Source organism: Callospermophilus lateralis, chromosome 14 (genome assembly GCF_048772815.1).
Source record: "Callospermophilus lateralis isolate mCalLat2 chromosome 14, mCalLat2.hap1, whole genome shotgun sequence".
Classification (NCBI taxonomy): domain Eukaryota; kingdom Metazoa; phylum Chordata; class Mammalia; order Rodentia; family Sciuridae; genus Callospermophilus; species Callospermophilus lateralis.
In genome coordinates, this window is record NC_135318.1 from 25,527,657 (window position 1) to 25,671,835 (window position 144,179).

Here is a 144,179-nt window from a genome sequence, read left to right on the forward strand (position 1 = left end):
ACTCCCCACCCTCTCTGCTACTGCCAAGATAGAATGACATTTTTGTCATTTCCCACTTAAGCTCTCAAAGTCACTGCTCTTGCCCTGCCAATCGGGGACAAATTGTTATCGCTGCTGTTCTGATCCATGTTACGGCATGAGTAAATGATAGTGGTCTCGAGGCAGGAGTTCACTTTGCTAATTTCACCCTGGTGAAGACAGACGGGCTGCCTGACAAGCAGAGATGCCACTAGCTTCAGCAGCCTCGGGATCTTTCACCCACCTCTACTCCCTTCTTCAGAGAGGTAGTTCCAAGAATCTCTTGGGCTCTCTTAAGCAGCTTGTTATTCTTGGGGTCTGGTCTGCTGGTGGAATGCTGCTTAACAAATCACCCAAAGCAGAGGCATAAAATCACAAGTGTGTATCTGTTGTCTCTCATGGTTTTCAGGGGTTTGGGAATAAAGAAGCAGCTTAGCTGAGCTCAACTAGGGGTCTCTCAGGAGGTTTCAAGATTGAGCTCATCTTGAAAACTTTTGGTGCTTGAATTCTGGGGAGAGGAACACCTTGGACTCCTTAGGACTCCATCTATATATTCTCCCCATGTGATCCTTCTTAGCATAGCTAGATTGTTACATGGGAGCTGACTTCCCCGCCCCCCCCCCCCCCCCCCGAATAATCATCCTTGAAGAAGTCAGTAGCAGCCATATGCTTTCTCTGATTTCACTTGGAAATCTCATACCATCACTCTACCACATTCTGTCCTTCAAGGCAACACAAAAGCCCAACCAAGTTCAAAAGCCAGAGACATAACTCCATCATTTGATGGGAAGAGTGCCAAAGAATTTTGCAAACATTTCAAAAATCACAACAGACCCCTATGGTTTGGGGCTTGCAGAATACTCTGAACTGTTGTTTTTCTCATCTCTAGAATGATACCATGTGGCATGCTATATCACCTGTACACGGACATGCCAAAGAACAGAAGAAAGGGGCATTTAGTCACGACACTTGAGACCCAATGCTGGTGCAGGATCAGAAATGGAATCATCAGAGGGACTGATTTTGTTCCAGGAAGGCCTCTGAGTGTTGCTGCCTAAAGAGTTCATTCCCATGTGGAGCCTACAAAGCATCTGGGGGCAGGCTGCAAGCTACTGTCACTAATTACAGTCACCAGTCTATCCTAGCACCTCTGGGTAGACACACAGCTGTCCACATATTGTGCTGGGGCATGTGACCTCATATATGGGACCTGGCCTGAGAAGCACATACCCACTTCTGGAAAACTGAGGCTGCTCAGGCTCTACCAATGGAAGGAAATCAGAGAAATTTCCAGGTTTGAAACCATGATGGAAGTAGAGGTGTGATTAGAATTAGAGGCACCAGTAACAGCACCAAAGCTTCTGTATGTGGCTTGGGTGTGACAGTTCCGTTGGGAAGGGGAACCTGGGAGTTTGTCTTGAACTTACCTTTTGCATAACCAGAATCTGATTTTCACTTAGATTGTTCTGGGATGACTTTGATGGTGAAGGTTAGAGAATAGCATGAGAGCTTAAGACCCACATGAATTATCTCTTGGTGCTGTGACTTGAGCTATTACATTGTTTTGAAAGCCAGGGAAGGGTTCAGGGAATGGTTCAGGAAGCCCAGCTACCTGGGCCAAAGTTTCAGACTGAGACCTCCAGATATCTCCATGCTTTCCCTGCTTCTTCTCAGCCTCAGAGTCCTTACCCCATCTAATTCTTACTAGGATGCTTTCATCATCGAGAGGAGAGATGGTGCCTCTGTGCCCAGAGAGCATTTTCACAAAGTTAAGCATCCCGTAGGACACATGTTCCTGCCAAGAGGAAGTGCTTGGATTCTGAGCTCAAGACTTCCATAGCTCCACTGACACAGCTGGTGTTGAGAGTTCATGGGACCCTCTTCCTCCCTAGTGGCTGAACCAATGCTCTTTATAAAGAGGAAGGTTTCCAACTCTTCCCAGCTGACTGTGGCCTCTAGGGATCTCCTCTCCATGTCTGTATCCATTGTCTTATCCTTGACACCCAAACCTACTGTTTAGCACCTGGATCTCCATGAAATTGTACCTTTAGAAGAGAGGGAACATTGTGAGGATCTTGAGATGCACTATGGACTGAATATGTCCCTCCCAGATTCATATATTGAAACCTAATCACCAAAGTGAGGGTATTAGAAGGTAGAGACTTCAAGAGGTGATTAGGTCATGAGAGTGAAGTCCTCATCAACGGAATTAGTGTCCTTGTAAAAGAAGCTCCAGAGAGATGTCTTTCCCCTTCCCTTCTGTCAGATTAGGACTAAGTGAAAAGGCAACTTCTATGAGAAAGCAGGCTCTCAGCAGACACTGAATCAGCAGGTGCCCTGTTCTTGTAAGAAATAAATTTCTGTTGTTCATAGGCTAGTTAGTTTATGGTAATTTATTATAGCAGCTTGATTAGACTAAGACAGAAGGCAACACGTGTAAAGCCCCACCTCAGTTGTGCCCTGTGTCTGATAATTGATGCATCCTTTGCATTGATTTGGCCACTTTCTGAATGCCAAAAGGGGAACCCTGTAAGAACCCATAGATCTACGTGACACTATTCTTGCAAACAAGTAATCCCTGGAGATTCCAAACACTTTTCACATGCTTGTATACTTAAATATAAGACATGTCTGATCCACTGGGGTAAACAGAAGACTTTTCTCTTCTGGAAGAGTATTGACCTCAAACCCTGCTCTGCTTTTGTAGTAACCTATAAGACTTTGGTGCCCTTCTTAGAAAATGTGGCAAGGCCAGAGGTCTGGTAACAAATGACCACAAACTGGGTGACTTAAAACAACAGGAATTTATTCTTACCATTTTTGAGGCTAGAAGTCTAAAAGCAAGGCGTGGGAGGGAACATGCTCCCTCCAGAGGTTTAGGGGGATTTCCCTGTTTGACTTTCCCTAGCTTCTGATGGTTCTAGGAATTCCTTGGTGTTCCTTGAATTGTGGCTACATCACTCCAATCTCTGCCTGGTCTTCACGTGGCTGCCTTCTCCTATGGTCTGTATGTCCTCTCTCCTTACAAGAACATGGGTCCACCCTTAAATCCAGGATGATTTCACCTTGAGATCCTCAACTAATTACATCTGTAAGGATCTCTGTTTTCAAATGAGACCACATTCTGAGTTTCATGAATGAACATGAATTTTGGGGGCATACTAGTCACTCCTCTACAAATGTACAACTTAAAAATCCTCCTCTGTGGCTTCTCGGTGTTGAGCAATTCCTTTTTATTATGTCACTTTAATATTCAAACATTTTGGGACTCTGTACTTATAACTACTTTCAAGTACAAGTCAAAACAAAATTTTTATTTATATGCAAACAATACAGTGAAATGAATATGCTTAAACTTAATACTATTAATTTAATGTGATGGATGACATTTTCTAAGATTAAATTGTTCTTCACACATGTGACTTGTACTGACTGTTCTTGCTTGCTAATATTACCATTATTTCTTCCATCGCTTTTATCTCTTCTAACTTTAATGAATTTGGGCTGATACTTCTTCATTCTCTGGGTACAAATGTGTCCTCTTCTTATTTTCTTATACGAATTCATTCTTTTAAATCATGTGGCAAAATTTAGTTAAAGGTTGATGATCAGTATTTTATGTTAATTCTTTAAAGATTACATCACTTAAATGACATCCAAAATCAATTTTTTCCTCCTAGAGAATTTAGACATCTACATGTGAACCCCATTTTGAGAAAACTGATGTCTGGCCCTAAATCATCAGAGTTCCTGTTTGAGTGCTCTCCATACAAATTGCAATCGCATCTTCTCTGGATGAGGATTAACAAAAACCACTAGGGAACCAGAAATGGAGGCCCTGAGCTAATTTATGTTTAGCTCTACAGCTTGAGATTCCAGTCTTGGTAGCAACAGGCCTGGAGTAGAAATTCCCTAATATGTTATCAGCTAATTCCTGGGGATTTTTAGACTCAGCCTTAGATTTTCTGTTCTTTATGAGCCCTTTTTCTCTTGGTTGCTGTGAGAATTGAAGATGTTTGTCCGGAAGAGAGGCATTGCTAATCTCATGGAGAATACAATCTGAGAGTTGGAAATCATGATGAAAACCAAAGAAAGACTTAAGAGAGTGTTCCAGTATGGGCTCCAGATATTTTAGTGCCCCTCCATCTTGGCTTTTCCAAAGTTCACTTAAATTCATAAAATCCCCCCTTTTAATGTGAACTAGTTAATTTTGGATCTTCTCCCTTGTAACAATCGACTGTGAGTGATTCATTGATTTTTAAAAAAGATACCTCACAGCTGATATTTTACCCTCTACTTGTAAAATAAGCTGGTCTCTGCTCATGTTAGCTATCTTGAATTGCTTTAGAATCTCTGTTAGAATCTACCAGGAGTGGGACATGGTTCTGAAGGCTTGGGTTCCTGGGAATAAAGATCTCACTCACTTCTACACTAATTCCTTTTGTTCTGAAAAACTATGATGGGCTTGTTGGGTACATAAAACATAAGGCAAAATCCCCTATTGTATTTTAAGCTAAACTGTTCAGCACCTTAAATCTGCAAAAGTTACAGTAGCAGAAGTATCGAGGAATTGGGTGGTTGCTGATTTGAGCTATGTAAGGAATTCACTCTTCTCTCATGGTCCATACTTCTGCCCTGGACACCTGACATCTTCTCTATTCTTCACTCCAGCTTGTGAAGTACCTAGTCCAGCCTCAGTCAAACAGAAATATTTTTCCTATCATTAGGATTGGTTCAGTGATATGCATTCGATTCAGTCAAAACCAGTGAGTCTTTGGATGACACTTCTGGGAAAGCAGTGTTCTCTTTTCAACACTAGGTTTAAATGTGAGAGGATGAAAGACTGGTGGGTGCTGTTGTAACCATCTCTTGACTGTAAACGGAATCTGCCCAAGAGTGGAGCCAACTCAGAGGAAGTGGGCACAAACAACGATGAGAAAGAAGCAGCCAGATCTTACTAACAATTTTGGACCCACTGACTCAAGTCACACCTGAGGTTTGGTTGGTTTTGTTGCTGTTTACTTGTTTTTTTTGTTTTAGTTGTACATGGACACAATACCTTTATTTAATTTATTTATTTATTTATTAGCTGTAGTAGTTCGCAACACCTTTATTTCACTTGTTTATTTTTGTATGTAGTGCTGAGGATCGAACCCAGGGTTTCGCACATGCGAGGCGAGCACTCTACCGCTGAGCCACAACCCCAGCCCTTATTTATTCATTTTTATGTGGTGCTGAGGATCGAACCCAGGGCCTCGCATGTGCTGGGTGAGCGCTCTACTGCTGAGCTACAACCCCAGACCCTGTTGTTGTTTACTTGTAAGGGAACATATAATAATGATAAAATAGATTTTAACAATACTTAAACACACATTCACAGTATGGATAAGTCATCTCAAAATACCAGACTCTGTGTGACAAAAAATCTAATGACTTGGATCTGTGCCATTAAAACAAAACAAAGATGAACCTATTGGCCTGCTGGACTGCCTAGCTGACTGGCTGCCTTCTCCCTCGGCCCCAACCCCCACCTCCATCTTTGAGTTCATCACATGCATTATGAACTAAATATCACAAATATCTGGAAAAAACAGCAACAACAAAAAACCTCCTATCCTGCAGTTTGGAATAACAGAGGGGACCACAGACGACTTTGCAGGCTGCTCTGAGCTAGGAGACAAATTGTTATGATCACTGCAATCACTTATTGACTGCATGTAGGCCAGGAATTGTGCTAGTATATTGCATAATTTACCCTTAATTCCAGAGCAGATATTGCTCTAATTTGGAGTATACATGAGACAATTGATATTTACATGGTTTAAGGTCACCCATATGTAAAAGGCAACACATTTTGAAGTTAGGTTTGTCTGACTCCAAAAATCTATGCTCTTTCTACTTTTTTCATACTTCCTTCCACCCCAGCATACACAGTAGAAGTGGTGTCTGGTCCTTCACATTGGTCAGTTTGCTGCTTTGGGGACACCATCATCTAAGTTCTTGACCTCTCTCAGTCTACTTTCCCAATGCTATTAGGTCATCATTGGCATGGTGCCCTTTGGTACATAATGCTTATGGTTTCTGTGCCCAGATTGCAATACCCCAAGGACTTACTCAACCACTCCAAGCCTGGTGAACTATCACAGGGGGTTTTATCACAGATCTGCCCACTTCTCAAGTCAGCAACAAATCCTGATAGTGGCAAATGCTCTTTGTAATCCCCAGTCTTCACCCTCTGACCTGCTTTCCATCTACTTAGTCACAGTCATTTGCTCACCAATTATAGATGGAAGTCTTATCTGATATCTGATAGTGACCTACAGTTCATATTCTGCTTTAGTGAGCACACCCACATTCCAGGCACTCACTACCCAAGGCCAGACCATCAAACTCATCTATTCAATTCTGAAAACTGCCTCTGCTTCTACATCCATTGCTTTACTCCTTCTTACTGCTTGATGATTGAATTCCTTCCATTGAACCTCTGATTTTGATGTTTGGGCTGAGCTCTTCTTGTTCTTCTTTCTCAGACATGACTGTCATGGGCTCTTCATCATAGAAACAGAAAGTAGAATGGTGGTTTTGGGGGGGCTGGAGGGAGAGGGAAAAGAGGGGCTGTTGTTTAAAGAATATAGAGTTTCAGTTTTTACAAGATAAAAATATTCTGGAGAGCTATCTGCATCATTATAGTGTGAATATATGTAACAATATAAAACTGTACACCAAAAAAATGGTTTAGGTCAAATCCTATGTTAGATGTTTTTTGCTACAACTTTCTTTAAAAATTAATTTTTAATTTTTTACCCAACTGGAACACAACTTTTCATTTCTCGGGTTGTACATGAAATAGAGTTACACTGTTCGTGCATTCATACCCATACATGGTGGTACTAATGTCCGTATCATTCCACCATCCTCCCTACTCCCCCTCCCCTCCTCTCTTTCATCTCCCTCCCCTCTGCTCAATCCAAAGTTCCTCTCTTCTTCCCTTGCCCCCTGCCCATTATGGACCAGCATCCACTTGTCAGAGAAAACATTTGGCCTTTGGTTTTTGGGGATTGGCTTACATTGCTTAGCATGCCATAATTTCATTCTTCTTTAAGGCTGAGTAGCATTCCATTGTGCCTATATGCCAGTTTCCTTATCCATTCATCTACTGAAGAAAATCTAGGCTGTTTCCACAGTTTAGTTATTGTGAATTGAGCTGCTATAAACATTGAGGTGGCTGCATCATTGTAGCGTGCTGATTTTAAGTCCTTTGGGTATGGACCAAGGAGTGGGATAGCTGGGTCAAATGGTGATTCCATTCCAAGTTTTCTAAGGTATCTCCATACTGCTTTCCAAAGTGATTGTTCCATTTTGCAATCCCAGCAATGAATCAGTATACCTTTTTCTCCACATCCTCGCCAGTACTTATTATTGCTTGATTTTTTGATAATGTCCATTCTGTCTGGAGTGAGATGAAATCTTAGAGTAGTTTTGATTTGCATTTCTCTAGAATGCTAGAGATGTTGACCATCTTTTCATAAATTTGTTGATCAATTGTATATCTTCTTCTGTGAAGTATCTTTCGTTAGCCCATTTATTGATTGGGTTATTTGTTTTTTTGGTGTTAAGTTTTTTGAGTTCTTTATATATGCTGGAGATTAGTGCTCTATCTGATGTGAGTGTGGTAAAAATTTGCTCCCATTCTGTAGGCTTTCTCTTCACTTTATTAATTCTTTTGCTTTTTAATTTTCTTTTTAGAAGCTTTTTAGTTTGCCATCCCATTTATTGATTCTTTATTTTACATCTTATGCTTTAGGAGTCTTGTTAAGGATGTCAGGTTTTAAGCCGACATGATATAGATTTGGGCCTGCTTTTTTTTCCTATTAGGTGCAGTCTCTGTCCTAATTCCTAGGTCCTTGATCCACTTTGAGCTGAGTTTTGTGCAGGGTGAGGGAGAGAGGTTTAATTTCATTTTGCTGCATATGGATTTCCAGTTTTCTCAGCACCAATTGTTAAAGAAGCTATCTTTTCTCCAATGTATGTTTTGAGCACATTTGTCTAGTATGAGATAATTGTATTTATTTGGGTTTGTCTCCATGTCCTCTATTCTGTACCATTCCTTGGTCTACATGTCTGTTTTGGTGCCAGTACCATGATGTTTTTGTTACTATAGTCCTGTAGTATAGTTTAAGGTCTGATATTGTGATGCCTCCTGCTCACTCTTGCTCAGAATTGCTTCGGCTATTCTGGGTCCCTTGTTTTTCCAAATGAATTTCATGATTGCTTTCCAAGTTTCCATGAGGAATGTCATTGGGGTTTTGATTGGAATTGCATTAAATAACACTTTTTGTAGTATGGTCATTTTGACAAAATTAATTCTGTCTATCTAAGAGCATGGAAGATCTTTCCATCTTCTAATGTCCTCTTTAACTTCTTTTTTTAGACTTCTGTAGTTTTTATTATAGAGGTTTTTCACCTCTTTTATTAGGTTGACTCACAAGTATTTTATTTATTTAGGCTATTGCAAATGGGGTAGCACCCAGAAAAAAATGATCCCTTCATCCAAATCTTTTCTAAGACACTCAAGCTCAATTTGCTACCAATGGGCACAAATTAAAACTAATTTTAAAGAAAGTTTACATCATAACATGCTCCAGTGTAAAACTTGATGTTGGCTATAGCTATAATCTAAATTCACAGCATAGCCTGTTCCCTCTCTTATATTAGCTTAAAATGTATGTTTTGACCTCTGGATCACCCCAGTGTCACCAGATTGTTGGTTCTCAAACTTCAGTGTGCAATAGCAATCACAGGCTAATTATAAATGCATATTCCAAAATTTACCCTAGACATACTAAAATAGAAATCCTCCAGAGCCTAATCTCAGATATTTGCGTGTTCAATATACTGTCCATATTATTCTGATGTAGGCTGTCATTGGACCATGATTTGAGAAATTTGGCTTTAGAAGGTACTCTTCTCTTAAGGAAAGAACCAAATGTCTAATATTATTTTTTTCACTTATGGCTCAAGCTCAAAGTTTCATACTTAGAAAGGACTTACAAGTAGTAAAAAACAAATAAAAACAGGAAGAGAAGTATTTTGCTGGAATTATCATCCAAATAAAACATGATTTATAGCTGTGGTTTCTTTTATAATTAGTTGTACATCATCATTCAATATTTGAATAAGCTATATAATAAGGAGCTATGACATGATGCTCGCTCCAAAAATGTGGCTTTAGTGTTTAGTGTTTTGAAAACCAGACTCTTAGATGGTCTGATCTCATACAGCCCTGCAAGTCATTTTGTTCTTGAATTTCTTATCTCTCTTTGGCCTCTATATGGGATGAAGAATTTCTAGTTTCAGTTTCAACCTGATTTACAACTTTTAATCCTTATTCTTAAAGTGGTGTTAAAGAACATTTATAGTGTATTCCACAGGGTAGTCTGTCCACGCAAAAATAACTGTGAACAAAAAGTTCAAAATTTCTTATATTTTACAATTTAATTTTTGCCTGAGGAAAAAGAAAAAAAAATTCCTAGTAAGCAAGCAATTTGGAATTGCCTCATTTGGATTAAATTCATAATTTTATTTTTAAAGAGTCACATTTATGATATCACAAGGATGAACAATAGATAGCCTATGAAATTTTTACTTAGAAATTAATGAGATAAATTTGTTCATGTTCTGGACGATATTTGCCCATCAGATGGGTGATTAAATAGATGACTGAGAAAGTCGTCGCTAATCTTGAGTGAGAGTTTACAGTGCCTAAGTAATTTTCTGGAGGCACTCAGTATTACTTGGAGGTACTGTGAAATGTAATTTGTTTCTCACAAAGAACACAGTTTTTAGCCAAAATTTGCCTGTATGAAGTGAGGTTCACAATGTTATATCTCTGTGTATTTTTAAAATGACATCATGCTTTAGAAATATAAACATTCAAATGGAAAATGAAAAATTGGATCAGTTAGTAATACTCCAATAGATTTGGCTCTTAACTTTTTAAAGGGACTTATCTAGCATGTATTTTCTTTTTCTCCTATATTGTTGTATTAAGATGTCAATAGTAACACAGTGGTTGGCAGAATGCCTTCTTTGGATGCAGCCAGGATCTTAGCATTCCAAAACGTCTTGAGAGGCTTGGGAATGCAGGTTGAAGGTCACAGGGTTAGAACTGAAATGACTTCAGAGATGGAACATGAGGACATCTAGGTCTCTGAGTTGCTCAAGTGTGCATAAGGCAGAGAGAGCTACTTGATTCTCTCTTAAGACAGTGCATTATCTACCTGTTTGAAGGAGAAGAGATTAAGTCATTTTGATTACTCTGCCTTTGGATAATACTCTCCTCAACTCTCTTTCACAATCTACTTGGTATTACGTGTACTTATTTCTTCTTTCCCAGTTGGTTACCCACTGTGACAGACAGATGACGGGGTGGTCCCCGTGACTTCGCTCTTGGTATTCATACCATTTAATCTCTCTCCTTGAGTATGGGAAGGACTATGACTTGCATGCCAGTCAAGGTGACAACTTGATGCCACAAAGGTGATTGGGCATACACGATCACATATACATGACTGCCTTACACAGGATAGGATGCCATCTTAACAGGAGGTCCTCTCCCACAGCCTGCTTGGCTAGGTATGGACGAGGTGGAACCACCTCTTCATAGTCTTAAAAGGCTACAATCAAAGTATTGACTGGACTTTAGTCTCATCTAAGGCTCAACTGGGGTTGGATTTGCTTCCAAGCATGAGGTTGTTGGCAGCACCCAGTTCCTTGCAGGCTGTCAGATTAAGGGCTTTAGTTTCTTGCTGGCTGATTAGAGAGGCTAGCTACACGGCCCTACACAACTCATTATATGGCAGCTGCTTCTTCAAAGCCAACAAGGAAAAGGGAGAGTCTCTTGGCCATACTGAGCAAAATAAGAAGACTCCTCTATTTTAACTTGCTGCATCTAGTAAGGGTAAATTTTTACTCACAACTTATGATAGAATTCTAAAGCTTATGATTGTGTTTATCTTGTCACTATCAAAATAAACTCAGTTTAAGTTTTTTTCATTAATTGCATAATTATACAGTCCAGGGAATCATGCGGTATATTGACCCTATTGTGCATTCAAACACAACCCTTTGCTTAAGTAAGGAACCTGTATAAACTATTAAATCAGTAACCACCCTACCATATGGCTTTTTGTTGGACTAGGGAGACTGCCAAAACAATAAATTCTAATTATCAAGGGGTAAATCAATTTCACCGGCACATTCTCTCTTACTTCCTTTACTCCTTTCTTCCAAATATTGCACAAGATAAGGCAATATGGAGGCACTGGTGGTCTTGAAGCCCATAGCAATCTCCCTTTGCCTTCAGATGTGTGCCATGCATGGTCCCTACAGGGGTCTGTCTTCTTGACTGCACATTTTATTCCCAAGGATGGTTTTGCTTCTTCCTGCTGCCAACAGTGATTAGCTTCACAAACAACCTTGTGGTTGAGTCCAAAGGTTTTTCCCAAAGGAGCATACAACTGGCAGAAACAGCAAAAGAAGTGTCCATGTTTCAGAATTAATAGAAACATGTTTACCCCAACACCAATTAGAATTTCCTTTAGTTATTATGACATCAGATTTTTAGCTTTGACAAAACTGAACAAACTCTACACATTTATCGTGAAAGAATCTCAAGATCTTTTTGTTACATGGAAACTAGTGCTGTTTTATTTTAGGTGCATGGCAAAGTGACAGAATAGCAAGAGAGGCCCAAGCCAAGTGCGGCAAAGGCAGTCTGGTTTAGATTTTCCCACTGAATGTTACCAAGGCTGGGCCTCTCCTGGGAGATGTCATGAAGGCTTGCATTTGTGCCGGGGTTTTCATAATCCTGCAAGGTAACCTCAACATGTTTACTGGGAATTAAGCTAAGGAAAAATAAACTACTGATGAACTACAAATTGATTTTAATTAAGTTAACGGGAAAGTTTCATTTCTATTCCATGAAGTCTTTTTGTGTCCCTTCAAACAGTTACTTTTATGTTTTACTTTAGAATGTAGAATCCTTCCTTACTTTCAACCATCTTTTCAACATTCCTGCTAAAATATAAAGGCCCATCTTTCACCCGTGTCCTGTTGAGTAGTTATTCCAACATTTCCTGTATATTGTTATTATTATGCTACACCAAACAAATCAAAGCAACATAGTTCAGATCCCACAATTTAGTACAGTTTCTGACCCCCCCCCGCCTTTTTTTTTAGTTGTAGATGGACAAATACCTTTATTTTGTTCACTTATATGTGGTGCTGAGGATCGGGCCCAGTGCCTTACATGTGAGGCAAGTGCTCTACCACTGAGAGCAGCCCCAGAGCTTCTGACCTTTGTGAACAAAGATAGGCTACTTGTTAAAATATCTACAGGCTCAACTACATACAGTGCATTCAACTCATTGGAACAATAATAGCAGACTTTTTCTTTGCGGATGTTAGCTTAGGTTTCCTCTATATTGCATATGTTGAAATTCTTTTTAGATGACTACAGTAAAAAAATGCATTTCCTTCCACTACCTGCACCCAAATCACCGAAGAAGAACATCACACATTCCTTTTCCTGACAAGGACTTTGGCTTTTCCCCTATGCCTTTTGAGAGTCTGCCATTACTTTTAGATTAAGAACACAGAGCCTTTCTGTGCCCATAAATGTTTTGACGCTTCATTTCTAGAGATGGGCTATGTGGGGAGATCCAGGAGGTTGTTCTTTTCTGAGAAGTAAAATATTTCCCCATGAGAAGGAACATTTCCAAAGGACAAGGAAAGCCTGGTAAATGTATTTGATTTTCTCAAAAGCATTCATTCTTTTCACACGGAGGCACGGTTTGCTTCCCCAAACCTATTACCCCATTGCCGGCCATTTTCATGCCAATGTCAACTCATGGACCTTTCAGTCTCTGCCACTCCACTGCAGCTGTTCTGTCTCGACCACCACCATGCCCTCTCTTCTTCTTTTTAACTATTACAAGGAAGTCATTCCCCTCTTTCTCTCCTTCTCCATCTCTCTTTCTTTCCCTCCCTCCCAGTCTGTAGCTGAGATATGGATGCTCTAACTTTCCCCTTAGCAACCTGGTTGATCCCAGAGTTCAACCTATTGCTTTTACCATAAGGACCTTGCATTAAGGCCTAGGATGGATGAGGAATGGCTGGGTTAGGAAGCAATAATCAAATCACTGAGCACAGAGAGGGGATGAAACATTTTGTTTCCAGGAGGTACTTTTAGTTTCTTTATCGTTTACTTTTTGGTTTTGTCTCATTTCAGGTAACTCATAATTTTCAAATGTACATATTCGCAAAGTTTGCTCTGAATTATCATGATAGCCCAAAACATGTGAGCTCTTTTGTCTCTTAAATACCTTCAACTCTTCTTTCCACAGCTTTTGCCTTGCTTCAGACAGCTTTTCCAAAGTAACTGGGAAATGAGTGTGTTTTTTTAAACATTCTACATAAAAGCTCTTCTTGTCTTCTAAATAGTAGTTACTAGTATAAGGAGCACTAAAAGGAGTTACCAGTACAAAGAGCATGAAAGAAGTTGATTCTTACATTTAAAAAAAATCTTGTATCTCAAATCCTTTTTAAGAAGGTGAGACACTGAAACAAGAACACAAAACAATTCTATAGGCCCGTATTTCCCATACTTTAGTGAGCATCTGAATCACCTTAGTGCCCTGGGCCCCACCTGCAGAGATTCTGATCCAGGTGCTGCTGATGCTACTAGTCCTTGGACCACCCTGAGTATCTTCTCCAAAGGACATATTCTCTAGCTATCCCTGCACTGCTTCTCCATGTGTTACCCCAATATGAAGAGCAGCTTGCTATCAGGCAATAGTATAGAGTGATACATAGACAGAGGAACAGGTGGGTAGAGGGAAAGAGAATTAGAGAGAGTGATAGAGAGATAATAGATAATAAATAGATATTAAATATGAAGGAGCTTAAATAATGCAGTTTAAGAATTCTGTCTTTAAAATTAATAAAAGTTTAAATCATAGCATATGCATTTTAATAACTAAGAGTACAAAATACATGTTATAACTAAACTACCCTCCCAGACTATACCTACACTCCCACTTTGCAGAAACAGCCACACTTAAGTATCTTGTGTACTAAACATTTTGAAAGAAGTTGAGATTTTTCCCTCCAAATACCATAGGCCAGTCTACACTCCCATTTACTATTATACAAATGATTTTTTCTCCATATTTTGACAGTATCAAAATTTCCAACTTTTTGTCTGTCAATCTGATATGTGAAAAACAACTTCTAATTTTTATTTTAGCTTACATTGTCTATAATTATGAGAGTTGAACAACTTTGAGTAGTAAGACTATGGACAAGCTATTAACTTAGGGCAGATAAATGGCAGATGATAGCTGCCTGTTCTTGAACCTGGCTTCAAAAAGTGCTTCACTTCTTTTTGAATGAAAAGAAATGCCTAGAGTCTTCCCATTGTTCACCCCCAACCATTTCCCCTGGGACATTCATTTTCTATGGCACTTCTATGGGAAACAAAGGGTGCAATGTAGGTTTGTTTGTGGTATTTTGTACAGAAAATGATACAGCTCCAAACCCAAGCTTTGCCTATGGGAAATGACAATTTCTAGTCAAACAGAGACTATAGGAGCTTAAAGAAAATTTCAACTGTGGTGCATATATCAAAGCTGAATTATTTAAGGCCAAATTTTCTGTAGCTTGTTTACTGGTATTCACTTGAAAGAAACACACACACACACACACACACACACACACCCCTAAGACTGCTTTTTGAAATCAAATACATTTCCTGCCTTCTTCATTCCTCAGTACTCTTACGACCAGTCTATTTATAGCCCAGGAAAGGAAAAAGCTCCACTGGAGGCAGGAAAACTAAGTTCGGAAAGAATAGGAGGAAGTGTGCCTGCCATTTAGCTAAACAACCTTTTATTCATTGAGCTCAAAGCTTAGCAGCTTCACTGTGGTTGTTAGGCGTAAACAGCTTGCAAATTTCCATTTTTTTTCCTCTTCACTTTTGAACTGGATTTGGGCAATGGAGGTGATGACAACATTTTAGAAAAGAGAATAGGAATCTCTAGGTGTTTGGGCACATTGAAGAGAAACTTGCAAGAAGATGGGGAATAGGAAAAAGATGATCCGACAGTGGGGTGAACTTTAAATGAGTGCACGTCTGCAAATTAAGGTAAGTGTCATTTTTAAGTCTGGTTAATTTGTGTGTCTTAATGCATTTTGAGAACCACATATTTTAACCACAGACGGTATTTATACTTTGAGGGCAAATCCTCATGTAACTTTTCAATGAGTTTTGCTTATAGCTCTGAAGAAATGTAGCAATCAGCCTCAGTTACAACATCTTCAGTTTCTAACAACAAATGTTTCAAAATAGTTGCTTAAGGTACCTTTATTGCCACTAACTTTCTTCAATTTCAACATTATTAGGGGATTACATAGCATAATTTTACTGATGACCAATTTTTTTTTTTTTTTTTTTTTGGTGTTGAGGATTGAATCCAGGGTCTTATGCATGCAAGGGAAGCCCTCTACCAACTGAGCTATATCCCCAGCCCCTGATGATCACTTTTGAAAAAATATTTTCTTGATATTTGTGCTTTCTAAAGTGCTGATCAGTAATCCATCTGCCATTCTTTTTATCAATATTGGTTAAGAATGCATTTAATAAATGGCTTTTGTGCAAAAAAAAAAAAACAATGATAGAAAAGTTAGTTAACTAAAATTTAAATTTTGTATAAAATGTAGTGAAGATAAAGCCCCTCCCCCCTCCCCCCCCCAAGTACAAAGATTCTTCTCCTGGTCACTCATTTTCAGACAAAAGAGAAACTTCTAGAAGCATAAAACCCAGCACTGAACAGTTTCCAGTCACGGAAACAGTTCACAGTAATTATTGTCATCTAAATGACTATTTCAAAACATTCCCTCAGCATATATGTTCTGAGTGCCTTGAAAAATGTCACTGGGTTTGGAAGTGGAAAGGTTAAAAGGAAATGGATTAAATCCAAGAGTAGTTGATGCTGCCCACAGAAACTTGGAAAGCTCCTAGGGACATTCCAAATTCTTTTAAGGTTCCTGGCCATCAAAGGAGCTGGAGTACCTTTGTTTAAATGATGCACCACGTACGCCATCCACTGCCCATAAAGTCTGCATTTGTGTCTGAATGGCTTGATTAATGTTTCCACCAGACTAGTAAAGGATTAAGGTCCTGGTGGCTTATTGGAAGAGAAATGTGCTGCTATTCTTTTGGCTCCTCCCTGATTGAGACTGCTATGTTTGGAATCTGTGGAAGAAGGTAGGAAAATTGGAAAGCAGAAGCACTGAGCCAGCCAGAACCTGCCAAGGGCTCTGGTGGATTTCATTGGCTACTTTCTTTCCCGGGAGAATTTAAGTTTTTTTTTTTTTTTTTTTTTTCCTTTTCTGATTAGAAATTTATAATTTATCCCATGGAAACTGTAAGAAGGTTTAATATTTTTGAGTAGAAAGAGCATGATTTCTTAGTTGCTCATATGTTCTAAGAAAATAGGAGAAAACAAAATTAATCTGGATAAATATATTAACACTGAAAATATTTTTAGGACACTAGTGCTGCAAAGTCACATCTGAGCCCTTTGTTACTTCTACAGTAGGGTGAGAGCAAAGGGAACCTCATTAATGGCTCCTCCTACCCTGTATTGCAAGTCCCTAAGCAGTGCCACACCACAAAAGCATACAGACTGCACTCCCTACTAGTAATACAATCTCTACCCTTGATAAACTCTACATTTGGTTGGAGGAAAGGAATTATGTAGGACAAAAGACATTCTATATATGGAACCAAATTAATGACATAGTTCATGGCTACCAACCAGATAAGGAAGAGTTGATCCAGGTAGGCTTTGTGGAGGTCTGAGGCTCAGCTGTGGTGGGCAGGAGATCTGAAATACAGATAGAGGTAAGAGCATCTGAGATAGGACTGGAACTGAACTGTGAGCATGGACAGAGATTGGAATGTACATTGTGCACCCAAGGAATCAGGGTGCCAAGTGAAATACAGGATGCCTAGTGAAATGTGAATTTCAGGTAAACAGCAATTACATTTTAGTATAAGCGTGTCCTATTGCCTGGAGGTATGAGGCCTATTGCCTGGGACATACTTGTCCAAAAACATTATTTGTTATTTATTTGAAATTCACTTTGCACTGGGTGTTCTGCACCTTTATTTTCTATAACTGGCAGCCCCATCGGAGAACCAAGTCAATCAGCTTGACTGAAGAACAAGCATGCAGAGCCAGTGAGAAGTTTCTGGAGGAGGTGGGGGTCAGACTATGTATGGTGTGGCTATAATGCCACACTAAGGAGCTTAGAATCTAATTTAAAGATGCCACGGAATCACTAAGAGTTTTGAAAAGGGAAATGGCATGATAAGATCTGCCCACTGAGGCAGAATTGCTGGGATAAGGAAAACAGGTCACCGAGGCCCTGTGCTGATGAAAACAGAGAGGAAGAAACCAGCCAGAGACATATTAGGGAACAAATTGACCTGCTTTGAAAACCAACTGGAAGCTGGGCACAGTGACATACTGCCTGTGATCCCAGCCACTTGAGGGGCTGACGCAGGAATCACAAGTTCAAGTTCAAGGTCAGCCTCAGCAATTTAGCATGATCCTGTCTCAAAAGAGAGAGTGGGGAGGGGAGGGAGAGAGAGATGGAGATGAAAACTAGTTGTTTATGGCTATTAGAAGGAGAGGGCATGCTAAAGAGGGCTGCATATTTTATGGCCCATCCAAAGCAACAGCTAATCAAAGAGCCAGATGCCAGTCAGGGAGTTAGTAAAGGAGATGGGGAATTTGGTCACAGACATATTAAATTTAAGGTGATGAAGAAATAGTTGAGTAGAAATCGTAGACTGACAGCTGGAAATGGGAAATGGCTTAGGAGGGAGGTAAGGAAATAATAAAAGCTAAACTATGTCAAGGTTTTTGTCGTCACTATCTTATTTAATGCTTGCAACCACCTATGAGCTTGCTTGCCACAGTTTTATAGGTGAAAACTATGAAGTTCATAGAGTATAAGTAACTTGCCTATGATTTGGGATTGCATAGCTAGTGAGAAATAAAAGAAGATGGAAATTGGGTGCATACGCAGCAGAAACTCATGCATCTGCTAATTCCCATACAGATGTTCAGTATCTTATTCTGGACTAACTTTCCCCACCAGAAAAATTCTAAGGGCACCAACTTTTCATTCTATAATCCAATTTTTTGGGGGGTGGTGCTGGGGATTGAACCCAGGGCCTTGTGCATGTAGCTACAAAGTGAGCTACATCTCCAGCCTCTATAACCCAATTTTTAACTAAGTTCTTGTCTATTATTGTTCCTATCTTTGGTAACCCTCATAAAACTACTTTTTGGTTAAGCTCTCTGAAGAAATGGGAATAGTTTGTACACAGAGGTTTTATTTCTTTATTATTTCCCTATTCATTTATTACTTAAATTCTTTTCCCTTCACTGTGTCATTTTCCATTTTCCCTTGGTTGTCTGGGAAAATAAATACAGAAGAGACCAAGGTTGTTAATTGCCTCTCCCTGTCGGTGGCTGCCCCCTAGTGACAGCACTAGCTAACATAGTTCAGCTGGAGCGGGAGATAACACAGCGAGGTACCAAAAAACAGGCTCCTTGGGACTCTCTAAATAGAACAAGAGTTCACAGAATCTCATCAGAATCAGCTTTGGACTCTCAGATGATCTGGAGACGACTTATGCTAGGAGATTCTGGTAAAAGACTTTGTGGAATTACATATACCCTTGCAGCTGCCTAGCCTGAGGGCCTTTTGAATAGGCCAGTTTTAGGTTTATCTTAAACTTTCTAATTATTAAAAGTGTTTCACTTGTTTACCCTTTTAAAAAGGCATGTGGGGGACATAGCTCAGTGGTAGAGCATTTGACTAGCATATGTAAGCCTTGAGTTCCATCCCCGGCATGCCCAAAACACAAACAGAAAACCAGTATATATATATTATCCTTGGTCATTAAACTTTTAAAGCAAATATGGCACTTGCCTACTACCATGGACAAAGTCCTGGGTTCAGCCTCCAGAACCATACACACAGAAAATTCCAGGATCTTTTATTCTATATATTGATTTCAAAATTTGCAATATATTTCTAAAGTAAAAAGTAAATGCTCTATCTTTTAGCAATCTATCCGAAGGAAAGAATCATAGATTCTGGGAAAAAGAATCTTTATCTATTTGTAACAGATTTTGTAAATAACCTGAATATATATAAATAAGGGAACTGTTAAACAATATTCCAATATATGGAATTTCATACAGCCATTAAATTATATTAAGGCATTAAATGGTGCTGAGAAGAGTTCACAGGTAATGTTAAGTGAAAAGGGAAAGGCTACAAAGTTATATCCAAAGTGTGCTCTCATTTGCTTACATAAGAGCTAAAATTCATTTGACAAAAGGTTAACAATAGCACTTTATGGCTAGTGGGCTCATAATAACTTTTATTTTCCACTTTGTCTCTAGGATAAACAAATATCTACCACTTTCTAATCAGGAACAAAAAGCAGTATGTTTTTAAAAAGTGGAGATAGAAGTCTCTGTTCTAGTTTCTTGCTGTCGTGGCTATAATATGTTTGTGCTAATTCAGCGTCATTTATGGCCTCCTTGCCCAGTAAAGAGCTATATCCTGTTTGTGACAGCATAATTTATTGTCATGGAAAAGATCATGATGCACTGGCCTCATCTGTGACTTCATTGCATTCATTGGCAACAGGAAACAAAGACACACACACTTTTTTTTTCATAATTGTTTTAGTAATAATTGACAATTGGAGGAAATGAATGGCAGAAAACAATTATGGGCAGACAAGATGGTCAGCAAATCAGACTGGGAAATGCAATGGAGCCAGACTCAGCTTTATTCATGCAATGATTTTAGAACATTACAAAGATATTATTGTTTTGTTCTCAATCTACTCCTGAAATCACTATTGTTTTTTTACCAGCAGTTACACAATTTTTTTGCTGGCAGCCATAACCCCCAATATGTTTTTAATTCAGTAATCCAGTAATCCCACATCAGGGATTTGGTGCTGAATTTTTCATGTTTATTACTATCTAGGGTCAGTGTGAACTCCTCCCTGTGCACATGTCCAGCAATGATATTCAGGGATTTTGCTGTAATTTTCCTGCCTCGGACTAGCTGCCCTGGTGCTGGGACCTCAATTCTTAAAAGTTTTATTTTTCATTAAACATTAAACAATCAAATTCATGTTTCTATTCTTGTGAATTGATCCCTAGTCTCCATTTTGGCAGCAGTAAACAGGGGGAGAAAAAACAATAAACACTCCAAACAAATAAATTTATGATTTGCTGTCTATTTTTCTCATGCCATGAAATGGGCATAAAATTAATAACTTCTTAGATGAAAATAAGGAATATGTAATCAAACAGGAAAGAGTGAAGTAAAATAGCTATTAGACTGTATCCTAATCTTGTGTCTATTTATTCTGTTGTAATACCATTTCTCTCTTCTATGGCTTATGTCCATAGTTATGGCTGGACACTATGAAAATTCTATGGATAGGGGAACTAAACATGCACAACTGTTTTAATCTTCTCCAAGTCATATTCACCTCTGATTGATCTGATTTGGAGTAAAATTCTGCAGCGGTTCTGACTTCAAATCTTTAAAAACTAGTTGCTGATTATGCTATTATTGTGGAGGCCTTAGGCCAGTACTGTCCAAAAGAAATAGAAGGGGAGTCACAAATGTGAGCTACATGATTATTCTTACATTTATTTGTTAGTGACCATGCTAAAAAAAAAAAAAACCCAGGTAAAATGAATTTTTAAAAATGTAGTGATAATATAGTTTACTTAAGCAAATATATTCTTTTTTTATATTAACTTAAATTTTTTTTTCTTAGTTAGTTATATATGACAGCAAAATGCATTTTGTTCCCCAAATATATTCTTAGCATTACCATTTTAATGTGTAATCAATATAAAAATTAGTGAGGATATTTACATTCCCTTTTTGATACCAAATATTTGAAATCCCGTAATTCGTGTTACACATCTCAATTCAGAATAGCCTCATTTCAAATGCTTAGTGGCTTCAAGTGGCTTATGGCCACAGAAGAGCTACGGTGCTATCCACAGATGCTTGCATACATAACAGCTGAAATTGGGGCTGTGAGGTCTGCCATGCAAGAGTCACAGACTCCTCCATTCTGCTGTGTTGAGCTGACATCTGGCAGTTTTTGAAGCTTAGTTTATTAGGATAATCTGATTGTTCATTTAGGGCAGGTAACTACAGATTCCTCAATTGAAAAGAAGAGCCAGAGACTTTTAAAAAAAAATCCCCAAATTTTGAAATGTGAGTTACATGTTTGTAAGAGACTTTAGTTTATTATCATATTTCTAAGTGCAAATTCACTTATAGCAATAGTTTCCATTACACAGTGTAAAATGAACTTCTAGAAAGCCTAATAGAGGTCATGCTCTTAATACTGCATAAAACTTAGTGCAAAGAAAGCTCTTTAGCAATTGAAGCACTCTGTCTTGTTGTGGCCACTTGCTGCTGTCCCTTCTGCATTTTGCATGGTTTTATTTGAAGGGTAGGAAGCATGCTTCAATAATCTTGTGTAACTACTGTGCCCTGGGGACTCTCATGCCAGTCAGCTGGGGTGATGAAGAAAGCACTGTGTGCTAAATGTGGAGACACAAAAATAGAACTGGTGGAAGTGGATAAAACCAGAAGATGCTATAGGTTCTTGTGGCTCCACCAGTGGCGGGGACCTGGAAATGCAGGCCTCTGAAGTCCTGGCAAGGAGTTGCAGCCAACTGGAACAATCCTGTTTTGGGTTCATTTCTTACTCCACGAGGGTTTGATTATGAAGCTAGATTTAAAGCAGTCAGAAAAGGTTTCAAATCAAAATAAAAACTTAAAGACTTTTAAAATATAAATAATGACCATTCATTGCATGATTTACAAATTGGTAAGGCTCCAAAACCTTGAGAATTTTCTTGGCACTCTGAATTCACTTTCCATTTTTTTCCCCGCAGGAATGAAGTTATAAATAGTGACTGGGTATGTGCACCTAAAATGCCATATGTCTACAGTAAAATTATAATGTATTTATAATGTATTAAGTTCTTGCTTAATTATTGTAAATATGAGCTAATTATTGAATCGTTATAATACATTTAAAATGAAATAGCACGGATGAAGGTACCATTTCTACAGTAAACCATGAATTAATAATGTTAATAGTGTGTTAAGAATACATTAACAATTAATACAGAAGAATAAAGTGTATTAACTCACAATCACCTTGTATCAAAAGCAATACATACTAGTAGAGAATCCAGGAATTCCCAAGTACTGTGCTATATTGGGGACCATATCAAGAGATAAATCTTATTTATTTTGTCTCTTCACATTGGTAAAAAAGCAAATTCACTAAAGAAGAATGAGAAAATATGAAATTCTTTTCAAAAAAGAGGCCTCCTTTTTTTTTTTTTTTAAAGACTTTTATGTCTAATGTTACTTTAAACTTTAGGTTTGCTTTTTCTTTAAGGAACTACCTCTAGCACCTCTTAATGTATAGCCACACTTAGGACCTTTTCAATTTTCAAGTAGGGCCAGATTTTCCTGAAGTAACACTTAGCTGAGGGGTAGAAGAGAACAAGATGGAAAGAAAGGCTGTATATTATCCCAGCATATAATCCCAGCAGCTTGGGACGCCATGGCAGGAGGATTGGAAGTTTAAGGCCAGCTTCAACAATTTAAGTAACTTAGCAAGTTCCTTTCCCCAAAAATAAAAAGGGTTGGGGATGTGGCTCAGTGGTAAAGAACCCCTGGGTTTAATCCTCAGTAACTCCCCCAAAATGTACAAATATGGAAAGTTTAGAATTAAATATGTAGGCATGTAGGAAAGAGAATTGTGTGAAATTGCTCAGAATCCTGGGGGAGAGGGCAGGGAAGACTTGGGAACTGACTTTAAGAAGTGATCCTCTTCAGCCTCTGGGGTCGGGAAAAAGGAGGGGAGGGAGGCACATGCAACTAGCTTTCACGCGTGGAATATGTTTCCCAGTTTTTAAATGTCTTAGTGTGTTTCTTTTTCATTGCTGTGACAAAATACCTGAGATAAACAACCTAAAGGAGGAATGGTTTATTCTGGCTCATACTTTTAGTCTATGGTCACCTGGTTCCATTGCTTCTGGTCCTGTGGTGAGGCAAGACATCAAAGCAGGGAGTGTGTGGTAGAGCAAAGTGGCTCATCTCATGGCACAAAGGAGTGAGGGTAGGAGCCCAATATTTTCAAGGACATGTCCCCAGTGACCTACTTCCTCCAAATAGGCCTCACCTCCTAAGGTTTCCACCACCTCCCACAGCGTCAATGGCTGGGTTGCAAGCCTTCAGGGGACATTCCAGATCCAAACTACAACAGTAAGTGACATTAATTGCTGGATCCTGCAGATACTGCCAATGTTTTTTTTCTAATCACTAGTGAATGAGGAAGCTGTGACCAAGTCACACATTAACTGACCTTCAGTTATATTTGGCTCAAATGGTGCCACTGGTTGGTTTCACAAAATAACGTGAGAATCCAGGGACCCAGGATTGAGTTGGATTATGTATGTAGCCCCAGAAACAGGAGTTTGGGCCAGGGGAACAATAACACCTTTCTGTAATGACTTCTGCCTGAGTCCTGGGGCTGCTTCTGTGGTGCTGGGAGGCCCACTGGCAAAGACAGAGAGTGGTGTGAGCATGTCTGTGTTTCACATCTGCAGCCATCTCCATCCCTCCTGAGCCGTTACCTTGTTCTTCTTTAGTATCTTCTCTCTCAATATCTTTGGTTTTTATTTAGGACGTTTCCTTTAAAACATCCACATTTCTTCCTGGCCGTGAAAACTACCACCCAACCTGCTGCCTCTTCCATTAACCACGTGGATTCTCTGATTCCAGGCCTGAATCCAGGTGGTATGTATCCCATTACATACCACCTACATTTTCTCTTTTTTTTCTTTCCGATTTTAAGTACATAAAATCTGTTGTCTTTCCTCAACTCCCCGGAAACTATAATGTCAGACCCTTTCTAAATGATAAAGTGAGCAACTTAGCCTTGACTCCTCTTCATCCCTGAGCCATTTAGGATCCTAAAATTCTCCTCCATTGACTTCTGAGACTCTGCATGGCCATTGTGTTCTTTCGATTTTCACAAAAATCTTCCCCGCCCCCCTCTGTTCACAGAAGTAGTCATTTATCAAGGGTCATTTTTCTCCATTTCTCTCTAAATACATTCTTCCTAAGAGAACTTATTCATGGTGTCACTGTAACCAGCCCTGAACTTGTTATACATCTCCAAGAGAACTGCAGTCTACACAACAGCACGAGTCGTCTCTCTGCAACATGTTTCTCCTTGGTGTCCCTCCGTCCTCTCTAGCCTCTCATATCCAATACTAGAATCCTGTCCCCTTCCCGTATTGCCCTGCCCAATGTTGTTTCCTGTGATGGCAACAGGACCCACGCAGTCGAAGGTGTCTCTCCTCCTGGGCGTCCTTCACCTCCCACTAACCTGGTGGATCACTCTTCCTGGTAAGTGCCTCATATCCACTCCTCCTTTCCCATCATTGCTGCTTCCGTTCTGGTTCCTGCTTACCTTATTCATGGCTGCTCTCAGCTGATTTCCTTCCCTCAGGGACTCTTTTTCCACACATTCCACTTTCTGAACTCCTGAGAGAACACAGTCTTACTGAGAAGGGCTGCAGACTGGCTGGAGTCTTTGCTAAGTTGCAAGGGACAGAAATGTCATCGAAGTGACTGGACTTGTTAAAAGGAAAGGTTTTCCTCTTGGGAGTGGGAGAAGTGAGGAGCTGACAAGGGACCTCAGGATGTGCCTGCTGGAACCTGGGGGACTCTCCCTCCACTCCCCAGAAGGGTCTGCTTGCTCTTTCCAGCTTTCTTTATCTTTTTCAGGCTTCCACGCCCAAGAAGTAGGAGGATGTCTGTCAGCTCCCCATCCAAGTGTCTCTCATAGACGTGGATAAAGCTCTTAATCCCAATTTCAAACTTGCTTGGGAAAAAAACCAGTTATCCAAAAGGCCCAACCTTGCCTCAGGTGTCAGTTCCATGTCCAGTCGGTTAGGCCTTTGAGGGTGCAGTGACTGTACTAATCAGTGACTGTACTGAGGATGGGGCAGACTTTAGCAGGGTGAGGACTGAGTTGGGAACTTGAAAGCTATTACACTTGGGACTTTGGTGTAATAGAGCTACTCTCTCCCTTCCTCTCTCTCCAGTTGTTTTAGTCAGGATTTTCACTGCTGTGACCCAAAGACCTGACGAGAACAATTTTAGAGGAGGAAAAATCTTATTTGGCTTACAGTTTCAGAGGTCTCAGGCACATTATGCAAAGGAAAACTGCTCAGGACATGGCACAAGGAGGGGGAGAGAGAGAGAGAGGGAGAGAGAGAGAGAGAGAAACTCATGCAAGAGAGCTTTTCTCACCAGGGACAAAATATAAACCAGGGACAAAATATAAACCAAAGGCATGCTTTGTGACTCACTTCCTCTAGCCACACCCTACCTGCCTATAGTGACCCCCAAGTTAATCCCTGCTCAGGTCAAGGCCCTCATAACCCAATAATTTCACCTCTGAACTTTCTTGCATTGTCTTACAAATGAGCTTTGGGGGACACCCCATGTCTAAAGCTTAACACTGGTCCTAGCCAGCGTGTCTCCTAACTTTCCCTGAACACATCTTATAACTTCTCTCTCGGTGGATTCCCTGTGCTGCCCCTGTGCTGATCTGGCCAGGAGGAATTTGCCTCTTCTCCTCCTCCACCTCAATCCCAATTCAACTGTCTCCTCCAGGCTGAGCTCACAAGGGTCCTCTATGATGAAACCATTAGCCTTCAATGAGATTATGCGCTTCACAAATGCCATCACATTTCCATGTTAGAATACTATGTAAACACTATCTAGTACATTTAATCATGTTTGGTGGTGTTTCTTTAACGTATTCCACTATTATTTACCTCCATAGTTAGTTTTCTGTAAGTTTCTCCTCTCATCAATATAATTACAAATTCTATAAAGTATAGGCCATATTTTGAGCTTTAAAAAAATCTTCTCTGAAGTATACCAATATTCATAGTAGCATTATCCACAATAGTCAAAGACAACCCCAATTGTCCATTCACAGATAACTGGATGAACAAAATGTAGCATATGCATACACTGGAATTATTCAGCCACAAAAAGAAATGACATTCTGATATATGCTATAATATGAATATACTTTGAAAATAGGCTAAGTGAAATAAATTCAGGTATAAAAGAACAAGTATTATATGATTTCACTTATGTATCCTATCTATAATAGGCATCTTTATACACATGAAAGTAGATTAGAGTTACTGTGGGCTAGGGGAGGGGAGAAAGAAGGTTATTCCTTAATGATTATTCAGTTTATATTTGGGGTGATGAAAGAATTTTCCAAACAGTGATGATGATTGTACAACATTGTAAATGTAATTATTCCATTGAATTGTACCCTTAAAAATGGCTAAAATAGCAAATTTCATGTTACATGTATTTTGCCATGATTTTTTAAAAAAACTATACAGTGTACCAAAAAACAATGAATTGCTTGATGAATTATATGTCAATAAGCTCTTTTTTTAAAAAAAAAAATCTCTCTGGAACCAGATATAGCTTATGTATAAGTGCTTAAGTAAATTTGTTGTGTCATTTTTCTTCATTAGGACACAAATTTCTAGGTAGCAGAGATCCGATATATTTTTCAAGTTATATATACCAGAAATAAAACAATCACTCTCTATTTGGGGCTTAGGTAGGTACTCAGACTCAAGTTAAGTGCTCTCCAGGTGTGATAAGAGAGCTTAAACCATTTTAGTCTATTTAGTCTCTCCTGGAGTACCTTATACATAGCCATTTCCAAATCCTACATTTAGTGAATGAATGAATGAATGCAGGACCAACAAGGTATGCTGGATGTCCACTTAGACATATGCATAGATATTTGATCCCAGCCAACTTTTCACCGTTGTTTTTTTTCTTTAGGATTGAGATTATTATTTTTTTTCAAATATCTGCCTCTAAGGCATAGTGCATTATGTTATATAGATAGGATGGAATTTTGTTCAGCTAGCTAGGAAAAAAATCATATTTGGGGAAGACTATTTGATAATAGTGGGAGAAATAAGAATATGTGATGACATTGGAAATGTATATAATATATGATAAATACAAAAGGAAGGCTAAAACTCTGTGTGCCCATTATGCATTTTAGAAAAGACAGAAAAGGTATTTTATTAGTTCCTTGTTTCTGTGTCACAATGAATTATCCCAAAATGAAGTGGCTTTGAAAACAGTAGCCATTTATTACCTCTTGTACTTTCTGTGGGTTAGAAATTCAGAAGTTCAGACTCGAGCATTTCATGTGAGGCTGCATCAGACATCACCTGGGGCCTGTCATCTGAAGACCAGAAAATCTGTTTTTATCCCCCTCCCTTGATATATTATTTTATTATTATGATTATTATTATTTTGGTATCAGGGATTGAACTCGGGGATACTCTACCACTGAGCCAATCCCCAGCTCTATTTTGTATTTTATTTAGAGACAGAGTCTCTCTGTGTTGCTTAGCACCTCACTTTTGCTGAGTCTGGCTTTGAACATGTGATCCTCCTGCCTCAGCCTCCAGAGCTGCTGGGATTACAGGCATATGCCATTGCGCTCAGCTCTTCTTTGACATATTAAGGTATAACTAACAAACAAAAATCTCACTTATTTACAGTATAAAATGAGATGTTTTAATGTACATTTACAGAATGGAATGATTAAATCAGACTATTTAACATATTCATTGCAAACTTATTCTTTAAATAGTGAAGTCATTTAAGTACTGCTCTCTTAGCCACATTTGAGTATACTGTACATTATTATTAACTATAGTCATTGTGCTGTACATATAGAAATTATACATCTATATAACTGAAACTTTGTACCCCTTGACAAAGAGTGCCATGCGCCCACCTGCTTTCAGCCTCTGCAAACCTCGATTTTATTCTCTGATTCTGAGTTAGCTAACTTGAGACTTTGTTAGGCCAGGTACAGTTGGATCTTTATTTTTATTCATTTAGCTACTCTGTGTGTTTTGACTGCATCCATGGGACCTAGACTAAAACTGTAGTGCATAGGGGCAAGCTTGTCCAGGATGAGCCTTGAGCCTGAGTCCTTGGTGTCCCACCTGGCACTGGGATGGATGGGCAACTGCATCTACAGGAAAAAAAAACTGAAGTCTGAGTCTGCAGGGGCTGGCTAGATTAAGAATCTTATAAAGAATGATGAGTCCTTCACATCAACTAAAGATAGATTAACACATGCATTTACCTATTTTGAGTTTCCAGCTAAAGAAATGTTTAACACATATATTTGCCTACTTTTGCTTCCTTCCAAAATTCCATTAAAATTATATTAAAGGGTTTCTGCACAAAAGGAAGACCACCCCTCTCCCACTATAGCAGAAGACTAAAAGTTTATTCTTTCAAGAAAGTAAAATATGGGGTGTTTAGACTGGAAGACAGTCGCTGAAGGCCAAGGCAGACATATTTAAAATATGGAAAGTAAATGTAATTTGAGACCCAACCCTCTTTCTTGTCTTTCAGAATGCTGTGGGCAAGGCAAAAAACGTATCTGCTAATTGGTTCTAGTTTTTTTTTTTTTTTTTTTTTTTTTTAAATCTTACAACTTGGTCACAGAAGAAAGGATGACCTGGTTCTATGTCTGAAAAATATGGGGAAAGGATTCAAGTTAGGGAATCATCTGCTTGAACCTGCTTTGGAACACTCAAATGTGACCAATGCAAGACAGGGATCCTGATTGGCTCAGTTTGGGTTACATGCTTATCTCTAGGTCAAAGAAGGAGGGTCAGATGGGGTTGTGATTGAAGGTGATGGTAGAGGAAATTGGGAATGTCAGGTTGACAGTGTCATAGATTTCAACTGTAACTTTGCAGTTTCTTTTGCAGGAGATGATATCATATAGGAAAAGGCACCATGAAGGCTTAAAGTTATCTTAAAAAAATTCATATACTTCACAATTCTGCAACACAGTATAGTTTTTCAAAATATTTTTTCTATATTATTTTCTCTCTTTTTTAAAAAAAAAAAAATCCATGAGACAAATATTGCCGTTCTTGTTGAAAATTGATCATGAAGGTGGAGTCATACAGGTAATTTAGTAGACTCGCACCATGGACTAAGTGGATTAAGAATGGGATGGGGTGAGGAAATGTCTTTTGATTCTTAGTCCTGTGCAGTTTTCTATTTTAGCATTCCACCATCATGACAGGATCACAAATTCTTAGATAACTGGGAGGAGTGATGTAGGACATTTGGAGAGAGGTGACATTCAGGCAAGTGCACTAATGCTCATGATTTCCTAGTGTCTCGCCTGTAGTCCCTTTGCACATCAGCCCCAACACATGTAAAACCAATAGGCTGGAGAAAGTGCTGCCAAACCTAGACAGCCCGGAGGAGCCACATACCCTCCTTTTGGAATAAGACTAAAGAATTAACTTCTGTAAAGAATTTTCCATCTGTTTTCCTGATAAGACTGATTAGAACCATTCTACCCAGTTTTGCAGATTCTATGAAAGAAGAGATGAACTGCACCATCTGGCCTGGTTAAGTTTAGCTCAGATTTCCTAGAGGATTTCTAGTTCTATTATGCAGGGAAGGACTTCACCTTCAGGTGTCCTAAGGAGAAGAGGAGTTTCGAGGTGCTAGATGTCACCCTACACTGCCCTGAGTGCCTCATTTTAAGTAAGAAATGCGACATCATTTTCAGTGCACACTAGCTGGGCATGTATCAGACATCTCCACATGCACTTCATTTACATTTTGCTGAGATTATACCATGGAAACATTTTTCTTACTGCCAATTCTCCATCTCCCGGCCTCTTCTCCTACCCTCTCCTCTCCCCATCAACTCAGTTTCCTTTGTTATTTTTGGTACAAACAACTTTCCTTCAATTAGTTTCAAGGCTTTAGAAAAGCAGTTAAAAGGACCAGACTGGGGAGGATCATCTAGTCTTGTTACCTACACGTACACAGCCCTATACCTGCAGAGCTAACTGGCTGTGGATTCATCTTTTTATTCATTTAATGATAGGGTTTACATTTCAATGGTGAATTTAGAAAGTCTATGCTGTGGTAATGGAGGTATTAATGTTATTTTTGCCTTTGACTATCATTCTTTTTCTTCATTTTATCTCCTTTTCTGCCTTTATTTTTAGAATAATTTTTCAAGTTTTCTTTTTTTCAATTTTCCCCTCTTTCATGGTCTGAAAGTCACATAATCTAAATTTCTTTTGTTTTAGTGGTTATGCTTAAAAAACATACTTGGTAAGTCTAATATTAACTTCCTCAGTCTTCTTCCAAATAAAGACCTTAGAAACCTTGAATTCTGGTCTCATTCTCCTACCTTTAATATTTCTACTGTTTAACATGTAGTTCCATTTGTTTAAAAAGCACCTTATCAAAGTTATAATTGACATATAAGTTGTACATTTTTAAAGTATACAATTTGATGTCTTAACATATGTATACACCCATGAATCTAGTACCACAATAAAAAATTTAGAAACATTTATTTTTCTTAAAAAATTGATCTAGTTCACTAACAAACATAATTGGTTGCATGTTACAGGGTCTGTTGTTTTCTCCAAACTTGTTTTCCTTAGAATTCTGTAGCTTCTGCACAGAGATAACTATGATAATTATCATTCATGAAAATCCACTAGGCATTGTGCTAAATGTTTGTGTTTGCTAGTTTTCCTTTGCTATGACAAATTCTTGAGATAATCAACTTGTAAAGAGAAAAGGTTTATTTAGACTGACAGTTTTAGAGAAGGTCAGCCCATGATCATATGGCCCCACTGCTTTGACACATCATGTTGGCAATGCATGGTGGAACAAAACTGCTTAACTCATGGTGAGGGGGAAAAAAAGAGAGAGGAAGCCAGGCGGTGGTAGTGCATGTTTGTAATCTCAGGGAATTGAGAGGCTGGTGCAGGAGAATTGCAAGTTTGAGGCCAGCCTCAGCAAATTAGCAAGGCCCTAAGCAACTTAGGGAGAACTTCTTTTAATAAAAATAAAATAAAAAGTAAAAAGGGCTGGGGATGTGGCTTAGTAGTAAAGCACCCCTGGGTTCAATTTTCAGTACCCAAAACCAAAGAGAACGGGGCTGACATCTTGAGATCTTGCAATCCACTTGAAAGACACACCCACAAAGACCTAGGCCACCACCTCTTAAAGAAAAGGAAAGTAGGCCACTAGGCCCCACCTCTTAAAGATTCTATCATCTCCCATTAATGCCATGGGCTGGAGCTGAGCACTGAGCCTTTAACATGTGGACCTTCGAGGGACATTCATCTAAACCATAGCAGTGCTTTTACTTTATTATCCTTAATTTTTAATCATAGAAGCAATACAGGTTTGTTATAAAAGAATGTATTCAAATGCTAAAATGAATCATACAGAAAAGGAAAGACCTGGAATACTCTTTTGTTTCTTAAAAGTGGATATATGTTTATTGCTTGATGTTTCTACAGATATTTTCTATGCATTTGAAAGCATGTGTTATTGAACGGGACTAAAGGCAAGGGGCTTTTTCAACCCGTTTTTTTGCACTTTGTGCATCCAGACCACCTTTTCATTTCATCCTTTTCCTGCCTGTCTGGTGTATACAGCATGGAATGCCAGCATTGTGATTGTTTTGCTCCATCTCATCTTTAGGTAGTTTGTTTCTCCTTTTGGTGTGACACATGTCATATTTAATGTGCCTTACATCTATCTTTGTGCACATACTGAATATTTTATAGGATAAAATCCTGAGGTAGAGTGCACAATTTCCTGAATAAGACCTTTGCAGGAAACCTACATAGCTGCACTTTGAGTTGGGTATTATCATTTCCTTTTTACAAATGGGGAATTTTATCCTTAAAGGCTTAAGTCTATGACTTGGAAGTGACGGAGCAGGGAATGAGAATCCTGGTTTCCTGTTCTGTGGTAGTTAGCATTCTCACCACTCACCACGCTGCCTCTCCTACTAGTTTAGAAAGTGATTAAAAAAAGAAAAAGTTTATTTATGGTAGAATTGTAATGAGGATTTACTGCGAATTTTCAGCTTATAGTACCCTATGGAATTAGAATTCAGGGGACAGATTTCAAGCAATTTATACTTTCACCTGGCCTTTTGACTGAGAGCACTAATGTGAATACTGAGGGTCTATTTATAGCAGATTTCTTTTGAGCACTGGGAGATGTTGTGAAATAGCTGTCGATCACAGGCAGCTAGGGCTTACTTGCCCACTTTTTGTTCTGAAGGAAAGGACACAGACCATCTGGGCCAGTAAGTTGAGTCCAAAATCGGACTTATGTTTATTTTACTTAATAAATGTGCTCTTGAATAGTATGAGTTGAATTTTGGTTGGTTGAGTGCCATTTTTAATGCACCAGGGGTGCACACATTTCTTCTAATCCTTTAATGAGTGAAACTTTATAAAACAGAGAATGCTTTGGTAATGTGAACAAATTTCCCTTAATTTATGTTGAATATAACATAATTTTTCTTGAAGCTGGGAACCCTGCACTCAGTTATTTGTGTCTTATAGTGTGTTGGCTGGTGCAACCCTATCAGTTAACAGGAATGTGGAATATATTATTAAAAATACAGGCAACTATGTTCCAATGTCTTCCTCCAACCTCCCAAACCAAACCATATGGTGAAACTTTACCATTCAGAAGAGGAGGCTTTAGATAAAATTCTGTGCCTGGAAGAGTAGAACTGGACAATGGGTGCTTCTCATCCCTGTGTTTATATTGCGGGCCTGTTCCTGCCTCCGATGGCATGTGAGGAGCTGGCTCCTCAGTTATAAGGCCACAGTCAGCAAATAGGACAGAAACTGGTGAGGGAATCACTGCCCCTTTCCCTCAGCGGCACCGCTGCCCGCTACGAAAGGGCGGTCATATGTTTTCAGTATGATCTTAATATATATTTTTTTAAATTATTTTTTTAGTTGTATTTGGACACAATATCTTTATTTTATTTATTTTTATGTGGTGCTGAAGATGGAACCCAGAGCCTCGCATGTGCTAGGCAAGCGCTCTACCACTGAGCCACAACTCTAGCCCCCCAATCTTAATATTTTTGTTTTTAGTAGCATATCAGTTCACATTTGCTCATGAAAACACTTTTTTAAACCAATCGGCAATTGATTCCATGATTTGGAATGATATTTTAGAATTCATAGACATTTTGGTGTTCAGAGATAATAGGGGAACAATAGCAGAAGGTAAATAGACTCCAACTTTTAACTTTGTCCATTGAGTTTTAGATGCTTTGAAAAAATATCATTACTCTTCACAAAGAATAAGCCAACATCTTCAACTTTCAAGGATTCAATAATCGTACGTGGTGAGACATAATTCTGAAATGAAGCTTTAGTGATTCTTATATTAATCTTGATCCTCAAAATGAATATTTCTCAGATATTTTTTAAGGCTGTGACCTTTGCATTGCTCAGTTTTGGGGAAAGTCACTGAGAATGGCTAGTGTCCAGCCAGACACTAGTTAAAGTGGTAATGACAGATTTTAATCAGTAATAACTATTGCAAAGGTGAAAAAGGGCAGCATGAACTGAACTCAAATCTGATTTGTACAAAAGTAACCAGGCATTTTAAAGGGAGAAGAGGCAGTAGGGAGAGGGCAAGTTGGAGCTCAGCAAAGTCAGGAAAGTGAAAATTTACCAAGGATTGGTCAGCATTAACGAGATTAGGCCAGCTGTGTCTGTGTGCTGGCCTTTATCATTTATCAAAGTTAGCATTCTTTCTCCCACAGAGACTAGAAGACAGAGGCCCTATCCTCAGGTTAGGTATTGGCTGAGGATAAATTATTTTGGCAATCTTGAGTTTTCTCAGGCAGGCCCTTGAAGGAGGATTAGAGTCATCTTATGGATGTGGCCTTGAACTGCCAGAAACTATCTTAGGATTTTTTTTAAGACTTCATAACCCAAGAAGAGAAGAGAGCTCAGAGGAACATGGCTAGCTAGCATTTGGTCAAAAAGAGAATCTTGGTCAAGAGCAAATGAATAATTTTTGTGACTTCAATAATCCCAGTTTGGGAAATGTATGCTATGGAAATAAAAGCACCAGGAACTGAAAATATATGTGCTAAGATGTTTAGCATGACACTGTTTATAGAGGCAAAGCCTGGGGACATTTAAATATTCATTGACAGAGTGAATAAACTATAATATAGCTATACTGTAAGTTAGAATACAACTATTAAAAATAATTAATTAAATCGATATTGCTGATTTTGGAGCCAATATACAGAACCATTATTAAAGAAAAAAAATCAATTTAAGAGTAATGGGGGGGGCAAGTAATGGGGCTTTAGAAAATGGAAAAGTAGAAAAAAAATTTGCATAATACATTTTTCTAATCCATGTGCATTTTGATATAGATAAAAATGTGTTTTATCTCAGTAAGATAGAATAGATGGGGAAAATGAGTTATCAAGTTATTAAATTTTTCTTTATGCATATCTCTGTATTGTTCAACTTGCTACAATTGGCATGTATTGCTTTTAAAATTTAAGCATCTTATAAAATAAGATACACACACACACACACACACACACACACACACACACACACAGGACTCCTGTTTTTCTTGTGAAACAAGGCTGTTGTTCAGTGCAATAATGTGTCTGCATTCTGGCCACTGGAAGATATATCTAAATTGAATTTATATGCATTCACATTCCTCTCAAAGCTTCAGGGCTTAGGTTGGTATTTTAGCCCATGTTCCTCTGTATTTTCTTACTAGAATGTGTTTCCACTAGCTGAGACACTTTACCGAGTTTTTTTTTTTTTTTTTTTTTTTTACTTCCTATGGTCTATATTAAGGAAAGAACTCCACTCCTTAGTTCTGCTCCCTCATTTTGAGAAGTTTTACCCCAGCATAAATAAATCTACTACTTTTCACTAAGAAGAGTGGCAATCACAAAGACGAGCCCAATAACACTCCATTTTTAATTAAAACATTAGGCAAAACTGAACATTTCCAGTTTTCTTTGTTTTTAATGTGCTGTTAGATGTGTTTGCTTTCTTGGCTTCCCCCCTAGAATCTACAAATAAGAAAATCCTGGTTGCAATAATACCAGATCCTCATTCCTTAGCAGGTTTCTACCCCACTTATGGTTGACTCTGTGTTCTCTCAGGAAGTCCAAAGAAAAGTGTCTTGTCCAAAGATTTTTCTATGCACAAAGGTATAAGGAATACTGAGATTGTTGCCAAAAGTTCGAGCTTATGCAGTGTAAGTAAGTTGGGACACTGTTAAAGGAAACGTGAGATCAAGGGAGGGATGTTTTAGAAAACAGTATGGAAAGGAGGTCAAAAGCCCAGGCTGCACAGATTTATAACCTGGAGGCTGTGATGGTTGGATTAAAACTTCAGCAAGTGGTTTGGCACTAAGGCTGGAAAATGGGACTTGTAGTTCGCTAGCTGGGTTTGGATAATCTGGTAATTAAAGTGAAGAGCAAAAGCGATTAACTGGAACATTAACATTGCTAAGAATTACGCACAAGTTTGAGCCGAGGGATTTGTTATCAAATTACTATGGCTATTTTGTAATTATGGTTACAGTGTGTAAAACTCCATTCGTTCATTAAGTGGACGCTGAGCATTATCCTCCAGCCAAGGTCAGGGGGCCCTGATGTGAAGCCACAGCAGCTCAGTGGATTCAGAAGGAGGTGTCAGTTGAGAGTGAGGCTGGTGAGGGAAGCAGTGCGGTGGAGGAAGCCTAGAGTTCACCTCTGATAACAAAGGAATTTCTAATTTCTAGAAAGTTCCCTTGAGTGGGCTTGTTTGTTTGTTTTTGCAGTGCTGGGGATTGAACCCAGGGTCTTGTGCATGCTAGGCAAGAGCTCTATCACTGAGCCACACCCTCATTCCTTCCTATGGTTCTTAGGAAGCTGGACCTGCACCCCCATTTCATGCCTTTAGCTACCACACAATTAGAGAAAAATATTTAAATACTTACTTGCCCTCATTTATCCCTGAATAGGTTTCGCCTTTTCTGCTTTGAGGGAGCAACTGTGCTGATGCTTGATCAGAAAGGAGATCATCAATCTGAAAACAGCCTTTATATTATTCTCTGCATACTAAATGATTCTCAGAAAACTGTAGTCAGCCACTGGATTTTTGCTTGTTTGTTTACTATGAGCAATTCTTTTCAAGAACCAAAAGAATCCCAGAAATAGCAATGATATTTTAAAATATATAGATTTGGATTAATTTTACCACTAATCTGTGGTTCATGGGGGTAGGATCCTCAAAGATTAATAAGAGTTGCTGTCAAATCTGGGTCTTGAAATAATACTCTTAGGGGAGAAAGTTATTGTGTAAGTAATCACGCCAGGCAAGTTGCTTTGTGGCATGAGTGCTAAATTTTCCTTCTTACATTTTATTGAGTCCACTTTCAACCCAGCCTCATTTAAGAAGCTGGTTAGTTGAAGGAGGATTTTTAAGAGGAAAAAAAAAAAACTACCATAAAGTTAAATTTAAATGAATTAAATAAGAGTAATCATGCCAGGGGTAATGTTTTTAAAAAAGTGAATGTAAGGTACCAAAATGAAGAGAATTAACAGGAAAAAAGAAAGAGAACTGAAAGGGAAAGTCCACAAATTTGGGAGTTTCTCCAGGAATGCTGAAGAAAAGGAGGTACAGAGGCCAGGGTGCAAAGTTGCCTTCTGCAGAGTCCTCCTCTGGTGCACACTCCGTTGTTCTTCTTGTTATTTTTATACACCTTATTTCCAATTCATGTATGGATTGTGTTCCAAAGTTTCACATGTAAATTATTGTTTGAAACTCAAAACACATAGAATGCCTTTATCCATAGAAAGAATGCTGCAAATGGCCTTCAAAACATGGGCCACTTCATAACTGCTTATCTGGTCTCACATTTGCAATGGATAATATTAGCAAGCTACTGTTAAAATGCCAATAATGAGACCCCAAAATGCAATCCAGTTGATTTTGGCTGTTGTACTTGTGGGTAAGCAGGATTAGAAGAGAATGAGTATGTCCATGGAAAGTTTTATAGCTACTAAATCACTTGGGGGGATGGTCAACGCTCAGGGTTTGGAAACAGAGAGACATGGGTTAGCAACTTTCTGTGTGTGCTGCTTATTAGTTGTGGGCAGGCTGGTTAACCTCACTAAAAGTCACCTGAGGGTAATAATAGCATCTCCCTAGAGCTTTGCTATGAGAATTAAAGTGCATTTTGCACACATGTTACTTATTAAACATTATTAATAATATATGAACAATATATTATATATAAGGCCCCATTGCTATTATATGTAATAATCATTAGTACTTATATATGTCTTTCTACATGTTCCTTATTTCTCCCCAAGATATTATTAACTTTGAGAACAGTGGTCTTCCACTTTGGTGAATCTTTAAATGCAATGTATACAGAGCACAGGCTCTATATTTCTTCATTTATTGACATTGATTTGCTGTGTTCAAAAGCATTATCAATTAAAAACTGTACTCTGATTCTTTTAAAGTTTCTTTTTTATTTGTTACAGGCATGTTGCTAGCACAACTCTTATTAACTGAGTGTGACTGGGTATTTTATTTCGACACCACAGAGTTCAAAGAGAAGTAAGAGGGAAGAACAGGAGTGACAGGAAAAATACTGTGATATTTAGACAAATACCGGAACTAAAAAAAGAGAAACAGAGAAGGTATCAAATTGCTAAGCCATGTCTCTCTGTTTCCAAATGTATGTGTCTGAGAGACAGAGATTGCACAGGGTAGAATTTACTGAGTTGGAGGAGGAAGGGAGTAATGTTGTCTACCAAGCTGCCAGCAAGGGAAAACTTGGAGGTGCATAAGATGTGTTCGTTAGGTGACCAGCAGGTGGTGTGTCACCAACTTGGAGTCTGGAATTTGGTACCAGGCAGATGGATCTGAAGCTTCAGGAGGCTGCTGCTATTATTGTGTGGGATGGGTACCATTTGGGAATTTTTTCCTAAGGAACAAAAGCCCAAGAGGATGTCTCTGAGAAACTAAATCCAAGGTACTTAGGCTAGATCACCCTTTCCTCCTCTTCCTGCATCCTTTGAACCTTGTAGTTTGGCCATTTCTAGTAATTTGCTGTCAAACATTGGGCTGGGCCCAGGACTAACATGTTAGAGAAGCAGACTTGGGAGAAAGGGTCCCACTTTGTTAATGAAGAGGCTTTTTTTTTCTCTTGGGATCCTAGTTCTTTTTTCTTGATCCCTTTTCTTGTCAATGACTTTTCTTCTTTGTGTAGGTGATTAAAATACTTTATTGTCAGTGTAGGTCTAGTTTTCCTTTTCTTATTTTAAAAAAGATCATTTTAAAATAAACAACGAATATATATATATTTACCATAGAAACAGTAGAAAATGTTGATAGACATAAAGAAGGAGAAAATATATGAACCCCAATACTCCTAAATAACCATTATTTTTAAGATTTGATATATAATGTTTTAGACTTTGTCATATGTTCACATATATTTTCTTAGGAAAAAGGGATTACTCTGAATAAAGTTCTGTAACTTTTCAAAATCTTAATCTAGGTTGAGTATTTTTCTATGCTAATAATATACATCAACAACATTATTTTGCAATGATTGCAAAGTGTTACAGCTTACAAATGTTTTGAAATTTGTTCAACTACTTGTGGCATATAGATTGGTTATAATTTTATACTAGTATAAATAATGCTTTAAGAAGCATCTGTATACTTACCCAATCCATATTTTTCCTTGGAATATAGTTCTAGAACAGGAACTAATGAATTAAAGGGAATACACATTTTAAAACATTTTTCCATATATTACAAAATTATCTTCACATATTGTACTAATTTATATTTTTGCCACCAAAGTAGGAGGGTGCTGTTTTCTAAACCTCCCACCAACATTGAAAATCATAATTTTTTCATCTCTGTCAAGTATATAGATAATAAGTGATACCTTATTATTATTTAATTTCTACTCTTTTTTTTAGGGAATCTGATTTTTTTCATGAGTATGTTTGTTATTTATATTTCTTTCCTTATAAACTATTAATTGATAACCTTTTCCCAGTTGTTACTTGTGCATGCTATTAACATATTAAGGCCATTTATCCTTTGTCATATATGTTTTACTTTTAAATTTTATTTTGTCAATTTTGATTTAATTTTGGTTATGATGGGTTTATATTTTATGTTTACAAATTTTATTTTTATCACTTCAATATTTTAATTTCTTCATGGTTTTTTGCTTTTATGATTGTTATTAAAATATTTTTGATAAAAGGATTTAATCATAACTAAAATAATTTTAAGATTGTGAAAACAATCACATGAGTTTCTACAAGTTTCCATGTGGTTTTATTTTTACATTTAACTCTTTAGTCTACCAGACATTTACTATGTCTGGCATGAAGTAAAGATTGCATCTTTCTTTTTCCTATTAGCTGAATATTCAACCTCTATCAAATAATCCATTTCCTTCTCACTGAGCTTAACTAGCATATTTTTTCAAATAAATATTTTAACATAGTATCTTTATGTGTATTTCTAGGCTTTCCAGGGTCCATCCTATTGACACCAATACCAAACTTTGAATTTTTAATATTTTGACGCTTTTAATACCTCAAATCTTCTTCATTCTTTTTTCACAATTTTTTCTTCATAATTTTCAGTTTTTTTATTCTTTTAAATAAAATTCAGAATTTCTTTTTTGAACTATTTGAAAAAATCTTTTTGAGATTTTTAACCAAAATTCAATCATTCATACATATGTATGTATATATTATACATACATATGTATGAATGATCATAAACGTTATAAATATATGTTATTTATAACCTAATTATAATTATGAAAATTTGGGGAGACTTGACATCTTTTTTTAAAATATTTTTTTAGATGTTAATGAACCTTTATTATTCATTTATATGTGGTGCTGAGAATTGAACCCAGTGCAACACATCTGCTAGGCTCTACCACTGAGCCACAACCCCAGCCCGAGAATTGACATCTTTATAATATTGCATCTTCTAGTCCAGAAAAGTATATTCTTATTTTCTCAGTAAAGTTTTAAAGTTCTGTAAACTTTTTGTTTAGGTTAACCACTTTGTCATTTGTAGAAGTTTTGTTTAACTGTTGCTATTTTATTTCTAATAGTTCTTGGATATTATATGAAAAATTTTATGAAATTTGTGTTTTTTAATTTCACAACTGTTCACTCCTCTATTTAAAACTTCTTAAAAGTTGATTCTATTGAGTAAATTATGATAACACCTTCAAGTTAAGTAATTTTGTCTCCTGCACTCACATACTTATTCTTTAATTCCATTTTCTTGCCTGGTTGCCTTGGTTCATTATGCAGAGCCTGCCAAGCATCCTTCCCTTTTGTCTGATTTGAATGCTAATACCCCTCGAATTTCACTATCAACCTAATGCTTATGTTTATTTGTTTTGAGAGAGAGAGCATCTTTATTGTATTAATAATTCTTCCAACTCCATTTTATTAATTAAAAAAATTGATATTAAATTCTATCAAATGATTTTCAAGATCATCTCTTGTGGTAATCCAAAAGTTTTATGACTTATTTATACTAATGGATACTGTCATACTGACATATTTTTACATCTCTAGTATTGACATATTTCTACATTTTGTTCATGCGTGAGGTTAGTTGGTGATTTCTTGTATTATGCTTTATCATTTTTTTTTTTTTTTTTAGGTCAGGGGTATTATGTAGCTTCTTGTTACTTTTATTTATCTGAACATTTTACATTGCCCAAGAGTTATCTGTGGCTTGAAGCTCAGGGAGAACTTAATTGTGTAAGGAACCCTGACTAAAGCTGTTTCTTGGAAACAATTTCTTAACAACTCGTACATTTTTCTGTGATTGTTGATCTGTTTTTTGAACATCTGAGCTTAGTTTGCCTCTAATTATTACTTTGGCTATGGCTTATAAATTTCATTATTGAAAACTTACAAGCATACTGTAGTTGTCTTTTTGATTTCTTCTCCAATTAGCTTTTTTTTTTTTTTTTTTAAAGCTATTATGTTTTTTGGTAAGTGTTTGGCTCTGGTTTGACTTACAATTTGTAATTAATTTATAGGTTTTTTTTTTTTTTTGTGGCCATAATTCCTTTTGCAGGGGGAAAATACTCAAGATTTTTTTTGGTGGCCTAATATAAACATGAGTTTCGCAAACTTTCCTTACATCTTTTCTTATAAAATAAGTGGACAGTCCTTCTCTTAAATCATAGTTATACATTGAGCCTTGTTTCATCAAAACAAACCTTTGCAAAGGTTAGATGGAACTAACCTAATTATAACAGTAAGAAATGCAACGAAGGCAGAATACCTGAAAGAGCGGGCAGCAGAACTTGAGTTCTGCTTGATTCTGAGAACACAAAGCTTCCTAAGAAAGGCCAAGGCCCTTAGAGAGAGGTGTGTTCCATCCTAAAATGTAAGAGATGAGTGGAGGGTAAGATTCAGGGTTTTTTGAGTGATGACAAGTAATTAAGAAACCAGTATTGTCATCCAGTCATCAATGAGAACACATGAGAGATGTTAGAGAACAGAAAGAGAAGAGGGGACTTTTACATTTAAGGGCCAGATGGAATAAGAGAGGTTCCCATCAGAGGAAGTAGAACTAAAATTTGACAGAAGTCACTGGAGAGCACGTCAAGCAGCCCTTGATCATTTGGGGTCAAATGTGGCCAAAAGGTCAAGTAGAATAAAAGAGTGTCCATTGCTCTTGGTCTTTGGTAACTTGGGGAGAGCCTTAAGTGGAATGTGGGATGGGGAGACAAGTATTTCTCCGAAGACTTAGCTGTGAAATGAATGAGCTACGGTGGTAACGGAGCAAGGGATCAAAAAGAGGGTTGCTAGGATATTGAACAATGTCTGGATGATGACCCGGGTGAGCTGAGAGGGAGAGAAGGCTTGACTGATGTAAAGAGGGTCCAGACAGGTGGGAGATAGGGTGAGATCCAAATCCCAGGTGGGAGGAGGCACGGCTTCTTGAGTGAAGGGAAATGACAGGTACATGTGAGTGGCTTCACAAGAAAGGTGGGCTGTCCCTTCTTTGCAAGGCTGGAAGGATGTCACTGCAGAACCTCAGTCACATTCTTGGGCCCTACTAGAAGAGCCCAAGTTCTGGTCTCTTTGTCAATAGTTTGCTTCATAAGTGCCTTCTGGATCCATCCTCCCTTGCCGATAGAATTTTCAATCGATTTAATCTGTATACCGTTTTCTCTGTTGGTCGTGAAGAAATTTTCAAAAGACTCTCTTTCTTTAACTATGTGAGATGCAACGGGTCAACAGAAAAATTAACCCAGTTAGTTGCAAATAAAAAGATTGATAGATATCATCAGGTAACCATTCTATAAATACAAAACATAAATAAATCAAAATAATATTTCAAATGATCAATAGTCTTCCTTTTCTGTTTCTGATTGATGATTGTCACATCAACACATGAGCAAAAATGTCTATGAACTTGACTTGTACTTTAGGGCATCATGTTTTGATATCAAAAGTTTATTCCTGTTACTAACTTTAAACTCTTAGAAAGCAATTTGTTTCAACATTTCCAAAATTTTTCCCTTTACACTTAATACTCTCACAAGTTGGTAACAAATTTGTTATGGCAAGACTGAGTTTTTTTTTTTTTTCCAATTATTCTAGAAAATACCATTCTCTGTATAAAGGGAAACTTCTAGTTGAATTATAACTGTAAATAATTATGAGATAAAGCCCACTATGAACTATTGCCCCCACGTGCTCCTATATTGAGTAAGATTTCACTTTTTAAAAATCAAAGTTGACAGTTGAACAGGCTAATTATGGTTCAGAAATCCCCTGGGGGGGGGGGGGGACGACTTGAACCATCTTTTCTGGATGTTCACTTTGCCAAATAAGTTAACTGTAAGATTCCTACCCTGGAGGGTGAGATCAGATACAGATTTTGGGAAGTGTCCCTTTTATTATACCAAGAAATCAGAAATTGAAATGGGGACACCATCCACAGTCGGATACTCCAAGAGCTTTTCTTAGAGAGGAGAATGGAGAGGGTAGGGTGGGAAAATCAGCTTGGGCAAGAAGTATGGATCCAATAAGACACCCAAGACAGGTGAGCACCTGTGAGCAGTACAGAAAACTGCAGGTTGGTCAGCCTCCCAGCCAGCCACAGCGGCAGCAGCACCTCTGTGGAGGGCTTTGTAAGCCCGGTGATTCTTTGTTTCCACTCCACCAGGAGGTGGTTCAAACTGCTTGCTGTGCCTGAAAATGTTGGCACAATGCAGCAGATACCTACGTGGAAGCGTGGTCTCCAGCTACCTGAAACCCTGTTCCCCAGCTCTGTAGATAAAGCTGCCTTTGATCTTCTTCCTTTGACCTTCATATTTTTACCCCTCCGTGCCTCTGAACACAGCAGCCCTGGCCTCTGAGATCAAACCTAAGCCTTCTGAGATGATGAGTTAGGATTGGCCTCCCTCAGGACCAGTCTTCTTAGGACTGTGGCTCTTCCAACAAACTGGAGCCTGGAATCCTGAGAAAATGAAACCCAGCACACTCACGTGTTTCAGGGCCACCTGACACAGAGGACAGCTTCCACCTGCGGCTGTTCCCTGTCCTTGCTGCGTGGTGGGGCCCCAGTGAAAACCTGACTGAGATGGGACTGTCAGGCTCCCCTCCCCCTACCACAAACACGATTAACTTTCCACTTGCAGTGACCTGCCCTCCGGTGTGACTTATCAGCTGTTGGGTGTTTGTCACTAAAAGAAAACAAATTGTGAAATGTACAGCTCTGCTCTGCTCTGCATGCTAATGAAAGGGCCGAGCCAACCCAGGGGGTTCTGAGGTTTCCGAAGGAGGAGAATAATGATCTTCAGTTTCTGACCTCCTGGCACCGGGCGGTATTTATCAGGAGGCGCATGTGACTGGTTAAGACACGGAGAGCCCAGGCTTGAAGGAAACAGCTGCTGGCGGCATGCTCCAGCACTTGGCAGCTGGACAGGCAGGGTGCTGATGTGAGGAATACGGCCACAAAACCACCCAGTAAGTAACTAGAGACTAGAGACTGCGTGTGTGTGTGTGTGTGTGTGTGTGTGTGTGTTACAAGCTACCAGCAACTTTTATTTTATTTTGATTTTGGTTTCCCTCTGACGTTATAGGAGGAGATGATTTTATTTGTACCAGTATCCATGTGTGTTTTTCTTGACTTTTTAAGAACCTGCTATTTTTAGCAACATTTTCTTTTAACTTTGAGGTTGAATTGGTGTATTGCTTGAGTCCTGTCTGTAAAAGTTGATTTCCAGGTGTCCGGGATTTCTATAGTCTGTCATATTTAGGTTCATAGCCAAGATTCAGGCGACAAGCAGGAGACCTGTGGAAGTGAGTGGATGACTAGTTTTGATTCTATTTTACTGTTGAAAACACAGTGGTTTGAAATAACTTGTGAGCCAGGTGTAGTGGTGTGTGCCCACAGTCCTACTACCTGGGAGGCTGAGGCAGGAGAGTCCCTTGAGTTCAGGACTTGAGACTAGTTTGGGCAACATAATGAGACCCTATTTAAAAAATCAAAAAGTAAATAGATAAAATAACTTTTGAACTTATTAGATGATTAGCTTGACATTTCTAGTCAATACTGAAGAATATTTATTTAAGAGCCTGAGTATAGAGAAGTGACAAAATGATATGCACAGTTAGATTAGAAATCGTATTCAGATTTCATGCATGCTTTCCAACTCACTGAAGCTATATTTTATAGCTCTTTTCTCCAATAAGCTAATCCACCTCCATTGCTTTAAAGTTGAAGTTTTCAGTTGCCTTGGCCTTCCTTACTTTAGTGTTTTGATATTTTGATATTTTCATGATGCTTAGGCTCTTTCTTGTTTTTTTTTTTTTTTTTTTTTTAACGTGGATTCTAGAAGTGCTGCCTGAATCTGATTATCACCACAGGAGAGGAGGGGCCTGGCATGCAAAGTCCTGCAAGGACCCTCTTTCCCAGGTTAATTCAGCAGTAGTGGAGCTTGCTTTTGAGAGAAGTGGAAAGTGGCACCATCCTGGAACAGACTTGCTGTTTGGATGTTTGTCCTCTGCTGATCGCCAGACAGAAGGCTTATTAAGAGAAAAGGAAAAAGGGGAAAAGCGAAAGGGCCAAACCCCGAACAGAGAGCTGATGTAACTGCTGGAAATGGCAGGCCTCTGAATCAGAGGCTGCAAGGAGATAACCAAGCTGGTTCCTCTCTTTGGATTGCCTGGATAATATTGAGGGGGAGCAGAGAATGGTTGTTTTCATTTGAAGTCTTGCTAGACCTGTGTTTTGCCTGGATGATCCTAGGACCCCGAGTGTGTGCAGATTAACTAGAGGATTGTCGTATGGGCTCAAGTTGGCAGTGTGCTTGCAGCTTCTGCCCTGCTCCTAGGGCACACTCCCCTTTTTTCATCCTGCTACTCCTTGTTGCATGTGGAGATTGGACTGGAAATCATTTCTGCTGCAGAGGTTCCTCCACACAGTTTGTCTCAAGTGCTTTATCTTTGACGTAGGCAGCTTCTGATACCCTGCTGTAGAAGGGAAAAATGTCTGGCTGGCATTTAGAAGTTCTTCCCCTTCTATTCCCTAAAATTCAGGAGAATCCATAAACTCTAGAATCACCAATGATTAAAAAAAAAAAAAAGTTATTCTAACCCCTCTGTTCCTCTTTATGTCATTTGTGTGAGGTCCTTGGGTCGTTGTCCACGTGGCCTGTGACTTCCCTTTCTGGCTGCAGGGGACCTGTGACTTCCCTGTCTAACTGCAGGGGCCCTCTGCCCTGCTGGGCTATTCTTTCTTTCATATATATATATATATATATATATATATATATATATATATATATATATATACTCTACTGCTGAACAATAACCCCAGCCCCCCTGCTGGGCCATTTTTTAGGGAGTTTTGTTTCTGGCATGACTTCACAGTGGAAAAGAATTCTCCAGTGAAATCATTTCTTTAGAATAGAGCCTCCCACAATAGAATGCAATATCCACTGAGGTCTGAACTCCCTACTTATCCTAAAGAACTTATAACAACTCATAGGACTGAGGGTTTAGCTCAGTGGTAGAACACTTGTCTAGTGTACTTGAGGCCCTGGGTTTGATCCCTAGCACAAAAACCAACCAACAAACAACAACAAAAGTCCCACGAAGTGGGACATCTCAGTGTGGATCAGAGCCTCCTTTGAATCATCCAACTGCTAAATTTTTGAAAACTCACAGATTTGAAAAGTCCAATGGTACTTTGACTTTTCCAAACACCAATATTATTCAAAAATAATAAAAATAGCTAGTTTACATGACCTAGCACATCCAAACTGCCAAAGAATTGTGGATTTGGATAGCAATTATAAGATGTTTAGTTGAACACCTCTGTTTTGAAGATGAGGACATCGTAGTTAATGTGTCTGGGTCACAGTGCTGAGTGAGAAACGAGAGGTACACTGTTCTGCTACAGCTGTAGGATAATATCAATGCTGATAATTAAAAAACATTTATCAGGCAACTTGCTGTGCCAGCTGATGTTCACAAGTGTATCTATTTTCATAGAGTTCTCACAATAACTCCTCTATAACCATCTGCGTAGATGGTCCCTGACTTTTGGTGGTTTAACTTAATGATTTTTCAGCTTCACAATGGTGTGAAAGTGATAGGCATTCAGTGGAAACCGCATTTTTAATTTCGAATTTGGATCTCTTCCTGAGTTAGCAGTACGTTGTATGTTCTTCTGAGATGCCTGACAGCAGCAGTGAACCCCAGCTAGAGGTCAACCACATCACCGCTGCGCAAAACAGCCAATACCCTGCAGCGTACCGTGCTGCTAAGCTGTGATGTTCAGAAGGTTAGGAATATCAAATGTACTCTCACATCATGATATTTTCAACCTTTGGAGGGTTTATTAGGCTATTGCCCCATTTTTAGTTAAGGACCATTTATATTTTTATTATTCCAGTTTTATTATATGGGGAAATGAAGGCCCAGAGACCCCTAGGGTGCACGAAAGAGTGACGCCTAGGTCTGATTTCAGAATCTGTACACATCAAAAAAAAAAAAAAAAAAAAAAATCAAAGAGGAATGCACGTGGGAATCCCACACATTTGAACGTAAAACCCCATGAAAATGCAAACAAGAGTATTTCCAGCACAATAAAATTAGAATCACAATGTGTTTTATGGCCCTTCCAAACTTCATGGCAGGAAGGGCTAGGCTTCCCCTGAGACCGGCTAAGCCCGGGCTGCACAGCACTGACAGGCAGTGTGCTTTTATCTTTGAAGACAGTTTGCAGTGATGGCCCTTGCATCTGTGAGGCCAGCAACAGAGAACTTTGTTATTAACCTGGAACCTACTGCTATCTCTGCCCCTTCTGGCCTGTCCCTCCATTTTTCCTGTCGGTTTTTCCTTTTCCTTTGGAGGACAGACACTCCACCCAGGCCCCACCCCAAATAGCTGGCTTAGTGTTGATGAAACTACAACTACGTATGATCAGATCTGTTCATTGTGCTCAACCTGGAAGAGGGGGTGTTCAAGTTAGTTATTTCTGAATAGAAACAACCCAGTCCTCTGCTCCCAGCTGTGTGTATGGGTGTGTGTGTGTGTGTGTGTGTGTGTGTGTGTGTGTGTCCTGGGCCTGGGGTTCCAGAGCCTGCTGGCTGGGACTGGCTGGGAGTGGCTTTTCTCTGCTGCCTGCCCCTACCTGAGAAGTGTGCCCTAAGTCACAATTCTCCCCTCGCCTGTTCCATGAACCTGTGGCTTCTCTGGGTCACCAGATTAAACAGAACCATTATAGAAACCTACTTCTTAAACCTTTTTAAAATTTCCATTTGTTTCTCCACATTCTTCCACTTGGTTAAATGTCAAAATTCTAAAGAGCACAAGAACCGCAGTAGGGCTGAGGGAGTCCTTGGCTGAAGCTAGGTGGAAATTAAGCCAGTAGGCCGTATGTGGATGTCTAGGAGAAAATTGTCAGGGTTTTCTAAGGTCATTGTGATAAGATTACACATTTTGGAAATCAAGTCATTTATAAGAAAAGGAAATTTTTAATCCTAATTTTATCCATCTAATGCCTTTAAAATTAAGCCCAACAATGATAGCCATCGATGGAGTCTACTAAACCAGAGCCGCTAGGAATTACTCCAATAGGAATTATAGTTGTCCCTCAGTGTCCTTGGGAGGTCAGTTCCAGGACCCCACAAATACTACAATCTAAGGATACTCAAGTCCTTTCCATAAATTGGTGTAAATTTTGCACATAACCTATGAAATCCTCCCACCTACTTTACATCATCTATAGATTACTTACAACAACTTGAGTACTACCACATGAGTACTAACTGCTATACTATGTTATTTAAGAATAACGATAAAGAAAAAGGTCTGTGAATGTTCAGTGCAGATGCATTGTTCTTAAAAATGTTTTTGATTCCTAGTTGGTCGAATCCACAGATGTGGAACCCAAGGATCAGAAGGGCCCACTTCACCTTCCATCGTTGCTGGGAATGGCTTATTTCTAAGGCATAACCCAGTGGGTGTTATGGGGAGATGTGTGCAGTGGACTCGATTTCCACAGAGTCCACAAATTGTACTCCAGAGCTGCTTTGAAGCAAAATAAAATGTTTGATTATTTTCTTGGGACCTCTTACAGCAAGAAAATTCTGGGATGCAGAACTTGTTTTTGTTTCTTTGTTTTTGCCAGATGGTGTGTTTCAAAGCCACTCATTCCCAAAGAGTTAACTCCCTCGGAGGAGCCCCCTTTCTCTTTGTACCTATCCCTCATTTACAGTCCTTGGAGTTCACTGTTGGAGTCATGTTCTTATTGCTTTCAGGGATTTGGAGTCTTGGGGGGCTTTTTACTGTTTCAATAGGTCATTATATACTTCCAGAGTCCATGGTGGGTAGAGTCTCTATGCTTTGGTTTTTGATCCCATCTCGAGTAGCGAGAAGATAAACTCCGGTGTTTATATGGGAATTTGCCAGCATAAGGCACTTTCTTGAACTTTGCCACAATCCCATGAAAGAGGGAGGCCATCATTACTATTGTTTTCAGAGAGGAAACAGAAGGAGAACCAGTGGTGACTTGTCCTTGATCAGGGAACAAGTAACTGATAGAGCTTAGTCTGCAGTGTACTGACTCCAGATTCCCAACTTCTCTGTCATCCAGAAAAAGACCCATCTCAACTATTTCAAGACCATGCACTTACATGTAAGCTGTGGGATTGTCCTTTGTGAAGAAAAGTGTTGTCACTTGGCTTATCACCTCCTGAATAGGCAAAAGGTATAATGTGTGGTAGTGCATACCTGTAATCCCATTGACTCAGGAGGATGAGTCAGAAGCATCTCAAATTTGAGGCCAACTTCAGCAACTTACCAAGGCCCTGTCTCAAAAATAAAAAAAAATAATAATAAAGTAGGCTGGAGAAGTAGCTTAGTGGTAAAGTGCCTCTGGGTTCAATCCCCAGTACCAACAATCAAAAACAAAAACAAAAAAGGTATGGTGTGTAGAATGTGAAGTAATGTAAATCTTGATACCTTATTATAAGTGGGGAATTCCACTCACTATATACATGGTTTATGTAGCTGCAGATTTTCCAACATCTTTTAAGCTTCTATTTGATCAGATGGGTAATTTTATTATTTGGAACTTTCTATATTTGTCAGATCCTATCCTATCTTTTCGCTTAATTTAGTGTTGGTTTAAGTGGACCTGTCCCTACCTACAAGATATTTTAAGACCCTTGCATAGATCATTATGCCATTGGTTTGTTTAGTATTATGAATGTATTCAGAGTTTAAACTTTGGACATGTACCTGGAACAATATTTGACAGAGAACTAGTAATGGGGTGAAAGTAACATGTGAAAAAAATTAAATTCATTTCTAATCTCTGAAATTCATTTTGGTTATTGCTTTTCTGTTGCTTAATTGCTTCAAAAGTCACAGAAGAGTAAGTGCATTTGAGTGTGTAAGTGCTTTGAAGGGCTTCTCCTTTTTCTGTCTGTGGTACTGAGATGGTCTAGAGTAGAGCTCAGGCAGAGGTCACCAATCTATGATAGAATCAGACTCCAGGTTTTTTTTTTTTTTTTAAGTGGCTTTTTCAGTCTTTTGTTTTGTTTTGGGAAACCAAACAATCAAAACCCCAACAATTTAAAATGAGCCAAATCAATTTTTCTCTGAGTCTTCTAAATACTTTGGGAAGACACCATGAGGGAGTGGAAATTCATGCAGGTCAGTTTTATAGAACACTTTACACTTGGCATCAAGGAGTTAGGAAGAACAAAGTCCTTTTCTGGCCCTATCATTGATTGAAGTTCTCTGAGGCAAAGGTTTTCCCTCACTGTAACAACTTGCCCTGTGACTCTCAGATGAATCTTCTTAAGTCTCAAGTTAATATAGATTTCTGAAGTTCATAAATTACTTGAGAATTTTGAACAGCTTTAAATTGAAGAACTGAGTGTCATCTCCATATTTGGTTCTGGAAAACCCACACTATGAGTTCAGTTTGACTGAATATTGGAATCTGTTCCACTTTCAGTTCTGTTTTCTTCAAAATAGAAAGTATTTCATTTATGCTTGGAATGCCTGCTGTTCAAAATCATGTGAGTTGACAGGATGTTTCAGAGACCATTACTTTTTCATGGCAAGGACAGAGCCGAATCAGAAGGGTGACGCTGGAGATTTCTCTGCAGCCTCTTTCTGGCCCCGTCACTCTTGATTCTGAGAGTAATCTGCCTCTTTCTGTTTTCATTCTGTAGTAGGCATTTAAACTGTTGTGCTATTGGGGGAGGGAATGAAATAACATTTATTTTGACTTCCCACAGACGTTGACATTATTGCGGGCACTCTTATGGGAGAGAAAAATTTCAAAGAGGTCAAGTACATTGCACCATGAAAGGTCATAAGCCAATGAATGGGATTCTAGTCCTGGTCTTCCTGGAAACAAAGAACATGCATTTTCTATTTAACCATGCTGTCTTTCACTATCCCTATGTTAAAAACTAATGCTTTCTATGAAAAGTACAGCCATTCCGTGGAGTCAGGAATAGGCTGGAATTGTCATATAACTGACATTGTGTCATTCCCAGTACATGCCTCTTTCCATTAGAAGGAGGCTGTAGGACAAAGAAAATTCCTGAGACTGTGGACTGTATGTACTCTAGAGTCTCTTTTTAGCTCCTACCCAGAACACACTCATTCTGTTCTCATTATTCAAGTGTTCTCTTGACTGTGGTGCTCTGCACCTTGTGGTCCTGCAAAGCTGAGCCTCTGGCAACACTCAAAAATCATTATACTATTGCAGACAATGACAGGTATAAAAAGGATCATGACTGCCCAGCTAGCTGATTAACCAGCAATGACAGTTTGCTTTAAATTAAATTTGGTTTTTACAAGAAGTGATATAATATTGGCATCAAGAGGGGCAATCATACTCACTCTCATAAATGGTTTTGGGGGACATGATTACTGATAGCTAGAAGGGCCAAGAACAGCTTAAAGCAGGAACAGTATAACATATCTCATGCTATCTTGATTTTTTTTAATGTTTTAGAAGAATTACTGCTTTCAACCTTTCTTTGGAAATTGCAAATACTTTGACCTAGGCTAGCGCTGTGGTATTAAGATGTAAGAACTGAGAAATTATCTTGTTCAGCTATAGGATTACAGATACGTCATGCAAAAAATTCTGCAACTTATCTGGAATATGATTGTACATTAAACTGTGGAATAAGAACTAACATGTTTAGAAAATTGTCTTAATTCCGAGATTTGGAAATCTTACTGAACGAAAAACATTTAAATCCTCAATAAGTATAGTCTGGTTCATGGGCCCCCTATGCAGAAGCCAGAATTTACATTTAGGTAACAAAAGTAATATTTAAAAATCTAAAATATGTTTTCAGGGGCTGGGGATGTGGCTCAAGCGGTAGCGCGCTCGCCTGCCATGCGTGTGGCCCGGGTTCGATCCTCAGCACCACATACAAACAAAGATGTTGTGTCTGCCAAATACTGAAAAATAAATATTAAAAAAATTCTCTCTCTCTCTCTCTCTCTCCCCCAATCTCTTACTTTCTCTCACTCTTTAAAAAAAAAAATCCCCCCCTTTTTGAAAAAAAAAATGTTTTCATACAAGATGGTTCATTTAGAATTTTTAAACACTTTTTTTGCACTGTATATTGCACAAACAAAAAATGAGGCTTTGCCCTATATTACTATCTGATTAAGCAGATTTATATTTTTGAGAATATTATAACAATCATCTTACAATATACAAATAAATGTTCCATAAAAATCTATGGTGCTGGGGATATAGATATAACTCACTTGATAGAGTGCTTGCCTCACATGTACAGGCCCTGGGGTCAATCCCCAGCACCATAAACACACACACACACACACACGCACACACACACAAAACTATGGTAATCCTGGGAAAGGAGATAGCTGTATCAGGATGAGTCAGGGAAAATTCCTGAGTCTTTTGAGTTGGACACAAAATTCTAAGTAGTCATTGTTCAAGAAAGAAAAAAAATTGATTTTTCAAAATAGTCCATCCTAGGAAAACATATAAGTTGCTATATCATAGGGTACATATTAGAATCATAGAGTACACATTAGAAGAAGGATTGCAGAAAGGGCTCAAAGACAAGGTAGCTCTACTGGCTGGGCATGGTGGCACATGCTTACAATCCCAGTTATTTAGGAGGCTTAGGCAGGAGGGTTGCAAGTTCAAGGCCAGAATATTTAAGAAGTAAAAATGATAGTGAGTAAAACTTAGTGAGGCCTTAAGCAATTTAGCAAGACCCTTTGTTAGAATAAAAAATATAAAAAGGGTTGAGATGTCTCTTAGGCCCCTGGGTTCAATATCCAGTACCAAATAAAAACAAAACAAAACAAAACAACAACAACAAAAAAAACCAAGATAAAACAACAACAAAAAAACCCTTTTTTATCATGGAAAATTTCAAATATATGCAAAATAGAGAAAATCCCATGTATTCATTACTCAACTTTAACACTTTTCAATTCATGGTTGATCTTGGTTCATTTATATCTCTACCAATGTTCTTTCCTTCAGATATTAGTTCTGAAGCAAATCTCAGGTATTTCCTTATTCCATCTGTAAATGTTTTAGAATGAATTTCCAGAAGGTAAGTTCTCTTAAAAAGTCCACATTGTCATCAATATATCTAAAATTATTGCTAATTATTTCTGATTATTACTGTAGTTTGTCAAGTAGAGGGATGATACAAATATGTTTATATTCTGAAAAGAAAACTCTGGAGACAATAAGGAAGACAGAGAGAAAACAAAACAAAACAAAACACCACAGACCAAAAGAAGAGAGAGGTCTGGACGAAGGCAGTGATATTCAAGAAGATGGAAGAAATTTCAGAATATTTGAAAAGTAAAAATGATATTACAGGGGGGTGTGAGAGAGGAGGGAATTGAGGAAGATTTGGAGGTGCTAAGGGTAATTGAGGAAGATTTGGAGGTGCTAAGGGTAATCAGCTTGTGAATACACCATTAGCTGCAATAGTGTGGAAATTCTTGGAAAAGCAATTTGTCTCTCTACAGAGACTATTAGAAACAAATCCAAAAATAACTTCCTACTGCCCTCAAACAAAACTTTGAGAGAGCATTTGGAGTAATTTTGATGGCTCTACCTTAAGAAAGACATTAACAAAATTTGGAAAACATGCAGAGAATAGCATCTAAAGGGCTCAAGGGAATAGAGGAAACTCTTGGACAGACTGAAAACTGAGATCTCAGTTTACATATGATTAATAGTCATAAAAGTCATAAAGGCTAACGAACGTGACTTTTCACCAAACCCCAAACCACCAGAGACTTGAAAGAGGTGAATTTAAAATAACCAAAGGAATTTCCCTCCCAATTTATGGTGAATATGTTCAAACAAAGAAAAAGTTGAAAGAACTGGACGGTGAATACCCACACACTGGCGATTCAATTCTACAATTAACAATTTACCTTATTTTTCTTTTTAACACATCTATCCATTTATCCATTCCTCAGTGAGACCATTGGTCTTTTCTTTTCAAAATAAATTGCGGACAGCAGTACACCATATTCCTAAACAACCCAGCGTGCATATTGCTAGCAAGAGTTTGATTTTTGTTTATGAAGAATTTTTATTTTACACAAGAGAGATTAAACTTTTACTACATTTATTTTCTCAAAAGGAAGAATGAACACAATTCATGGCTGTTTCTTGTTTTATTATGAAAACAAGAAACCCAGAACCTCTTGATCTTTAAAAACTGCCACACAGAGGAGCCACACTCTACTACAAAATAGCCTTTGAGGCACTGTCAAGTTTTGGCTTGGCAAAGCCATATTCATCATAATTGATATTAATTGAATTTGAATTTGAAGAAACAGATACCCAGAAATGCAAACTTTTGGTCTAACAGACTGGGTACTAGAAACTATTAGAGTTTCCCATTGAGCATCATTCCCTGCCTCTGACTACTCTGCAGAGTAATAATTTAGCATAGTAGATGGTTTATAATAAACAGGCCAAGGAATGGGGATATAGCTCAGTTGGTAGAGTGCTTGTCTTGAATGCTCAAAGCCCTGGGTTTGATCCCCAGCACCAATAAATAGATAGATAGATAGATAGATAGATAGGTAGACAGATAGATAGATAAATAGGCCATGATCCCACTCCATACAAAGTCATCAGGAGATTGCTCAATGGGAGTGGTTGAGCAACAGGGAGAGGAGACAAAATGTTCTCAGAAAAAAGAACTCATTATTCACATATAGAAAAAAATGACTCTGCTCATATTTATCCTCTGACTTCCTCCAAAATGGATTAAAACAGCATGTGATAAACAATAAAAATTAGATAAAATAAAATTAAAAATCAGAATAAAACAAGCGCCAAACTATGCCAGTTAGTAGAGTGGAGAACAGGTCTGGAATTGGAAAGCTTTTTAAATGTTCTCAACTATGTCAAATTTTGACACATTAAATCTTGCTGATTGGTTCAAGAGTTAACAATCAGACTAGGGGTCTAGACATGTGGTGTAGCTCAGAGGTAGAGTATATGCTTAGTATGCACAGAGCCCCAAGTTCACTTTCTGGCGTGTGCGCGCACCCACACACACACACACACACACAGACACACACACACACACAATATCAGGCTGAGAGGGTCTTCAAAAGATGTGTTCATCCAATGTTTGTTGTTGATGAAGACATCTAGTATTCATCTGAAAACTGAAAAACTCAGTCATAATAGCCAGGTATTTGTTTATACAAAAAGCAGACATTCTGATACTAGAAAATATTTTAGGTGTTTTATGGAGTTTTCGGTTCCTATTTTGATGTCATGATGTCAGTCTGTATTAGTGATCCTCCAGTGGTAGTGATTCTACCCTGTAAGGGAGAGTTAGTCATTTTTGGTGGTCCCAACTAGGAGTGGTGTGCAGTTCTATTGTCATCCGGTGGGTAGAAGCGAGGGTGCGGCTCCACATCTCACAAGACACAGGTTTGCTTCCACAATAAAAAATTATCCAGCCCCGAATGTCAATGATACCTAGGTTGAGAAACCCTAGTCTATACCAGTCAATTAAAAATCTCACTGTAATACGCCTTCAAACACTTCAGAGGGGTGACATCCAGCATTTTTATCTTGAAACCACAGTCAGTGGGAACAACCTGTCCTACTTAATGAATCATTGCTGTATCCGCACTGCAAGAAGATGAGATGTAAGATGACCAGTTCATTGGGATAAGGTCCGTGAAAGGCTGAGTTGAGCTGACAGGTCGCCAGGACTCCTTGGTGCCCCAGAGATCCAATGTTGGCAGGCAAGTGATACTGATCCTTAGTTGGCAGAAAAACGTTCAAAGCAATAAGGGCCATACTATTGATCAGAGCAAAGGATCATTAGGTCCAAAGTCATAGGACAATTCACTGGGGGACCTGGGAAGCTCATTTTTCTGCTTGTCTCTTTCCTCTTCTTCAAAAACTCAGGAAGGAGAAAGGTGGTGTCAGATGAAAGCCAATGTCATACACTCTTGCTGCCACACTGATGACTATATATCTCTGGTTTATGATATTCTCAAATTCTTATTGCGAATTATATATATATATATATATATATATATATATTTCACAATATCCAAATAAGACTATTTGGATATTGAGCCCAAAACAGACACTATTACTGTGTTTGCAACCTTGTTCTCCTTCATTCATATCACAACTTTACCCGTCCCCTTACCTTTATCACCTCTTCTTTCTGAGTTTCAGCTTCTTCCTCTCTGTTAGAGCATCTCCATCAGTGCAGAGGGGTGCTTCATTAAGTCTCATCTTATATAATAACATCTCTTGCTCCCCATATCCTCTGCCAATTTCTCTTCACTCCAATCCTAGAGCAACCTGTTAGGCTTGTGTTCTATGCACACTGTCTTTATTTCTTTGCCTCTCACTATCTACCTTGCTTCTGCCCAAAACTCCAATAAAAGTCCTCCTGTGAATATCATCAGTGACCTCCTGGTAGCAACTTTTTGAAAAATGGATAGTTTCCCATTTTTTCTTATTTGACTTCTCATTAGCATTCAACACAGTTGATTGTTTCAACTTCTATGAGCACATTTCTCTGGTGGCATTGAGGCATATTTTTAAGTTTCCCCTTTCTCTGTCTCTCTCTCTCTGACAGCAACTTCTCAGGATAATTTGCTGCTTCTCCCCCTTTCTCTGACCTCTATGTGTTAGAAAGCCCAAGCCTTATAGGTGGGACTTCTTGTCCTCTCTTTATACTTTTATTTCTGAGCGATCAGAACCATGCCTGTGTTACTCAGCTTTCTGTCATTGTGACAAAATACTTGAGAAAGTCAACTTAGAGGAGGAAAGCTTTATTGGCTCACAATTTCAGAGTTTTCAGTTCATGGTTGCTTTTCCCCTTTTGCTAAAGGACCATAGTGAGGCAGAACATCATGGTGGGGGAGTAGGTGGTAGGGCAGAGATGCTTATCTTATGGTAGCTGGGAAGCAAAGACATAAGAGAGTGAGAAAAGGGCTAAGATATGTTCTTATTGCTATGCCTCCTATGGCTTACTGGCTCCAACTAGTTCACCACCTCCCAATAATGCCATCAGCGATGAGCCCATCACTGGGGGAAATCACTGAGGGGACCTGAGCCCTCATGATCCAATCACTTCCCTAAATCCCTATGAACATTGCTATACTGTGTGACAAGCTTTTAACGCAAGAGTTTATGGGATATTCTAAATACAAATCATAACAGTGCCTATAACTTCAAATGTTGTTCATTTGGGGATTACTCCCAGTTTTTAAGTTCTATCCAAGATCTTTCCTTGAGGCTTTAGATTTGTGTAAATAATGGCCACTGAGACCCACCCACAGAAGTTAACAGGCACATCAGCTTTAACACAACTTAGATTTCTTCCCGCATTCCCCCCCATCCTACAGCTGTCTCCAGTTCTCAGTAAATGGAATTATGGTCCAGCTGGGTTTTCAAGCTTTTTGTTCCCTTACATCCTAAACTGAATCAGTCTTCACATTTCAGCTCCTGGCTTCGGTATCACCTGTTCCAAGAGATGTTTCCTGAACTCTCAGCTAAAATGCTCACTTTTACCATTCTCTGTCTTACACCTCCACGTGGGTTTTCATTCATAGCTCTCATCACAGTTGTAATTATTTACCATCTTGTCTGTCTACGTGTTGCATGTTGGTTTCCCTCATTAAACAGTGCATGCCATCGGTAAGGAACCTGGTCCCATCTGTTCACCTCTAGATACCCAGTCCTGGTATAGTGTCTGGAAGGTGGGGGCATTTGTGTTGAGTCAGTAAAGGACTATTTGGATACTGAGCCCAAAACAGATACTATTTTAATTTTGTCCTGCAAGACTCACACTTTTTTTTTTTTTTTTTGTACCAGGGATTGAACTCTGGGCATTTAGCCACTGAGCCCCATCCCCAGCCCTATTTTGTATTTTATTTAGAGACAGAGTCTCCTCTAAGTTGCTTAGCACCTCACTTTTGCTGAGACTGGCTTGGAACTCCCAATCCTCCTGCCTCAGCCTCCTGAGCCACTGGGTGTATGCCACCATGCCCAGCAAGTCACACTTTTATTTAGACTAAAAGAAAACATTTAAAACATCACCCAGAAGAGAAAACTAAGATAATATTTAACAATTGGCTGTTGGTTGATTGATTAACCAATTGGAAATTTACTTACTTCTTTGTATTCCAATCTATTTGTTTATAATTTAAAAATAATGCCATTAACTATTTGATTGAATTATTTTATAAGACAAAGTTAGATAATTGCTGTCTGCTTTAGAGAAAGACATTAAACACAAAGCCACACTTGAGATGGCACAAAAGGTACTATTGATTTCTTTAGTCTGAGGACCATACTACACCAATGCCTGAACTCTTGTAGTTTTTAAGTCAATAAAATGCTACTGGTCTTCATTGTTATGTCTTATTTGAAAAGGTGTTAGAGTCAACTTTCTGTTACTATAATAAATATCTGAGATAATCAACTTATGAAGAGAAAAGGCCCACAATTTTGGAGGTTTCAGACCCATGATCAGGTGGCACCAATGTTTTGGGCTGTGGCAGCACATCGTGACTATGGGCAGAGCAAAATCTGCTTACCTCTTGGCCAGAAAGGAAGGAAGAAAAGAAAGAGCCCAGAGTCCCACAATCCCCTTCAACAGCATGCCCGCAGTGACTCCAAAACTTCCCACTGGGCTCTGCCACTTAAAGTTGCCACCACCTTCCAGTAGTATTAAGTTGGGGACCAGACTTTTTAATACTTGGGACTTTGAATGACATTCCTGACTCAAACACTAGCAAAAAAAAAAAAAAAAAAAAAAAAAAAAATAGCCACTGGACAGTGCTTTTGTGAAGCAACTGGAACAATGTGATTGTGCAGCCTTGGAGCCACGCCTCAGCTGGCCTGCTCTGTGGGAGGCACCACCTGAGGCTGATGGATCTCACAGCACAGCAGTCCCTGGTTGATGCCCAGGACAGAGCATGTCAGATGGTGGAAACTCAGGCAATACTGATTTCTCTTTGTCTTCTTTTGAAATTTTGTGGGCCAATCAATCCTTGTGTGTTTGAGTTGTGGTTACTAAAATTTATTATAGACCCCTTTAGGACCTTGAGGAAGGCTATGAATCGTCACCCTTGGGAAAAAGCCCATGCATAAAAACACAAAAATTCCACATATGATATCATGGGTCTTAAGAACTTTGGTATGGACAGAAATTTGTTCCCCCAAGTTCATATGTTGAAGCCTTAACCCCAGTGTAACTGTGTTTAGGAGACACAACCGAAATGAAGGTCATTAAGGTTAAAGGAAGTCCTAAGGTTGGGCTCTGATCTGCCAGGGCTGTTATCCTTATGAGAAGAGTTTTCTTTCTCCTGCTCTCTCCTTTTCTCTCTCTCTCTCTCGAAAGCGCAGAGAAGGTGGCCATTTGCAAGCCAGGAAGAGGACCCTCACCAGGGACCAAATTGGTCAACACCTTATCTCCTACTTTTTGGTCTCCAGAATCATGGAAATAAATTTTTGTGTTTAAGCCATCCAGTCTACGACATTCTGTTATAGCAGCCTAAAAAGATAAACCCCTACCCTAAAAACTGCTTTGGCCTCTAAGGTAGTTGCACTCTAGGCTACTGATTCATGGAGCAGTCAGGAAAAGGGGCAGAGAAACTCTATTGAATATGTTCTGGGGGATCCATGGGGTCCCAATTCTCTCTGCCTTAGGCTTTATGAATCCACAATGACCAAATAAATATGTTGACCAAGCAGAAGGCTGCTGTGCCCTTGTTCTGGGCATCATCTGCAGTATTCATTTCACTAGGCAGGTTGTCTATCTGAACCTAGGAGCCTGTCCTATTTTTCTTTCATGTGTTTGGTCGGAGGCAGGTATCCTCCTAGACAAAATAGTTCCATTTTGTAAGATCGGGGAGTATAACTCCACAATTAAGATTGGAATCACTCAAGCTTTAAACAAACCATTGGGAACATGGCAAATATCTACTCCTGAAAAATCCATTTACCTTACCTTTATTCCTCTTGATGAAGCTGCTGCTTTCTGATATGGTTGGAATTTGGCAACAAGGACAAAAGGAACTTGAATTTTTAGACTAGCCAATCCAAATACTGGTACAGAAGGGGCAGAGTCCTGAAGCCTAGTGGTGCTGTTGAAATGAGCTTGGACTGTGGGAGGGAGCACATGAAGGCCTTTGTGCTGAGACCATCTTGAGTTCTAAGGCCACCTTCATAGACACTTCCATCAGCTCACCTCCACTCATTTCACAAATACCCAGAATTGCTTCAGGTGCCCAGAATGCATCTATCAGAGATTGTAGCATTCTTCTAAAAATCCCCACTATTATTTTAGATCCCTTAATAGAAAATGTTATTTTGACAATGTAAGAAAATGAGGTTGGAATAATCTTTGTAAAAACCAAAGAGCTAAATTCCCTTGCAATCAGACGTTTTGTGTGAGCAGAAATCTCTGCTCTGATAGCACATAGCTGTGTCATTCCTCCTTATCTAAATGGCAAAAGCATGGCTTCAGGTCTGAAAGCTGACTTTTTCAAGCAGGTGCCTTACTTGAAGACCAGCCTTCTGCCACATGTACCTTTTATGTCTCAGAGACCCCTTAGGACTCTGGATTCTATGGAAGCTCACCGCAGTAGAACATTTTCTTTCATCTACTAACACACTGTTTAAACTTAGGAAAATCATGAGGCTCTCCTCTAAGAATGAAATAGCTGTTAACAACAACAACAACAACAACAACAAGTCACCTTGAAAAGTGGAAATGTTCTCTGTATCTCCTAACTACCACAATCTCTTTCTTTAGTAGTGCGAGAGTTTCTTCTGAGCAGACCAAAAACCCTATCAAAAGACTTGAATGAGCAAGAGGATGAAACCAGTTCTGCAGCTGTGCTGACCAGTAAATAACCCTTCTGAGGTTTCTGGTTTCTCTTTTTAGAGTAATAAACAACAACAAAAGAGTAATACAGCCTAATGTACATAGTCACCAGTTGTGCACCTGACTCCTTTTGTCTAAACTGGGAATTATCCACAGGAAATTATCTTGAAAAGTCCATAGGATGAGTACCTGTGATTTACATGAATCTGACTTGGAGAAGTAAGCTGCTGTGTTTGTTGCAGTCAACACATTTGGAGCAGTTTGGGGAGGAAGTGAGAGAGAGTGAAACTATATACTCTAGTGTATAGAATCTGAAAATGTTTGCCTCTAAGCATGAGTAGGTACATTTTTTTTTTTTAAGTAGCTCATGCACATTTTATTTTCTCTTAATCTTTCAAATCTACAAAGTAAAGTGTTGAGGGGGCTTTGGCACCAAATCCTAGGTTCTTTGGGAATCATTAATTAAAGCACCTGTTTTGTGGATGACAAGAACTTTCTATACAAGAAAAACAGAGATCTGAGGAAATTGCAAAATCTAGACATTTAAGGATATTATAAATGGAGAAAAATAACAATTTGTTAGTCCAACCAAGTTTGAGAAGTGCTGTAGAAATCCCCAAATTTACCTCCTTATTCAGGCAAAAGATGATTTTGCTTCTTCTTTTTTTTTTTTTTTGTATTCTGATATTTTTATTGTCTCAATTAAGAAGTTCTCTGGTGGAATTCAGAGGAGATTAAAGGATGATCTGATGCTCATGAAAAAAATTGGAATGATATCACATGCATGAATGATGAGATGGTGCTGATTCCTCCGATTATGGGTGATGAGTCCTGCTTCCTCACATGTTGAAGTATAACATTAGAGAAGCATGCCGAGCCAAGCATATAAAGCAGGGTTTATTTTAAAAGGGGTAATATAGACTTCTCCCTGGAGGGAGAAGAGGGCCATGGCTACATGGATCCTTTTCTAAAATAAACCATATACTATGCCACAAAGCAACTCTTAGCAAATATAAAAAAGTAGAGATACTACCCTGCATTCTATCAGATCATAATGGAATGAAATTAGAAATCAATGATAAAATAAGAAATTAAAAACCACTCCAATAAAATAAAATTCACTGGGAGACTAAATAATATGCTACTGATGAACACTGGGTTGCAAAAGATATCAAGGAGGAGATTAAAAAATTTTTAGATGTGAATGAGAACACAGATACAACATATCGAAATCTCTGGGACACTATGAGAGCAGTTCTAAGAGGAAAGTTCATTGCATGGAGTTCATTCCATAAAAGAAGAAAAAGTCAACAAATAAATGACTTAATATTACATCTCAAAGTCCTAGAAAAAGAACAAATCAACACCAAAAGCAGCAGAAGATAGAAAATAATTAAAATTAGAAATTTGCCATTTGAACCTAACTTTTTCTTTCTTTCTTTCTTTTTCTTTTTTTTCTTTTTGGTACCAGGGATTGAACCCAGGGGGGCTTACCCACTAAGCCACATCTCCAACATTTTTTATATTTTATTTAGAGAAAGGGTCTCACTGAGTTGCTTAGGGCCTCACTAAGTTGCTGAGGCTGGCTTTTGAACTCTCAATCCTCCTGCCTCAGCCTCCCAAGCTGTTGGAATTACAGGCATGCACCACTGTGTCCCTGCTAAACCTAACTTTTGAATGAGCATATGCTAGAAGGCTTAAATAAGCACAATGACTGCCTTTTTATTCTTCCTTATCCAGTGTACAAATAGTAACATTCTGAGGATTGCACATTGAAGGATCCTTCTTAGCTTATGCACCTGTGTTGTCAGTGGACCACCCAGTGATCTGTGGTAGGGACTTAGAAACTCAAATGACTACAAGACAAGAAGATACCATCATGGCATAATGACTAAAGTGGATTGGAAATAAGAAAAATTCTGTCTCTGTTGGGACAAGTAATTATTCATTTTCCTCTTAAACTTAGTAATGGAGAAAATATACATAATGAGATGATAAATGGTAATGGTTCTGGGTCTCAGTTTGGGTCTCAGTGGGGACTTTGGGGAGCTGGGAGGTTACTCGTGAACCCCAACAAAATGTTGCCTTATGGTATGTGGCACTAAAACTCAAAGATCAGATTTTTCTACAAGGATTTAGACAACTGGATTTTTTTTAAATGTGAAAGTCTGGATTTGTGCATTTTGGCAACTAATTAAAAACTTTAAAACTTTGTTATAGCAAACCAACAAAATAATGGCTTTGGGCTATTTTCTGTCCAATTCTATAATCTGGGGAAGCTGGGGGAGTTTGAATTTATTAGCACCTTCTTCAATTTGAAGAAGAAAGTAAGAATGTGGTTTATTATTTGTAAGTAATTAAATAGGCTTTCTCATACAAGGAGACAAATGTAAAAAAGAAAAAGACCTTTGAGAGCACTGTTCATAATGTCTTAACAGGCATGGTGCTCTTATATTTAATCGCAGTTGCATCAGAGCCTGAGTTCTGGGAGAATATGATGTGTTTTAGGGTCCACAATCACAGTGAGATACTGCTGATGGTATTTGTACAATCATCTTGCTAAGAATATAGCCTTTGATAAAACACTTATTGGAATGATTCAGATAGGAGCTATATTATAACAGAGATACAGAGATTCAGATATATCTTAATGACATAAGGTATTTTCTAGATTAAAAAAATTAAAATGTTTGGTATTCATAGACAGGATATTATTAAATTAAAGACTGCATTATCCAAAAGCAAATTTAGATTTGGAGAAACTATACCTGAAAGAGACAATACTTGAAAACAACATAATAATGACGACACATTTTACAAAACCTGGACTCCTTACACAGTGATTTAGATGCAGGAAGGTAACATATTTTGGGTTGTGAGAATTTCTGAATTTTTCATATGTAGATACAGCTTTAGATAATTCAGTATTTTTTCCTAGTTATTGATTTTTTTCATGGTGACTTTTTGTCTTTTGCTCTCAAAAAATGTATATACTAACAAGTTACTGAGAGATTTAAAGGTTTTTCTTTGCATTTTTATTTTTTGACAATATAGATATAAGGGTTTTGTATTGCATTTAGTTGTGAGGAGGTATTTTTTGACCTAAATGCTTTGTGAATACTCTTCAGTTTTTCTGTGATTAATACTCGACTACTAAGATAATTCAATAAAAAAATATGCTCTGTTTCCTGGGCCTGAAGTTAAAAGCAAATATTGAAAAGAAGCCACTGGAAATGAGATACTGTGGTGAGATGCAGGCTGGCGAGGGTCTAAAATTGTGGAAACCTGCAGACTTGTAAAATCCCCGAAGATTACCACAGAAGCTGGTGTGGTTCTCCTTCTAATATTAGTGCTCATCTTGGTTTCACTTACTATTTCAGTTCTTCAACGACCTTATTGTGACTAGTAGATCCATTAGAAAAACTTTTATGGAAATGTCTTATGTAATATTCACTTCCCAATGTGGTGTTATTTCCATTCAACAGAAGGACTACCATGTTGAGTCTTGGATCCCACTCAAGACTCATTGGTACCCATGAGATATTACTGCTATTTCTATCAGTAACTGCTGAACTCTTTTGGTCTGTAACCTTTTTGGAATCAGATATGTGTCTTTGCATTCCCTTAATATTTATCTTATGTTAATAAACATTAGATTGTAACTCATCAATAACAACATCATTGAATGCGTTGGGTTGCATGTCTATTGACAGCTAGATTTAACTTGCCAATGTAAGATGCAGATTATAGATTTTTATTTCAGAAAATGTGGGACTAAGTTATAGTAAAAATGGAATTTACACTAGTTCATGACTCAAATTTCTAGCCTATGCAACATTTCCCCTCTTTTTGCCTTCCTTACCTCACTTTCTTTGTAAAATGCATGTATGTGTAGGTAAAATACATGTGGCTTATGAATTTGAAAAAAAACCTTATGTAAATAGGAAATATTTCATCCCTTGGATAGAGTCCTTTGGTTATTTTCTAGGAAAATATTAACCCATTGAAAATGTACTGCTGGGCATGTTGGCACATGCGTATAATCCCAGCAGCTTGTGAAACTGAGGAAGGAGGATCCAAAGTTCAAAGCCAGCCTTGTAACTTCATGAGGACCTAAGCAATTTAGTGAGACCCTGTCTCGAAATATAAAAAAGGCTGGGGATGTGGCTCAATGGTTAAGCATCCCTAGGTTCAATCCCTGGTACCAAAAAAAAAAAAAAAAAAAAAAGTACTATGTGACAGTTAATAAGCACTTTATTAACTTATTTAATTGTCATAACACCACTACCACATACATGCTGTTACTACCCTATTATTTAGATAAAGACCCAGAGACAGGACAGATTGAATAACTTGCCCAAGCCCACAAGCCAGAAAGAATGAGCTCTAGAGTCCGTTTTCTAACCATTGAGTTTTACTCATAAAAGAGCGCATTTTCCATGTGGGGGATGTAAAGCCTACACAGACCCACAGAGAAGGGCTCCATTGGATTCTATCACATGGACTTCCACAGGTTTGTTCTGATGCTCTCTGTAGTCCCTCTCTCTACTCCAAAATGCTTTTGCATGGAAAAGTTAACAAATATATACTTTACTCTTGGTTTTAAGACCTCACCATCCTCTGAGTATTCCTGCTCCTCCATGCCTTTCTCCTTTTCAAGGTCATTTTCTCTGTGGGTACTACTTTCCTTCCTATCTGTGCTCAGTGTAACTCCTGCTTCAAGTCACAGCTTAGCCTGGTGAGTCTCCTGACTTTTAATGGATCATAACTTCTATTCACAGTGTCCCCCTCTCTAAATCCTAAGTGCTCTCAGATCACAGTACGTACCTGATACATACTTGGATTTCCACTGTGGTGTTAATCACTATGTCTGGCATAGAAATACATGTGTATTAAACGTGAGAAAATGACTGGAAGAAGAATTCAGTATATTTTTATTCTATGTAACACTAAAAATTTGGAAGCATGTCTTGAAATTCCATTATGGGTATGTTACTATGAAAAGAATAAATTAACTCAACAAGCAAAAGTAAAAGTTCAAGACAAGAATAAGACTAGAAAAGACAATTAGAGAAGACACCAGTTTAAAGTTTGAAGACCATGCTGGAAGAATAAGATGGCAGAGAAAGGTAACCATATAAAGATATCAGAGACACTTCTGAATTGGGGAGGGGGCCTCAAAAAACACAGTTTTGTTCTTAAGATCTACTGCGGAGACACAACCATTCTGTATCAGAAATCGTGCAAAGAATGAAGGAAGTCAGTACACTGGTATAAAGTCTGTGGAAGAGTTCAGGAGGGAGAATTCTTAAAAGTGAGGATGTGTTGCCAAGCAGACATGTTGTGGGGGGACATTAACAAAAAAGTTAAAAAAAATACCAATCAAGAGGACTATGAACAAGAAGTTATTTTTCACAGCAATATAAAACATGGTGGAGTAAAGAGGATGAGGGTTGGGTGGACATGAAATGAGCAGCCGTTGATGAAAGACTTTGTATGCCATAGAATATTGAGATTCAGAGAAGATGATGGGGAATGGTGCAAAAATTTTGAGTAGGGAAGTTTGGTGAGCAATCTGACCATGGGGAAAGATTGATCTGGCTTCAGTGAGGAGACACAAAGGGGAGGTGAGAGTCTATCTAGAAGCCTGATAAATACACCATTGCTGCAGGCAGGGGAAAAGCAAGACCTTGTCTTCCTCTACTCACACTTTAGTAAATTACAACTCAACAGTTCTTTTGCTTCTTATGTAACCTCCACACAAAATCCTTATTCTCACTTCTGGGTCACGTCTAACTCTTTGACAGCTTGTTCATGAAACGTTGTCTTCCTCTCTCTTTCTCCCTTTCTCCTTCTCTGTCTCTCTAAATCAAAAACACCCACCAGAATCTAGCCTATAGGAGTTGCACAATTTCTGAAGGCTAATTTGGAATGCTAAGGAACCAGTGGTTACCAACCTCTAAAATTTTTGAGATTCCCAAAGTTCTTTGCAGCAGATTGACAGATCTCTACAGACTTCCTTGTTTCCCACATGTAAATATGCTAATAATATGTTTATAATATTGCTCTAATGGGGAGAAGTAGAGTCTGAATTCCAAATAATTACTTTACAAAGTTAGTTTGGAACATTTCACAATTTTAGGACTTCCTTTTTCTCTTCTCATTATGATTTATGCTCTTTAAACCTTTTTTCAAATGAATGATTTTGTTCCAAAGAGGAAGGCAAGTAACTTGATTTATCTCATGTTAGAGATGATATTAGTGAGCCTGATAGAAGTTAAATGGGATTAGACAAAGGGAAATGAAAGGAAGGGAGGGGGGAGAGGAAACAGGAAAGACAGTGGAATGAATCTGACTTAACTTTGCTACGTACATATATAAATACACCACAGTGAATCTCCACATCATGTACAACCACAAGACTGGGATCCTAATTAGAATAAGATGTTCTCCATGTTTGTATAAATATGTCAAAATATACTATATTGCCATGTAAAGCTAAAAAGAACAAATTTTTAAAATCCTAAAAAAAAAAAAAGTAGTTAAATGGGAACTGAGATGCTACAGAATGTTCACATCTTCTTTTGTGTAGGTATGTGCTGCGATTTCTTTTTAGGCAATTAGTTATGTCTTAGATGTGAGGGCGAGAGACATCACTGCCTCCGGGGTAAAGGAAGAAACATTTACTATATAAGAAACATCTGGAATAAAAAAGAGAATGACAAAGTCATTAAGTGGAGCCTTCTAATTATGGGCTTCAAGCTGTGTAAATTTAATTGGGAGCACAGAAATAATCTTAAAAACACATTTTTTTTTTGGTTCCTATACTTTACTTTTAATTGGTTCCAATAAAAAGTCTAGTTCCAAATCCCTGATTCAGAAGTAATTTTAAACTGAGACTTTACCATTCCATAAAAGAATAGTATAAACACATGGATTTCTAAATAGGAATAAAGTGTTTTCACTTAGATGAAAACAGAGTATGGTGTCAGTTGGAAAAGAGAAATTCATATTACATCTTCAGGGGGGTGTGTTTCTATGAATACAAAGTCGGTGTCAAAGTAATCCAAGTTTATCTTTTACTAGGCCTGGTGGTACATGCTTGTAATCCCAGCTTCTGGGGAGGTTGAGGCCAGAGGATGGCAAGTTTGAGGCAACGGAGTGAGATCCTGTCTCAAAATAAAAAATAAAAAGGCTAAGGATGTAACTCAGTGGTTAACCCTGAGTTCAGTCCTGGTACCCCCCTCCACCATACCCACACATGTAAGAAGAGAAGAAGGGAAGAACTTTACCTTTTAAACTTATCACTGTCAATAGTGAAACAATTGACAATAAAATTAATAATAATAATAGTAAGGTACTGTGCACCCCTATGTTTTTGTAATGCTTTCACTTATTTGTGCCCTGCTTTAAATTTAAAGAGAGTTCAGAACTCACTGCATCCCTACCTGATCCCAGTTCTTTTACTCTGACATCAGCTTTTGTTTTTAAAAATCTTATGTATGGTTGTCTTATATGTGTTCTTATTCCTTTCTTATATGATGATAATAATTTTGGGGAGGAGGGGTTGAACCCAGGGGCACTTCATGGCTGAGCCACATCTCCAACCTTTTTTAAAATTATTTTTGATTTTGAGACAGATCTCACTAAGTTGCTTAGGGCCTTGCTAAACTGCTGGGGGCTGGCTTTGAACTTGCAATCCTCTTGCCTCCGCCTCCCAAGCCTCCAGGATTACAGGTGTGTACCACTACACCTGGCTAATGATAAATTTCTTGATAGCAGGTTGCTCATATCTGTTCTATCTTCAATTCTGAAATCATGCTCAGATATTTCCAACCACCTTGCTGCCTGATACCATTGAACTTAGCCTGTATTTTCTATTGTAGTTTCATGATCCATGAAACTTAATGTCCTGGAAGTCTTCCTAGCTTTGTAGGTTGAATTTGCTCCCATTTCTGTGCTGCCATGGCACCCTGAGTATCTGTTTCTGTCACTGGACTGGGCTCAGTGGTTTATGAGAACTGGTTTATAATCTTTCTTCTGCTCAAGGTTGTGGGCTCCTGAGAATGGACTTTTTACATATCCAACCACAGCACAGTGCTTAATGATTAATAAGAAATGTTGGCATTTTTGTTAATTAAACTAAAGCCTCTCTCTGAAGAGGGCAGTGTTTTATTATGTAAATGCCCCTTGATGCTTGTTAGGTAGCAACTTAGAACTCAGGTTTTAAAATTCTTTCCTGGTGTTTTCAGAGACAGGCAGCTATACGCCAACATGGGGTGATGACAGACAGACATTTTGTACTCTAGGCTGTTGCTTCTGTCCATGTCCTCCAGATTTTTACAGACTTTCTGTGTGATGTCTTTATTCTCTTGGGGCCTCCTTCATGTGACTTCTATCCTCAGAGATTATCATCTGGCCCCAGTGGGAGGATCCATAAGCACTTTACATAGTCATGAAAGTATGTAAAACATCTTCTTGTTCATGGTGGGTACATTAAGGCAGAGCAAGTGAGTACTAGTGTCAAGTACTGAACAGAAGTCAATAACCAGTGCAAAATTCATTTCAAAAGTCTTTGTTGCATATTTTGGAAACATTTAAGTACCAAGATTTTGCTGTATTTTGTTTGTTACTGGTTGATGGGGTGGGGCGTGGCCTCCCCCAAATTCTTTGGGTAAAAAACTCAACATAGTGACTGGCACAGAGATCACTCAAAAAGACTCTAGCCTCCTCTTTCTCCTCCTCCTTCTCCTCCTCCACCTCCTCCTCCTTCATCATCATCATGAAATTCACTCTGTAATAAACAAATCAAGGGAATAAGGGAATGTGGCTTTATTTCTGGGGACTTGAGACCAGAGTTTTCCAGAGCATCAGGGCCACAGATAGTTTTCTTGTGAGTACAATATTGGCATCTTCAGAAAAGGAAAATACTGATTTTTTTTTTCAATTTAAAAAAAAATTTTCTAATTAGTGAAAACACTGATTTTTAAGAAGATATTTTCCCAGAGTCTAAAATCTTAATTTCTGAGTGGGGGGGGGAGCCTAGTTCTTGGTCTTCTTCGAGGATATTATTTGCTATTTGAACATTGGGTTGTCATAGTAAGTCGTAACCCTTCACTGTGGTTGAATGTGTCCATCTGGAAGCCATCTGACTGCAAGTGTCTTGAATGTGTATATATTGCTTCTCTCTCATGCTCAGTTCCAGCCAAATGCTGGGAAAGAACTCCCATGATTGGACTTCAGAATTTGACAGTATTTATTGCTAGAGCTTCTTTAAGATGCTCACTCCTCATTCAACTTATGTCAGGTGGCTGTAAATAAGTTAGTTTGTTTGCCAATGTTAAATGCCAGTGACCAAGAAAAAATAAAGTACCACTAAATCTTGTTATTTGATTGTTACCAAAATGCAAAGAAGCCTTGTGGGATGAGCTCTGAGCTGCTTACTGACTTCCAGTCAGTAAGAAGGCCCTGAATTGCTAAGCTTGCTGTGATAATGAAGGTTATTCATTTTCAGACAATAGGGCCAGTAATCGAATGCTTAGGAGCAATGTGCAGGGAATAGCAAACATGTATTCTAGACAATGCCTAGGAATTGATCTAAGAAGCAAGCTTTAACAACAACTAAAATTGTTCTGGGTAGCAGAAAAAAATATAAAATTTGGGAGTCAGTATTGGCTTTGCAACTTAACTAGAAACATGGTATTAGACAAATAATTCAATCTCTGGAGGTCTCAATTTCCTTATCTGTGAAGTGAGGATAATAATACTTAGCTTTCAGGGTGTATAGGATTAAACATTGTATGGGCAATTTCCCCAACATTGTGTCTTTCCCATTACATTGCCAACAACACTTGATATTTTTATATGCTATTAGTATTTTATTTTCTAAATCTCAGAACAGCATTTATTATTAGTACCCCATTAATTTAGTAAAAGCTCTTTTCATAGAAAAACAAGTGAACAAATAACAAAAATTTAGGACCCAGGATAATCTCATTATCATATTAAATAAGTCCATTAGAGGCAAGAATGGGGGGGGGAGGTACTTTCAGAGTTGAAAAATACAGCATTGTCCATAGTTTCTCTCTACTGTCATTATTAAATAAACTTTGGAGGGCAGGGGACATAGCTCAGTTGGTAGAGTGCTTGCCTTGCATACACAAGGCCCTGGGTTCAATCCCCAGCACCACAAAAAACCAACCAAACAAAAAACCTTTGGAGATATTGATCCACTAATCCATAAGTGGGTATGAAAATATGTATTCCACTCTTTGTGTCATCAGTCCTGTTCCATTTACAATGATTTAACCTTGCTGTAAGCACTGGCCCATTTTCTGTGTCATACTCTTCCAGTAGGTTTGTGATAGAAACAACTTTGACAGCAATGTGAATAAGACTTTGATGGAGCCCACTGGGCAGAGCAACTGATCAGAGGAAAGAGTAGAAATGGAAATTCAAAGAACCAAGGAGTGAAGTTGAAACCATTGACAATGAAAGTTAAAATGAAGACAAACCAATGCAGAAATAACTTAAAACTACCAAATGTGAAGAGTGAACTGGGGAAAAAAAAACCAGTGATGATATCGAGTAACTTACAAACTTTTACACATAACAGTAATGAGGTCATTGGAGAGTTTGAGTGGCGGTGGTGGGCAATTAAGGTAGCTAAGGTTAGAGTTGCCAGAATGAAATATCCTGCATCGAGTCAAAATGTAGAGAGAAATAATTTCCTTGTTTTTGCATTTCCAGTAGTTTCTTAACTTTCTCTTCACCATATCAGGCAAAGGTAGGTCAAATATGTTACAAATGTTAGCTGAGATCTACTGAGGACACTACCTAGCAGATGCCAGTCCTGCTTTGGTTCTAAGGCTCCCTTATAGAGAGCATGACCAAGACCATAGCCACAGGAACCCAGAAAAGACCTGACATACGAGTTGTTCCAGAAGATCTATCCAGCATAATTTTAGAAACATGACACAAGTGAATGATACAATAACCCAAAGAATAAGGAACACTGAACTTTCTCTCAAAATAAACTCCAGAAGAGAAACATCAGCCTTCTGTTCTTGTGGAAATCATCTCAGCACCTCTGTTTTTTTTTCCTTCCGTCCTTCTTCACAATGTCTCTTGAAAATTTTCTCCTGTTGATAAACCTCAGACCTGTATCTATTGTATTTTCCAATGAGATGACCTTATTTCTTTTCTAGGGTAAACAGAAGTCACCAGACAAGATCTTCCTTGACTTTTTGTCACCAGAATAACAAAGCTGCCTATGTTCCATTTTTTCCCCCTTTTCTGCTATTTGCATTCAAAGAGGTGGCCTCTCCTTTATTCAATTGTGTGAGTCCCTCGCTCCTTTCCTCATGGGAACAATTTATATGTATCAGCTTCTCATCGTCATGTCCTTGCAGCGTGCCTTTCTGTTAACTCTTAAACATACTCAAGTCTCAACTCCGAAGTCTCTAACGGGTATCCAGAAGTTAACTCAAAATGCTCCCCTGGATGTCTCAGACAATCTCTAATTCAACAAGGCACCCCCCAGGAACTTGCTTTCCTCCCCTCTTACAGACGCGGAGAAGCAGCAAGCAGCGCTTGGAGAGGAGAACTCCAACTTTATTTCACTCCGGCAGACCCAGAGCAGAACAAAAACTCCAAATTCTGAGCCCTGATCCACAGTTTCTCACAATATTTATAGGTGATTTGACATCATCTTAGACCCATCCTATTACTGGGGCTTTTTTCTCTTTTAAAAAAAATTCCTAACCTATGGCTGAAGGCCTTGTGCAAGGTCTCATTTCAAAAAGGAGTAGTCAGGTTCTTAGGGCAGTTATTTACAATCCAAAAGGTAGGGACCCATGGTTAATTAGGCTTCTTAGAGAAAGGCTTAGAGAGGGGAGCAGAACTGACTCCTTCCCCAGGCATTGGTTTCTTACCATACGTTTTTGTAATTTCATTTCACAAGCAGGTCTGGTTTAGCCATCACACCTCAATCTCAAGGGAATGGCACCAGAATCCAACCATCTAGCTAGAAAGTTTGGAATTCTCCTTCATTCTGCCCATTTCCAATAGTCTTTGAATTGGCAAACGTCATTGGATCTATCTTCGAAGTACATTCTGTAACAACCCACTTTTCTTCATCTCCATTGCTACGTGGTGATTCAGACAATCATCATTTCTGGCTTGGATGGTTGTAACTGACCACTAACTAGTTCCAAGTCTTCAGTGTAGGATTTTTATTTTTTATGTATTTATTTTTTTGTTTTTGTTTTATACTACAATCTCTTGTCTGTGCCTCAGCTGAAGGAATCCTTAAAAACAAACAAACAAAAAATCTAGAATGGATCCTGCCCCTTTCCTAAGGAACTAACTCACTTCTAAATCAATGGTTTCCCATTGCCCTCAGATAAAGCTAGGGCTCCTCCATAGTCTATCCTACTGTTCATAACTACTGTCTCTTCCTGTGTCACATCCAACCCTTTAGTCAACTGTCTTTCAGTTGGTCTTCATTGCCATCTTTGCCTAGTCAAAACTCCTCTGGCTCCTGGGATAAATTAGTGCCCCTCCAGACTTGCTCTGTGTTTCATAGGATATTTTATTGTAGTTATTTCTCTAATTCTTTGCTATAGAATAAAAGCAACAACTGTGTCTGTCTTGGTCAACTACCTATCCTCCCCTTCACCTGACCCACAACACCTTCTAGCAGCCAACCTAGTACCTCCTTAGCATCTGGTGTCTAATACACCCCCAGTAAATATTTTTCAGATAAATTATCATTCAAAGTTTTAATATCCTTCCTATTACTGAATTCAAAACATAAAGGCTTATAATAATTACTTGTTTTCACAAAAACACTTAGAGTAACTTCTTTGTCTCCATATGAAGGTCACATGAAATCTGACATAAATGTGGTTGTTTATACATAAAGATGATATCTGCTGTGGGGAGAGAAGCATCTTCAAGGGTTTCTGTTTTTGTGTTTTGTTTTGTTTCTGGGAATAAAGATAAAATACTAGAGACAAAACAATCCTAAATCCTAATGTGGCCAACATCATTCTGAGACTTCTTGATACTTTTTAGACATAATATTTTACCCTATAAACCGTACAGTCCTAGAACCAGGAGAAACCTTGATTGTCCTGTTGGCCTGGTTTTTAGGCACCATCTGAGAGGTTAACCTACACCCTCGCTGACAGTATTTACTCAACTTTGGCTCGAGAACTTTCAGGAATGGGAGTCCCTTGTTGATGAGGCCACCTGCCCACTACAAAATGCTCCAGTGCCACAGTTTCTTTCTTCTTCAATTTCCTTTCCTTTCTTTAAATGAACATCTCTCTTCCTGTCCCTTCTATAATCGGTTCTTTATTTCAACTTAAGTCCTCAACTTGAAGGGCTTTAAATATTTGAAGGGAGGATGGAGCACAGGCAAGGGGAGACACCTTCCCGGACCACCTAGTATTTTGCAGGCCCCGTGGTGGGTGCCCTTTCTATTACCTTACTGACCCTTTAAACAGTCTCACGAAGCAAGTGGCATTGATGGCAGTTTACTCGGCTTTGAGTGAAACTTTCTCCTTGTGGTTATCTAATGTTGAAACCTCGTTTTGTTGGTTTGTTTGCTTGTTTTTAATTGAAAGGTTCTTAGTCAAGAGCCTGGGTGCCAATTTATATCTGTTAATGGATTAGGTGCAAGGAATTGGCTGATCCCATTTATTATTTCAAAATTTGGGAGCGTGGTTCTCATTGTCCTGTAACCTTAGGAGAATTTTTTTTTTATGATAGAGAGTTCACAAGTCATAGTAATGAAAGTCTTTTTGCGACATGAACATATAATGGCCTTTGAATAATAGCCAGCAAAGCCCTATGGCCCCTTTAAAGTGAGAACTTTTCCCTTAGAAATAATTCAAACTATCCACACTATAGCAAGTCCTAAACCATTGGGAGACTAAACAACCTGAACTAAAATAACATTGACATTTACGTTGAGATGATCAGGAGTGATTTAGGGTCAGAATTTGATGATTCTCATAACAAACTGCTCTAAGGATTTGCTAACATTCCAAAGTCAATGTTTGGAAATTCTTTTTTTTTTTTTTTAAGTAGACATTTTTTTTAAAGAGAGAGTGAGAGAGGAGAGAGAGAGAGAGAGAATTTTTTTAATATTTATTTTTTAGTTATCGGCGGACACAACATCTTTGTTTGTATGTGGTGCTGAGAATCAAACCCGGGCCGCACGCATGCCAGGCGAGCACGCTACCACTTGAGCCACATCCCCAGGCCCATTTGGAAATTCTTAATTGAGTAATCCACTGAGATAAGCATATTTCAACTACCATAGCATTTTATACTATATGAACAAAACTTAGTTTTGCCATATTTGTGGGTTTTAAAAGACTGAATTAAAAATTTTGTTTTTAAAAATCGCATTGCCAAATAACTGTTGAATATTTTCTGTTTTATTGGTTTTATGGGTGAAGTTTAAACAAAATCTTCAATATCACACATATCTTAAGGAGTACTTTGGGTAATGTTTTAACACAATGAAGATACTTTTGAATTTCCTTTATTTTATTTATTTATTTATTTTCTTTTTTTCCAGGTTTTCCCAAGTACTTAAAATCCAAATTGAACAAACCATTTGTGCCAACTGCTTCCTCAATGCACTTCCCAACCATGACAGCTCTCCTTAAACATCCTTTCAGACCTGAAAATCTACCTGTGTGAAAACAACAGGTCAGTATTTTTAAAAAACCTATTTTAAAGTATATAAGAAATACCCCTAATAAATAAATAAATATGCTTAGAAAAAAAATGTGCTATAATGTTAACAAAGAGTTATTTTTAGATGATGAGATTATAGGTAAATATCTCTTTTCCTCATTGTCCTATTTTAAATAATAAATGTACATTGCTTTGACAATAAAGAAGCTTTATCCCTGAAAAGGCAGTTGTAGACACAATAATGTCCACAGGTAAGAAATGTGATCTCAGGTAAATGTGCGACAACAGAATGCTGGGCAGAGACACAGATGCACCCCATGCCAGATGCACCTACTGATGCCAGAAGCAGATTGTAACCAGATAGCCAGGTCCACCTGGCTCTCCACGCACATTGGTTTCATTGCAGATCACAAATAGAACTCCAGAGTGACAGGTTTTTGGTACCAGTTTCTCTAACTCCTTGTGGGCAGTTCAACACCTTCCCAAACAGCTCAGAGGAATCATTTTAGTTTTGACCCTAAAAACCAGTGTGGTTAATCTAGGCTATTTCAAATAATGCATTTACTCCTCAGTGCATAAAAGGATAAAAAAAATGTCTGTACTTATGAACTAATCACACTTGTTAATTGTTTGACCTTGAATTTTAAGCATATGATGGAGCTTATGTTAGGGAAATCAGGGAACTGCTATCCAAAGTGTCCTGGAAGAAGTATTAAGTTCTTATTATGACTATAGACAGATCCTAGTAAACCTAAAAAGTGGGCAGGATTTTCTGTCCTAATGATATTTACTTAAAGCTGATTTAAATAAGTGAATTAAACTCAAATCTATGGCACCTCTAGTACTCACACAAATATACCTGTATTAAAAGATAAATTTGGGGCAATTTTTATTTTATGCATTTCTTTATCCATGAATTCAATCATACATTAACTTAGCAAATACTTCTTGGTAATCATGTATGTGAGAGACACAGTCTTAGGCATTCAGGAGAGCAATAGAGGACAAATGCACTAATTCCTGTGGTCACGGAGCTTATTTTCATAGTGCTAGGAGATTGAAAAAATAAACAAGTAAAATATATAGTATGTCAGATAATGATAAGTATTATGTAGAAAAATAAATCCAGGAAGGGAGGTAGGGCATGCCAACTGGGAGGTGGGCATGGGGAGAGGGGTGGTGGTGTTTAAATAGGGTAGTCAGGAAAGGCCTTACTGATAAGATAACTTTGTCAAGGGAGGTAAAAAGAATTCATTTACTTTAATAAACTCCTTTTACAAATCATTTGACCAGCAAAAGTAGGAGAGTATTGATTCAGTAGTCTTATTTTTATTGCACCCTTGAAATAACCCCATCTTTTATCCACAATAAAAATAAGACTACTGAATCAATACTCTCCTACTTTTGCTGATCTTTAATGGGAAACATCTATGGTCTCAAAGCACCACACAAGCTAAGGAACAGTTTTGCAGGCATTTTGCCCTCCTGGTGATTGGCATAATCTCAACCATTTTGATACATTTTGTGTAGAAAAATATACAGTTGATGGAAGTCATATTTTTTTTTCATGTGGGAAAAATAATGCTTTAGTGGGGACTGAACTCTAGTGCAATAATTTTCTCTTCTAAAGGTTTTCTTGAAGTACAACTAAGAACGGAGGCCACCACTAGGCACTGAGATCACTGATGGGCATGATTATGGACATGGTCCACCTGGTGCTGGAAATGTCTCCTAGTTTTTGACAAGAGCTAAATAACCATGGGGTCCAGCGGTCTTGGGAAAGCAGCAACATTAGACGAACTGCTGAGCACCTGCATAGAGATGTTTGGTAAAAGCCTCTTCTCTTTCTATCCTGTTTGTAGTTTGACACTGTTGCTTCTCTCAATTCAGGTGCAATCTCTGTACCTTGGTATTTAAGGCCTTATGGATCCACTCCAATCTGTTTCTCCACTTCCACTACCCTCTGCATTTCTTTCTCTTTTCTGTGCAAAGCTCATACTCTAGCCAAACTGTCCACTTAATGTTTCTGGAAAATTCCTTGCACCCCTTTCTATTTATGTGCCTTTATTCTATTCCTTTCCTTGAAATTCTGCTTCAAGGCTCACCTCAGTTTTCACTGAGATGTCCATCATACCATTTCTGACCATCCCTGTAAGAAATGCCTCTTGCTTCTTCCACTCTCCCATGCCCAGGGTAACTTTCTTATGGACATGTGATATACTGCTGGGATCCTTGCTTGGTGTGGGTCGCACAATCTATTGCACTCTATTTTTACTCATCTTACATCTCTTACTAAATTATACACTTTAAAGTTATATGCTTTTTATGCTGTTTTTGTTGTATCCACCCCAGCATTGGATTTTAAATAAATGGACAAATAAAATCATCCAAGAGGTTTTTTTTTTTTTTTTTTTTTTTAATGGGTTACAATGTAAGAGTTGGAGTTAAGCCAGAGCAGAGTTGCCAAAGTGCAGGATAATCAGTAAATTTTAATTTCAGATAGACAACATTTTTAACATTTTTAATTTTTAAGTCCTAAAATCATGCCTGAAACATATTTATCCAGAAAAAAAATTAATCCTTTTTTACCTTAAATTCAAATTTACCTGGGTGGCCTGTAGTTTTATTTACTAAATCTGTCAACTGTACTCAGACTAAGGATGAGACCCAGCCACCTTAACTTGCAAAGAAACACCAGCAAAAGTAAGTAGGAAAATATAATTTGGTCTGTGGGAAATTTTGACACTATTGTTTCTCTAGTGATATTAGAAAAAGAGAAGAGTAGCACCGTTATTTCCTCACACCTTATTTTATTTTATTTTTTACAGATGACAATGGAGAGCTGAATAATAGTTATTTGCCAAGAATAGTTCTACTGATGCACCGATGGTATTTATCTTCCACTGAATTGGCAGAAAGACTTCTCTGCATATATCTTTTCAACTACTGTGTAATTTTTACAGTCATAAATCAAGCTCTGTATTTAGATAGAGTGTCTATCCAAAGCCTGTAAATTAAGGTGAATAAACAGTCTTCAGTCAGTTATCCAGCTGTTTGGAGAATATATAGATGTCTAGACAAAACATCTGGAAGATGGACCAAATAGTTGACCATCCATCTGGATGTTTTGGCTCTACTTGAAAATAATCACTAAGATGTAAAATGAAACAAGAGCCACAGGCTGTGTTTCTAAATTGTCTTAAACATTTTGACTGTTAGTGCAATGAAAGGATATTCAGCACTGATTCAAGACCTAATTTATTCTTTCTACAATGGGAAAATAATGGGCATAGAGGACATAGCTGAGACATACAGAGATGCTAGCCGAAATAGTGGGCTCTGGTTCAGGCCCAAACATCAACTTGGTTTTCACATCTTCTCTTGCTGTCAAGACACAATGAACATTCTAGCACATTCATTGTAATGTATCGATTGATGCTAATTTTGGATTTTCTTTCACATAAAAATAAAAATATCCAAATAGGGCTGGGATTTTGCTCAGTGGTAGAGAGTGCTTGCCTAGCATGCTCAAAGCCCTAGGTTTGATCCGCAGCACTGAAAAAAAAAAGAAAAATCCACATAGTTGGAAGTCCCATTCTGTAATGCAAGCTTTTAGCGGCCCACCACTTCTGTAGGTAATGCAGTCCTGAAACGTGATTGAAAACCAAATGACTGATGATGCAGAGTCTCACATTTAGGAGGAGGTTTTGTTCCCTGAGATCTAACGCTTATTATGTGGTTTATAATGTGGTTCCTGCAGTCCCTCCTTCTTCAAGCCCAGGAGACCTTGCAGGTAGAAACCCTACTGGGCATGGGAAGTCTGAGGGGGAGAGGATCTGTTGAGTGTTATTAGGGGTTGCCAAGGCTGTGAGGGCCTAGTGGGGTGCCTTCTGCTCAGCTCAAGTCTCTCTGCCTTCTATTCATTCTCTACACCCTCCCACAACCTCAGAGCAGAAGGGGATATTAGGAGGATAAGGAGACTTTACATGAACCGTGGTCCTTGGAAGTGAGCAAGATCCTAATCTCCAATGGTCCAAGGGTTCCATGGGGCCCCTTGTTGAAGAGTAAGAAACAGGGAAAGATGAAGGGAATTGACTTCACCCAGGCCCACCCTCCTCATGATGCCAATATTGTCCAAAGAACATGCTCACAAAAAACATTTGTACCCTTAGTATGGCCACTACTATATGAAACTCAAATAAAAAGGGAGTAAGTAACTCAGGGGACTGAGGCAGGAGGATCACAAGTTCAAGGCCAGCCTGGGCAACTTAGTGAGACTTTGTCTCACAATGAGAAATAAAAGGGTTGGGGATGTAGCTCAGTGGAAAAGCACGCTGAGTTCAATCCCCAGTACCAGGAAAAGAAAAAGGAGAAGGAGAAAAAAAAGAAAGAAAGATATTTTAGCTTATTAAAATCTAATATGGGGGAAATTCACATTGAATAAAAGTTGAATCACGGGCAGTGTTCAACATTTCTTTAAATTTTCCTTCCATTAGATTCCTTGCTACTCCATATCCATTGTGCCTTTCATACAATAGGAGCTTAATAAATATATTTTTTAAAAGAGTACCAAGTTTGGTGTGGTATACATGCTGTAATCCAGTGACTTGAGAGACCAAGGCAGGAGGATTACAAGTTTGAGGCCAGCCTCAGAAGCTTAGCAAGACCCTATCTCAATATAAAAAAATAAAGAAGGGCTTGGGGTAAAGCTCAGTGGTAGAGTGCCCCTGGGTCCAATCCCTAGTACTAAAAAAAAAAAAAAATAGACTTAAGAATAAATAACACAATTTGCATACTATCACACCTGAAAACTACATTTTCAAACATTAAAGAAAGTAGAATGCTTATGTAAGGCACTAAATCAAATAAAAAAATCTTTTTGTAAAGATAAAGCTTCTATGTACTACCAATTTTAATTATGTATACTGGCAGTGCATTTGTAATATAGTTGGCAGTTATTAATTGGTAAATCCTTAGGCAGGTAAAAGTAATTTTATAAGTGATTTCCCCTCCAGACCAAAAAAATTCCCCAGAGCATTAACAAATCAAGTTTTAATTATTCAGTGTTGAAGTGGTCACAGCCTGTTTCTTTCCTCATTTGAGTGTCTATATACAAGTTGAGTATCATTTATCCAAAATGCTTATGACAAGAATACTTCACATTTTGGATTTTTACAATATTTGCATGCACATATGAGATGTCTTAAGGATGGGACCCAAGTTAAAACTCAAAATTCATACATGCTTCCTATACTCCTTATGCATATAACTTGAAAATAATTTTATATGATATTTTTAATAAACCTGCATTTTGACTGTGACCCCTCACATAAGGTCAAGTGTGGCATTTTATACTTATAGCATTGTCAGTGCTCAAAAAGTTTCAGAATCTGGACCATTTTCGATTTCAAACTTTTGGATTAGGGATGCCCAACCTAATCCAAGTGTCCCCCTTGTTGTTATGTGCTTTCATGTTTTGTTTTTTTTTTTTGGGTACCAGGGATTGAACCTAGCGATACTTAACCACCGAGTCACATCCCTGACCCTTTTTTTAACATTTTATTTTGAGACAGGCAGGGCTCACTGAGTTGCTTAGGGCCTTGCTAAGTTTGCTGAGGTGGCTTTGAACTTGTGATCCTCCTGCCTCAGCCTCCTGAGCTGCTGGGATTACAGGTATATGCCACCACAGCCAGCTCTCCTTCTTGTTAAGAATTCATATCAACTGATGAAACAACTGTAGGCGTATGCAAAGAAATCAAGGTGCGAGGACTTTTTCTTTAACTAGCTTACGTATCGTCATGCCAGTGGAGAAAGCTGCGATGAGTTTCGATTAAAGATCTGCTACTTCATGAGGTAAAGATGCTTACAAATTTAATTTCTTATAATTGTTAACAATTTCCTTTTCTCTAAGCAGTAGAGACCCAGGGTGACAATAGAATGTATTCAGGTCTCCCTTGGACTGACATTGTTAGAATTGGCCTTTCTCTGTTCTGGGGGGTAGAATTGACCTCGTGGACTAGTGCTTAGATAATAGTAGATATAGTTAGGAAATAAAACCAGTCTTGGAGCAAATGCAATTCTTTCTACTCACTCAGGCACACCTATTTCACCTGCGTGCTGTGAAGCAGGGGAAGGGTTTCCCTTCAGTTGTGGTTTCATAGTTGGAAAAAGGCTCAGGGTTAGCATGGAAGACCTTGGTTCTTGATTGAAGGAGGGTGCAGAAAGACTCAGCCTGATGACTGGGGATAGAAGATGGCTAAGTGGGAGTATGGTCCTGGATTCTGTCGGAAGCATAGGAAAATGGTACAATAACTTCCATAGAGGCCCAATTTGAAATCTTCCAGCTAGAAAAATAATTTTATGCCTTTCAGGTACTGGATTCTGAAGTTTCCTGCAGAGTTTAATTTGGATCTTGGTTTGATTCGTATGACTGAAGAGTTCCGAGAAGTAGCCAGTCAACTAGGATATGAAAAACACGTCAGCCTCATCGACATATCCAGCATGTAAGAACAGCTGGAGCGTCTTTCCCCCTTGCTAAATGCACCACACTTTGGGGAGGGAGTAGTGATCAAGTTCACTTGACTTGGATCCATGTGGTCCCAGAATTAAGGTTTGCTTCTGTGAGGACAGCCTTACTGTGGTGAACACAGATGTACTGGACACAACTTATTTCCCTAAGCTGAAATTTATTTGTAAAATGGGGTAGTGTCTTTTCTTGTGGGATTGTTATAAGCATCCAAAAAGTAGATGAGATAGTGTGTGAAAGCATTTGGCACAAAATAGATGTTCAGTACTCAGTTACTGAATCTGAATCTAGTAAATGTCTTTGGTGTCCTGTCTATTCAAAAGTGCCCCCTTCAGATCAGCAGTATCAGTATTGCCTGGGAGCTTATGAGAAACACAGAATCTTGGGCCCCGTCCTAAAACTGCTGAATTGGAATCTGCTAAGATCCCCAGTGACTCGTAGGCACATTCAAATTGGAGAAGCTCTATACCACACTGATTCTGAGGTTGGCCTGAGGTTATATTAATGTCGATCATAGTTGTGCCATGAACTACTTGGGTCAATTATTAGGAACTCGGTGCTAACTAGGCTTGTTTCGTATTGACCAGCTAACTTTGCACAGGGAAAACTAGTTGATGATCCCTAAGTATCTTGCAAATGCATGCTACTGTGTCTTAGGCATTTAGACTATATTCTCCGTTACCTGAAATATTCCTTAAAGAGAGATTCACAGTGAATGAATGATCCAGGAATCATGAGGGATATTTGTTTAAAATACATATTATTCGGGCTCATTCCTAGTAAGTTAGACTCTCTGGCTGTGAGGTCCAGGCCTCTATCTTTGTAACAAGTTTTTCAGATTATTTATATTATACCAAAATGTGAGAACCCATAGCTTCTGGTAGTTTCCATGTGTCTTGAATCACCATCTATCTATATGCTGATAAACTTCCAAATGTATAGACCTCTCTTTTATGACTCAGATTTTGCTTGGTCACAAGGAAAACCGAGTAAGAGATTCTGGATGGATCAGTGCAAACTTAGGCTGTCTGGAAAAACAAGTCAAAGTTTATGTTCTATTGGCAAGGGGTCAGTGGTTTTCTCTTTAAATACGAGGGACAGGGCGTATATTTTGCACAAGCTCCTGGACGCAGGCCAAGAGTTACAGTCAGTAGGTTAATAACTTCCATTGAGTGAAGCAGGTTTTCAGCACATTGACCAGGCTCGCTCTTCTTTTATAGTCCTTCCTATGACTGGATGAGAAGAGTCACACAGAGGAAAAAAGTATCCAAGAAGGGAAAAGCCTGTCTGCTGTTTGACCATCTGGAGCCCGTTGAATTGGCCGAGCACCTCACTTTTCTGGAGCATAAATCTTTTAGAAGGATCTCAGTAAGGAACTTGACATTTATTCTTCCAAGGATAATAACCACCATGCCAACTTTCCCAAGAGCTGAATTTTCATATTCTAAAGTGTTGGCAGCTTCTGTCACTGTGCTGTGCTGGAAAAGTGCCCTTAATTCACAGGAACAATCCCTTTTAGCCGAAGATAAATATTATCCTGTCTTTATTTTATGGCTCAGGAGCTGTATTTCTGTCGCTATTTTCAATGTCTCCTTTCACAGGATTAAAGTGTGATTTTTCTAAATACTGTGGAGATTTAACCATTTGAGGTCTATTTAGCGCCACTGACTTCTCTCAAGTATTTGCATTTTGTTAGGACTGTCATTTTTTTTGGGGGGGGAATATTTAGGTTGGGATTTTTATGAATGCCTAATTAAGGGTATAGAGTAAAAATAGGATTTGTAGGTTTTGAAGAGAATCTCAATATCAACCTGCTTCTTTCCCAGAGTTGAAGATTCTTAATTACACTTTTCTTTCCTATGCATCTTGTTAGGGCTTCCTTTCTCCTCTTTTCTTCCTCCTTTCTTTCTGTGGTCTCTTCTTCTCTGCCTTCTCCATGCAGTCTCTGATAATATTTCCACACTGGTTCACAATCAGCCAGGTGCTTTGCTGATAGAGCATCAGGTTCTGGGGAAGCCACCCCTCCTCCTTTTTCAAGGACCCAGGGAGTGAATTACATTATTTCTTGCAAGAAGACCATCTTGATTGTAAACATCAATTTCCAAAAGACTGATTTTTTTTTTTCACCAAGTAATCCAGAGAGAAATATGATTCCCCGCAGGCAGGCCATGGGAGGAGATCCTTTGCACTGTTTTTATGGTAGAAGGCTCATACATATTTAATGACATCCATGCTAACCTTCTGGGTATATGTCTATTTTACTAAAAAGCTGCCTTATTTCAATTGATATGTTTTCTTTTTCTCTCACTTTTTCTTGAAACAACTTTACAAAGTGATTCTGATATATTTATGGCCATTTCCTGTTCTTTTCTGCATACCATTGGATCTTAAACTTGCTTGATCATTGGACTTATTGGTAGTGTGTTAAAAAATGGAGTTTCTTCATTTCTTCCTATAGAGATACTGATCATGTATGTCTTGGATGTTCCCAGGAACCAGACTATTGGCAAATGACCCAGTTTAGATCTTATGATTTAGTAAATAGGGACTTTCTGGAATATGACTTTGAGTCGTGTCCCCTCCTTTGCCCTACCCCACAAGCATGTGATGTGTAGTAAAGTGTTTGAGTGTGTATGGGAATGGGGTTTGAAATACAGCAAAATAACCTGTTAAAGGTACAGATATATTCAAACTTATAGGATGCCATTCTAAATGTGAAATGAAAGAAACCATTATGATGTTATGGAAAAAATATCTTAGACCTTCTATGCAATATTCAAAATTTCCAATTTTGCAAAAGCTTCTTTATACTTCAAAATCTTAGTACTTCAAAATCTCCAAATCTTCTTTTATTATAGTTCACTGATTACCAAAGTTATGTCATCCATGGCTGCCTGGAGAATAATCCAACCTTGGAGAGATCTATTGCTTTATTTAATGGAATATCTAAGTGGGTCCAGTTGATGGTTCTTAGCAAACCAACCCCCCAGCAAAGAGCAGAAGTCATCACAAAGTTTATCAATGTTGCAAAGGTATGTCCAATAATCCTGCTGGAGTACTTAGATTCTAGACGATTGTTCACTCTATTGAGAAAGTCATTGAGGAAATTCAGTGTTCATATTATAAGGGCATTGAACAATTAAGCTACTCAGAGATATCTGATGAAAGAAAGCATACTTCTCTCATGTAAGAAGATTTTTTTAAAAAGCAATACTGGGTTGGGGCTGTGTCTCAGAGGTAGAGCACTCGCTTGACACATGCGTGAAGCACTGGGTTTGATCCTCAGCACCTCATAAAAATAAAATGGAAGTATTGTGTCCACCTACAATTTTTTTAAAAAAGCAATACTAGTTGGGCACAGTGGCACACACCTGCAATCCCACTCAGAAGACTGAGGCAGGAGGATCAAAAGTTTGAAGTCAGACTGGGCAACTTAGTGAGAATCCACTTCAAAATGGAAATTAAAAAGGGTTGGGTATATAGCTCAGTGGTAGAGCTCCCCGGGGTTCAATCCCCAGTACAAAAGAAACAAAAACAAAATAAAAAGCAATATTTAGAAGCAATTTATGAAGCTGTTTTTGTGTGTGTGTGTGTGTGTGTGTGTGAAATGATTGACACTTTTCTAAAGGATTCTATTTGTGTTTTGTTTTAAATAGATGTTATTATTTCCTAGGTTTTTATTGTTAAAATTGTGCATGCACTCACCAGTAGTTCAGAAAGTTCAGAATAATTTAAAAATCCTTACAAAAGTATTGATGATTGATTTTTTTTTTAATTGCAGAAGCTTCTTCAGCTCAAAAACTTCAACACTCTGATGGCAGTGGTGGGAGGTCTCAGTCATAGTTCCATTTCACGCCTCAAAGAGACCCACTCTCATCTCTCTTCGGAAGTTACAAAGGTATGGTGAATTCTGATCTGAACTCCATGTGAAATGTGCGAGTTGTTTAGGTACAGTACACTGCTATCAAAGGTCACTCAGAATGGAAAATCTTCCTCTTCAACCAATGGTAGGTTACGCATAGGGGACAAGTGAAAGGGCATAGCCACACCTATGACTCCATCTGGAAAAACAGGTTGGAGGTGGTGGTGTTACAATAAGAGTTCTTTGAGATGTGATTAATATGTTATAGTTGTCAATATTAAACAAATATTTCTTCGGTGCTTTCTCTGTGATAAGCATTGTGATACGCATAGTGGGTACTAGATGAAATGAGACAGAAATAGTTGCTATCCCGCCATCCTGAAATAAAATCACTGAACACCTGCTCTATTCATAATCCTGCGTTCAGCATAGTGGAAGAGAAAAAGGAAGGAGAAGACAAATGCCTGGTACAGAAATACTCAGATTTACAACTGAGTTGTCAGGAACAAAATATATATCCTTGGAAGAAACATTTCCTAAACTGAATTTTTCTGCCATGTTTATTTTTAGATCATATTAGTAGCTTTTTTTCCCTTAATGGGCAAAAAGAATCCTTTTATTCTTATAAGAACAATTTCATCTATAAATGTAAAAAGAAAAGGAAAACTATGCATTGATTAAATAATAAGACACGGGCTGGGGTTGTGGCTCAGCGGTAGAGCATTCGCCTGTGTGAAGCTCGGGTTCGATCCCCAGCACCATGTAAAAATAAATAAATTAAATAAAGGTATTGTGTCTGTCTACAACTAAAAATATATTTAAAAAATAATAATAGGACAAACAATGGGTAAAGCAGACTTTAGGTATGGTCTGATCAAGACCTGGTTTTGTTCTTCTGCCTTCCTCTGAGTGTCAGGGTTTTGTAAGTTTGAAAAAAATTTTTTGTTTGCCTATTGAACTGGCTTCCCTTCTGAATGGGTTGTATGTAGCAACAGGAAAATTATACTCCCTTGTTCATAAAAGTTACAGATACACAAGATTTCTCCAACTCTGCCCCCAAGGTATTCAAAGACCTCCTTTTTGACAGATTGGTCCATCTCAAATCATACGTGTACATTGGATCAATAACAGTTGCCAGAGATTGGCTTAATCCCGTGTTCCTGAACTAATCACAGACCAGAGGAAGGAATTATTATGATGTTAAATCAGAACCCGTTATTGGTCCTGGGGGTAGAAACAGCTCTGTGTTGAAGCACATGGACTGCTTTGGGAAAGAGAAGTCTGATCAAAATTGGGATCTATTAGGAAGGTCTGGTTGCTGTTAAGCAACTGACAATGAGTTATTCATATAAACAAGAGGAAGCAAGCCACAGAAGTACCACTGTTTGACCTCAAACTCTAGACTTATTCCAAGCATAATGGAACTACTTATATGTTTTATTGTCTTTTAGCTTTGTACTAAATTTTGAATAAAAAACAAAAGAAATTTTAAATGTTTTAAACAATAAGAATTTGATAGACTCATAGAAGCTTTAAATTACCAGCTTGATTTTGAGTTATTTATTTGAACTCCTTTTCCTTACAAAAAAGGAAACTAAGACATCCCACCCAAAAAAAAGTGAAGTGACTTGTTTGAGATCACCCTTCTATTTAGTGTAGAGTCTGAAACCACAGCTGTCTTACATTGTAGTGTGACTTTTCCTGCCCCATACTGTCCCAGATTAACCTTCAAGTTACCTGGAATGTAACTTTCTTGGAACAACTAGGAAATTTTTAATATGCTTCAAGCTTGAATATTTGGACTGTAATATCACAAATCACAAAATACTAAGTATACTTGATGCCGTTTAACATCCCACCATCCCAAGTCGGTAGGCAGACATACAAGCTATTGGAGTATCTGTCCAATTCATGGCAGGCTTAGGACGTTTTTCTAGCTTTCTTTTTCCTGGTTAATATTTCCCTGTATCAATATTGGTGCAACTGAGGAATTTCCTAGCCACCATTGCAGGGCCTGGAGGTGAGCAGAAAAGGAGGATGTTTGACAATTCTGCTTTTTCCATCTGTTTTCAGAACTGGAATGAAATGACAGAGTTGGTCTCCTCCAACGGCAATTACTGCAATTACCGAAAGGCCTTTGCAGACTGTGATGGCTTCAAAATTCCCATCCTTGGAGTACACTTGAAAGACTTGATAGCGGTCCATGTCATTTTCCCAGACTGGATGGAGGAGAACAAAGTGAATATTGTGAAAATGCACCAGCTGTCCGTTACCCTGAGTGAACTGGTCTCCCTGCAGAATGCCTCTCACCACTTAGAACCCAACATGGATTTGATCAACTTGCTCACCGTGAGTGCCCGGGTTGGGAGGTGGTTGAGTTTGTGCTAAATAACCCTTCTGCCCTTCACTTTCCAGGGAACATAGGAAGATGTTTGCTAGAAATACATTTTGGGGGAAAATGGATTTAGGGGTTAATAGATGAGAAAAAATCTCAATGGATGAGGAAAAAGGAACCCCATACACACAACTTGAGTCTATAATCTTGGGGCAAATAAACTTCCTTTGTCGGGAGGGGCTCAGTCCCTTCCCATACAGAAATGGGAGTTCCTAGAGAGCTCCCTCCAGAGGCATCTCAGCCTCTCACTCTCCTTGGGCATACTTGTTCACTATCCACTTCCATCTGCACATCCTCAAATCCTCCACTTCTCTTTATTAGCTGCACTGCTTAGATGGAGCCTGAGTTCAAGAACCTCCTCTGTGATCCCAGACCCTCCCTTATTCACCATCCCCAAACTGCCAGGAAGTAGTCCCCAGCCTGGCTTTTGAGGCCCTTCAGGGCTGTCTGACCATCAGTGCAACCTGTGCATTGTCACCCTCTCCCCACACACCAGCCTTTGAGAAACATTGAACTCATACTTTCTATCATGAAATGCCACCTTCTGCTTCTTGTACATTTTTGGGTCTTTTCCCTCTCCAGCCACATGACTAGTTCAACTTCAAACCTCCATCTTTCTAGATTATTCTCTGCTTCCCTCCAAAGCAGAGAGGCATCTGTCACATGTATTGCTTTTGCACTTTTACATTCTCCTTATCTATGGAAGGTATTGCTTTGCATTATATTGTTTTCTGTTTACATGTCTTATGTCACATCCCCAGCACCTTTCATAGTACCTGGAGCATTTAGGAACTCAATCAATGAAGTAAATGCCTCAGGAGTAATGAGAGCAGACAAAAGGAGTTCATCTAACAATCATGTCTTTTGGCAGTTGTGGCATGCTTATTTAGCTGGTCCCAGCTTCTGGAAATTTTGGATACAATCAATGTGTACAAAAGAACATTTTCCATTGGCTCTTCTTTGTGGGGAGGAGAAGCATAACGAATTCTCTTACCCTTGCTTAAAAAAGTGGAGGTGCAACTTCCCTGTTTGGGCTTATCACACTATAGCATTCAAAATTTAGCTGCAATACTGAATTAAATGTATTCCTTTTATGGCTGTGGAAAATGAAACCAATAACTCCTCTCATGCTTTGACAACCTAAATCCCCTAGTTCTGCTGCATTGGAAAGGAATGTAGTTCCTACACTTCTCGCAAAGTGTTCCTAGAGCATGTAATTGTTTACAGGCTCCTGATTGTAGGTGATAATGTTAGCTGTACCCTTGCCAGCACAGAGAAACACCAATCTATTGGGGCTGAGTTTGTGTGATAAACAATAAACCCATGGTCATTCTCTACTGGGGAGAAAGAACCCAACCCACAATAATCCAAGCACCTGCATTTATTAATCATTTGCCATGTAAATCTGTTTCCACGAATGAGTGACCAGAGTTTCAGCCCCAACCAGACTGCAAACCCACAGGCACAGGTGATGTCTGAAGACCAGACCCAGTGTGTGGCTTCGGTTTCAAGTGTGTGTCCAAGATGTATCCTTGATGTCGAGTGTAACTTCATAGAGCAGATGCCTGCACTTGGGCATCCCAATCTAAGGCTGTGAGAGTAGGGAAATTCATTTGAGTTATAAATACATCAAGCAACAAAATTAAAAAAACAGATATTTAGAGAAATATTGAAGACTTTTGAATGAAATTTCAGTGCAAAAATTAGAAAACCTGAATTCCAGAAATAAAAACTACAAAGTAATTCCTTTTGGGGAAAATAGTAAAAAATAAAAGGTTCCAGAGCCTCACCTCCCACCCTTAGGGGCACTGAAGGAAGGTTTAGAAGCCACTAAGCGCCACTTTTATTAAGATGCAATGTTGCATAGTATATGTACCTGCAAAATCCCAGATAGGAGGTTTTGCTTTTGCTCCTGCCTCTGCATTTACTTAGCTTTAGCTCCTTGATAACTGGCCCTGACTTTGGCTTTTTCATAAGGATTTTATGCTCATTTGTGAGGCCTCTTCTGGTTCTAAATTTCTCAATGTAAGGAACAGTGGAGCCCTGAAAATAAGGAACACTTTCTGCTATACTGGCCCCATGGCTCCCCAGGATTCCACAGTCCTACATCCAAGTGGTGGAGAATCAAGCCAGTTTCTGCTTAAAGCCAGGATCCTTCCCCTCTGCCCCCAACAAAGGAGAAAGTTCAATGCACAGGAATAGATGCTCAGCCTTTTTCACCCCTGAGAAGTCAAGTTCCTCAAATGAAGACCAAGAGATTCATCATGTATTCCCTAGAGCCCGATGGCCATTTTATAAAACAACATATATATTTGCAGATTAGAGCCAGATCAGATTAGAGTCAGTCACTGCAGCTTGTTAGGTGCACGTGAGCATGTTTCTAGCACAACATGGAAAGGGCTGATGAATTTTCCACCAAGACTCCAAGTCAAGTTTTTGTCTGAAGTGATTTTGCCTAAGCATGGCCTCAGGGGAGAGAACCAATATATGATCGAAAATCCTGGAGGATAGAAAATGAGAACTCTCAGGTTAATCAGCAATTAATTGTTAAATGCCTCCTCTGAACAGTCATCCATCAATGGTTGGACTTTCTGTAATAATTGATTTTCACATATATTTCCCTGGTAAATTTTTTTCTTTTTTAAATTTTTTTATTTGTTTTAATTAGTTACACATGACAGTAGTACAGTGATCTTGACATATCATACATTTGATCCATGGTAAATTTTTACAAGCACCCTGTGATGCAAATGGCAGGGCAGTAAGTGTACTGCCAATCCCACCACCCTTCCATTCTTATAAATGAAGAAACAGATTCATAAAAGGCTTACAATGGCAAACTTCTGCATCCTAGCTTTGCCTCAGGTGGACATGTGTTCTCTGATGTGGGCATATTGCAACATCTAATTTTCCTTATTTCATATCTGTAAAAAGCTACATAGTACCTTTCTCTGTCCGTCTTCATGAATGTATAATAAAAGAGTTAGAGAAAATGTATGAGGGCAGGGATTATATCATTTTTTTATCATTGTGTCCATGGCCCCTTAAACAGCATGGAGTATGTGAAGAAGGAGAACCATACCCCTGAACCATTGGGATTTGGAGATTTCCTGCTCTCAGGGGAGATCTAGAGAAGATGCTTCCCCTTGGGATCCTGATTCATGTGATCAGGAGCTTTGAAAACCAATGCTTCTGTTTCATAATTTATGAAACAGCCTAATTCTTTTCATAGTATTTTTAGCCATATCAGTTACTTTTACCCTTCTGGGTACATGCAAATAACTGGAAAGCCCCAATATTTTTACAGTCTCATTTGAAAAAAAAAAAAGAGCTGTAAAAATAATGAGTGAGGCTGGGGTTGTGGCTCAGTGGCAGAACACTTGCCTTGTATATGTGAGGCACTGGTTCGATCCTCAGCACCACATAAAAATAAATAAGCAAAATAAAGATATTGTGTCCATGTATAACTAAGAAAAATTTAAAAAAAATAATGAGTGGAGGTAGTTTGATAACCCAATGTATTCTCTTGTACAATAAACATTCCAGCCAGTGTAGAGCTTAACATTAACACTGAATAAGCAACCATCTTTGCTGAAAGGATTGGCTGAAAGGCAAACGCAGCAACCTGAGACAGGATCAGAACATTTGTCAGAAACAACTAGATTCACACTGTTAGACTACAGTAAATATTCTTGAAACCCTATTAACAAACTTCCCACATTATTAAAAGGTGTATAGGAGTTGGGGATGTAGCTCCAAGGTAGAAAGCTTGCCTGACATGTGTGAGGCCCTGGATTAAATCCCCAGCTCTGCAATAGATAAATAGGTGTGTGGAAAGTAGAATAGACCATTCTTTGGGTAGGTCCTTAAAACCCAGAGGAGATCTAAAAGAGGAAGTAGGAAGCAAAGCACCATGGCATTTGGCTACTTCATTGACTGGAATCCAAACCTACTTGTAAGCAAGCCCTCCTGGACACATTCGTTCATTTAATCTCCAGCACAGTGCCGAGAGGGAGCTATTATTTATGATTTTCTAAATCAGGAGACCAAAACTCAAGAAGGGTAATTACTTGCTCAGTTTCACATCACAAACAAGTAGAAAGCAAACACTGGAGAAGACAGAAGCCTTTCCACCCTGGGTGTTGTCTGTCCATCTGACCTAGGAAAACACCCGAGGAGGTTCTGTTTCTTTTGCAAGAGCCTCACCTCAATTTAGTGTGTGGCTTACTTGGATTTCTGATTGGATGTCCTGGGAGTGCTGTCACCTCATCAGCAGATGCTGGTGCCAGCCATGCCAGGACTCGGAGGAGAAGTTGGGAGGAAAGGAACATGCGCCACAGTCAAGATTAACTCCTGAGAGCCAGGAATGCAGAAGGAAGGCATCTCTTGGTTTTCTGTCTTTATTTATGGAAATGTCACAGAGTGAGCTTGCAAGCTGGGACAGAGGGTTCTGAGGTGCAGAGACAGAGGTGTTGCCTACTTCCACAAAGCATGGAGCCCCTCAGAGCTGTCTGTTCCAGGAATTTGCAATGTGCTGGTCAAGTGCCCACCGCAGATGGATTTTATTTGACTCGTGGAATTATAAAAATTATTTGTTGTTAGTTGCTGTGTTTAACTATTTCATATAAAACTCCAGATTTTTTGCTTCTCTTGACAAATAAGAAGATCTGGCAACCGATATCAAATTTCAGGATGACAGGTTGTCACAGCTGAATAGAAGCTGTTCCCTAAAGATCACAGACCACACCATCACTCCCTATATGTCCCTAACAGAGACCTCATTACTCTGTGTGTGTGTGTGTGTATGTATATATATATATATATATATATATATATATATATATATATATATATATAATTTATTTATTTATTTATTTTAACTGTGAAGCTAAGAGGAAAGATATCCCAGAGTTAATTGTCTCTGCACACTCTTTTTTTTCCAACTAAGACACCACTGTGTTACTAATGTCTCTATCAAAATGTCCTTTCTGTGCATCACACTTTCCTCCTTTATATCATGCACTGGTTTCTAAAGCCACTGTTTGGACCCAGGTCCACCTGACTACAAAACCTCTTAAATATTTACTGTGCTGCCACTGTGAGTCCAGTAAGCACTCAGGGGCAACTTATTTCACATTTAGCATGCACTGGTATGAGCGTGTCTTTTTGCTTTCAGGTCCTGTTTATTAAAATAAACCATCAGGCCTTTGAGGGAAGGAGATGATTTTATCCCTTTTTGTATCACCAGGACTTAACACAGTGCTCTAAAATAATAGGGACCTGGTTAACTTTTCCCTGTTTCCATGGTTCTTTAATCAAAGCTCTAAAGCAGCATTAATTACATCTCCAGGTCTCATCCTATGCACCTGTCCCTGCCGCTAGCCTGTAAACCTCAACTATGGTATCCCTCAAGTCTAGCCCAGTGCTTAGCACTTAGGAATTGCTCAATCAAAATTGCAGTGGAATTTGGTCAATTTTTTTCTTTTTCTTTCTTTTTTTTTTTTTTTTGGTACCAGAGATTGAACTCAGGAGCACTCCACCACTAAGACACATCCCCAGCCCTATTTTGTATTTTATTTAGAGACAGGGATCTCACTGAGTTGCTTAATGCCTTGCTTTTTGCTGAGGCTGGCTTTGAACTTGCAATCAGCCTCCTGGGATGTTGGGATTACAAGTGTGCGCACCGCACTCAGCTGGTCAATGGTTTTGTTTGGTGCTAATAACCACACCAGGACCAACTTCTTTTCTATAAAATTTTATTTCCCACTTCTGCATGCCATCTTTTTATTGTTCTACATTAATTCAGATTATTGGACATGGGATTTAAACATTCAATTTGAAAAATATTTCAGCAGTGTAAATAAAGAAATCTGACCCAACATAACTAATTTTTCCCTTGGAATTTTCTCGTAGCTCTCTTTGGACCTCTATCACACAGAAGATGATATCTACAAACTGTCGCTGGTGCTGGAGCCTAGAAACTCGAAATCAGTAGGTGTTGTCTCCTCTAAAGATATTTGCTAAATACCACTGTTTGTCATTTACAGTATTGGACTGTTACAATGGTGTTTTGTGTTTTAAAGACTAAAGAACCTAGAAATTCTTTATTATTCCCCCTTTGCCAATAGGATGACTTACACTTGACAGTTTGAGAATTACTTTGTATCAGAGACTAATAAAAGGAAAGAACATTATCCCACCACTCTGTTTTATTATTATCTTCTACTTCTCATATCCACTCTGAGAAATCACCTATAAGTAGGATGAAAAAGAAAAAGAACCCATCTTAATGTTCACACTCATACTTTCCAGACTTACCCAAAACTCCATTCAACATAAAATTAGATTTAATAAATTTTAAATATCCTGATCCTAATTCACAAATTTCTCTACTATGATTGACATAACTTAGAATTTCAGGTTAGACACTGAGTAGATTTATAAGGAGATTGAGGAAATTGCTTTACTGAATGTATATTGCTATATTTTAGATGTTTTATACTAACAAAAAATTGTCTGAATGGGCTGGGGGTATGACTCAGTGGCAGAGCGCTTGTATGGCATAAGTTCAATACCCAGGTGCAAGAAAGAAAAGCCAGAATGAATTTTAAACAATGGGGATATGAGGATTACTTGTTGAAAGAAAAAATGTTGGTGTTTGCTTCTTATGCTCATATATCAAGATCTGTTTTTTGGTCTAATTAGTTATACATAACAGCAGAAAACATTTTGATTCATTGTACACAAATGGAACACAACTTTTCATTTCTCTGGTTGTACATGATGTAGAATCATACCATGTGCAGCCATACATGTACCTGTGGTACATCTCATGATGTCCATCTCATTCCACCGTCTTTCCTGTCCCCACGCTCCCTCCCCTTTGCCCAAAGTTCTTTCATTCTCTCCCTATTCCCCCTTTATGGATCAGCATCCACTTATCAGAGAGAACATTTGGCCTTTGTTTTTTGGGGGATTGGCTTATTTCAGTTAGCATGATATTCTCCAACTCCATCCATTTACCTGAAAATGCCATAATTTTATTATTTATTTTATTTTATTCTCTTTTAATGCTGAGTAATATTTCATTATATATATATATATATATATATATATATATATATATATATGATATATAATGAAACTGTGAGATAGATATATATATCTATCTCACAGTTTCTTTATCCATTCATCTATTGAAGGGCGTCTAGGTTGATTCCACAGTTTAGCTATTGTGAATTGAGCTGCTATGAACATTAATGGGGCTGCGTCACTATAGAATGCTGATTTTAAGTCTTTGGGATAGCTGGCTCAAATGGTGGTTCCCTGCCAAGTTTTCTAAGGTATCAAAATCTGTTTTCTTATGAAGGTCTCACACAGTGCCTCTTTACAGTTGAGTTCTGCAGCATGTGAGCAGCATAGCCCTTAAGTCTATTCATACCCTCTGTGATTCTGAACCTGGACTGAAAGGGACAGAATGACTGTGATAGCTCTTCTCCAGCCCCAGCAGGGCAGGCACTTGAGCCTGTCAGTTGAACTAGTAGCACCTGCTGCTCTAAACACAGTGTGGGGGGTGATTCCTTTAGCACATTCTTCCTCTGCCAGTTCCTGGAGGCCAGCGCCTGGGAAGATACAGCTCAGGCAAAGGGAGGAGTGGGGAGGTGGACTCTGAAAGAGCTACACAGAAAGGAAAAGCTATCCCCCCAAAAAGAAACTGTGAAGCTCCTCTCTCATTCTGCGGGTCTGGTGCGATAGATATTCCTGGCTGTGGTGTGTTGAGCCACTCATACCTGCAAACACAGGTTTTCCACCTCCTGACCCCTTCCTTTTTTTTTTTTTTATTAAATATTTTTTTTTATTGGTTGTTCAAAACATAACAAAGCTCATGGCATATCATCTTCCATACATTTGATTCAAGTGGGTTATCAGCTCCCATTTTTACCCCAAATACAAGTTGCAGAATCACATCGGTTACACATCCACATTTTTACATAATACCATATTAATGACTGTTGTATTCTGCTACCTTTCCTATCCCCTACTATCCCTCCTCCCCTTCCCTCTCCTCTTCCCTCTCTACCCCATCTGCTGTGGTTTAATTCTCTGAACAGGGAAGAAGAGCATGAGGAAAAGATTAACATTTAACAGAGACGTATGGAAATGGAAGGAGACCCTCATTGTTACATAAAATTACATATAAGAGTTTGTGAGGGGAAAGGGAAAAAAAAAAAGGGAGAGAATTAAACCCTTCCTTTACCTTAAACAGACACCATGGCTCTTATCAGGTGCCGGACTCCTGGGGGGCATCAGGCACTTGTTATCTCATGAATTCTGTGAAGGAAACCAGGCCTGATGAATGTAGGTGTCTCACTCAGGCCACTCAGCTAGTGAGTTGGAGAAGAGGGATTAGGTCCCAGGCCTGTGCTTTTTCTACCAACTCTTGTCAGGAACAGGGTAGGAAGGGCCATTTTGGCACATTTGTCCCCTTTTGTCCCTTTAGATTTACTTTAGTTTATTTTCAGAACAAAATCTGGTCAATTTTAGGAGATATTTCCCTCAAACACAGGAAAATCATTTCATTTGTTGGAAATAAAAGCTTTCAAAGCTTCTTCCAAGTGCTAAAATCTTGTGGGTCTGTGAAAACATGTTTCCCAAGCTCTATTCTGTCTGTTCTCTAAGTAGAGCGTCATCCTATTTGACATGTGGTGATAACTAGGGTATAATCTCCAGACAGGAGGTTTCTGTTACTAGAATTCTGTTAACTTTCATGTGCTCACAGTTGGCGCTGGCGGACCTAACCTAAACAGTCCGTTTTAGAAGTTTTCCATCTTTTTCTGTTCATGTGTCTCTCTGGTCATTTGCATTTTACTTAGTGTCTCAGCAATAGTTTCAAGGCATCCTAGATCAAAAGAATTACTCAACATTTCCACTCATAGAATTGTTAGTTCCAAACAACTCAATATTTCTCTTCTAACAACTCAACACCAACTTGAAAAAAAAAAAACATTTACATTGAAAGAATGAGCATTTTTATTTCATTCTTAAACAACCACAGTTACTTAACTAATGGATGTCTGTGCCTATTGGACACTGCCCATTTTATTGAATCTTGAACTCGGACTAGATGCTACCACGCTTATTTCTTGTTCCACACTGATTTTTTTCTTCACAAAGATACATGTCATCAGAAGATATTTAGTGCGATCTCATGGGTAACCATGTTTTACTTCAAGGTGGTAGTTTTTACGGTGTTTGAGAATACAAAATATTGAGAATAGTTACATTTCACTTCGAAGTTTCAAATATCTTTTGATGCCCTCTGAATTTGTCACAGTGCTCTGGGACACTTTGGTGTACACTTGGGGAACTCAGGTATATTCTTTACCAAATCAATAAATATTGATAAAAATATTGAAAATATTGACTTTTACCAGATTAGTAAGATGAAAATATTGATTAAAAAAAAAGAGCCATGGTGTGTGTGTAGGGGAGTGTATCTGTGTGTGTGTGTGTGTGTGTGTGTGTATGTGTGTGTATGTGCAGGCATGTGTAAGCATGTGTATGGGTGAATGTATGTAGATAATTTTTGGTCTTGTGGGCAGTTCACAGAATACCAATAACACTCACCTCATAACATTGTTAGGGTCTTAAATACGTATAGTAACTCCTCAATTCTTGCAAAAGTGTTTATCCCCAGTTTGTTATCAAATAATAAAACTGCTAATACAGTTTTGCATGTGTGTGCCAGTAAATGCATTGACCCTGTATGAAGGTCACAGGGTGAGGATACAAACTGCACAGTGGTGTTAAGTGATCTTAAGTGGTCTCCTGATAGAATGGTTATGCATTATACTGTTAAGTGAAAATGTGCTGCGAGATGAACATACCTGATAAGAAAGCCCTATGGAGAATGCAAGTGTACCAGGCATGGGCAGAGAGACCTAATGGTTCACAGAATAGTCAGAAGTGATTGAGTGCATTGACTGAAGGACAGGAACTTGACCATATGCTGGTGCCCATTTATTATATGCACCTGTTAATGCAAATTTATCATTAATACCAAGTATTAAAGAACTGGATACCTGGGGGTTTTGTATATCTTGTATGAAAATCCATGATGGATTATTAGTGTTTAAGGATGATTTAGTGATACTCAGAGAACTCAAGGGGGATGAACTGGAAGTGCATTATTTTTCCCCATTTGAAAATATTAGAACTTGGGCTGCTAGTAAGCCCAATGCACTCTCTAAACATGTATTTAGGCACATATTAGATTTATTAGCAAAGATTTTATAAACATGCAAGGTGAACATTAAGTTTTTGCTGGTATTATTATTATCTAACACTGCCTTTCTTATTGTCTCTGTCCTAGCTGCTCAAGGTTCAGTTAACATTGAATAATGTGCATGCTTCCTTTTCAGCAGCCTGCCTCCCCCACAACACCCACCAAGCCTGTAGTGCCCCTGGAATGGGCATCTGGGGTGATGCCAAAGCCAGACCCCACAGTGATCAACAAGCACATAAGGAAATTAGTTGAGGTAAGTGGTCGAGGGCAAATTCAGAATGCACTAGAAGCCCCTTCCTTTTCTTTCTGGAATATTCTGTGATTGCATTGCAATCAGAGAGGGGTCCATGAAAACAGCACTTCAGGTAGGATCAATTTAGCAGACACTTAGCTCTGCCTGGCACTGGTCTCTGGAAAAAATCAACCAGAAAGGTTCTCTTCCCTCTTTTGACAATGGATTCTCACCAAGCATTCCCAGCACTTCCAATTCCTCTCTTTTTTAGGCATTTGCTACTTCTGTCATTGCCACCAATTTGAGGGTCTTTGGGGGATTAGAATCACCCATGAAAAAAGCCACATGGGTCACAATGCCAGATCAGTTGGTGACTCAAGGGGAGGAAAATACCCTATAAGTTGGATTGTTTCACCTGCTGTATGGTTTGGGGGTTCTGTGACACAGCAGCACAGTGCCACTGAGGTCAGAAAAATTACCTGAGGCAGGACCAAGCTCCGTCAGAGTTTTCCATACAGAAAGAAGAGTAGAAATGCCAATGTGGAGGAAATGGTAACACTTCAGGCACAGGAGATGGTGATCCCTGACTAAAGCCCTACTTCAGTGGCTGGGAATATCCTCTTTTACCATGGGGTTGAGTCTGTAGCATATAATATGCTTTTTGCTGGAAAAGGAATGTTTAAAGAAAAAAAATGAAAGAATGTTCTACTGTTTGGATAACTCAGGGAACTGTGAGGCACTGAAAGAAAAATTTTATGGAATATGTGAGGCAGGAAGAAAAAGATTAGAGAGGGTGTACAGAAAGTGCTAGAAGATGGTTCTAAGGTCCAGGGGAGGCCTTGAGATGTGGTGGTGGGGACAGACCTAACTTGCAGCTGGGGAGGTTAAGGAAAGGATCCAGGAGCCTCAGGAAGTACATGGATACGTGCAGGAAAGTGAAGCCAGGAAATGGGAGGCAGAACCATTCCTGCTTCATTCTGTAGGCTGCTTCCTCTGTTCTGATGGAAAGTCTCAGCTTTTTTCTCTCTCCTTGCCCTCTCCTTCTTACTATCTTTTTCTATTCCCATCTTCCAAGTCTAGTTTCATGGGGAAGTTTGGCCCAGTTTGAGCAAAATTGCCTACCGCCGATTTAATCAAATGAAAGACTGGATTTCATTGTGAATTTTCATACTAAATTTTATTCCACAAAAAATCTTGTATTTTCATTACAAATAAATATGGTGTTAGATTATAACTGGCAGGTACTCCAAAATATCATCAGTTTTGATTATGGATTAAGTATTGATATATGCACTTGCAAAAAGTGTTCTGTGATTTTGCACAATTCAGTTATCTATGGATAAATTTGCAAGGGGTGCTATATGCCTATTCTAGTCATATTTTAAATTAAATCCATTAATATATGACTTCACTTCTTCCCAAAATACTCATAAAGCGGGTTGCAAAATAGGATGGTATACATAAGCAAAATAGATAGAAACCATCAGAAAAAAAAGAAAAAAGATTAAGTATGACTGAAATCCAGGTTAAATGTGTATATTTGCATACATTCTGTTTTAGGCAGCTTTTTCCACTGCTGTGATCAAAAGATCTGATGAGAACAAGTAGAATGGGAAAATTTATTCAGGGGCTCACAGTTTCAGAGGTCTCAGTACACAGACAGCATATCAGAAAGAACATCTGGCCTCTGGTTTCTTGGGATTGGTTTCTTTCATTTAACATGATAGTCTCCAATTCCATCCATTTACTGGCAAATTCCATCATTTCATTCTTCTTTATGGTGGAGTAATATTCCACTGTGTATATGTGCCACATATTCTTAATCCATTCATCTATTGAAGTGCACCTGGGTTGGTTCCATAACTTAACTTTGTGAATCAAGCTGCTATGAAAATTGATGTGGCTGCATCACTATAGTATGCTGATTTTAAGTCCTTTGTATGTATGCTGAGGAATGGGATAACTAGGTCAAATGGTGGTTCCATTCCAAGTTTTCTGAGGAATCTCCATATTGTTAAAGCTTTATTTTCTATTGTCATGGTGTTGTAATTCACCAAGCCTAACTCCTATTTAACTCTGGGGTCTCAGTGTACATTTTGCTTTCTTCAGAAAATCTTTCTTAATCTACACCCCCACCATCATATCACTCTGTTTTTATCCCCTGCAAAACCACTTATCTTTTTATCCTATAAAGTCTTCTTGATTGAATCATCTTCATCTAGATTCTAAGCTCCTTGATAGAAAGGATAATCTGCTATCATTGCTTTCACGATGAAAGTTCAGAGTCGGATGCACAAATTGTCATTCAGTAAACACTTGTCTTTCCTCTGCAGTCTGTGTTTAGAAACTATGACCATGACCATGACGGGTACATCTCACAAGAAGACTTTGAAAGTATAGCTGCCAATTTTCCCTTCCTGGATTCCTTCTGTGTGTTGGACAAAGATCAGTAAGCTTTAATTTTATAATACTTTCATGCAACTATCTTAAAGCTTAAAATTATCATAGGGGAACAGGGAAATGTACAGTTTCCATCTTGACAAGCTTCAGCTTTACTGCTTTGATAAGTGTAACTTTTTACTGATATTTTTTCTTGGTGTCCATAAACATGAACTGTTGGGTAGAATAGCAAAATGCCCATTTGGAAAATTAGCCAAGTTCTCCATTTCTTTCATTACTTCTACTGCTTAGCTATCAACTTCAAAAAACCTCCACTGAAACAGTAAAAAAAAAATAATAATAGTTATATATAGTTTGGGGAAGACCTCAGTATTAGTGGACCTGGGGGTAATCATAAAACTCCTTGAATAGATTTTTTTATATAGTACTTATCTTCATGAAAGCAGATGGTGCCTGTAGATAGTCAACAAGCATCCATAATTTTTTTTTCTTTGATTGTTCAAAAGTTGCTTTGCTATACAAAGAAAAAAATGTATTTCCTAAATTCAAATGATTCCTGAAAAATTTAATGGCTTTAAATGCTAAAAACCAACTCATTTAAAAAATGCTGAGAAAGCCTGACATTAATAAGTTGGTGAATTTTTAAGTGTTAGATTAGTTCCTAATTTAAAAATTATCTGTAATAAAATACTGGATTTTCATATTAGTGAAATTTTGAAATTAAGGGTTGTATGACTCAGTAATTCTATCTGTGCCTATAGTTACATCTGTTTCTATATCTAAAGTCACCTTTAACCTCCTAGTCTATGTATCTTCTTCCCCAAGAATGTACTCCAACAAATCAGGCTCCTTATGTGTGTTTGTTTAGAGATCACAGGATAATTAACTCTTCATGAGATGGGCAAGACACCAGATGGCTCTTATTTTTATAAATTTAATTAATGAAATTTGATTAACAATAAATTTTAGTAAATATTATTCAAGTTATTTTGAATATGGATAAAAAGGGATCTCAAATTCTTAAGTCTGGGAAAAAACTATGGCATCGCTCATAACAACTGGGAAGCCTGGGGCATGGTGTTCTGAAAAGAAAGATATGGATTTGGGCTTGGATATGTTGATTTTGAAAGGAGAGTGGACCATGCCAGAAGAGAGATCTACCAAGTGTTGAAGATGTGGTACAAAATTCAGGAGAACCGTTAGGGCTAGAGATTCTGATTAAGTATTGGGCCACCACGTTAGCTGGAATCTGGGGTGTGCATGAAAATTGTGATGGGAAAGTTAGGGGGAGATGAGCTCAGGGCCTGAGGAAAGAACCTGCAGGGGCTTCCTTCTCCACATGGAGGAGCTGAAAACAGTAGGGAGCCAGAGAAGAAGGAAAAAGAGGGAGAATACCAGGGGTACGCGGAATTACTCAGAGGGCAGAATGTCAAGAAGGAAACATGCCCCATGTTTCAGGCTGCTAGGAAGTCAGCAACTTCAGAAAAGGCCACTGAGACTGTCCTTGGCGTACAGTTCTAATAGAATATTAGGGTTAGATCCTGATTGTATGGAGTAAAGAGAAGTAAGTGGTAAGAGTCTGATGGACTTTGGGAGCAGGAGGAAGAAATGAGAAAAGAACAGTGTTGGAGATGGTAGCAGGATTGAGGGAAGAACTTTTTTTTAGGCGGGAAAATCCTGAGCATTTTTGTAAACACAGAAAGAAACGTGACGAGATTGAGCTGAGCCTGGAAGGAGCAGAGCTCTATGGAAGCTGGAGAGTTGGGGGTGAAAGCATCCCTTCCCATGCTGTAGGAGGACCCCAGAAAGGAGAGAGGAACTGGAAGGAATTCTGATATGGCAAGGAAGGATGTGACCCCCGACACCTGCCTGTGTGGAGAGAAGGCAGTATGGAACTCAACCTAGGTCAAGTCAAGTTGATCTTTTTTTGATAAACATGAAGTCAGGGTATGTGGTGAGCTGGGGTTGGGGGTGAAACTGGAGTCTTGCTCTGTATGAGAAGGTCTGGAAGAATTGCTCTATGAATGGGCTGTAAGCTAGTGAGATATGAATGAGACGATCGCTGAGGAAGCACCTCAGATGACATCATGGGCCCAGTTAGTACAGTTTCCTTACCTTGCCCCAGCAGCCTAGTTCCTGCAACCCAACTGTTAAGCAAGAGCTAGAAAGAAGGTACCTTTCAGTAGTGAAGGAGCCTTTCTGAGTCCTACACAGCCCATGTGTTGACACACTTGGTTCTTCACATACACACATATGCACACATCATCTTCTGCTTACTGGAAAAGACCTTGAACTCCTGATGCTGTCCTTTGAAGTCCTTCCCTCCTTTCAGATATAACAGAGGAGCGAACATTCCTCCTTTTGGCCACAAAGGTTTGCCAGGTGAGTGCTGCATCTTTGACAAGTACTTGGAGCTATGGTATTAAAAGTTCCCTCCCTTCTTTGATTTTCCTAACAGGGATGGCCTAATTAGTAAAGATGAAATGATGGCTTACTTCCTGAGAGCGAAATCCCAGCTGCACTGTAAAATGGGACCAGGATTTATCCACAACTTTCAGGAGATGACCTATCTCAAGCCAACTTTCTGCGAGCACTGTGCAGGATTTGTAAGTCTGCTTTCCATTGTTTTATCTGTAGCTATTTTTGCAGCCTCCTGAAAAGGCAGAAAAATGATACACTCAGTGGAGTGCTTTGGATGGGGAGTAAACCATGATGGGCTCCCTGAAAGATTAAATAAAAGCAAAAGCTGTGTCTATATGTTTAGCTCTATTCTAGGAATGCAGGGCTGGTGAAGACAGGGAGGGCTGGTGAGGCCTGTTCACTCAAGAGAGTGGTTTGTCTACTCACTCCTGCCAGGAAAAGGTGTTAGCCCAATGAGCCTGGCATTCCTCACGAATATTCGTAAGTGGCTGCAATTAAGGGGATCATATATCTTAGCCAGATCCTTCTAGTGCTCCTTTAATAAGGCATTAGTCACTAGAAATCTATCAAGGCATAGCTCAATGATTTTCAATTCCAAAAGAAAAAAAAATCTTTTGCAGAGATGGTTATAATAATAAATAATAACCACTTAGCAGTTGAGAGTAACAAAGTACTTCTGTGAACATTAGTTCAATTAATCTTCACAACAAGCCCTCGAGGTAGGCATTTTATTCTCCCCATTTTGCTTATGAATATAAGGAGATGCAGAGAGGCTAATCCAGGTTCCTCTGGATTGTAGTTAGTAGTTATCAGAATTTGGTGTCCTGGCTCTAAGTCCTACACTCCACCTACACCATAGCAACACACGAAGAGCTTACATTTTGTTGCCCCACACTTGATAATTCTTTGGAAAGTGAGGTCAGCTGCTGGTCCTGACCTTAATAGAGACTGTTCTTCTCTGACTGTCATCTGGTTGATACCCATGTTAAGTAGAATGGTGGTGTTGAAGGTGAGAACCACCCAGTACTCAGGTAAGTAAGATGGTTGCTTTTTCCCCCCTAGGGCCAGAGCTTAGCTTCAGCTTTATTCAGCAATCATGTCCCAGAGTTAACCATTAAATCTGTTGCTGATGTGATGTACTGTCACCAAAATTACATTTTTCCTATTCCATGCTTGAAGAACCGGGTCTGGGGAGTCCAAGGGCAGGAGTTTGTGTAAGAGAATAGGTAAATAGAAAAAAAGCTGTTACATCAAAGATGGCCCCTGATGGTCACTGCAGCTCATGTGGTCAAGGGGAAAGGCCAACCTAACCAGCACTCTTTACCCAATTCTGAGAACAAGAATTCCTCTTCCATTAGTATCTGTACTGGGAGCGCATCACCAGACCTCTCTATTGAAAACAAATGCAATTCCTTTTTCATATGTCTCTAGTTTCTCTATTCTGATGGGAATTTTTAGAAGCATCTTGATTTGAAAGTGCTGAAGCAGGACAGGGTCCCCTTTTTTAACACTCTTATGAGAAGTGGAACCTAGGGAAGGTCAGGGTTGTTAAGACTGTCTCATGGCTCAGTCAAAAGTCAGGATGAATCAGGCGTGATGACACACACCTGTAATCCCAGCAGATTGGGAGGCGACATAGGAGAATTGCAAGTTCAAGATCAGCCTGGGCAACTTAGTGAGACCCTCCCTGTCTCCAAATAAAAAAATAAAATTAAAAGGGTTGAGGACGTAGCTCAGTGTTAGAGTCCCCTGGGTTCAATTATTGGTAGTTAAAAAAAAATCAGAATGATTCATCTGTCCTCTGGTGGTGTGGGAGGGTCAGAGGCTCTTATCAAGGCCTTAGCTCTGCTGCCCAGTCCTGTCCTGTCTATCCCTTCTCTGAGGCACTAGTTCTGTAGAAGTAGCAAGGTAGTCTTCCCTGGGAGTACCACATACCTGTCCCTGACTCCCCCGAGCAGAGGTGGAGCAGCTGGGATGATATAGAAAGCACCTGAGCAAACGCGCTCTCACAAAGCCCCTTTGATTTTCAAAGAAATTTGCAAATATAACTTCCAAGATCTGTCATTGAATAGCATTGTAAAAAAAATACAAGGAACTATTTTCCTTGTGCGCAGAACTAAGTGCGCAGACTCTGCTTTTCAGTTAAGTTCCATTTTAATGGTAAGAAAGATAAATACTCACTACTTGCTCTGCAGTACATTTATTTCAGAATTAGGATTCCAGAACTGAAACAGTGCTGGTAATCCCCACGTTTTGTAGATAAAGAAACAGAGATCTGAAGTGCAGTGACTTCCCCCAAGGTCGTAGGGATCACTTTGCAGCAGCACCCTGGATCCCAGCCAGGTCTCTTGACTCTCAACCAGGGCTCCTTTCACCACACAGAATTACTCCACATATTCCAGCTGCCCGTGTTCTCAAGTCTAAGTCCTGTGGGAAATACTCCTGCACACCCATCTACATGGGTCACCTTCTACTGTGCATGGCTGCTAGTCTGACCCAGTGCCTCTTCTTGGCGAGTTTCTTCTCCTGGTTATTAAGTAAGCTTTAGCAAACCATGTCCTGACTTCCCCTCCTGAGAGGCCTTTAGCTTTTTCAACCTTCCTGCAGCTATGCTAATTTCATACCATTTCTGGATATTGTGATATTCCATCTTGAACCTTATCCTTTCTGTTCCTACCTCAGTTGCTTTGATCACACACAAAACACCCGGGAGCAATGGCGTCCTGTGTTTCCCATAGGTAGGGCATTCTTCTTTCCAGCTATGAGACCATGCCAAGTATCCTCACTCCTCTGTAGGTCACTCATCTGTTAAAATGAGAAGATTACTATTATCTACCCCATAAGGATCATTATCATTACTATTATTAAAAAGAACTCCAAGAAGAAAGAATTTATCACTACAAAGTTTTCCATGTTGTGGGGCCTTAAAAATATATAATTTCCTGGATATTTACCTTTTACAATGGAGAAACAAGTAAGATTATCTTAAAGTCCTCATAAACTCTTGACGGGATATGACTACACCTGAATACCCACTTCCTTTTTCTGTGCCCATCTCTCTTTCAGTCATTCTCTGTCCCTGAGCCTGGCTGCTAGTTGGCAAATAATCTTTCCTGTCCCCAAAGCAGAATGTTGACCTGTCTCAGGAGGCATCTGCATTTTTTTTTTGGTACCGGGGATTGAACCAGGGGCACTTAACCATTCAGCCATATCCCCAGCCGTGTGTATGTGTGTGTGTGTGTGTGTGTGTGTGTGTGTGTGTGTAGCTGTTATTTCTCATTTCTCCTGGTTTCTGGGAAGGTCAGATAAACAGTTTAGTTTCAGCTTAATGATGTGGAACTTTACCTGGATAACTCCATTTGTATTTGTAACTCCACTGGTCTGTGGGGGCCCAGTGTAGCAGCTTAGTTCAAAACAGTGGCCTCCAATAACACTTATTAAACAATCACTTCCTACTTATTAACCACTCAGAAGTCACTAACTCCTTGTCTGGCAGAATCTGAGCTATATCTCCCACAATCCCAATACGGGCCAAACATAGAGCAATTGTGGAGAATGAATTCGTGAATAAAAAAGACCTTTTCCTCATCTGTATTCTTTAGGGTACAAATATTACTCAGAAAATAACCTAGCAGAATTCAAGATTGGCAAGTGCACTTCCTAGATTGCTTTACTTCCTGTAGAGGGCGCCAAGAGCAGCCAGTGCCATTAGAAAGAAGACAGAGAGAGCTAGGTGCTCCCACAGGCCAAGTGGTTTGCGGAGAGACCATTGTCAGAGTCCAACACATGCACCAACTTCAGTTTCCCATCCCAGCTTCCATTTGGCTTTGAGAAAGAAGAGGGAAGTACAACTTGTGTTATCACCGCAGCTGGAGTGGGCTGGGAGAGGGTTCTCTCTGACAGGAAGGGTGTTAGAGCAGCTACATCCTGTTTGTGCTGCGCCAGCCATGAAGCTTCCCAGGATTTCCTTCTCTTCCCTGTTGCCTTGTTTTCCTTCCAGATTTCTGTGCAGATTCCCTGACATTTCTTTGTCTTTTGTTACAGCTCTGGGGCATAATCAAGCAAGGATACAAATGCAAAGGTAAATAAGTGTTATTTTGTCAAAAACATTTTAAAAAAAAAAAATTGATATTGGGGATAGGAATCAAATTTGTCTAGTCAAACCACAGTAGCTCTTGGCATTATTGAGAACTTGAGTTCTCCTGGGCCATGGCAACCGAAGAGTTAACGTATTCAGGAAAGAGTTTCTGGAGGTTGGGAGAAGCAAAATTAGAATTTTATCGCTTTTTAGAAGAGGATGGCAAACTACCTTTAATCCACCAACACTGCATAAATCTAGCCCCTCATCTCTAAGTTCCCAAGTAAATTATCAGCATCTAGTTTATGGTGGGAAATGGGAGAATTTTGCAGCGAGACAGACCTGACTAAAATATTGTATATAAGAAATTTTTCCTTCAAGAGAAAAAGCTCACATACCCATTTTTGTAATATATGGGCATTTCTTCCCACCCTCACATAGTGTAGCTATTTCTTTCTTTACTGAACCACATAGGTGATGATTTAAAAAAAAAAAAAAAAAAAAAGAGGACAAATCTTAAAACTTATTTTGTCCTTTTTTTTTCCCTGTCAATTTTTTTGGTTGCAGATGGACACAATACCTTTATTTTATTTACTTTTATTTTTATGTAGTGCTGAGGTTCAAATCCAGCACCTCATATGTGCAGGCAAGTACTCCACCACTGAGCTACAACCCCAGGTCTATTTTGACCTTTTCAATGAATTCATTCTTATATTTCTCTCACTTAACTGAGATTTATAAATATCTAAATAAATATTTATTTGACAAATGCAGTATGCACGCTTAATAAGCACTTAGGAATGTGTTGCTATTTGTATATGCATGATTATTACACATTATTGGTGTTTAAGAAGTTGCTGAGTACTTTATACAAACAGTTAATACTAGTTCTTTTAAGAATCTGATAATTCAGCAGCTTGGGAGGCTGAGACAGGAGGATCATGAGTTCAAAGCCAGCCTTAGCAACGGTGAGGTGCTAAGCAACTCAGTGAGACCCTGTCTCTAAATAAAATACAAAATGGGCTGGGGATGTGGCTCAGTAGTTGAGTGTCCCTGAGTTCAATCCCCAGTACCATTAAAGAAAAAAAAAATAATCTGATAATGTTTTTGAAAAACATAACAAAGTTAGCGAGGCATGATGACACACATCTGTAGTCCCAGCTACTCAGGAGGCTGAGGTGGGAGGATCAGGAGTTGGAGGCCAGCCTGAGCAACACAATGAGACCCCACCTCAAAAACCAAACCAACAAACAAATAACTCCCCCCACAAACCTAACAAACAAAAACCAACAACAGCAACAAAACCTAAAGGAAACAACTTGATTGCAGGTGGATGCTTAATTCAGATGAATGTTCTCTGCCTCTGGTGCCTTTTTCTGCAGCCATCTGTCAGCATTTTGTCCTCATTTTTTATGAACAGAAAAGCTTCCCTGAACTTCACTGGGAGCCCTGTGCTCAGAAGGACGCCCATCCAAGTGCTTCCCTCTAGTGCCTCGGTTCAACTTAGATTTCTTACTTCAAACTGCAATATCTTATTTCTCAGCAGTAGTCATTAGTTTTATTCTGTTTTCTATCCTGCATCCCCTAAAAGACAGACAGACAGGGACACACATGCGCATATACACACACCCCATTGTGATTTTATGAAAATGAAATTAAACCCTTGGATTATATTTATACATTCAGTATTTTTTTTCTTAGTGGCACACAGAATGAAACAAAAAATGTATTAAAATAGAGTAAACAAGTCCTTGAGACTATCTGAAGCAAGACCTTTGGGGGGAAATAGGTATTGAAAATAGAAAGGTCCTTTTTGATGATACCAGAGCAATGGACTCTTTGAAATGATCGTATCTGATCATTTCTGATTCTAAATGAAGTGTAGGGCCCTCGTCCTATGAAATAATTGTGGACGATCTTCCAAAGTGGCCAAATTTTTCTACCCCAAGTAGTAATTAATATTCTACTTCCAAATCCAAAGCACCGTATGGGAAATCTCACACCATTTCCAAGCTGTAGTCAAACACGGAACATGCTTATTGACAATATGTCTGCCTTGTATGTACTTTCATACCGTGGAAGGGTGATACAATCACTAGCCCTGGAAACGATTTTTGGGAAACAAAGAATAACAGTTTAGACAAGCACAGAATGGAGGACACCTCACCTGAAGTGATCAGAGGCAGTAGCTGTTCCCAGAGACACTAGAAGTGGAGGCTTCTCACCATCATTCTGGTCAGGAACTCCCTGGTGGGGATTCCATCTCTGTCCCAGAAAGAACTCCAGCCCCACAGGATTGGCAGTTAGTTTGGGGCAAAGACAACTAACCTCTTGAGCTAGACTCTGCTTGTTTGCCCTGTAGGCACGTTGATGACTTGTGTGGAGGGACAAGTTGAGCAAATGTATCAGAACTTTAGAAGCCTCAAGAATCAAGAGAGGCCCCATGCCCTTTGCCAGTCCCTACATACCCTCTGTGGGCCTGAGGTTCAATCCAGAAACCGGAGTTGGGGAGGGGAGGGCTGGCAGTGCAGTGGCACCAGACCCACAGCTTCATGCTCATCCTTTGTGACACGTCTGGGATTTTTCAGACTGTGGAGCCAATTGTCACAAACAGTGCAAAGACCTCCTGGTTCTGGCCTGCAGGAGATTTGCCCGGGCACCCTCCTTGGGCAGTAGTCATGGATCACTGCCTGGAAGCCCCTCGCTGCCCCCAGGTAATGCCCCCCTCTGCTTTATTCCTTGCCACGGTGTCTCTCCACCCACCTCCTGACCTCTGCATCTGGTTTGGGTTCTGGCTCTAAACCCAGTCAGTATCAGTGTAAATACAAAGGCCTTTCTTAGAGCCATCTGCGGTGGCTAATCCCCTTGGCTTCACTCTGCTTTCTGGTCTCACTAACATGCTACTTGCCTCCAGCTAATTTAGTTCTGCCCCTCGTCCTTTCCTCTAGACCCTTGCATGGCAGACTCTTGCTATCTGTACTCACTTTGGTAGGCACAAGTCAAATTTTAATTATCATCCTCTTTCTCCTTCCAGTGCAGGATGAGGTGTTTGATTTTCCTGGGGTTACTGCTGGACACCGGGACCTGGACAGCAGAGCCATCACCCTGGTTACAGGCTCTTCTCGCAAGATCTCTGTGAGGCTACAGCGGGCCACCGCCAGCCAGGCCACTCAGACTGAACCCGTCTGGTCAGAGGCTGGCTGGGGGGACTCAGGATCCCACACCTTCCCCAAAATGAAATCCAAGTTCCATGACAAAACAGCAAAGGACAAAGGCTTTGCCAAGTGGGAAAACGAGAAGCCCAGGGTGCAAGCTGGCGTGGATGTTGTAGACCGAGGCACTGAGTTCGAATCTGACCAGGATGAAAGTCAGGGTGAGACCAAACAGGATGGTGAGGTCAGTACTGGGTCAAACCACACATACCATCAAAAGAAGGCTGACAGTGCTGAGATTAGTATTTTTGTGGGTCTGGAAGACAGCCTGATAATTTTGAAAGAGTCTGGTTGGGAATGAAGACATCATATTTAGTGTTGCTGTTGGCTTGTTACATGACCCTGGAAAAATTGTGGGTTTTTCCCCCTCTCTTTGGACTCCAGTATCATCATATATATAACTGAACTGGAGTGAGTTCTGAAACTTTGCAAAGGTTGTCATGTGTGTGTGCTGATATGCTACCCCCGAGACCCATGACTCTTGCATGTATCCAAAAGATCAGGGTACATTACAGATCAGCTTTGTTTTTCAAGCTAGAACCAGGGCTCAAACTCAGGGGAGAGAGTGAAAACAAAAGACTTGTCAATAGAGGAGGAGAACTGGAAACTCTTTCCCCTACCAAAAAAGTCTTTTGACGGCATCATAGGGAAAAAGGGTGATGAGATCAGAGATATGGAGACCTCAAGGTTCTATAAAACAGGCTCTGCCTCCACACAAGAATTACGTTCTGATAATCCAAATTAAATTGGGATGCATATGGAATTTGTTAGAACATGCTAAAAATATAAATTGATTCAAGATGGAGTTAGATAAGTTCATTAGTCAATAGTCCATAGTGTATTAAAAAAAAAAAAAAAGGATTTGAGGGAAATTGGTGTTCTACTCCTAACCTTTAAGGAAATGTCATGGAGGGCAGCCATCGTCTCCCTGTTGAATCATTCTCATAAGGGGAGTATTGTATTAGGCAGTGATTCAATGGAATCAACTCAGTGCTCTTTATTCTTATGGGTGGTCCTCCATATTCCACTCTTTAGGAGACCAAGTACATAGTCTCCATAGTTTCCCACGATGAGGAATAGCCTAATGGCCTTTAACCAAAATTTCTCTAGCTCTTTCCTCATTGATGACAATCAGGAGGTCACATACTATCTCCAGCCATGTGAAGTTGATTATAGGTTCTTTTTTAAAATTTTTTTTTTTTTAGTTTATGATGGTCCTTTATTTTTTTATTTATTCATTATATACAGTGCTGAGAATTGAACCCAGTGCCTCAGGCATGCTAGGCAAGCCCTCAACCACTGAGCTACAACCCCAGCTCTGATTATAGGTTCTTGTTGAGCCATTTTTCTTTTCTTATAAAACTGTATTAGATGGCTTTCTGTCACTATAACAAATACCTGAAACAATCAGCTTATAGTGAAATAAGGTTTATTTTGGCTCATAGTTTGGGAGGTTTCAGTTCATGGCCGGGTAAGCATATTGCTTTGGGGCCTCTGGTGAGGCAATACATCATGGAAGGCAGCAGGGGAAACAGGGTCACATGGTGGAGTGAGCTGTTCACCTCATGACAAGCATGCAAAAAGAGACCGAAAGAGACTGGCATCCTACAATTCTTTCAAGGGTACACCTAAATTCTCTTACTAGGCCCTACCTGTTGAAGGTTTCCACCACCTTTTAATGGAGCCAAGCTGAGGACCAAGCTTTTAACTTATGGGTCTGTGGGGACATTTATTCAAACCATAGCAATTATTTAATTAATTAATTAATTAATTTATTTATTTATTCCTTCCTTCCTTCCTTCCTTTTCCTCCCCGCCTTTCTTTTTTTTTTTTCCAGTGCTGGGGATAGAACACAGGCTCTCATATCTGCTAAATAGTAAAAGAAAATAAAAACTTCCTTATTAGAATATCATTCATCTACAATGAAATTCACCAATGTAAAGTGTTGTTTAGTATATTCACAGCATTGAGACCATCATGGCAATCTAATTTAAAACATTTTCGTCACTCCAAAAAGAAACCCTTAGCTGTCACTCTCTTCCATCTTCCCTTGGCCATAAGTAGCCAACTAATTTACTTTCTGTCTCTATAGATTCACAATGCTGACTTAACATTTCTTCTACTGATCATCTTGGCACATGTATCAATCCTCTCCTTCCACTTATACTGGCCTAGCATAGTCCAAATTGGTAATATAAAGGTGAATAAGAAAAAGTTTATGATTTGGCGCCAAATAAAGATATTCTAGGGCAAGTTCTCTTAACCTGAGGTCTAAAAAAAATTGGTTTCAAAGGAGTTCATGAAATTGCTTTTTATTTTATATGAAATAATAGATGGATGTACTCATTTCTGGGCAGCAGAGGAGTCCATAGCATTGAATATATTCAATATGATTTAAAAAAAAAAGCAAAGAATCATTGCACAAGATTCTCTGGATGCTGCTTGAAATTGTTAGTCGTCCCAGGCACTAACTCAGCCTACAGAGGTTGCTTCCACGAGCACCACAGTGCCAATGAAATCTCAGGAAAAAGAGTTTCTTTGGGTGGACTTGGAGTACAGGATGGTGTCTATTTTTGGACATCTCTGAATCCAGGGGAGCACTTGCTTCTTGCTTTTTTTTTATTATTTTTTTTAAAGAGAGAGGGAGAATTTTTTAATATTTATTTTTCAGTTTTCAGTGGACACAACATCTTTATTTTTATGTGGTGCTGAGGATTGAACCCAGTGCCCCGCGCATGCCAGGCGAGTGTGTTACCGCTTGAGCCACATCCCCAGCCCGATCACTTGCTTTTTAACAACAGTGAAATTGGTCATGCGCTCACTTCCCCTGACCTATCATAATCCAAGTACTTAAACCATGCTCCTGAGATAGGAGAAATTCACAATCTGTTAGGTGTAGAACAGTCACTTATATAGGTAAGGTTTCCTGACTTCAGTTCTACCCCATGCTCTTGGACTTAAGTTTCCTGATCAATAATCACTATTAGTAAATATAGACAAAAATCCTAGTTTTTGAGAATTTAATTTTGTTCTTTAGAAATTAAGCCTTTATATTCAAATGTACTCTTAGGCCTTCAATTTCATCCTCTCATTAATCATAGGGTTGGTTCACTGACCACTAGTATTTAATTTCATTTTTGCTAATTAATAAAATAGTATTCGCTTATGTAAAATATATATATGTGGTATATGTCTCACTCCAATCCAAATCAGTAACAAATGAGAAGACAATCAAATCAACTTGTTCAGGGAAAAAGCAAAAAGAACAAACAAACAAAAAGGGACAAAATTATACGCAAGAGTTGAATATGTAGACAGAGGAGTTTTCAAATTCAAGAATTTTTCTGCCAGACAAGATCAATAAATGGTATTAGAAGAAATGATCTGTGCATTAAATATTAAATATCAAGTGATAGTTACCAGTCCTATAGTTAAAAATGATAAAGACAGATGCATCAGTCCATATTCTTATGCTCTGATTATCATAGACTGGGTAATTTACAAAGAATAAAGGCTTATTAACTCACAGTTCTGGAGGCTGGGAAGCCGAGTATCGAGGTGCTGGCATCTGGTTAAGTTTGTACTGCTGCGTCATAACAGGGGAGAGGGTAGCATCACATGGTGAGACAGAACAAGCAGGCTATCGCAGGTCCTTCTTCTTATCATAAAGCCACTAATGCTATCATGGAGGCCCCACCATTGACATCTGAATTAGGGATCCATTTCTCAACACATGGGGAACAGATTCAAAATACAGCAACAGGAAAAAATAGCTGTGTTTTAATCTGTGTATTGCCTTCAATGGAGTTCCAGAATTTATAGTCATTTTAAAGTATAAAGGTATATAAATGATTTCTGTATCATTGGATATCATCACACAGTGACCACTAAGCCTCTAGATTATAGGGCAGGTGAAGATTACTCTCTCGGCAGAACTAATATGTGTATTTCCTATGTAATTTTCCTTATCTTTGCCAAATTATATCTAGCCAACAGGGCTGGTGGTTTAGCTCAGTAGAGTACCTGCCTGGCATGTAAAAGGCTCCAGGTTTGATTCTCAGCATCGCAAAAACTAATTAATCTAGCAAACGAATATTTAGCCTAGAAGGACTGGAAAATACTGGAATAAACAAAATTCAATGTTTATGAATTATATATGACATATACATACAGTCATACATACATACATATATATGTATGTAAGTTTTTTTTGTCATATACAAATTTATATTGTGGATTACAAAGAGAGAAGCCTTTAACAAGGCACCTCTGAGAGATGGTTTTGTAGAGTATTCTTTAGGAAACACAGCTGGACTCCACATGGGAGTCTTTGAGATTCTATGTGCTGGGTGGGCTACATGATCTTTTCAGTCCCTCTAAATCCTGAGATTACAAGGTACTGATCATTTGAGATGTTCCCAAAAATTCAACTAAAAAGCCACTTTCTAGGAACACCTCTGTTTTGTGAAATTTACCAACAGGTTCTGATTTGTTTTAAAGGATGGCTGACTTCAGGCTGAGGAAAGTGGTGGCAATCAAGTTGGCTTTGGAAAGGATCAAGACGAGAAACTCTGAAGAACTCTCCAATCTCAGGGAGTTATCTGGAAGAATCTCTGGGTGTTTACTGCCTCCTGAGGTCATTGGATCGCCCTGACTGGGCTATGGGACAGAGGATTTGCCCTCACTACGAACTATTTATTCTCTCCTCCCCTGTCCCTGGCTAGGTGCCATAAACTATGTAGTCAGTAATTTTCTCATGCATCTTTCTCTAGAGCCGTTTATATACGGGTTAAATGGAAGCTTTTGTGCATGTACTTGATACTCATTCTCTAAACTCAGACTTTGCTGTTTTTGTGAGAATATTATTTCAGTGTTTTTATAGACCTCGTGTGTGTATGTGTATGTGTGTGCGTGCGCGTATGGTTTGTAGGGGTGTGTGATGAGGAATTATTTAGAGGTCCTTTTGTGTGCTTTTTGGATGGGACCGAGTCTTATCCTTTCCTTAGGGATGAGAAAGCTCTTCAGATCCTGGAGGGCAGTGGCTTTTCTGATGATCAGCTCCAAGGAGAAGCTGTTTACATTGCCTCTACCACATGTGTGGTTGCTGTGATGTGTAATAAGTCATACATGTGTAGATCACCAAAGTCTTAACCAATTCTGCATCACTAAGGGGCCATGATGTAGCCAGGAAAGCTCTCCTAATATTCAAATAGCCATGGGGGAAAATGAACTCTACCTGTCCCATCTGACTGAGCTCATGCATCTTTTTGAAGACTTCCAAAATAGGAATACTAAAATTAAGAAATTAATTCAAGGTTTGGGTGACAAAATTTAACACTAAACAAGCCACCAGGGAAAATGCAAAACAACCCCCAATTTTTAAAAGCCCAAAGTGATTTTAAGATCCTTGTTTGTTTTTAAAGAAAACTTTGGTTCTGAAAGATAACTCTGTACTCTTCCTAATAAATTCTCATCCATAATTGAAGAATATTCATAGAAAGAAAATTATAATTAATTACCTTTGATGTTTTATTTGAACTTTTAAAATATTAATAGATTAATAGTTTAAATATCTTCTTGTGACCCAAAATAACTAGATGTGGGTCTATTTCTTAAATGATTAGAGAATAGATACCCTAATTCAAGATTGTTCAAAAGTCGGGATGGGATTGAGCCTGAGGGTGAAGGGAATGATCTGTATCCCCAGTCAAAAACTGTATTCCACAGAGGTACCACTGGTCCACATTGGAGGCTGAAGCGTATATAGTGTATGTCAAGCTGACAGTGCTTCTGTGTGGGGCAGTCACTTCAGTAAAGGCTTTGTTCTCTCTCTCCTTCATTGAGGAGAGTTGAGAACAGTTTTGCAAGCAAACATGTTGAGCACCTGTTTGGGGCAGGGCCTGTGCTAGATGCACAGAGTCAAGACTTGGTCTTGGCCCTGGGGAACTGAGAGTCCGTGGATGTGAGGGCAAAAATAGCTCCAGTGATTTAAAAGATGGTTCCAAATTTGCTAGAACTGACTTGTGCCAAACAGGTTCAGAGACTGGACTGAAATGAAAGTATTAGTTTTGAGGGAGCTGTGATTAAGTTAGAAAATAAGAGAACTGGAACTTCAGAGGGCAAACAGCCATCTCCAGGTGTTGGTTCCATGTAAATAGGCTAACTCTTCCTATTCAAAAATGCCATGAAATACATGTTAACAACAACAGAAAATGACAATTTAAGTACAGGAAACCTTCTTGTGTTAAAAAAACTCAAGAAAATTCATGAAGAAACTTGTTAATAAATGTTGGACTGTTCTTTTTCTGCTCAAAGGCATTATTTAACTTGATACTTTCAGTTGGGATATTTATGAGTTTCGTATATAGGAAATGTTTTATATTGTCAACCTTCCTGTAACAAAGATACTAAATGTACCCCGAGTAAACAATAAAGACAAAAACAAATGTTTCTATGTGTATAAGCTATGTGAACATACTATGTGTAGACACACAAACACATGACTATTATTAGTTTGCTAATGAGGAATTTGAATCCATAATGAAGATGCTTTATAATTTTAATTGTGTAATGTGATCATAAGTGAATGGTGACTCTGATGCTTCCAATCTATCAACTTTCCATAATGAGTAAAATAAACAAAATAGGCAATGCCATAATGGACCAAAAAGAGTGGTTACAATTTTTCCTCCAGACCTTTTTTGTAAGTTTGATGATCATGGTCACCTTAAAAGTCAAAACCAAAACTAAAACCAAACTCTTACCTGGGAATATTAGGTAGTACAGGGCAGGATTTACTAGATGTTTCCATTGAGTCTTCATTGAAGGTTGTACAGATTAGACTGATGCTTTAGATCTGCCCAAACTGAAGCAGCTGTTACCCGCATTTGAATCCTTTGAGTTGAGTGGCTGCCTCCTGAGCAACACTGTCCTCAGATTACCTGGTCGCAGCCCCACCAATGGTCTGAGGGGGTGGCTGTTTAAAAATGAAGGCAGGACTCTTAGGAAAGGGGACACCAAACTGTTATTGATGGTAGAAGTTTAAGTATCCCTAGGATAAAAGCATTACTTCTGCTAAAATGAATGACTACAGAACTCTAGAATGATTCAGGAAGTAAGTTCAATCAAGTCGTATACTTTCAAATAGTCCAGTTTAAAAAAAAAAATTCAATTTGTTTACAGAGATAAAACAATAGAACAAAATATTAAAATATTGACTCTAGTAAAGGGTTCATGGATGGATGTTCATTGTACTATTTTAAAAGCTTTTCTAGAGGTTTCTAGGTTTTGTTTTTTTTTTAAGTTTCAGGAAAAAGATTCATTCTCTTACTGTAAATCATTTAAAAAATAACAATGAGAATAAAAACAAAAAACAAGTTTCACTTGCACAGAAACCAGGAAAGTTTTGAAAACCTGGGCTCAACAGAGAAGAGCATCAGAGGCTAATCAGAGAGAATTAAGGAGGGCAGAGATAGAAATTGCTATAATAGAGAGGACTCAATAGGGCTGATATCTCACAAACCAATCAACAACAACAAAAAACAGGCAGCAACAAATATCCATCAGAGAAGGGGCACACTCTGATGAGTAATAGAAGGAACAGGAATATATAACTAACAGGTACCTAGAGTTTTCTGGGTCTGATTTGGTTCTGAAAATAAAATCAGGGGCATACCAGGCAAACAATATTGGCCAGAAACACTTTTTATGACAGTAGAGGGCTAATCTTGAAGATTAAAAAAAATACAACAGTTACAAGTCCCTACAAGGCTTATTGAACTCACACTCAAAATTTGAGATCATGAGAAAAATTTCACCTGCCCCGAACACTATCCTGGCTCCTTCCCTATCTCAGCTTCTCACACATTTTGACATAGTATATATACACGGAGTATAACTTATTCTAATTAGGATCCCAATCTTGTAGTTGTACATGATATTCTCACACATTTTGAATAAAGGCTGAAAATTAAATGGGCTAAATTCATCTGTTAAAAACAAGGCAAATTGGGCACAGCATTTGGGAGGCTTGAGACAGGAGGATCACTTGATCCTAGACCCAGAAGTTAGCCTGGGTAACATAGCAAAACCTCATCTCAAAATAAATAAATAAATAAAATAAAAATTACAACTCATAACAAAGAAAATCCAATATCCAATTCTATGTAGGCAAGAGATAAGAAAGCTATAATAAAATGATTCAGTTGGCTGAAAAATTTAAGATATGGGAAAAAGATATACCAGGCAAATGTAAGCAAAGAGAAAACATCAGTCATAAATATAGTATGACACAATATTCAAGGTACAAAGACAAAGTCACACATTTTTAAGGCTAAAGTTTATAGTTTGCAATAAAAATAAAATAATTGTAAATGTTTTGATATCAAATTCATAGGATCACTATTTACAGAAGAAAAAGCAGAGAAGATTCAAAGATAAATACACAGATATATGTTAACAGTAGAAGACATTCATTTTCACCTCACTCAGCTCATGATTAGCCCAGTGCCAAGTACCTACAAGGCATGGGACCTGTGCCATCCAGTAGGGCAGCCACTAGCTACACGTGGCTATTGAATACTTGAAACAGAGCTAAGTGACAATGCTAAGTGAAGTTAGCCAATCCCCAAAACCCAAATGCCGAATTTTTCTCTGGTATAAGGAGGCTGATTCATAGTGGGATAGGGAGGGGGAGTGTGAGAGGAATAGAGGAACTCTAGATAGAGCAGAGGGGTGGGAGGGGAAGAAAGGGGGTATGGGATTAGAAATGATGGTGGAATGTGATGGGTATTATTATCCAAATACATGTATAAAGACACGAATTGGCATGAACATACTTTGTATACAAACAGATATGAAAAATTGTGCTCTTTATGAGATATATCTCTGTTTCAGAGCTCTGTCCTCTGAAACAGAGATATATCTTCTGTTCCAACTTCAGGGAAACATTCACAAAAATTAACTGTAGATTAACCTCAAGAAAAAAAATCACTAAATTTCAAAGATTGGAAAAATACAGTTAAATTTATATCATAGTGTTATAAAATTCGAGCTTCATAACAAAACCAGAAAAAAAAAATCAAGTATCTGAAATTCAGAACTTAAAATAAAATGAAACCCACCTCTTTCAAACTTTTCAAACAACTCTTGAGTCATGGAGAAAAGTGAAATTGAAGAATGTATGCAAGTGGTCATGAAAACACTGCATATACTAACCGGAGGATACAGCATAAGCACTACTCAAGAGGAAAAACTAGTCTTAAACACATTAACGGACAAAAAAAAAAGTACTAAATAAATGCCTACTTTGCTCAAATCTACACAAAGAAAAGGGGGAAAAAAAGGTCTAGTTAAAATGTATAACTGTCTAAAAAAATATAATCTACAAAACTGACCTAAATATAAAGTGTTATTTGAACAGCTTCTATCCAAATGAAGCTCAAATGATTCCACTAGAAAATTTTATCAAAGTATAGATAATGTCAGTGTAATTGTTCTGGAACACAAAAATCTTCCAGAATTTTTCAAATGAAGCAAACTGAATGTTGATATTGATACCAAAACCCAATAAGAATTGTTCAAAATAAGAGAACTGCAATAATTTCATTTTTTAAAAGAAAAGCAATCTGAAATTTAAATGCAATAAAAATATGAAAATATACCAGGAATTCAAGAATGGATCAGTATTCATAAATTCATGGATATAATTGTGTGAATATCTAAATAAATAATGTAATTGTTTGATCATTTTAATAAATGCTAAATAAACATTTGACAAAATTAAACATACGTTTTGATTTTAAAATTCCCAAAAGTGCTGGGTATGGGGGCACATGCCTCTAATTCCAGCAGCTTGGGAGGCCAAGGCAGGAGGATAGCAAGTATAAGGCCTCAACCATCCAGTGAGGTCCTGAACAACTTATTGAGAGACACTGTATCAAAACAAAAAAAGAGCTGGGGATGTGGCTCAGTGGTAAAGCACCCTTGGTTCAGTCCTTGTAATAACAACAACAACAAATCCCAAAAGTAAGAATAGGTGAAGTTTTCTGGATACATTTAAAATATACATATCTATTTCAATTCCCAAACCAGCATAATCCTTAAAAAGAAACCTTGGTTAAATACATGGTTATGGGGCTGGGGTTGTGGCTCAGTGGTAGAGCACTTGCCTAGTGTGCATGAGGCACTGGGTTTGATCCCCAACGCCACAATAAAAAACTAAATAAACAAAATAAAGGTATTGTGTTAATCTACAACTAAAAATTTAAAAAATGGTTATAGCCATACAATGTAATACCATTCAGATACTTTTTTAAAACAGAGGAAATTCTGTATCAATTAGTATGGGAAAGTTTCCAAGATAATATTATTACTTTATTACTGTATTTATTTTTGCAGTGCTGGGGATTGGACCCAAGGCCTCACACATGCTAGGCTCATGCTCTACCAGAGCTGCATCCCTAGCCCAGGTAAATTTTAAATATAAACCAAGGTGCAAATATATACTGTATGCCAATGTACAGAATGAATGAGAATGTAAAAAGAATGAACATATTCTCTTTGCATGTTTAAAGCATCTCTGAAAAAATTCAAAAACACACATCTAATAGATGTCTATGAGATGGAAAATGTGGCTCAGTGGCAAAGGTTGGGGAGACTTCCTTGGGTAACATTTTTTTTTCATTTTGAATTTCAACTATGTATCATCTATTCAAAATTAAATAATAATAACAGCAACAGAATGAAATCATTCCTCCTTGTTAGACCTATGTTACAAAGGGACACATGCAGGGGAAGTGCCAAGGAGACACATGTAAGGATTGATTCCAGAAGAATGCATACTCTTTTCTAATCTCTTAATGAAACAGAAAAATCACAGAGCTAGTTGTTAGCAGAACTGAGACAGAAACTCGATTTTTCAAAAACATCTATCTTTCTTGTTTTTTCTGTATCCAAAATGACTTCGAAGGTGGGTTTTTGTGGCACAAGCGGTAGAGGCTGTATTCCCAAGAAGGGGCTTAGCATGCTAAACAATATGCAGAGTCTATTATAATCTGCCTGTCTAGGTAGTACATTAGTAATTAAGTATTCCACAGATATGCATATGGAGCATATGGACATTTGTCAGACTAGGAGTCTTCAAGCCATTCTGTCCATCTGTACATTTTTTTAAAATATTTTTTTTAGTTGTTGATAGACCTTTATTTTATTTATTCATACATGGTGCTGAGAATCAAACCCAGTGCCTCACATATGCCAGGCAAGTGCACTACCACTGAGTCTCAGCCTCAGTCCCCACCTGCACATTTTTGAATTTATAATATCTCAACATAAATTTAAATAATTTTATTTCTATAAGTTGAAATGAGCATTAACTGTGATTAGAATATATATTTCATAACATGGTCTAACAACATAAAGATTTTAACTGATTTCTTGCATTAAGACCTCTTTTGAGTGTAAAATAAATTGTTTAGCAGTTTGTGTGTGAGTTTTATCCAGTATCTCGACAGATTTGTTTTTCATTAAACATTCTAGTTAGAATGTTTAAAACAACCCACATACCTAAACACCCTGTTTTGATTACTTTGGACTCAGAATATCCCTAGACCGGCCAAAGGAAATAGGTATAAAAGGATTTAAAAGGCTAGAATGCTTTGAAAAGATGAGAGGCTACCCTCAAACCAATTCTTTTGATTTTGATTGTTTCCTGGTACTTGAATGGTTTTATACTTTGAGGCACAATTTATAAGAGGAAGATGTGGGATACATCTGGGCCTTTTGTAAAAGGGGAAAAGTTGTTTTCTACAAGTTTTGGGAGAGGGTACTGGTGGAACACAAGGATCTGGAAACTGATTCCATTGCTTTAGGTAATCCATACAAGCAGCATATCCCTTGCTATGGCTTTTCATAAGCAGCAAAGCTAAATTATTGGTATAATTCTACCTTCTTCCTGTACTTTTTTCAACTGCTGGGGATGGAACCCAGGGCCTTGAAGGTGCTAACAAGTACTGTCCCAGTGATTTATATCCTTAGCCCTATTCTATTTCAGATAACAAACAATAAGCAAACAAAAAACAAAAAAGGTGCCCAGCTAGAGGGATTGTTCTAAAGAGATAAAAAAAATTCTGTAACATGGGTCAATAAGCAATAAGTCCCTCAATCTTCAACTTACTCCCTTTGTTCTTTTTTTTTTAAGAGAGAGGGAGAGGGAGAGGGGGAGGGGGAGGGGGAGGGGGAGGGGGAGGGGGAGGGGGAGGGGGAGAGGGAGAGGGAGAGGGAGAGGGAGAGGGAGAGAATTTTTTTTTTAATATTTATTTTTTAGTTTTCGGTGGGCACAACATCCTTCTTTGTATGTGGTGCTGAGGATCCAACCTGGGCCGCACGCATGCCAGGTGAGCGTGATACCGCTTGAGCCACATCCCCAGCCCACTCCCTTTGTTCTTGACAATGCAGTTACAAAACTACTTATTCTACAAGTTGCAAATTCAATACTATGGGAAAAGATTTGAAAACAACTAGAAAAAGCATGAGAATGCATAACATATTGCCCACCATAAATTCTGTAGGGGCCTTGGAAATACTTTGGGCTGTTCTGAAGTTTTAAGAAGGGGAATTGAGTGCTCTGTGTGTTGGAATATTTGTTCCAAACTTGAACCAGGAGAGGTAATGAGGTAATCTCCCTAAGATTCTGTCTAGGGAATTCATGAGTACTGATACCTCTTTACTGATGATAATGGCTCAGCAGTGAGTGCATATTCTGCTGAACACTGTGGTGGGAATGTTAACATCAATTATCACACTTAATTCTCAAAGAACCTCTAAGAATTTTACAGAATGGAAGATTAAGGTTTAGCGAGGTTAAATAGCATGCTCAAGGTCACATAGCTAGTGCACCAGAGTTCTGGATTCAGATCAATTGCCTGAATGCATTAATTGAAGGACTAGACAAATACTTGATGCATATATGCACTGTTCTCAAATTTTACTAAGGGTTTACATTTCATTGACCTAGTTTGTTACAGAGTAAGTGCCAATAGAGAAAACATGCATTCTATTACTCTCCCTTCCATAGTAAGTACTTAAAAAACTCAGTAACCAGTAAATTATCAGAGAGAGGCACCAAAAACTTTGAACTATCATATTTCACCATCCTGTAAAAACAATTATAAGGTAGCCCTCACTCATCCTTTTAGATTGAAATTTTACCTTCTGCTTGCTTCACTAAATTTTTTTCCACTAATTTCTGATAATCAAGAATCAGAATGAAGCAAGTGTTTCTGCAGTATATAGTTTTTTTTATCAGTCATCTTCCACATACCACATGAACTGGTTTCTAGTAAGAAACAATTGTGAAGCAGAAAAACATGAGACATTAGAGATGATGTGGGCTAAGGGCTCGATAAGTGCCAGAAACTATGTATAACAGAATAAACTTATCATGTTCTGAGTAGTACCTTTCATACATTTCTCAAAGAAAATCTGACTGACTTCAACGTTTTTGTAAATGCCCCGTAAAGTATAGCTGGAGACCATAATTTTGAGTGAAATGAGTCGGACTCAGAGAAGTGTCATAGGGAGACTCATATGGAAGATAGAGGAGGGGGAAAAAGGGTCAAGGGAAGGACACCATGAGAACAGAAGGGAGATCTTAGGGAAGAGAAAAGAAATCCACAGGAGGGAGACGGGAAGGAGTGGAGGTCCTGGGAAATGAAATTGTTTTTAAGTATATACAAATATGCCACAATGAAACCCCTACTATTCTATATTTTTAATATGAACCAATAAAATTTTTAAAAAAAGACAATTAGTGCTAAGCACATTTCCTTTGAATTTCCTAAAAACTCTGCAATAAACACTTTTGGGTTCTTAAAGATCTTCAATTACATTTCCTTGAAAATTCCCCTGGTGTGTTCCGTGATCTTTCATTCCATTAAATTTTACACTGTTATTTTACTGTCTTTCCCTTTTCGGTGACGCTCTGGATCTATTCTCAGTTTACTCTCTCCTTTCTCATTCTTTCCCTAGCCTCTTGTCCTGTCTTTATTCTGAAACTGCGTGTGAAAAGGTCACAGGCTGTAAGGGCTACCTTTCAGCTCTAGCTTGTTGAATTTCTGGGTAGCACCTGGAATTGTTCCTTACTGAACTCTGGAGTGTGACGGCGCTTGGTTTCAATCTGACTCCCCTGCTTAAAAGCTATATGGATGTGGCTAGTCTACTCAACCATCCTGGCTGTGTCCTCTTTACATGTGAAATGGATGTTAAGAGTAGTATTCATGCTGCTCTTATTAAAAAGAAAAGCTTTTAACAGTTTACTTGAACAAGGCTTCTAGAACCAGGCGCCCTCCCGGCTTCACAATTTCCAGGTACACCTACAGCCATATAAATGGCAAAAAGAAACAGCTCCATTGGCTGTAGAGGACACTTGCCTGTGACTTGATGACAAGGGTATACTCTTAGGTTGCAATTTGTTTATACATCAACCAGGGTGTGTTCCCTATGTTGAGGGGACTGCTTTGGGCCAAACTTTATCACCCAAGTACAAAGACTGGTTTAGGCCAAACTTAACACTTTTAATAAATAACTACTTTTACTATTAAATCAAGCCTCCCATAGTTTTCCTCTTACTCTGTACCTTAAATGACTGTTTCCCAAGACTCCATCCTTGATCCTCTGCTTTTCCCCACACTTGGGTGGTTAAGTAAGGAATCATGGTTTTGCTTAAATGCTCCAAGGCAAAAATCCTTGGATTCCTGTTTGGGTAAGTCCCAAACCTCTATGTCTAGGCATTTTATGGTAATTTCAAACTGAAAATACCACCCCCATTCCTTTCTCCCGTTTCCTAATTCTGATTAAAATTAATGTCGTTCTCCATTCAATTACAAAACAATAAAAAACAGGTGTCATGTTAAATTTCTTGTTCTCACTTAACAAATTGCAAAATTTCCACTCCAGCTTGACAAATCTGCCTTTTCCCCATCTCTATTACTTCCTTAGTTAAGCTTCATTATTTATTATCCCAATTTTGGGCCTCCTGTCCGTGAATTTATTCTGCATTCTAGCCTATAATTTATATGAGCTCCAAATCTGAACGTCCCATCCTTTTTGTTGTTGGTGGTGTGTATGCTACTGTACAAAAAATAAATCCAAGTACTTAGGCAGGCACGTAGAGCCCTCTGTTACTGGACCCAACTTTTGTCAATTTCTACCCCAAAGGAGTGGTCTTAAACACTATGCTATTCTGTACCCTGGCCTTTTACTTTCATTATGCTGCAATTATCTGTTTCTGGCTGTCATTAGACACTTCATAGGGCAGGGACTTTCTAACTTATCTTTGTACCTCAGCCTAACACAGTGCTGAAGTATGGCAGGCACTCATATTGGTTTTTTATTTTTAAAACCTTTTGCAGTGCTGGATATGGAACTCAGAGCCTTATGCACACTAAACAGGTGCTTTACTATTTAATGACATCCTCAACTCAGCACTCACTTAACTGAACTGTAGGCCTTTTTTTCTTCTTGAAGAAATTATGTCAATTTAACAAATACTGATCATTTAAAGATTTTCCTTATCCAAGATTTCTCCCCAAATTCCTAGAAAACATGTTATTTTTTTCCCACCACCATTTTACATTTGGTGGGCAGTCAGTGATTTATCATGGGAGTTCTCACACCATCGGTTATGTTTAAAAATTAATGTCTTTACCAAGAACAAAATGTGTATATGATTGAAAAGTATGCAAGGTGAAAAGAAGTTCTAATCCTGACATGCATACCTGTTTCAATCAGTGATCTGCATTCTAGGTACACATGAATGTATACAAATGTACAAATGCAGCAACGAACAACAGAAAGAACAATTCTAGTTACAATCATGCAAGTGAGCAATGGAAGAAATAAAAGCAGCGAAACAGAAGTCTCATCCATCACTGTAAACCCAATGATGGATGTATTTTTCTGATTAGGTGAAGTCAATGGCCCTCTGTTCAAAACAAAACAAAAAATAATGAATCTCATACCATAACTATCATCCACATTACTTAAGAAGAGATGATTAATAAAACCTATTTCTAAAAAGGATGTAATACAAGTAGACAAAGTATCCAGAAATATAGAATGGGTATTACCTAAAACAATTTCAAGTATAAGAATACAGGAGATTTGGACACTGGTAATCAGTTAAGTGTACACAGAAATGACTGCAAGTGCTTTTCTTCAGCAAGAATTTATTTAATTCTATTCTGTGTATGGCACAGTTGGACACTAGGTTAGTTTGGATCTAGAACAAGAAATGAAAATGATAAGTCAAACAACTGTAAAAGTTCTCAAGAAAATACCGACATTCTGTTCTGGTTTCTAGTAGCAGGAGGAAACAAAAGAATTAACAAAAAGTATTGTTTAAGAGATATTTTAAGATTTGTATGAAATATTCCCCCCTAAAATTTTTCTTAATTCTCCAAGAAATTCCTATATGCCCCACTCTAATAAATCACTATTTACTAGAAGCTTAAGAATGTAAGATTGAAGATATCTTCCATACAAAACCTAAGAACTGTACCATAATCAGTCTAATTGGTGGTATACAATATCCCGTTTCTAGAGAAGTTAAATCTATGGTGGAAAGGAGAAACTCAATTCTTGTATGATTTTTAAGGTAGAGACAAATGTCTAGTTTGAATTAGAAAATGAGGATTTAAATATCAGAGCCAACATGGAGAAATCTATCATTTGTTTTTATACATGCTCATGTTTGGAAAAGCAATCTAGTAATTATTACATTTGTCAAAAGAATGAGTACAATGTGTATATTGTGGAGTCAGGCTATAAAACTGATTAAAGAAAATGCAAACCTACATGTGAACAGATTCTAAAGTATAATTTCAAGATATGAAACCAGTCAACTTTATTTCTAATAGGAAATTCCTGTATGTACAAAACATTTATTTAACATCAGGAGACCAACTCTTACAATGTTTAAAACAGAACTTAGAACTTTAATGATGAAACATTTTGAACATTTGAGAATGGCATCTGTTAGCTGAAAAACAGGCAGGTGAAATTAACAAAAAGATCAATGACGTCTTTCAGAGATGGTTTTAGTTATTAGACGTTCTTAGCAGTTAAGTAAAACATTTTCAATAGTAAGACATGATTTTTCTAAAAGTTGGTTTTTCATTTAATAAATGTTTTTAAGACCCCCCCACTTTTTAGGAAGAACGGAGAAACAAAACTCCCAAGATTAGAGACATTGATTTATCTTAGGTATGGCAACAGCTACACCTAGTGGCTGGAGTTGAGTAATGCATTTTTCTAGCCCTATTGTTATAAAAGTAAATTCAGAAATGATCATTTTTCAACTTATTTAGGGTTTTAGGATAAGTGTGACCTTTTACTTAACTACGTTTTAAGTAAATACTCAAGAATCTTTGGGAACAAAAGCCTTGGCTCATAAGCTTGACCCAAGTATCCAGAATTTTTAGTATTCAAAGTAGCTAAAATAAAACTCAAACCAAAGAGAGAACATACAGATACTTTATTGCTCACCTTTCACACAAAGCACACCTCCAGCCATTTTCTTTCACAGCTTGACAATGTTTACGTATACAAAAACCCAGCAAGAAGCATCATGGCGTGTAGATTTCAGTAAAGGAGAATGTAAAACATCAACTCAGCCAGGCTTTTGTTTTCTGCAGCAATAATAAAGGGCCTCCTGCACTAAGCAAAATCTACCTTACTTTGTAGTGCATTTCTTCCGTTACAAAAAAAGTCTCCTGCCCGAAGCAAACTAACTTGTATTTGCTGAGCCAGTGGTATTAACTCGTGCATAAAACAAATTTCGGTTTGCTATTTCTTCTAGCAGACTTCAAGTAAAAACAAGGTTGAACGAGGAACTTGTTTTGGATGGATGCAGGTCAGTTTGAGTTGCTATACTTAACTAAATGCCTAAATGTACTATAGGTTCACAACTTAGTTTGCTTTTATAGTCTTTATGGAATTTGGCCGTGTTCAAGGTTTTCAGAGTTGAGCATATGGTACAGTATTCCATCAACTGAATAAGGCTACTGAATGTGCTATCTGCAGAAGAGCTCATTTAATAGGAACTGACCTAATGGGTCTATCATGAAGCAAATGTGGCACAACCTCTCTGAATAAATTGCCAATCGGGGCAGAATTGTGCTCGGAAAATAGGCATTACAATATTTTACACAAAACACATATAAATGGATTGTTAATATGAGGACGATTTCCTAGTAGTAAATCTAAAAAAGTCTAGGTGAATCCTCATTTTCAAAACTGCATATTGAAAACTACTTTATTCAAGTAATTTCTTCAAAAAAAGTATGCATGTTCTGACTGTGGAATTAGTCTACTTGTCAATTAAAGGCAACTTTAATTACCTTTTAAAAACTTTTTTTCATAGAAAGGAGAGATGTTGTATGTGTTTCTCAAATAAACAGCATTATGTAAGTCCATTAAAAACAACAACAACAATAACAAAAAAAAAAAAAAAAGAATCAAAGGAAGACCTACAATGTTTATGCCAAGCAGGAATCTGCCTGCCACCATCTGTGGTCTCAAGTTATTCAAAATAGATGCTGGACTCAGGATTCTGAAACAAAGTTTCTATTATTTGAGCTCTAGCAAAATGTAAGGTTCTGTAGCCTCAACTAGTATAATGTCTTCCCTGTCCAAATCCAGAATGATTATACTGATAGCCTCCATGTTGGAAGTGTTGTTCAAACTGACCCCCTTGGTGGTAAGTCTGGCTCCCCCTTCCTCCCCACCCACCTCCCTGGCCTCCACGACCACCCCGGCCTCCACGACCACCTCTCCCACCACGACCACCACCTCGATCACTGTGGTGCCCACCATCTTGATATCTATTGTCCTGCTGGTATCCACCACCCTGGTATCCACTTCCTGTGTATGAAGATGTTTGGAAACCACTATAACCACCGCCTTGATAACTACTACTGTGGCCACCATGATAGCCACCTGGCTGGAAACCTGAATCTCGATAACCACCATCTTGGTAGCCGCCTCCTCCTCCTCCTCCTCCTCCTCCTCCTCCTCCTCCTCCTCCTCCTCCACTCCCACCATCTGTCCAGCCTCCTTGATGCTTATTTCCTCTTCCTCCCCCTCGGCCACCATGGTCAAAGCCACCACGTCCACCTCTCCCTCCTCCTTGTTCATGACCTCCACGTCCACCATATGAGGAATGTTCATAACCACCTCTCCCTCCTCCTCGACCTCCTGCTTGCTGCTGGGGGCCATCTTGCCTTTTCTGCCATGGTGGCATCTCTGGGGGTGGAGGTTCAATTTCATTGGGTCTACCACCTCTGTCAGGTACTCTGCCCATCAACACCTATGGAATAAGAAAGATTTTTTTAAACTATCTCACTTTATCAAGAGAGCTAAATATATTAGCTTAAAATTAAAAAATTAAAGGTACTCTAATCACCTTATTGATGGCACAGGCAGTCTTTTCTCTTATGGAACCACTGCTTGTCCTTAGAATCTTTGACAAGTCTTGCCTTGCAGCCAAAAGATGTGCAACAGAAATAGTGCTTTTAGGAGATAAAACTGAACGCTTTGGCTGATAAACCTTGGCTAATTTTTCTGTCTGACTCTGTGGAAAGAAAAGTGTTCAAAGAAAAATATCAACTTTCAGAACAACTTAACAAACATTCATATTAAGTAAGTTAAAGATCTGATGACAATATTTACTAAATTCCAGATGGTAGGAAAAGTTACATACTCACCACTGCTCCTACCTAGTCAAGACTTATCTGTGTAAGTATAGCTGCCAGACTTGCTGATATAGTAGGAGTGAAAGTGCAGTTAGGGATGGGGTAGGATCCTTCCCTTTAGATGTTTAGGGATCATGTCTATAAATACTAAACTTTTAAATTATTTAATATGTACCTTAGCTCTGTCAGACCAGCCAAAGGACTGAACAGTGACATCCAAACGTTTTATTAGCAGCTTTCTCCGAACTTCATATTCATTAGCTATGGCTTGGTTAATTGCTTCTATCTTTTCCTGAAGTAAAATTAAAAAGATCAGTTAGAATTTAAAGCACTTGACCATGTGTTCCTAAAGAAGAGACACTGTATTTTATGTTTCCCTTATACTGCAATCCCTAGTAATTAACACATGTAGTCCTTTCCACTTGGTAATACATTAATAGTTACTGAAATATTAGGCAAAAAGTATGCTAAAACTCAAAACATAATAAAGATTGTGTAAAGTACAAAATTCTTGTTTAGCTTCTCACAATTCACTGTGTGAAACTCTGCCCAATGACGTTTTTGGCTTGAATCCATTTGGTGATTAGAAATAAGCATTATACTGAACTTCAATTTATTTTATTCAGCTTGTGAAAATTTTAAAAGTTATGAGACAAGTAGTTCTACACAGAATTATTCTGCATAAATATTGCGACTCACAAAAATGATTCTAAGGCTGTTCATCTAGAAAACCATGTATTGGGAAACACAACTTAAAAAGCACAAATATAAGTGCTCACACAAAAGTCATGGAACAGATGGTTCCTTACAGTTTACCCGAGGATCTCTACTTACCCAGTGGGCTGGTCCCATTGGCTTCTTCAGTAAAGGCTTTCCCACATGATTAGGTGGAACTTTTGCTAATGTTTCCTTTAACTGACACAAAAACATAAATAAATGAACAAAAAATCTGAAAGTAAAACATATCCTCCTCATCTTCCCAAATCCCATCATATCTTGTCATCAAAAGAAGATTCCTGACAGAGGCAAAGGTGGAGGATGTTTTGAAACGAAAATGTAAAGACCCATGAGAAACACTCACTTGTCCCACTCCTCACGAGCCTACAGAAGCATGAATTCTTCACTGGACCTAGAACAGTGCCTGACAACAGTGCCCTCAATGAGCGCTTGCTGAATGAATGAATGAACACAGAAAAATATGGACTAGATACACTGCTGCGCCCCTGTAGCATTCAGCCAAATCTGTGCATCATGGTGTCGATCTACTCCACTCTGCAAATGTACCAATTCTCAGAGTCCAGCAGATATGCATATAAGGAAAAATTCTGCTACAACAAATACCATCCTCTTTTACTCATTTTTTTGTTGTTGTTGTTAAAATTGCTTGTTCCTAATCAATTACATAAAATAACTATTGCCAAGACGTGGTATGAAAACAATTCCAATTCATTTTCACATACTAGATTAAATTAGCAGTCAATAAATCTAGTTTGTAATTACATTGTCTGTGGCTTCGTCCTGCTGCAACAGCAGAGTTGCATCATTTTCAGAGACAGTGCATGGGTTGAAAAGACAAAAATATTTACTACGTGGACCTTTAAGAAAAATGTGGCCAACCCAAATATATAAGACCCAGAGTGACTGGATTAAATAAATATTAACATCCTTTTCAGTCCAGTCAATGGGATAGATTGATGTCATTTAATGATAAAGACCTTAAAAATTAATTGTGTAAAAGTTCAATGACAAATTTTAAAAAGGACTTATATCTTAATTATTTTTACATTTTATTAGCTTATGTCAGCTCATAAACCAAGGAGTCAAGTTTCCTTTTTGAAAAAGAAACATGCTAATATGTTTTGTAAAATGTTAAAACACTAATTTCTCTTTAAGGCATCTAGGATTTAAAACCCAAAACTCATTTAGTAACAATTACTTAAGAATATGAACATCAGGTTCCCATTAAGAGAAATAAACTTAATGTTTCATTTCAAACAAATGTAGGACTATGCCTTTAATACACTACAATCTGGTACTAAAGGTCTTACTTTTTTTTCAATCCCGCTGAAGAATTGGAACATAGTTATATTGGCTGGAGGTTTGGACATTCCTAGAGCAATACATATGCCTTTCAACTCTTGAAAGACCTCACTACCGCCTCCTTCTTGAGCTTTTTTTGGAGGAGCATTCACACAGAGCATTCTGGCAGCTTCTAGTTCTGAGATGAGGTATGCTGAAGTAAACAAAATAAGATTTCAAATGAGATACAGCTATAGTTAATAGTCATAAGTCTGGAGTCACAACTCTATAGACCTAATGATATGTAACTTTTAAAGCTGCAAGAATGGATAAAAACATGAAAGAAAAAACATTTTTACCTGTAAATGACATAACATAGATACTGGTTATGTAATTCAGGTATTTCACCAATATATAATGCTTAAAAGTCAATTTAAAAATAAGCAATTCTTCTTTGGAACCAAAGGATCAAGGGAAATCACATCTACAGATTTGGATTCTTGCATTCTACCATTAAAGAACCTCCAGAACAAGGGTTGGCATCTGTTAAACAATTTGTAGAAAGTGATTGGTGGCCAATTTTAGTGACGGTTAAAAAAAGTATGCACACACACACATGTATGTAACATATACGTGAGTGTGTATTTTAACTTCTCCCCACTTGTGAGGACCAGTGATATATCTATCTTGCTCTCTTGTCTCCCAAAATAAGGTAGCCTGTTAAACCAACCGTTTAACTTGCGGGAGAAGTGGGAATGTACCAACTCCCCAAAGTTCCTTTCCATGTTTCCAGCATCCTCAGGCTACCATCTGGCTGGTGAAGAAAGCCCTCCTCCATCTCTGCCTTCCTCAGGGTGCCCTTCCCCCTACTTTTCTTACCTCACTCCCCACAAACAACAAAACTTCAAAACACTTTTTGGCAGAATCTCCTTTGTGTTGATATCAACCCCTTGAGTGCTGATTTTTAGCCAGGTATAGTGAGAGCCACAGTCTGTTTCAGGCAATTCAATTAAGGTCCAAATATTAAATTCCATTCCCTTAAACTTCCCAAGGACATTTCAATTTTTATAAAATGACAGTTAAGAATCATTTGAATCTTAAGACTTTCAGGTTATGTGGCAAAGGGAAATAATTCTAAGAGGGTAGTTTTAGACAAAGACATTTTGTAGGCCCTTAAGTCCTATGGGAAGTACAAAACACTGATCAGTCTGAATATCTCATTTACTACCCTCAAGGTGTAAGGTTGGAGCACAGGGGGACCATAATTGGGCAAATCATTTGAGAAGCTGCCAACTTCTGTTCTAAAACAATAAACACAGCTAAATTTCTGCAAAGGCCATTCTAAATAGATTTGATAAAATCTTAATGTGTTCCATATAGCAACCTGCACTTATGTTTTAAAACATCTAAACAGTAAAACCCAGAGTTATGAAAATAAACACTTGTTGTTATGGGTTTTACTAGCAGATTGCCACACTCATTATCTGTGGCTGCTTTCCTGCTCCAACAGCAGAGTTGCATAGTTTTTACAGAGACAGTGCATGGGTTGTACAGCCAGAAATATTTACTACCTGGCTCTTTAAGAAAAAGTTTGCCAACCCTTGTTCTAGAAAATCACACACTACATGATTTAATAAAAAGATTCTCTAAATTTGGGACAACATAGTTCATGTATTAACAAAATTAGTTCACCAATATAATTACCATGAAAAAAACTTTAAATGTGACTGATGTTTTCAAAAGGAAAGGCATTAGAGATATTACAAAGAACAAACCAGAGAGTATCTCTACTTATGATCTAGTTGAGAATAAAGATATAGTCTCACCCCAAAAAAGATGACTAACTCTTCATCTATTAGAAACTGTGATCTGACTTAACTTACCCACAGGAAACAATCTGAGGACCACAAAGGCCAAAGAATAGCCAAAACAGAGTCCTTATTCTGACACATGAGTGACTTTTTCTATCTCTCCAAGACTATTCTATTTCATGAACAGTTCTCATGAAGTTTATTTGTTCTTCCCTTCAAAATATAATATGCTAAAGGACTCAATTTGGGAGGCAAGGATGCTGGAAGTAGAATTATAGCATCAAGATGTGACAACCGATGTGTGGGGAAAGATGAGAAATAGTTGCACAGAGCAGCAATGAGTATGTATAAAAAATGCTGGAATGAAAGAGAGGTTACAAACTGAGAACACTTTAGAAAGGGGAAACAGTGGAGGCAAAAGCAAAGAGGGGAATAGCGTGCATGTATGAAAAATTAAAAGACAAGTAACCTTTGGCTGATTTAGTCATTTAATTGAGGAGCAAACAGTTGGATAGTCTTGAAAAGCTTTTGAGGTGATAGCACATTAAAAATAAAGTCTATTATTATGACCCTGAGTCCAAAATAATTTCAGTGCAATCTGCTTAAGAAATGGGGAAGATATAAAAATGTTTTATGAAGATTTACATTTAAAGTTGGTTTTATAAGTATCAAGGCTAAAAAGTTAAACTCTGAGCAATTCAGGGTCATTACTAGGTATTCCATACAGCTGTTACCTTCCTGCATATTAACATATTCTAAGTGTCAAATACTATTGGTGAGGGTAAACAATGTACAGAGGGAGTCAGCTGAATACAATGCTTTTGAGCTAGTTATGGAATTATACAACTGAATGAAAAGCCATATGCAGCAACATCAATACCTAAAGCAATACCTTATGTGCATACTCCCCCTCCTCCAGCAGCAATCACTTGACCAAGGGGAAGTTAAGAAAGGGATTTTGGAGTAACTTACTGCCCAAGTATAATGACTATGAGCAACTTTTTAAAAAACTTAAATCTTCAGAACTGCAATAATTTTATTTTTTTCAGAGACACTCAAAAAATCCTTTGAATAGTGTTTATCATAACAAGAACTTAATAATAAATTAACCAAAGCTTAGTTTAAATGTGTTTTAGAATGATATAACTATTCTGAGTTAAGATTACTGGTTGCGTTTATTATAAAAAGTTTACACAAGGCAATAAAACTTGTGAGTCTATTTACTATTTTTCATGGTGAAAAGGCAAACAATTGTTAGTATATAAAAAACATGGAAGGAAAGAACTTTTTATAAAATCTTACTTCCTGGAATGATCAGTAAGTACAGGAACTATCCAAGTGTTATTACAGAATGTTTACAAATAAATCAAAACCCTCCAAATAATTCAAACCACAAACACATATAAATAAGATAAATTACTTTAATAATTACATTAACTCTATCTAGTAAATGCTTACTCTTCTCAAAGAATTAATAAGTGAAGCCTTTGTTATTTCTACACTGTCTTCCCAGTCTACTTAAAAATGTGCTTCTGGTCTAGAATGCAAAGATTTAACAATCACACACTCTTTTAACATTCCAGCACACCATTGGTCACATCAGATGAAGCAAAACAGCCTGAGAACCATCAAAGGTGAAATAATAAAGGAGCATCAATCATAAAGTCAACAATGCTACCAGTGCATTTGCCCACAATCTGCTCCTAAATCGGAAATTCAAGAACATTTTGTTTAAAATAGTAGTAGAATTATATTCGTAACAAAATTAAAAAATCAGTTTATTAGTCATGAAAAACATAAATAGAAAAAATAACTACATTCTAATAGCCATGAACTTACTGAGCAAAAGGAGGCAGTTCTTCTGTACGAGAAGGCGCTTGGTCACATCCCCAGAGGTCAGTGAAAGATATGGGCAGTTCATCTCCCCTAGTAGCCCACTCACCTCAAGCTGGAATTCTTCAGCCTCACTTGGACCTTTTCAAGAATTAAAATAATCTTATTTAATAATACTGTTGTGTTTCCATTAGCATAACAATTACATATTAAAAACTGAAATTTTAATAGGCCTTTCCAAACTTGAGTTCCTTTCCCTTCTAATTTATTCTTTCTTATACCACTGAAAATTTCTTTCTTAAACTGCACATTAGGTTATTCCTTTATATGACAATCTTTAATGGCTCCCAATGTATACCTCATGTAATTAATTTTTTCAGTTTGCCTTTAATGAATCTTCACAGCTACTCATGTTTGCCCTTCCCTGCTCATTCGATTATCATCATCTACTTACCACTTCCTCAAATAATCCCTCTATTGGTGCCAGTCATCTTCTCATTAAGCCCTCATTTATTTCCTGTCACTGATAAGCCTACAGCTCTCTTCTCCTCCAGCAAATCCCACTTATCCAAAAACCCAGCGGTCTTGCTCCTTGACAAACTTTCTCTAAGTACTATTGCTCTGCCTGTGAACCACATAGGGAAGCATTTAATTACTGTACTAATCTCCAGTTATTTCATTTGTACCTAATATTCCCAGTTAGACTAAGTTTGAAGGCAGCAAATATAACTTATAGTTCATATTTCCATAATGTGAAAAAAGGTAAACAGTAAAAAGGCTTTGGGTAAGCCAAAGATGGGGTTGCTTTCTTCTGTATCGTTTTAATGGTTCCATATTCCGTATCAAAGATGGGTAAAAATTAAACTTTAATTTATCTGACCCCAGTCCAAGGACTGTATTATCAATGTTTTGCAAACTGATTTATAAATGTTGGGTTCCACAGTGCTCCTTTAGAGGCACCTGGGGAAGTGAGGTAGTAACACAGGAAGACTATATTATCAGTGTTTTCTCAGCTGTCATCTATGCAGCCTGGAGTTCCATAGAGGTCCTTCACAGGCAGCTAGGGAGGACCAGGAGAAAATATCTGTGCTAAAAGTACCCCTCTCTCCAAGTCAAGCAGATCAGCTATACTTTCTCACCTGTTTTATGTGTTGGGTTCCATATAATGCACCACTTAAATAAAGGGGCTGCAAGTTTAAATCTTACAATTTCTTGACACGTTAGGTCAAGAGGTACTGTAGCTAAGAACAGGGTCTCTGAACTTGACTGCTGAGGTTGAGTCCTAGTTCTGCCTCCAATGGGTTATGTGACAAAACTTCTTTAAGCTTCTTTGTTAAAATGTATGAGTAATCAAACATGCCCCATGGGTTGCCCTGAGTTAAGATATGTAAAGTGCTTAGAACTTGTAAGTACAATGATCCTAAGCTCTGCTATTGTTACACCTGACTTTCCTTAATAATTAGAATTGGGGAAAAGCTCAGCGGTAAAGTGCCTGCTTACCAAGCCCAAGGCCTTGTGCTCAATCCCCAGAGAACACATATTCACAGACAAGAAGTGGATGCAACTAACATGTCTACATTAAACACTAACATGCAAGTGAGTAAACTCTTCAAAATGGGATTATGTGGGGGGGGGGAAGGGGATTATGGGTATTGTTTTTCCTAAGGGTGGGGTTAACAGGTGGGCATTTTTGTTTGTCTTCTATTATAGGTTTACTTATGGCAACAAGGAACCAGATGGTGGAGTGTCAGGTTCCAAGTTTTTGTCTCTTTTGCAGAGTTGACAAACTAATGCTCAAGAGATGACAAAATTGACGAATATAAAGCAGCTCTCAGCCCTATAAATCTGATGGTGCTGGATCTGGTCTTGATGTATTTAATGATACATTCTTACATAAGGTTTCTTGACTAAGCAGTTTCCTTCCTCCATAGCACAGCAGAATTATAATACATTTGATTTACATGATATAATGTGCTTCTGGAATCTAGTAGTCCTAAAAGGAAAAATTTCTAGTTCTAGCCACCAATTCAGGATCTCATGATACATATTATGCAAAAAATGGAAAGTTCATATATTCCATACTTGTGCTATCCGTTTTTTTGTATTACAGTAACAGGGTCTTTTCAGTCTCCACAATTTTTTTTAAAGTTACATGACTACATTCTGTTTTTTAAACTTCTGAATCACCTTATCTTTAAAAAAACTATGGAGGAAAAAAAGTATATTGGTTTTTTAACAAAATATTCTTTACATTTACAAAGAAACATGAAATTTAAGTTTTAGTATCAATAATGTTAACTGACAATACAATTTTATGTTTATACTTTACACCTCTAAATAAATGTTTACTTACTGTTAGTTGCTTGAACATTTTCCTCTAGTTTACAGAGCACTCTTAATTCAGATACCAGCCAAGCACAGAGTTTGGTAAACTCGGGGGAACTGGCTCCAGCAGAGACTGCTTGAGACAGTGCGCCATCATCCAACAATGGGCCCTTGTAACTGGTGAAAAAGGAATTACACTTCAGAAGAATATAAAGCCCCCCTGGGAGACTACAGGTAAAATAGTCTATGTATTATTTATATAATTAAGCAATAATTTAAAAGGGTAAATTATGATGACCAATTTCTAAACTTACAAATGTAAACAAAACAGAACTTGCTGAACCATTTTAAAAATAAGCCAAAAGGTAACTGTACTTACATTCTTCAGAATATATGTGAATATTTAACCGAACCACATCTTAAATTATGTCAACTTTTGTACATTTACTGAAAGCTCTTATTTTAGGTTTATTTCCTTACTGTTATGAAATATTAAAACCAATTAACAAGTGATAGCTAATTATACTGGCACTATTTCAGAAATAAAGCTTTTAAGTTATCCATGCTAGATTTTTTCCAGAAATAGGTTAGGTTTTTAGTGACTTCTTTCAACCCCCCTTCCCCCCAAAAAACTTTCTAATTAAACATTTACTTTCTTTTTCTATACTTAATGGTGGTTAAGGTTAGTAAGACAGCCAGGTTAGGTGGCATGTGCCTGTAATTCCAGCTATTTGGAATCTAAGGCAGGATGTTTGCAGGTTTGCAGGAACTTAATGATACTGTTTTAAAAAATAAAATGTGCTAGTGATGTAGCTTACTGGTAGACCACCTCTAGGTTCAATCTCTATCACCATAAAAATGAATAAATTATAAGTGAGGCCCTAAGCAACTTAGAAAGAGACCCTGTCTCAAAATAAAAAATAAAAAGGACTGAGGATGTGGCTTAGGGTAAAACAATGCTGGGGTTCAATCTCTTGTCCAAAAAATAAATAAATAAATAAATAAAGTAAAACATACTAGTAGTACCAGAAAAATAGCAAGATTACTTTAATAACTGTTGGTCAGTTGAATCAGTTCGTATGAATCCTAATCTTTTGTAAGTAATCCCAAAGCAATCATGAAAATTTATAAAATGTTCAAACATTCATGACAATAATAAACACCCATTACGTTATTCTAGAATTTAAGGTTTTGCTATTCAAAATAATCTTAAATACATATGTTCAGATTGTTTTATATTTATTTAAATGAAATACTGATTAAAACACTATTATTAAAGATGACATTATATATGCTTAACATAATGTGAGATTTAGCGGTATTGATATGTTAAAGAAATTACACTTCTTGATCCCTTTAAAATATGATTACATTTACAAAAGAAATAGAATGGGAAGCAGGATGTGGTGGCACATGCCTGTAATCCCAACCACTAGGGAGGCTGAGGCAGGAGGATGGCAAGTTTGAGTCCAATAGGAACAACCTAAAAAAACTCTGTGTCAAAATAAAAAATAATTTAAAAAAAAGAGGGGGGACGGTATAGCTCAGTGGTAGTAGTTTCTTCACATGTGCAAGGCTCTGGATTTGATCCCCAGTGTTCATAAAAAATGCAAGCAAAGCAAACATGCAAGCTTACATAAAATTGAGATTATAGCCAGGAATGCTGACATATGCCTGTAATCCCAGCTATTGGAGTGGCTCAGGCAGGAGGAATATATATAAGAGACTAGCATGGGAACTCAGGGAGACTCTGTCTCAAAATAAAATTTTAAAAAGAGATCTAGGGGTATAGCTCAGAGATAGCGTACTCCTGGGTTCAATTCCCAGTACTGTTAAAAAAGAGATGCCAAGAGTGGCGATCCATGCCTATAATCCTAGTGACTCAGAAGGCTGAGGCAGGAGGATTCCAAGTCCAAAGCCAGCCACAATAATTTTAGTAAGAACCTGTCCCCAAAAAATGGGGGCAGGGAGTCCTGGGGATGTAGATCAGTGATGTATCCCTGGGTTTAATGCTTAGTACAAAAAAAGATTTTTAAAAAAAAAGATTATTGGGGCTACGGCAGTAGCTCATTAGCAGAGTGCTTACCTAGCACATGTGAGGCAATGGATCCAATCTTAGCACCACCCAAAAATTAAAAAAAAAAAGAAAGGCATTCTGTCTGTCCATCTACAACTACAAAAAAAAAAAAAAAAAAAAGACTATTGAAATTATACATAGTCTAGAATGTAAACAGAAAAAAAAAATCACACGTTAGTAGACACTGGAAAGAAGAGACTGGGTCTAGAAATTCCTTCTTCTGTTTCATATTTAGACTTTATTAACTTATTCAACAAGTAGTTACTGAATTCCTACTGTGTGCCAAGTTAAGAGATAAAAAGACAGTCATTCACCTCTAACACTTTTCACTGAATAAAAGGACGTGTCAATCAATTAAGCATGTATTTTAACATTTGAGTCACCAAATTACGTTAAAATTTATAAAAATTCCTTGATTTATATTACAACCTAATGATTTACTTGACTACAATTATTATAGTAATAATTACTTTCATAGTACCCAAGAGTAAAACAAAACATAGTTTAAAAAAACATAGGTTAAAGAACAATAAGGAGAAGAAACTGCATCCATGGCCAACTGTGAAGTGACCTTTTATTCATATGGAAGGATTATATTTAAAGAAGGCCAATCTGTCTCCTCTCATTCCACTCCTTCAACACTTAAACCTTAAGTGTCATTTATGCCCTAATGAAAGAAATAAGCCCCTAAAGCCTGGAACATTCATGAACATTTAGATCAAGTTTCAAAGAAAAGAACAATGGTAATTCACTTTGACAAAGAAAGATAAGTACCACTGCTGCCTTTCCTAAAGATTTCTACTAAAACGGCAAACACACCCTTAAGGGTGTTTTACTAAAGAAAGGTTTCTCTTAAGGGTTTCCACATCCTGGAAAGGTCATAAGGAATGTTGTGACAAAGGACTAGTTACTTATAAACACAACTAGCTAAATCTGTACTTTTTAATTTTCTTCTTCTTCTTCTTCTTTTTTTTTTTTTGATACAGTACCTGTAAACAAATACTGAATCATACAATTTGTTTCTGGAACCATATTTAGCCCAAGAGGTTCCAAGTTCTCAAATTTAATAGAGTAAATTGATCTGGGTGACCCAGTGTGATAAGAAGCCCTACTTCCAAGCTCCTAGATATGATGAATTATGATTGGGTAACTGTTAAGAGAGGGAGAGAGAAAATGCAAACAAATATGCCGGTTCTTGGTGGCTGAAGATGATCCTAGGCTGAAAGGACTCAAGACGGCAGTGTCAGAGTCAGAGAAAACTGCCAGTTTTTCCCAGAGAGGTGGTGATAGGTTAGGTGCACAGCTGAGCAGGCTAGAGGGACGCATGCAGCGTCCAACATGTGCCTTAGCGAAGCCTAGGTGCATGCAGAGGATGACTGGGCAAAGGAGATTTTTTTTTTTTTTTTTTTTGAGAGAAGTGGGGTGTGGTAGAAAGAGAGGCTCAAAGCGGGGGCAGGAAATTTGGAGGACAAGAAGGAAAACAATTAACTTTGGCAACCTCTAGAGTGGGGGTAGTGCAGAAGGATGGGAGCAAGCTCGAGGAATGGGGGTGGCGAGAACCAAAGCCCAGACAATGACACGCATGACTGACAAACGCTGCGGGCAACTCGGCTACGGGGAGCTCCGGGCAAGACTCGGGGCGTTGGGGCTGGAGGGCCCGAGCCGGCAGGGAAGGCAGTGGACGTGGCATTGGGGGTCCCGGGGCCACAGGGAAGCGACAGCAGGAGCCACGGGGTGAGGCGTGGAGAGGCAGGTGTCTCCGACTGGGGCGCAGAAGGAGTTCTCGGGGCGTCAGCAGTGTGGGGTTTGAGAGACCCGTGCCCTGGCAGTCTTACCCTAGGTCTTCCAACGACTCCAAGATGTCAGTCTCCATGAGGTCACACTCCATGCTACTGTGGTATTCAAATTTCCGAGTCGTCAGGCTCCCCTCTTCGCCGGCAACGCGTACAGTCGCGCATGCGCTCTCTCCCCGGAACTTCCAAATCGACAGCTGGCGCCTCAGCCTCTGTACTGCGCATGTCCCGAGCGTGCGCAGGCGGCTGGGACCGGCCTACCTCCCCACCCCCACTCGCTAAAGGCTTGCTGGGCTGCACGGGTTTGCACATGCGTACTACTAAATGGTGAAGTCGGCCGCCCCAAGAAGGGCAGGAGGGACTGGCTGCGTGGCAGCTGGGCCTGGGGACCTGGCGAGGGGGAACGCTCTAAATCCTCCTTGTACGCATGTGCAGATCTTGGGCGAGGCGGGAGGGGGCGGGGCTTGAAGGTGGGGCTTGTCGGGGGTGGGGCTTGTCGGGGGTGGATCTCAGGACTTGGTGGGGTGTTGGCAGTGGATCCCAGTCTGCAAACCCGGGAGTAAAACCTAGTAGAGCTCCGCAGCATGCTGGCGTGTTCCAGTTTTAACTGTGGGTCAGAGAGAAAGAGAAAACTTGTGCATTCTCGACTGATTGCCCAGGACAGTGGCAGACCGGCCAAGTACCAACATGGACAGAATACATGCTATTTGATTTCCTTGTCTGGAGTTGGTGAATTCCAGGGTTAGAGAGAAGCCAGCTTTCCTCTCACAGAATGTCATCCGAAAGTTGTATCCTCCTGTGCATTCTTTACCTGTCTTCTTGAGCCTTTTCCAGACACTAAGCATCCTATTATAAGGGGGCAAAGGGGATTAACTCCATATTAAATAGAATAAAATATATTTAACAACCTGCAATTTAGGCAGTGAATGTCATGCAATGTCATGGCTTTTGACATTGTTTTGCCTGAGTGTAACGATGGTGGTTTTTTTTTTTTTTTTAATGTACTTGAAGTTATTGAAAAATGAGAAAAAATGTTTTCAAAGTAACGACATATGTAGAAAATTACATTTAACGATACAGTGGCACACCATGGTATTGTGTAGCCTTTTAAAGAGTTTCCAAATTGTACTAGATTTTATTTTGTAGTTCTCAAAATATCTTAACATTGAAGTAGTATATCTTTAGTAGCATATTTTTTGTTCCTTATTTTGCATCATCTGAAGTAGTAGAAGGTTATTATGTACCGACTGTGTGCTTAA

General features: G+C 38.5%; 2 protein-coding genes across 5 annotated transcripts; one reads left to right on the top strand and one right to left on the bottom strand.

Moving 5' to 3' along the window:
* Positions 1-14,979: 14,979 nt before the first annotated feature.
* Rasgrp3 (RAS guanyl releasing protein 3) lies at positions 14,980-117,761 on the top strand. Of its 4 annotated transcripts, none has more exons than XM_076834011.2 (18): positions 14,980-15,223; positions 75,779-75,912; positions 77,531-77,728; positions 78,729-78,831; positions 81,691-81,753; positions 82,272-82,403; positions 83,647-83,794; positions 85,285-85,458; positions 86,208-86,324; positions 88,362-88,637; positions 94,597-94,674; positions 99,105-99,221; positions 101,534-101,649; positions 104,059-104,206; positions 108,066-108,102; positions 110,688-110,813; positions 111,134-111,495; positions 115,812-117,761. In XM_076834011.2, exons 3-18 carry the CDS (start codon positions 77,659-77,661, stop codon positions 115,818-115,820), a joined length of 2,076 nt encoding a protein of 691 aa, XP_076690126.2. In that variant the 5' UTR covers positions 14,980-15,223; positions 75,779-75,912; positions 77,531-77,658; the 3' UTR covers positions 115,821-117,761. The 4 variants fall into 4 exon arrangements, with proteins under 4 accessions (XP_076690126.2, XP_076690125.2, XP_076690128.2 ...); XM_076834010.2 differs by lacking the exon at positions 14,980-15,223 and adding an exon at positions 32,426-32,494; XM_076834013.2 differs by lacking the exon at positions 14,980-15,223 and adding an exon at positions 32,426-32,494 and having other exon boundaries at positions 99,108-99,221.
* A 10,438-nt stretch (positions 117,762-128,199) lies between these two features.
* On the bottom strand, positions 128,200-143,097 carry Fam98a (family with sequence similarity 98 member A). Its single transcript, XM_076833046.1, has 9 exons — positions 142,963-143,097; positions 139,079-139,227; positions 136,732-136,866; positions 133,111-133,295; positions 131,897-131,977; positions 131,238-131,354; positions 130,774-130,941; positions 130,410-130,677; positions 128,200-130,370 (listed from the first exon to the last, which is right to left on the bottom strand). The coding sequence occupies exons 1-9, from the start codon at positions 143,013-143,015 to the stop codon at positions 129,976-129,978; spliced, it is 1,551 nt and encodes a 516-aa protein (XP_076689161.1). The 5' UTR covers positions 143,016-143,097; the 3' UTR covers positions 128,200-129,975.
* Between the last annotated feature and the right edge of the window lie 1,082 nt (positions 143,098-144,179).

Bases quoted from the DNA above. Each gene is read 5' to 3' on its own strand.
- Fam98a (XM_076833046.1), bottom strand. From the start codon at position 143,015: ATGGAGTGTGACCTCATGGAGACTGACATCTTGGAGTCGTTGGAAGAC. The intron at 131,978-133,110 runs GTAAGACCTTTA...TTTTTGTGTCAG, and splicing joins TCAGCGGGATTGAAAAAAAA to TTAAAGGAAACATTAGCAAA. The intron at 131,355-131,896 runs GTAAGTAGAGAT...ATTTTACTTCAG, and splicing joins CAATGGGACCAGCCCACTGG to GAAAAGATAGAAGCAATTAA.
- Rasgrp3 (XM_076834011.2), top strand. From the start codon at position 77,659: ATGGGGTCCAGCGGTCTTGGGAAAGCAGCAACATTAGACGAACTGCTG. The intron at 78,832-81,690 runs ATATCTTTTCAA...TAACTAGCTTAC, and splicing joins GCAGAAAGACTTCTCTGCAT to GTATCGTCATGCCAGTGGAG. The intron at 86,325-88,361 runs GTATGGTGAATT...ATCTGTTTTCAG, and splicing joins TCTCTTCGGAAGTTACAAAG to AACTGGAATGAAATGACAGA.